This window comes from Lathamus discolor, chromosome 6 (assembly GCF_037157495.1).
Source record: "Lathamus discolor isolate bLatDis1 chromosome 6, bLatDis1.hap1, whole genome shotgun sequence".
Taxonomy (NCBI): Eukaryota; Metazoa; Chordata; class Aves; order Psittaciformes; family Psittacidae; genus Lathamus; species Lathamus discolor.
In genome coordinates this window covers 15,856,122-15,978,907 of record NC_088889.1, presented here as the reverse complement: position 1 = coordinate 15,978,907, position 122,786 = coordinate 15,856,122, and the positions used below count along the sequence as shown (strand labels likewise).

Genomic DNA, 122,786 nt, shown 5'->3' with positions numbered 1-122,786 from the left:
GGCCTATCTCAATTAGAAACCTACCTCATGCTGCTGAAACATCCTCTAATACCACCACATTAAGTGGTTTCTTCATCTGCTATGCTAAAAGGGATGAAAGTACAGTTCACCCAAAGTAACCCACCTGGAAGTCCTCAAAGTCCCTGGAAAAAAACCAAAAAGATTGGTCTCAACTCAGCAGTGCCTTATGGTTGAAGACAGTGTTTGTTCTTAGGTAATTCCTGCTCCCCTCTTCCTTAAGGAAGAAAACCAAGGTTTGAGTCTGTTTGGAAAGAAATGTGATTTCCTTAAGAAAAATCTTCAGGCCTTGTAGGATGAAACCAGCTGCAGGATACTTTCACCTCTAGTGCTAGAGCAGGTTTTTATCTGAGATCTGTAACAGCAGTGAACATTCAGTGTAACTCCACCGTAAATAACACAGGATGTAAAGATATGCTGAGATAAAAACTACTCAGGCTTTGTTTCCAACTGTATTTTACATTAAAAGAGTACTAGTTTGCATTTTAGGCTGTCTCCGGTGAAAGCCGGGAGCTTATAAATGTGCTACAACATCTAGCAACTAAGGATCAGGCTGACAGAGTGCAATATAATACCCAGAGTCAGGTACCTTGTCTTTCTATTTATAGCCAGGAGAGTGTGAGACACCTCCCAAGGGTGAGTGGAAACTCCCACCTCCTGAGCAGAGACATCAAACAGGGATGGTTTAGACTTGCTCCATGTAGTCCAGATGTAGGGGTTTCCGTCAGCATGGGATCCTGGGCCCACACATAGAGGGTTTAGGAGTCTTTTTGAAAGAACAGAGCAATGTCACCAATTCCTTTTTAACACCATGGACTGTAGGGTTTGAATTTGATGTCACTCGTTTGTGTGCTTATCTAGGTGGTGGAGCAAATATCCAAGAAAGGGAAGATGCTCTCCACAGTCATCCTGGTGAGAGTCTAAACGTCTGTCTGCCCCACTTGCTTGGATCATTCCCTTGTTCCAGGCTTCAGTCTGAGGCATTAGGGGGTTGGTGGGTGGCAGTCTCATAGTCCCGTTAAAAAATTGCTACAGTGCAATATGAAACCCAAAGAAGAGAGCAAGACATTGCAGAAGGCTTAACTGTGTTTCCTTGTTTCCTAGTTGTTGCAAGACAGGAATTTAACTATTTCCCACACCTAGAATTGGTCTTTTCTTAAAAAAACTAGTGACCGCTTACAGAAAGCACAAGCAAAAGTTAGTGGGAATAGCCCTTAATGGTTTTGCTGCACCATACTTGATCAAGAGGATATGAATTACTTGGTGGGAGGTGTATTCTGTGTCCTCTGCAGCATCATGCTGTGCTCCACTTATGGGAGTTTGCTACAGGGGGGGTTTCTTTGACTCCATGCAAGTGACAAGTATGTCTTGCTGTGGGCTACAGCTTTATAACTCCATTCACCAAAAATATATTCATAAATTGTAATTATTTAAGGGCTAAATTTGGGGATAGGTTTACCTACACACTACATATTATTCTTCAGTAAGGTGCATTTATACAAGGGTGGGAAGAAACACACTCAAAAAAACAATGTCCCATGTGAACAAATGAAGAGTAGAAAGAGCAAGTCAGCAGATTTCCACATAACCATCTCCTCGGTATAAAATGTATCTGATAGTGACAGTTGTATTGCCAAGAAACAGATAAAGTGAAATTAGTTTTCAAAGCTTCAATGGGCAAAATGTAAACATGTTATCATAAAATCATCAGGACTGTAAGAAAATGGGTTTAACCTTCCAGGAATGTATAATATCTTCATAGGATAATGAGTTCATATATTTATATTGCTTGTTTGTCTCTATGAAATGGTAATATGTTTATTCCTCTTAACACAATAAAATCAGTAGCAATCAGGAATTTGGTTGAAAAGCGCACACCACATGTTACCATAAAGTGGCACTGCAACACTTTGAAATCACAGCATTACTCAAAAACATCAAGACCCTTACCGTGACCTAGATACGGTTAGTGGAAGGTGGTACTGCAGTATGCTAAGTAAATTCATTCTGTCTTTAACCTCACTAGCTCAAGTAATGACCCATGAAGGTGCGCAGCAGAGCCTGAGCCTGCCAAAGACCTGAGCTACCTACTTAGGTTACCTGTCCACCCTGAAGGTGCGTCATCCCTGACATTACTTGAGCTAGCGAGATCAAAGCCCTGGCTACAAGTGCAGCCATGCTTCCTAAATTCAGTATCAACATCCACGAGTGGAAATGAGCAAATGTGCTGGTATAGATGCTCCAAGGAGGAGACGAGTATTGTTTCAGTATGAAGGAATCCTTCATATATAGGTATACAATAAGAAAAAATTATTTTTGGTTGGAAGACACTCCTAAAATAATTTTTTTCCCCTAAAGCTTGTGCTTCAGTATGGTTCACATTACTGGACTATATCCTTATATTATAAGGTAGAACTGCTGAGTGCCCTCAAATTCCACCCATTTGGGAGGAAAAGGGGAGTAACAAATACCAGCAAACACTGAGGACTGCATTGGATTGAATTCTGTGGCAGAGTCTACAAACTCCTGTAGCTGTTGTTCAACTGCATCTTTTTCATGCCACAAGGAAACCTGGCAGTACTTAATAACCTCCATGCTCATCTTTCGTTGTCCTGCAGTCTATCAGTGATTGTAGGATTAGTCCGGATGGTCGATGTTTGAGAATCTTTGCTGTCACCCCTGGCAGTCCATACAGGGAGCCGGGGTGGGGGGGACACTTCTCCAACTGCTGCAGTCTGTGAGGCAGAGAGTCATGTCTCCAATGGTTCAAGGCAGACCGCTCGGCGCTCTTAATCCACTTATTACTATCTCCATCCACTGTAATCGTGTTTATGTGAAAATGTACAGACGTTTCACTGTAATGCCGTGCGAAGATCCTGCATTTGTAGGCTGTAAGAAAGGTTTGTTCGTCCCGTTTGCCCCCGCGCCTGCTGCTCAGCAATTTCCTGTTTGACACCACTTTTCAAACGCTGTCTACATTTTTGCAGTGCCACCAAGCGGTTGGCTCCCTCAATAGCGTTTTTACATTTTAATTTTGCTGATAAACAAACGCAGAGCAAACCGTCTTGCAGACCAGAGTCGCATTAAACACAATTCACCACAGGAAAACGCCAGGTTGGTACGATGCGAGGACAGGACTTAAAAGAGAGAGTTTGTGCGGCAAAGGCTCGACAACCCTAGGTTGCGTAAAGCCTGGGTAGACCCGGCTTCAGTTCCTCAGGCACAGGACGGCACTTAGATACAGGCAGACCTGCCTGGGGGCCAGGAGGACGGGACGGGGCATAAAGCACCAGACCACCACCTCACCTACGCCCTCCGCCATCTTAAAACAACTCCCCCGCCACAGACAGGACGCCAGGCAAAGACCCCGCCTTCCTCATCTCTCCAGCCAGTAAGCAGCAAGTGCGAGGGGGAAAATGCTAAGTGCAGCCAATAAAGATCAGCCGTGGCGATCACGAGGGGCCAATAAGCATCTAGAATATGCGGCTCTGCCCATCAACGGTCGGTATGAGTGGGCCAATGAGAGCCTGCGGATTGGCCTGGGCTTGCCAATGAGCGTTGTCAGGTGAGATTTGAAAGTGAGGGCCGAGTCAGAAGGCTCTGTGGGTGTTGAGAGCAGTGTCGGCACAAGGTATGGCGGGGCCTCGGGAGGGGGGCTTGGCGGCCTGGCAGCCATGTCTTCTCTGGGCTGGCCTGAAAACACGGTGGGGCGGTGGCAGGGAAGGGGCTCAGGGGAAAGACGTGCGGTGGCACCCAGGAGCTGCGGGGGGAAGCAGGGGCTGGGTGGAGGATGGCGTGCTGTTTGTTGTGACCCCCGTCTCAAGACCGTTGAACCTAGACCCTGTTCGGCCCCTAAGCTTGCTGAGTTCCTGCTTTGAAAATAGTTCTGCTTTGTCGCTATTCGGGCTAAAAAATGCAAGACTCGGCACCTGAACATTTTTCATGTCTGTATTAGTCCTTTGGTGCTTGTGGTGGTGTTGATCAAAAGCAGGTATTTTCCCTCGCTTTTGTTTATTTATTTATTTATTTATATATGCGCACTCATATGTATAAAAATCAATCCTACAAATTTTCAACTTTAATTTTGAGAGGTTATGCTAGCTGGTCACAAATCCTTGGTTATACGTAAGTGCTTTGTCCCTTTCCTGCTACTAGTCTTGAATCTGTGCTAATTTAAAGTCTAATTGATGTGGCTGCCCTGTCCCTGGCAGTGTTCAAGGCCAGGTTGGATGGGGCTTGGAGAAAGCTGGTCTAGCAGAAGGTGTCTCTGCTTGTGGCAGGGGGTTGAAACTGGATGAGCTTTAAGGCCCCTTCCAGCCAAAACCATTCTGTGTTTCTAAGATAAGAGTTTAGACTCTTGTTTGGGTAAGGTACTACTCAAAAAACATAGCCTGGAAAGAAAAGTGGACAGGTATTTTCATCCTAAAGAGATGCTTAGGGCATGGAATATGCCATACAGTTTTAATGAGCCCAAAGAGATCATGGTTAATCTCTTGTATTGGTTTTGCTGACCTAGGATGTGAGATGATAATACCTCTGTGGGCAGCTCTCTCTGTATCTTTACTTATATTTGCCACCTTCAAGCTTCAGATCAATTCTTCTGCTGGATTACGTACTGAAATCACTTGTTGAGGTTTATTCACTTGAGAAGGCCTTAAATGCATTTATACCACAATAGCTAGGCAAAAGTTGTTCAAAGTAGAAAGCAGAGCAGAAAAATCCTTTAAATGTTTTAAATATTTATCCGTGTTGAAAGCAAATGCAGCTTTCTGTAAGCTTGCCTGATAGAAAGCAATTTGTATTCTGTGCATATAGGTTACATTACCTTCCTTCAAGGCACTGAATCAAAAATTGCACATACACTTTGAAAGTACCATTGTTGTGCATGCTTAAGGTAAACTTAGGGAATTTGTTCTGAAAGCCCACAAAGGATGGGTGTAGAGGCTTGATGTTAGCTGCTGCTTTTAGGAGTGACTTTCATCCACTGGGATCAGAAAGCCTGATTTTTCTAGAAGTTAGATAGTAGAGATATATTCCTCTGATCGTTTTCTTCATGGATTTCTGTACTACAGTGAGAAATACTAACCAGATCAGTTCAAAGATTATTACTGGAGATGCTCATGAATTAACTTTTCTTAATTACTTGGATATAAAGCAGGGCAAATGTGACCTATGAACTACAGTGGAGGTAGTCTGATCGTTTGCACTCATTGATTAAAGATGGCAGTTAGTAATCTCTGAGAGCTGGAATGTAATATGCAGGATGAAACATAAAATGTTCACTGAATTGGATGGGACTGACATACACCAGGTATATCAGAATTATGTGGAAGACATCCAGTCTGTGAGTGCTTTAAGCTGAGTTTTGATTTTCATTCCCCCCTTTTTTTTTTAATTTCTATTGTCGGTTTTTCAGTATTGGAAAAAACAAAAGGCAAAATATACACACTGAGATTTGTACATTATTTCTAAATTTGTACATGCTATTCTAAAGCACCTCCAGATGAGTGTGCAGGTACTACCAGTGCTGTGCAAGTTGCTCACTATATGAATACTGCCATAAAGTAGGAAATAAGGAGCTGCTGCTGCCAGCAGTAATGGTAGCTGAACAGACTTTGTATTCCTTCTTACGATAGCTCAGAATCTCTCCTTGTTTACTTTTTACACGAGTACATACAGTTGTATGTACTCTGTACTCTTTCTGTTTATTTTGGTGCTCTTTTTCTTCTGACATTGGGTTTTTTTCAGATAGGCTGCTGGTGGTGTTTCTGGCTTTTGGTAACAAATGGAGGGGATTAACTTCAAGAAATCCTGTACGCCCATAGTCCAGGCTGATATTTTCAGTCCAGGTCACTGATGATTCCTTGAGTTTGAGCAAAGTTTGTTGTTTTGAAATTAAAAGCTTCAGTAAATGGCCATTTTACTGATAAATAACTGCTGATTAGTTTCACTCTGTCACTCTTCTTACTGTAAACCTTTCTATAAAGTATGTACAGACCAACTGATGTTTCAGTAAGTCTTCCTTGGTTAAAAGATAGGGTAGAAATCCTGCTTGCAATAAATGCTGTTGTATTGCAGTTGCATCCTGGGAACACAGTCAGGAAATGGTGCCAAGAACTCTGATGCATGACAAAAATGCCTGGTTATCAGATAGGATATAATCTTAAGTGCTCAGTGGCAGTGTTGCTTCCAAGTATTGTCCTACAACATTGTAATTACTTGCTTGTCTCCTTAAGATGAAAAACATCTGTGTTAAAAACAGAGTGGCAGGCCAATCCCTGACAGTGACACCAAGTCCCCTACTAATTCTGTGTCAGACTTGCTGACCACTTATCAAACTAGCCACAAATAAAGAGGACTGATAGAGTCATTACTGAAATTGTCATTTGCATTTTCTCTGGTACATATACAATCCAAAGAACCCACGGCTTTTTTTGTAACATGCAAACTTGAATGAAAAGAGCAAAACAAACCATAACAGCTTTTTCCCTAATCATTCTGGTTTTTTCTCAGGGCCATCAAGATGGCTGCTACCTCCCAGTTTGCTAGTCGATACAAAAAGGATCTGAGTACAGAAGCCCTCAGAACAAAAGTGGCACGTAGAAAATCGATGCTTCAGAAGGAGAACAGACACAAGTTGTTTGAAAAAGGCAGACAGTTTGGATTGGCAGATGTCAACGTTCAGCTCTCAAGAGACAAGGGAAGTCCTCAACCAAAGGATAGGAGTGAAACATGTTCTCAAGAGAACAGCAGTGTCAAACAGAGTAAGTAAAAACTTGTTTAGAAACCTTTTATAAATCATTAACAATGTTTTAGGTAGATTTAGTAACATTATTACAGGGACCTAATTGTGGTCGATGCTGTAATTTGAAGAAAAGGTTTAAGATTAAAAAAATGACTACCATTTTTTCTAAGAAAATAAAGTCTTAATACAGCTTTATCTTTCTCGCTGCTCTGGTGGTATGAACGAGGCTTTGCTCTGACTGGTCTGCAGCAGCTAAAGAAAGAATGCATTTTGCTATTAATAGTCAATGGGAAGTCGCTTTGTCATTCCAGAATTGAAAAACTCAAATCTGAATTTTCATCTAACATTTAACTGGTGTCTGTCATATGCTTATTGTTGTCTCATAAATATCTTCAAGATTTTGTAATGTGCCCGTCTTCCATCTTTGCTTCAGAACAAGCTACAAATGTAACCTCCAAGAGGATTAATGAACGCAAGGAAATGCTCCAGCGCTATAAAGAAGAAAAGGAACTTCGAAAACTGAGAGAGCAGAGAGAGAAAGCAAAGAAGAGTGTGTTTAAAGTTGGGTTATATAGACCAACTGCCCCAGGATTTCTCTCATTTGTACCTGAAGATCCAGTGATAGTGAAGCAGAGAGAAAAGGTAATAAGAGTAATACTAAATATATATATAAATGAAGTATATGGGGTACAAGGTATTAACATTTCTATTTGTACGCAAAATGATGTGTATGTTATGCCAAACAGTTTATTTTGTAAATACTTCATAAATATTTATTTTATGAGAAGAAACAATAAGGGTGTGATTTGGCTCTTTAGGGTTTGTTTGTTTTTTAACAAAGCTGGAAATAGTACTAGTGAAATGTTGACTTTTGTATTTATGACTGTTATCACTTCAAAAACTGGAATGATTCATCCACAAATGAAACAACTAAGTTATTTTAGAACTGGTAACTTGTTCCTATTTAATCCACTCAACTGAAAGTTTTCACATTACACAGTTGACACATTCTGCACAGGCATGTTGCTTTTAACACTTTAACTTTTTGCTTACTCTGACAATGATAGGGTGGGGGATAAGGATTATGTTAACTCCTGTTTCCTTGGGGATGTTTCCAGGCAGCTCCTGCTTTCTCCGGGAGGATTACTCGATCAAAGGCCAAGAACCAAGAAGAAAAAACTGTGATACCAACTGCATCTAAGCACTCTACGGTTTGTTTTCTACATGAATTTCAGATTCATTTAGAGAAAAGTATGCAATTATCCTTCAGACCATAACTCAAGGTTGTATGCTTAAAGTTGAGAGCTGTCCCTAAGGAGGTTTTCCTGGTAAGAAAGATAAATTAGATCAGCTTTCAGCAAGCCGATAGACTGTATCGTGCTGATCTGGAGTAGAGGGAGTTTGATTAGGTCAGTATTGAGAAGAGTGCACAGATCTTCTGGATCAGGTTTTTCAATACAAAATACTGTAGTCAGCAAAGATTTCAGATACGCATTGAGGCAGTAGTGAGACTGAAGTTACATACTTTGGTTTTGATTTGGAGAGCCAGTGCATCTCCCTTGAATGCAGAAAGTCTGTCATGAATGCAGTTAATTCTTCACTCCAAAATTATTTCAATGTTGACATATTTCTACTGTTAATCTTGGCAGTCCCTTCTGCTATTACTTGTATAAAAACTAGGTTTTGTTGGGGAATTTCACCAGCAATAATCTGTAAAAGAACCTCTATTTCAAATCTAGCAATCCTGCCTTACAAAACTTAAAAGAAATGAACTTACAAAAATTATATGACAAGCAGTAATGGACTTAAACTAAAGCAGAGTAAGTTCAGGTTAGATATAAGGAAAAAGTTCTTTACTGTGAGAGTGGTGAGGTGCTGGAACAGGTTGCCCAAAGAAGTGGTAAATGCCTAGCAGCGTTCAAAGCCAGGTTGGACAGAGCCTTGGGCGACATGGTCTAGTGTGAGGTATCCCTGCCCATAGCAGGGGGGTTGGAACTGGATAATCTTAAGGTCCTTTCCAACTGTACCCATTGTATAACTTGAATGTAGTTTAAGAGTTTCCAGTCATAACATTCCAAAGGGACAACTGAATCAATACTGGGCTTTTTTTCTGAAAACTGATTTTTAAAACACATTTACTAGGATGTGACAGTAATTGACACCTAGTTTCACAGTAAGCTGCAAATGTTTCTTAAATATTTTTCTTCATTCTTTTTCTGGCAAATTCTTAACTAGTTGGATAATACATTTTAACACATGTCTAAACTGAGCTGTTTCAGTTTTACTTTTTCTTTTTTTTTTTTTTTTACTTTTCAAAGCCCTTTGTGCCAAATTATATAACCATTTGTTTTACTGGAGCCTAGGGTAGAAAGATGAGGAAAGAAATTTAGCTGCTTAATTTCTAGAAGTCTAATACTTCGCAAAATATTGTCTACTTGTAGGTCTGTGCCAATGGGCATAAAGTGCGCCCTACGCAAGCAGGATGTAAACAGATGAGTACAGACAAAGCTGGTGAAAAAGCAAAAGGTATGAAAGTAGTATGATCCCTACATCTGAATCCATAAGAAGGTACCTCTGGGTTTTTTTCCTGAGTCAGTAGTTGTGACGTTATGGGAGGGAGGCAAGGAAAATCTTCGGTTAAGATCCGCAGTACATTTTTGTCTGTAAGAGACAAGAAGCTCTTAGGACCTGGTGTTCCTACCAACTATGATAAGGGCAGCAGCTGGCAGATTATCAAGTGTGTGGCTCTAGGTATCATGTGTACATGTTGCTTCTGTAGGCTGTGGGAAACGGAATGTCCTGGTTACTGATTATTCACCCTAGGAGCGGGAGAAGTCAGTAGGCTGGGTTGCATGACAGCTGGCTGCTTTAGCATCTGGAACTTTGCAGAGCTTTCTGTTTGTCTCTGAGAAGTTTATTACTTCTGTATGTAGCTGCTGCTGTTACAGAAGAGCAAGGGACTTCACCTGGGAAGATGCAGACTAATTGATATAAGAAAATACGGATTTTCCTTGGTATTGTGGGTGGCCTGAAAAATAGCTCATTGCATGAGGTGTAAATATTTTCAGTGAAGTCACCTTCTGTCTATACAGTGAATATGCTGTTTGTGGTGTCTAAATGGAGCTGCTTGTGTAACTCAGCACTGGGAAAGGATAGCCTAATGGTAAAGCACATTAGCATAGAATGTTGGAGACAGCAGCCCAAACCTCTGATGTACACTGGTGCAACTGGATGTGATTGTCTCTTCAGTAAATTTCACAGTCTTGCATTTTCCTATTTTACAAGAGCCCCTTCTGTATCTGTCACTATCTATGTGATAATTACGTATATTTCTTAAGAAAACAGCAATAAAAAGCCAACCCAAGCTACCTTTCAGGGAGTAGAATACTTTTGAGTAGAAATACTTCCTGATAGCACAATGGTGTCTGTGCCTTAAGTAGATCAGGCAAAGTCATGTGGAATATTGACGTTAATGCAAGATGTTCAGTAATTCAGAGTTAAATCACTTATGCATCACTAATTTAATTAAGTCGGCAAGCAGCAGACCTTTATTTAAGTAAATTTCAGTAATGCCTTCAGTGAATACCGAAAAGATCTGTTATCAGTGTTTGTAACAATTGAAACATTAACATTTGAACAATTTTCATCCAGTAGACTTGATTATTCCTTTTGTGCTGAATCAAGACTACACGTTATGTATTTAAACACCAGTATAAAAATGTTATGGAAGTAAATGTCTGGTTAAATCAAATGCTATATATCTGGTAATTTTTTCCCCCAGCTTGTCATTCTAGCTTCCACAGAATTGGAGTTCTATATTAAAAACATTATTAAGATTGACCAAGTAAGGCTATTAGGTTTCAGGCAGATGTAGAAAGGGAGGGTATGAAATAAAGAGCTCCTGTTAAATTTTTCTGTGCAGGAGGATGCTATCATTTTTGAAGGATATTAAAACAGTACTAAAATACAAAGATGGAATTTTTTAAGATGGGTACAGTGCATGGGTTTGTCATATTTTATAAATTGAACCTGAAATGTTTTGTCTGAAGAATACTTTGTTAGATTAGATTAGATTAAATTCAGACATTACAATACTTTTATATAATGACCAGAGCATCACTGTGTTACACAGATGGTCTGCTTAAGCTTCCAGTTGTGCAAATAACAGTGGCAAGTTATTACTCTAGAAAGCGTCATCTCTAAAGTGGAGATTATGTTGGTTCTGATTGCAGGGAACTTTGAGAAGGGTTCCTTAAGCTTTGTACATGCATCAAGCACACTGATACCTTGATGGTCCTGGAGGTACTACTGCACAACAAAAACACTTTCTATCAAGGACCTTTAGAGCATTGCCTCAATGAGAAGTCTGAGCTGTGCCATCCATGTTTAGCACTGGTTGCACTGAACTGACAAAAAACCAACCCAACTCTGTTGATTCAGGCAAACTAGTGCAACTGATAATTGCTACTGCACTTCTCTGATTTCTATAAAATATAAACTTTCTGTTTTATTACTTGAGTGCAGCTCCTTATTAAGCTTGCAATCTCTGGAATTAATATTTGCTAGTGTTGCAGACTGCAGTCCAGACAGCCTCAAATGTAAGAATCACCAGAGCAGCAGCCTCTGCAGCTAGGCAGATGCAGAAAACTACAGCTACTGAGGCTACTACTGGTAAGTGAGATAATGAATCTAGTCCTGCTTATGTGGCTCAAGCCTAACATGTAAGTATTTGGAATAGTGTGCTGTAAAGAGATACCATCTAATACTGGATAAGTGAACAGTGGAAACAACGTGCATGTTTATATGCTCCTGTTAGGCTCACTGTCAAATTATATACTGAGAGCTTTGTCTTTAGGGTTTTGCCCATATCTCAATCTGTTGTGGTGTAGAAATATATAACAATTTGTTCTGAACTGTCTTAGCACACTGTGCTCTGCAGTGTAACTATCTCTTTTGAATAAATTGTGTGTAAATCATGCCAAATCATCATGTAAGAAAAGGATCACTGTATCACTTAGACTCTCATCTGGAGCCTTATTGCAGTATTTAAATCAAGATGTTGAAACCAACATTAGACAGCTTCCCATAAAATCTGTCAGTGTAGAGCATCAGTATCCATATGGTAATCTCAACCTGAAAGAACAAAATGAGAACTGGTAAAGATCTGCCAGTTCAGTGTATCCCTGCTTAATGCCATAGGATTATTAAGTTTGTGATCAGGAACAGATGCCTCTGGAAGAGATGAGAGCTTGTGTTCTTCAGGTCAGGAATATTTCTTCATCCATGTTTGCCTGTTTACTAGAATAGAGGAACATGATGGCTACTGAAGGGTAAATTTTTAGTATATATTCTGGCTTTCAGGATATTTAGAATGTTTTGCAGTGTCCCTTGTTATATATGTGACAGAAGTTAACCCCTAGGCTAAGAGCACAGCTTTTGTAGTATCAGTTTCAATTAACCAATAGATCCTATGCCATATAGAAATTAAAAATCTGAACTCCATTTGGCTTGATGCTATATCTTTTCTGCATTTGAGGAATTAAGATGACTTTTGTATAAGAAAACATCTAAAGCTTAATGACTTAATGCATCTGTTTTCCTTTCTAGGTGGTAGATCTCTTAATAGGTTAATTAAATCCTAGGCTGGGTTTTCTTTTGAATGAACTTCTGCAGTTAGGTGTCTGCCTTCTAGCCACATCCCACTCAAGAAATAAAGCAGTCTCTCCCTGTCTTTAGCCACTGGACTTTTATGGCAATCTTGAGAGAAAGAGATCATATTAATCAGATGCCTTTTTGACCTTTGGGAGTTTCTCTCATTCTAGGTAACCAGTCACAAAAGAAGACAGCAAATGCAGGAAAGCAGAAGAAAACAGTCAAACCTGGCATCACAGAGGTAGGTCTTTTACTATTTGAAATGGAAAAGCAGTAAAACTGATTTAAGAGTAATAGCAATGTAACTGTAGCTCAAACATGGTTGTGTTCAAACACAGAAGTAATAAATTCACCAATAAGCTAGATTTTTGGGAAGAAACTGTATGTCTTTTATGATGGTATATTTTTAAAATTAAGATCAACTGTAGTGCTTACATGTGACTTGATTACAAATGAAGATCTGGACAATGATTTGAATTAGATAAATTCTTACATGATGTATCTCATGTCTGATGTTTTAGCTAGTTAAAAAAACCCGCAACATACACACAAAAACAATCCACAAAACCTGCTGGTTTTATCTAGCATTTGTAATTTTTGTGCAGTTCATTTCTTTTTGAAACTCAACTCTGGATGTATCCTTTCCTTGCTCAGTTAAAGGTACAATACTCTAGAAGCTGAGAAATTAGTACATGTTTAGGTTTTGAACCATGAAAAAATAAAGCTGGGAATGTTCTCCGCTGCATGTTTTATGACATGATTTATCATAATTAAAGGCAGTCATTGTGGTTCTTAGTGACATTGCTGTAACAAAAACTTTTCTTCCTTTACATAGCAACAGCAGTATTTGAATTCATCATAGCTCTCATGCATTCATGCGCTGACCATCGTGTGTGAGAACTATCAAGGAGTTTTCTCCTTCTTTGCACTGCACTATTGCCTCTTACCTCATGTCTCCCATTTCTGCTCCTGTTTCCATAACTGTGGCTGTGCTCTAACATGGTCTTGAAACTGGTGCAGTCATGTACAAACATTGACAGGAGGTAAGAGGCAGTTACATCCTTGCTTAGATGAGTACCTCTTCACAGGCAGGAGTTGGTTTGTGCTGCCAGTTGATAAACACTTGCTGTAACCTCAGTCATCTCATTAGAAATGTGTTAAAAATTGAATTCAAGGCTTATATTTCAAGCAGGGGTGTCTAAAGTAGAGCTAAGATTTCCAGTGGATTGAAGATGTGTATTTTCTTGAAAAACAATCTAAGTTCTTTTGGCTGGTTTGAGCTACAATATCTCAATATAGGTATCTCAGAAGTGTGTTCTGTATCTGGTTGTTCATTTCATAGGAATGTGGATTCAATTTATTTTCTCTTCTTTTAATGACATTCTCTCGTCCTAACTGCACTTGTCTTGGTCTGCATTCCTCAGTTATCAGCTTATTTTAGCTCGTTCTTCGGTCTTAGAGTATGTGTATAAACTGTGATTATTCCACAGGCCTAGTTTGATTTGGAGCTAGTCATTCTGCTCTTGAGGAGCTTATCACCTTAAAGTATTTTTTTTCTAGCAGTGGGATCAAGCATTTGCTAATTTTAATTACTCTTTTCATAGGTGAGGCGTTCTGTTGCTTTAGCCCCTTCAGTGGATTGTTGTGTTCCTTGTAGTGAAGAGCTACCCCTGTTGCTAGAATGATTTGCAGGTGTCAAATCCAATGGGGCCTATTGGTAGATCATGACTTCTGTACACATATACTACTGTAGAAAGCGAGTTACCTGAAACTGTTCCCTTCCTAATGGCTTTCAGACAGTCATGTTAAAATTCAGCCCAAGCCTATAGTAAACAATTGATTTGATAATATAGTGTTTGCTTTGTCTCTTTGTGCTGTTATAGGTAATTCCTTCTGAACATGAAGTGGATAAAAACACTCAACTGGATCCAGTGATGAAAGGTTCTGCAGCTGATTCTAAACATCCAGTGTCAATAGAAATTCAACAGGAACAAACCTCAGTGGAAAACAAAACCAATTCTGCTCTGAGGAGACCCAGAATGCATTCTTTTGCACCTCAAAACTTTGTGTTCCAGCCGTTAAATGGATTAGCAACCTACAAAGTTACCCCCATGACTCCTTCTAGGGCAAATGCATTTTTGACACCTAATGCCTTCTGGGATTTTTCAGAATCACCAGGGTAAGATTCTTTCTTCTAATTCTAACTTCAGGAAGTTATTTCCTGTTAGGGTGGTGGGGCATTAGAATGGGTTGCCCAGGGAGGTTCTGAATGCTCCATCCCTGGCAGTGTTCAAGGCCAGGTTGGACAAAGCCTTGGGTGAGATGGTTTAGTGTGAGGTGTCCCTGCCCATGGCAGGGGTGTTGGAACTTAGATGATCTTGAGGTCCTTTCCAACCCTAACTATTCTATGATTCTATTCTAATGGCCTAAAATGCAAGTGAACCTCTGTGATGACACCCAAAACATCATCTTTCTATAGAGAGATTCCCTGTGTAGCAAACTGTTGTTATGTTGAAGCACCTGCTCAACATGGTTGCTAACATAGCTTAAATGTGGACTTAATTCAACAGCAAAGAAAGCGATAGAATCCCTAATTCTGTCTGTGCTTTAGAACTAGAGCAGCAACATGTATCAGGGACTGTGCCATATAAGTATCTGCAGATTCATTCATTTTAATAGGATTTCCTTCAGTTCTCTAGCATTGTGTGTAGGATTGCTTTCCAAATTGCATGTTTCTGTGCATTTGGCCATATTTGATGTCATGTTTTTCAATGTGTCTTACTTCTAAATGTACTTTTTGTTTTTTTCCAGTATTATAATTAAAAAATCCAGTGAAACTAAGGCACAAGAGGCTAATTTTAAAAGTCCCGTTTCACCTGCTAGTAAAGACATTCAAAAACAACAAACCCCTACAAGTTTGGAAGAAGAAAAAGGTAGGAAGTTGGTACTTAGTTTATTGTTCTAATGTTTTTAGTTTTCACTAGATTCTGAACAAATGCCTTTCATAATTTTCAGCAAGTGAATTGGATGAGAAAACTTCCATTCAGAGATCAAATTCCATAGCTCCAATCTCTCCAGATACAAGAGTGCTTGAAACCAAGTCAGATGATGTAAGAGAGGAAGAGCATGATGTGCCCTATTTCAGGTTTGTGTTAATTTGTTTCACTTCCCCATTGTCTATTTGGAAGTCATTAACATGAGTAATGAGACACCCTGTAAAGATTAGCTTATGATGGTTGGTCAGCAGTACCCTGAGTAGGCACATGTTCCTATCTTCCCTTTTGTATTGTTAGTTCAAGTAAAGAATATAAAATTCTCTAGGCTAGCGCCTTGTGCTAAGGAACAGAAGCCTGAAAGCAGTAGAAAAGTATCTAAGTCAGCAAACTAAAATTAATGGCATAGCTTCCCTGAAAGCAAAAGGGTAGTAATCATAACAGTCAGAAGTAGTGACAGCAGTTAGAAAATTCTCTAAACTTTATTTTTTCACTATCCCTTCATTTTTAGAAACATTCTTCGGTCTGAGACTGAGAACCTGATGTCTCAGTGCCTCCAGTGGGATGGAAAATTAGAGCTGGACATTCCAGAGGATGGTAAGACTAGACTGTAATAGGCACTAGAAGGGGTGATACAGTAACTGGACAGAGGGAATATCTGAATATATTATCAAAATAGCACCTAAATCTACAGCACTGAGTAAAGTTATATTAAATAAAGTTTAGAGTTGTATCTGCCTCAAGACAAAAAGGCATGCTTTATCTCCCAATACTAAAACTTATGTGTAGTACTTGACATGGCACATGGTTGACACTATCAAAATAGGTTTTCTGTTGTCAGTTCTAAATGTCTTTAAATGTATGAACTTTAACCAAGCTGATTTATTTTTTTAAATAAAATTAGGTTTTAATGTAGAATAGGTGTTCACATTTGGGAGAATGAAGTTGACTTGCCAATGCTTATCTTAAAGACTTAGAGATAAGCATTTTGAAAGAAGCAACTTCAGAGCAGCTCAATGGAATCTATCAGAACTGTATTGCAGGTCTGCAATAGATGAACATAGTTCAGGCAATAACCAAACTCCAGACCCTTCAAATACATATTTAAATCAACTATACAATGATGCATTATTCCAAGATGTACTTTTTTTGTTTCCTTGTTGCTGTTAGCTAAAGATCTTATTCGCACCACGACTGGTCAGACAAGACTGCTCATTGCAGAAAGATTTGAACAGTTTGAAGGACTGGTGGATAACTGCGAATTTAAACGTGGTGAAAAAGAAACAACGTGTACAGACTTAGATGGATTTTGGGATATGGTTAATTTTCAGGTATGTACTTGCATATTAAACTACTAGAAGAAAGTTGATAAGGTTATTTACAAACAATGGATAGAAACGTTGTTGTTTTTGTTTTCTTGCATTTTCAGATTCTGATTTACTTATTTTAATGTAAAAAAAAAAAAAAGCCCTACTTGCTAAACACTTTCTAATAGTGAATATTACCAGTTGATATACCATGATTTTAACTATAGATGTATAGTAGCATATGTAGACCTGATCATCTGTTGTGGCTTCTTGTGGGCTGTGTATCTTATTTTTCTCTGGAGTGAAGGCATGTGGTCATGTCGTATTCTGATTTGGAATGAGGATGAAGTCACAATGTCTATCTGGACTGAAAGCTGGGAGCTTTGGAACATTTCTGAAGTCTACCTGAAAAGTAGGAATTCCATGCTTCAGCATGAGAAAAATGCAGAAACTACAATAACTTCTTATAGGGGTGAGCTTAGGTGGTAGAAAATCTTCATGTCGCTCTATTGTTACTTCTGTTGGTTTCAGAATGAAATATAATATTCTAAATTATTAAAAATATTCTAAATTTATCTAAATTATTCTAAATTATATAAATTATTCTAAATTACCAATTTCAACAATATTGGTAAGTCAGCATTCAACAATGGAACTAGTAACTAGTTAGGTTAAATGCAAAGATGGGTTTATTTTTAAGATCCTGGTCAAAGGTCTTGAATTCCTTCCAGAAAGTGTGAGGGTTTGACCTTCTTGAGAGATGTTTGAGGGGAAGTTTCCTAGAACAAGTAACTTGAAAAAGCAGGGTTTACCTATGCTTACTATGTATCTGAGAGCAGCTCAAGTTTCTTTATCCTCTGAGTTTCAGGGAGGATGTAAAAGATTTATCACCTCAGCGGCTGGTCTGCTGTACATAAATAATCCTCGTATGGCCTTGCTAGCAAATGAGGCAAGTGCCTCCATTGCAAAGCCTAGGAGCAGGCTGTTGCACCATGTGGGGAGGAGGTAATGCTGTAGAGCTTGCTTGTTACGCACAAGTACAGATTGTGTCAGGAAGCTGTTGAGGCCAGAAGTTTAAAAAAGTAAGCAAGCTTGCATGGCATGTTTCCTACATAATGGAAGAGAAAATGAACATCAGCCGGCAGTGTGTGCTTGCAGCCCAGAAAGCCAACCGTATCCTGGGCTGCATCAAAAGGATCGCGACCAGCAGATGGAAGGAGGTGATCCTGCCCCTCTACTCTGCTCTTGTGAGACCTCACCTGGAGTATTGTGTGCAGTTCTGGTGTCCTCAACATAAAAAGGACATGGAACTGTTGGAACAAGTCCAGAGGAGGGCCACGAGGATGATCAGGGGACTGGAGCACCTCCCGTATGAAGATAGGCTGAGAAAGTTGGGGCTGTTCAGCCTGGAGAAGAGAAGGCTCCGTGGAGACCTCATAGCAGCCTTCCAGTACCTGAAGGGGGCCTATAGGGATGCTGGGGAGGGACTCTTCGTCAAGGATTGTAGTGACAGGACAAGGGGTAATGGGTTAAAACTTAAACAGGAGAAGTTTAGATTGGATATAAGGAGGATGTTCTTTCCTGTTAGGGTGGTGAGGCACTGGAATCGGTTGCCCAGGGAGGCTGTGAGTGCTCCATCCCTGGCGGTGTTCAAGGCCAGGTTGGACAAAGCCTTGGGTGAGATTGTTTAGTGTGAGGTGTCCCTGCCCATGGCAGGGGGGTTGGAACTAGATGATCTTGAGGTCCTTTCCAACCCTAACTATTCTATGATTCTATAAAAGCTATTACGCAATGTGTTCTTCTGCATTCCTTAAATGTGACAGTTGTCAAAGTGCTCAAGTTCGGTAGATCAGGTTGTAAAACAGCTCCTTAATTTTAGATGTTGGATCTTACTGAACAATTCTTTGCTTTCCCTATGGGCCTTAAACTACAGAAATGAGACCAATACTGTTATCTAATCTGAATGAAGCTTGTGTAATTATAGCCTTCATGTCAACTGTATGAACACTTAATACTCTATCTGTTGTTGGTTTAATTTGCTTTTATATTAAAAAAAACCCAACCTTAAATGCATAAGTATGCTTAAGTGTGTTATCTAATTTTATGAAACACTGTTCTAATGTGATTCTGGTAAGTCTTGAAAATTAAACCTGGACTTTTCTGGGCTTTCCTATAGATCAGAGATGTGAATAAAAAATTTGATAATCTGAAGAAGCTCCAAGACAACGAATGGCAACCACTTGAGGTCCCAAGCAAAGCAATTGTGAAGGTATGAATAGCCCGTAAGGCATCGAGATGCAGCAGTGTGTTATCTAAAATAACTAGTAAGATGCTATTGCAGCAAGACTATTCTTAAATGGAAAAGCCTTACTCATCTGGCTTCTTTACATGTTAATGGTTAGGAATTCAGTGAAATTCCCGTCAAAATGCACCTTTCTCCCTTCCATCTCTCAAGTGCACTTTATATTACTTGGTGTTTGTAATGCTAATTGCCTCTTTTAGCTGGGAAGAGTAGAACTAAGAATTAGCAATGAATCTTTTGGGAGCCATTGGACTCTCTGCTAGTAAGACAAGTTATTAATTTTAGAATAGAAATTTACCCTTCAGATGTAGAACATTTTATCTGGGCCACTGGTGTTACCACTGACTTAGCTGAAAGGGAAACCACACAATAATTTGGCAGTGACTGCGAGTTTTGAGCAGTGAGTACTAGATTACACTGGTGTCCTGTTAAGACAGCACCATGGCTAGCATTAAACTACTAGTTTGCTAAGCACAAATGGATCTGACACTTTCCAAAATAAGTTGTTGCTTATTGCAAGTTAAGCTTTGATGTAAGCTGTTTTATCTACTTTCTGGTTTGGAATATAAAATTACTTCTAATGACTGAATACCAAGTCATATTCACATAACCTAAACTCTGTCCAGTTCCTTGAGACTGCTTAATCATAAAACTGATATGAAGGTTGATAAGAAACTCCAGGCATAGGAAAGTGGAGGAAATGTGGTCTGTGTGCGCCGCCTGTAAATGTCAGAACCCTGCAGATGATACAAGACACAAAACTTCCTTTGAAAAATTGAATGTCAGGAGAGACTTTCTTCCCCGGCTAACTGGGATCTGTCCTACGGTTACTTCATCTCCCTGCCACTAGGAGTCCCTGTATCCCACTGCTTTAAAAAATGTTAACTGCCTTCGTTAGGAGAAAGTTGTACGGAATATTTCTGAACTGCAGACGCAATATGAAAAACCCTCAATATATTGTCAACACAAACTAACTTTAATAGCTGAATGTTAGACCAAGAAATTCTAGAGATCAAGAGAGATCTTGTTTCTAGCGTGTCTGTTGCCTGTTGCTGTTGCAGTGTGTGACAAGCACCTGCACAGATGTTCGTGTGTAATTGCTTTGTGTAGATGTTCATATGCGATTGCTTCTGTCTGAAACTTCCAGATGTCATCCAGACTTTCTTACAATTTCAGAAAAAGACTATTACAAATGGACTGTCTAAACCAAAGCTGGGAACAGCTGGAAGAACTGCGGCCCAAAACCGGCTTGCTGCTATAAAAGCAGCTATGAGGGATAAAATGAAGCACAATGGAGCTGCTGATCATACACAACAGGAGAAGCTACCAGAGGCAGAAAAAGTGGTTTTTGAAGGGGGATTTTTCACAATTGAAAGCCCCGTGAAAACCTTTCCAGGTGGGTGGAGACTAATCATGATTTTGGTGACCTGAAAGTAGAGATGAGAGTTTAAGCAATCTCACTGCGGAGAGGAATTATGCTGGATACAACTCCAGTGCTGGACACAGTATTTTAACTGGTGGTTGATTAGATCAGGGATCCAAAATAAGCTGTTCTATATGAATGCACTGATTTGAGTGATTATGGCAAAATGAAATCTTGGCTTGTACAGAGAGGTTAAAGTGGCCAGTTCATGTTTTTTCAGCATCTGTTTAATAATGAATTTTAATTTGAGTGTTCCCAGATAGGGATTCTTTTTATATATTTTTTTTTTTTAATAAATATCTTGCAGTGCTGTCTTCAAAGCTGCAAATGAAGTATACCTGTGATCTGTGTTCACAGTTAACAAGATTGTAACATAATTCCAGTCCGCTATAAAAGACGTTTAATAGTTCTAGAGTTTTAGTTGGCTTTTGTTTGGTTTTGTGTTTTAGCAGGTGCTCAAAATATAACTTTATTTTCAGTGCTTTCTCATTTCAATCTATGTGAAGTCAGTATTGACTCAACTGGAGCCATTCTGCTTCTCTCCTATTTCTAGTTCTTTTGAACTAGAGTTGACTTTTAACTTGCCATTTTTTTATTTGTGTGTGTGTAGATCTCTTGTCTCATCACAAGACTAGCAATTCTTTTTGTATGCCTCTTGTTAGTAGAGGAGACCTTCTGAAAAGCTTTGCATGACACTGAGTTCAAGCAAGCTCTAGAAGACAGTCTGTTAGAATATCAATTCTGAACCTGTCTTTTTAATTCTACTAAAATTATCTAAACGTAAAAGATGGAAATTAATGACAGGTGTCACCAGATGGACTTCTTCATAGGAACAGCAAGTCTGACTATTTCAGGCTTTCTGTGAAGCAATAGTCATTACTAAATTGCTCAGCTGGAGTTAATGTAGTTTTGTAATGTATCTACCTACTGGTGTCGCCCTTTTTTTTTTTTTTTTTCAATTTCTTTTGAGGTTTATATTAGATTTCATTATAATACATATAAGACAATTCAGCAAGCAGGAAAAAAGCATTCCTAGTTAGAATGATAAGAAACAGTTCATTTCATCTTCCAAAAACTACTGTAATAATGAAACACGAAATGCTTTTCTTCAGGCTTGCTTTCAAAGACACCTTGCAGATCTTCCCAGCAGACTTCTGAAAAACTGGCAACTCCAAGATCATCCAGTAGAGCTTTGTTTCCAGGCATTCCTTCTGCTCTTCATCACCCTGAGGATACAACTGCAGAACAAACACCATCAGTGCCCAAAGGCTTCCACCCAGCACCAGATTTGAAAATGCACCAGTTTCCTGTTGGAAAAACTCCCCCACTGGAAAAACTCCCTGCTGGTTTTCTTGAACAAAGGTGAATGTGTTAAGGCAGCTTTTAACTTTGTACAAGTAAATTTATAGTTCTCACTGAAAGAATGAATATTAGTACCTGTTAAATGTTGCTTTCCAATTTGCCAGTGGTAAAGGCTGCAATGTCCTTGTGTCTGTTCTCTCCCCCAAGGAAATACTAAGAGCTTTACCCAAGCGTAATTTTGCTGCTGGGCTAGAAGTTTATTTTTTGCCCAGAAAGTTTGATTGATAGCTGACCAGTGCCAAACAAGCAAATATAATTGCATAATAAATCTTAGGATCAGTTGGGTAAGTCAAAACATGATTGAATGAAGGTGATTGAGAAGAATGATAACATTTTGGCTTCTATTTCAGCATTTCTGTAGTTGCTGAAGAACACTGTTCTGTTGCTGGCACAGAAGAGGTAGATAAGGTAAGTCATGCAGAGTTCATGTATGTGCTTTAAATATTTTATTATTAATTAGAAAAAAAATATTTTTATTAGTTCTAGAACTTGGGTTTCTGATCAAATCCTCATTTAGTGATTTTTTTTCCTTCTCAGTATGGACACAGGTAGGGACTGCTGCAGATTGGGGATCTTGTCTAGCTCTTTGGGAGCTATCTTTTGAAGGTCCTTTTGACTGCTCTGTGAAGACACACATCACCTGGGCAAGCAATGTTTCTTGAAGTCCACTACTGTTTTCTGGTGTGAATTTTTCTTTAAAATGCTTTTGCATTTGGGGGACCATGGCTAAAGGCAGCAGTAGTATTCAGCTCTCATGGTCCTTAGGCTGCCATAGCAGAGCGTTGGGCTGTTACATTCTTCAAAGGCATAGCAAGAGCAGTGTTACTAATAGAAGTATTGGGAATTCATGCCCTGAAATGTCTGAGGACTTGGTGATATGCCTGTATTTGAGTAGCCTTAAAAAAATAAAAAAAGAAAGGAATGTACCTTCACTGGTTTAGATGGTACTGTGATACTCAGTGAAAGCCAGTGTCCTGCAGTCACTAATCCATTACTACCTTTCTTTGGAAATGGAGTATCTTGATTTAATCTATGCACGATTACAACAGTTGTTATGTTGTGTGTATCCCCCTAGACATCTGCCCTGTATATAAAATAGGTATTCAAAAAATAATCTTGATTACTAATTTTTTATGCCTTTTACTTCATCTATTCCTTATCAAATGAGAAGTTGCTTGTTGGTGATGTCTCTGGGAAAATGGTGGTAATTTATAACTTCCAGTATGGCTGATAGGTTTTTCTTCAGAAGAACATCCTCAGAATATTTTTGGCACTTGAACTTCAGAATTGTCTTTCATGTGGAAGAACTTCCTTTATACTCTCAAAGAGATTATCAGCCTTACAAGGATGCTTGGGAAAATAGTTCATCTGAAATGGATGACAGTCTTAGGCTATGAGCCTTGTCCTGCTTGTGCTTTGTAGACTGCACAGAGTTAAAATCCTCTCTCTCCTGAATTGTCCGTAAAGCCTGTAGCTTAGATGTATGGACTTAGTTTGACAAAGCAGGGACATGCTGTTTTCTGTAAACTTACATCCCTTGAATGTTCTGGCTGCTGTTTTGCCTTTGTGCTTTCTGTATCAAAAGCTGACAAACTTCTTTAAATTGCGCACAAAAGGAAAATGAGAGAGCTTTTTAGTGTCCACCTGATTTCACTGATGCCTTCCTTTTGGCTCTCTGAGAAGCAAATACAGCGGCTCCAGACATCTTAGCCTCTCAGAGGGCTAGGAACAGTGAAAATTCCTGTTTTTCAGGGGCTGGAGGATTCTAGCAGTGAATTAAAAGTAATAGATGGCATGGAAGAGATGGCATTATCTGCTGCAGAACAACAAGATATTGTCATGTGCAGTCCAGAGAAGGATGATGGCACAGAGACTAACTTTGTTCAATCTGGAGAAGCAAAACCACATCAAACAGGTGCATTAATTGAAAGGGGGAGACAAAACAAGGCCAGGTTGGATGGGGCTTTGAGGAACCTGGGCTAGTGGAAGGTGTCCCTGCCTGTGGCAGGGGGGTTGGAACTGGGTGAGCTTTAAGCATCTTAACCACAGAATCACAGAGTGGTTTGGGTTGGAAGGAAACTTAGTGTAGTTTGTTTGGTAATGCTGGGGCCTTATGTTTATTCTATAGTTTTATGATAGTCTAAATATTACTCTTAGAAATCACTGTCATTGTAGCTTAGTTAATTATGTATGCTGTTAGCAAAACCTCCTTTAGCTAGTATGACTTAACACAAGTGTCACACATTGAGCAGAAAGTGCCCCTAGGTTTGTCCTTGTAATTTCTGTGTGATGATGTAAAGGAAACAGCTAATATAAAAGGCTTGAAGTGGAAGTAAATGTAGAGTTAGGGGTTGGTTGGGGTTTTTTGGGGGAGGGGAGAGGAGTTTGGGTTTTTTGTTCAGTAAATGCAGAAAATGGTACTTTTTTCAGCTTTGGCAGCATCAGACTAACTTAATAATCTAATTTTTCAGGTGTTTCATGCAGTAATTTGACATCTACCGAGAGAAATCCTTTTGATATAGTAAGTTGACCTTCAGGTTCATTTGACTAAGACAGTCTACACGCTACAGTACTGTTAACCTTTCCTACAGAGTAAATCAAACTCTTTAAGATGTTATTAATCCAATTCATTTAACTTACGCCAAATACAAGCCACAGTAACAGCCTGTCTCCTTGTTTGGGCTCGCACTATTATTCCTTACTGCATATCAGTGTAGGATGAATCAAGGCAATTGTAACAGAAAAGTGACTGATTCTTATCAGATTGATCCTTTAAATTGTATTTCTTGTGAATTTCCTTGTAAATATATACTAATGTAATGAATGGCCTGGCTTTTTCCCTCCACTTCCTTCTTGGACTTTCTCATGTCTGTCCTATCCCTCTTTCTTTTTTCCTTTTTTTTTTTCTTTTTTTAACATAGCTCTAAATTTAAATTTTAGAGCTGCCAGTAAGATTCAACAAGGAAAAGCATGTGTGCAAAACCTTTCAAATTGCCAATGGAATTTGGGTGTAGAGTTACTTGGGTCTTGTGAAAAATCCGCTTTAAAATATACGGATTACTGATTATAGCAATGAGTGTTTTCAAAACGGACCACACATTCACTTCTTATGTCTGGAAATAAGCTTGCAAAATTTCTGTTAGCAGGGCCATGATACTTAAAGTGGCACATGGTTTTCACCTGTGGCTGTTGCTTTGTAACAGTATCCTATAGAAACAAGCACATTTTAATAAGCTTACATCTACTAAATGGCTGCATGGATGTGAGAGATCCATGTGTGGCTTGTTCTGAAGCTGCAGTGTGTCCATAGTAGTGAGTGAGAGGCAAGAGAACTGCATGCTCCTGTTCCATGGTCAAGTATTTTCTGCTAGTTTTCGTCCCATGATGTTTGAGTGGCCTCAGGCAGGCAGGCACCTGGCATATGTAAGTGGTTGACTGACAGTAACTGCTGTTGGTCTGGTGCTTATACAGATGATGTTAGTAGAATTTGCTATTACCTTGTTTCATGTGTCATTGCAGTGCTGTTTCGTAGAGTGGATAACTGTTCCTCCAATACTTACTTCACACTCTGATCATTCTCCCACAGCCAATGCTGGACGCTGAGCTTCCCATCACTCCAGTCAAGACCATAGCCCAGAAGTTTGCAGCAGCTGAAGCATTCAATGACCTTATTGTATTTTCTCCCTTTTCTTCCTCTGGGGAAAAATGAAAATTGACTTGAAATTGAAAATATGTAAATTATCCTAACAAAACCCCCGGGTATCTGGAATAGTCTGTTACCCTTGAACTGTGGTCTGAGTGAATGAATGCCTGTAGGTAGCACTTTGTAGTGGAACTCATTAAAATATTTCATAATGTTTTACAGTGCAGTCAGTCTGTACTGTAAGTACTGCTGTATATTAGCAGTGGGGTGTTCACTGGTTTTATACCTACTGTATCCAATGATTGCATATTTTGCCTACAACATGAAATATTTTTAGTTTTGTATAATTCCATGTATTTCCTGTATACTTCAAGTTTTAAAACTATTAATTTTTAAAATTTTATATTCTGACCTTACCTCATGAATTATTATGAGATGCCTACCAGATTAGCTGTACTGGTGCAGTTTCTGACATGAGGGTGCCTTCTGAGGTAACTCAACATTTTACCTCCCTGAGCACTGTTACGTGCTCGGTCACTGCTCTGAGGATGCTGTTGCACCCTTAGGCTCTGGTATTCTGTGCATTAACAACTGCCTGAGCAGCAGCTGTGGCAGGGATTGATGCATGTCTTTTTTCTTCTGTGGGAGTCTCTTTTGTGTTTAACAACCACTTGCTTTGTAATAGTAGAAACTCAGAACAAGGAATTCTGAGTCAGATAATACCTTTTCCTGGCAATGTATTAAAATAGGCATTGGTTATTTTCTTTAAGGACACAGTTATCTATTGAGTATCTTAAGTACTTTCAAGCTCAGTTGTATTTTCTCTTTGCTTTTTTCATGTGAAAATCTCTTAACCTCTTTCCCTGAACACTTGACATGCTAACCTCAGCCTCTCCTTGCATCTTGTTTCTGTGCGTTCTCTTCTCTGGACTGTAATATATTTATGCATAAGGAGTATGCCAGTTATATATACTTGATTTGAGTAATAGTATTAGGAGTACAGTTGAGTGCTGTATTTTTAACCAAGTATCTGACTCAGCTTCTTGTAATGGTGACCTTAGTGTAATGCACACATTCTTCCTCTAGCCTTCACTTTAAACGAAGCGAAGGTAATTCAAATCCCTCAGCAGAAAGCATCGCCAGTACAGCTTGTGAAGCTTGTCTGGCATGAATTTTAACCTGGAAGCTGTGTACTGATTACACTGAAATAAATAGAGGAAGCTAATGTGACTCGGTGTTACTGTGCTGGAATCGACTTTGTTATGAAATTCCTGTTAACTTGGATAGTTTCAAACAGGTAGCTCTTAATGACTTACCTCCTCTGTTTAGCCATCAACACTTCATTGAATAGTGAGGGCAAGGGATTTTGAACATCTGATATATACACTTAAGCTGATTTTAGCAGTGTATTTGCCTAGGCTACTGCATCTGCTGGAAATTTCAACACTGTGCCTGTTGTTAACATGGCATCTCTAAATGAAGCAACTGTTACAAGAGTATGAGCCATGTCAAAGAGATCTTTAAAATGTTAGTGGTGGCTATTGCTGTTCTTGTTTTGCAGACAAGACCAGGAGAATGACTCACAGCAAAGGGAACATACTTTATTTTTTACTAGCCTGAGTCATGCGGTGAATTTGCTAATAAACCTCCCCACCCTTGAAACTGGTCTTGACTCACACGGAAGTGATCAAGGGAGAAAAGCCCAAGGCTCATGACCTATTCCATGGAGCATGTAACACTTGTACAACTTAGATCTCCCTTGAGAAGGAAGCGTGGCACATTGAACTGGGCCACCCAATGAGCAGAATGTGCCTTCGAAATGGAGGAGTGGTGTAACTTTTCTAGCCATGGTCTAGGAGCGAGTTTTGCTTCCTCTAGCTCTGAACCCCTTTCTGAAGTACCTCACTCTGCTCAGGCTCAGAGGCTCTCGAGCTTTCCCTGTTTTCCAATGTTTAAGAGGACAACTCCAGCAAGGTGGTACCTCTGTGAGTTACGCAGCAGCCATTCACAGCCTGATTGTGCACCTCCTTCTCCCTGGGGTGGGGGGAGGGAACTTCAGTCCTTTGCTGCACCACTTTGATTCCTTTAGTGGAAAAGGAGTAACGGCTCTACCTACCAGAGCCACTGAGGCTAAAAACATCAAATGACCACCTGCTAGCTGGTGCTTGCAGAAGATGGGTTTGAAGATTGCTGCCTGAGCTCACAGGTTCAGCAGCAGAACACCACAGGCTACTTTCCTGAGTATTCTCCATGCAAATCACTGAATCATAGAAGAGTTAGTGTTCGAAAGGACCTTATATCCAGTTCCAACCCCCCTGCCATGGCCAGGGGCACCACATACTGAACCATGTTGCCCATGACTGTGTCCAACCTGGCCTTGAACACTGCCAGGGGTGGAGTATTCACAACTTCCCTGTGCAACCCATTCCAGTGCCTCACCACCCTTACAGTAAAGAACTTCTTCCTTATATCCAGTCTAAACTTCCCCTGTTTAAGTTTGAACCTGTTACACCTTGTCCTGTCACTACAGTCCCTAATGAATAATCCACCTCCAGCATCCCTGTAGCCCCCCTTCAGATGCTGGAAGGTTGCTATGAGGTCTCCACGCAGCCTTCTCCAGGCTGAACAGCCCCAACTTCCTCAGCCTATCTTCATACGGGAGGTGCTCCAGTCCCCTGATCATCCTCGTGGCCCTCCTCTGGACTTGTTCCAGCAGTTCCATGTCCTTTTTGTGTTGAGGACACCAGAACTGCACACAATACTCCAGGTGAGGTCTCACAAGAGCAGAGTAGAGGGGCAGGATCACCTTCAACCTGCTGGTCACGCTCCTCTTGATGCAGCCCAGGATACAGGGCAGCAAATCAAGTGGTTCTGAGCCGTCATCCTCTGCCAAAGTGATGGGCTGTGTCTACAGCAAGAATTCAGATACTTCCACCTTTGAACCCAGCTTGCTGAAAGATACTTTGCCTTTTGACACCTTACCAAACACAAATTTTACTTGTGAAAGTATGTTTTATTACCTCAGATTATTCATGTAAGAAGGCACTTTTGGTTACAGCCATATTAAAAGCATCAAGTTTGCATTAAAACTGCACCACCGCAGTTATATCATGGTTGGCGTGACGCTGGTGAGAGTGATGTCTCCAGCAATGCAGAGTTTGGTGATCTCATTCAGCCTCTTCTCACGGAAGCTGTACTGCAGCAAGTGAGCATCATTGACTGCTACCTTGAAGTGATCTGCCTCGCAGAGGATCTGGAGCTGAAATAAAACCCGCATATCAGCCAAAAGATAACCATTGGATTTGTTTTAAGGCACAGGCTTGAGCAGGCTGGCACTGCCTAATGGCTGCTGCTTCTAGCTGAGTCCAGCCCAGGATGAGCTGGTGCGGCAATCTGTAGCTGCAAACACCACTGGTGACCTTTGCCTTCCCCAAAGCCCTGCCGTGCTCTTCCTCCTCCATGGTTTAGCCCTGAGTTTGTCTCCTCGTGACTATAACTGTGTCCAGTTAAACCCAGGACAAACTGCTTTCAATAAGTGGTTCTCCACACAGTGAGAGCTGCATTCGCACCAAATCTGAACCTATTCTGCAGGAGGGAAAAGCTCACAAAGAGAGCTTGGGTGCTGTCAGGGAAAATGCCTTACAGACCGACAGCAGTATAAATAATGAGGCTCTAATAATAAACAGGAATAACGGAAGTGGGGAGAAGTTATACCCAGGGCACCTGGACCTGCAGGAGGGGTTAGAAGTGGCAGTGCCATAGAGCCCACTGTGCTGGACAGCCAGTGAACACCGGGCGACTGCCCTAAAGGCACCTCTGAGAGCTGATGCAAAAGCATCAAGGTCCTTAGCCACAAGTGTTATTACAGAGCCCTGACCAAATTCCCCAGCGCCTGATGCAGGTGCTGTTGAGACACAGAGACCCAGCTGGGGATGTTTCTGTCACCTTGAAGGGTTTTCCAGCTTCAAATGGAAACCTTGGAGCTGTCCTCTCCTCTTTTCCCCAGTGATTGTGGAACATCGAATTGCAGACGATGACTTTCCTGTGGTCTTCATTGAAGCGGGGATTGAAGTGGAAGGCAATGTCATTCCCTTTCTTGAAATCCAGTGAAAACCTGCAAAGACAGTAACAGGTTCGCTGCTTTTTTCTACAAAAGCCCTGGGCTTGACAGAAATGGCAGCAAAAAGGCAGGAAAAAACCCCACAGACCCTTTTGGGCAGTAACAGGACATTTACGTATTTATTGTGTGTAATATTTGATCTTACACCAGGTGGGTGTGATTCAGGAATGGAAAGCAAATTCCAGCTGCTGCGTTCCATCTGGCAGCGCCCCACAGAACCCTCCCCCTGCCTTTGGTGCTTGACAGCCCTTGGTACCTGCTTGGACTGGGGTTGACGGACCCTGTGATGGTTATGAGCATCCGAGGGCTGAGTCCCGCCTGCAGGAACAGCTCAAAGGGGACTGTCTGGGAGACAAGGGAGATGGCTGTTAGCAGAAAACGTGTTAAAAGCCAAAAGCTTGGCACAGGCTGGCTCGTGGTGTGACAATCCCATGAGACAGTGGCCACCCATACCACCTCCCTGGGACAGCCAGCCCCACATCCCTCCTATGGACAAACAAAACTCACTCAGCAGCAAAGATGCAGAAACCCTTGTAAAACAATGGAGCTGTTACCATTGGAGGAGCCGGTCCGCCGTGTGGATGAGGGGGCCCAAATCCAGGGCCACTGAGTGGTTGTCCTGGGGCAGGGTACGGCCCTGGTCCTGGTCCATGTCCTGGTGGTCCTCTGGGATATGGCCCTGGTCCTCCAGGATAGGGCCCTGGTCCTCCAGGATAGGGTCCTGGTGCTCCAGGATAGAGTCCTGGAGGGTGGGGGTAGGCTGGGACCCCTCCGGGAGGCGGTGGCTGGTTCCCCCAGGAGGGCCAGCCTTGGGGCTGGGAAGCAGAGGGGTTCGGGTTGTTGCCGGTGGACAAGGCATCAGCTAACTGTGGACAGAGGGGAGAGGAGGAGCGACAGGGGGGTGATGTGAGTCCTGGGGTCAGGTTGAGCCCTCCAGCACCCATCTCTCATAGCCTACAGCATGCACCAGTGGTGAGAGCTCAACCACTGCCCAGCAGCTGGCTGGGGTGAGTGCCTGGGCACGGGTTTCCAGGAAACACCAATGTAACAGGGGTGGATTTGGGGGCTGGCAGGTTAACAAAGACACGTCCCCACCCCAGCCAAAGGTCCCCGCTGCAAGGCGAGGCAACACTCAGAGCCCCCGCGTTGTTTTAAAGAATTCCATACTTACAGAGAAACCGTCTGACATGGCTCCTGAAACAAAAAGACAAAGCCATTTTTAACGTGCATCACCTGAAAACAGATTTTAGTGAAGAGCTACAGTTCTCCGCAGCAACCGGCTGGAACATGGCCAGTCCCCATCACGCACCTGCCAGGCAGAACCGATGGCTCCAGCACCACGGAACAAACCCTCCTGTGATCTCTGCAGGAGAAACGGTCACCACCATGAGCAGCCGAACGGCCCCAGGGGTGAATCCGGCGCGAACACCCTCTGGATGAACTGGGCTGCTGGGGGTTGTGGGTGCCGTCGGTGGCCTTACAGCGCTCACCAGCACCTGACCCCCTGAGCTGCACTGAGGGCAGGCAAGGCCCTGCCAACCAGGCCCCTTCTGAGAGGTGACAGCAGCAGGCGGGGGACGCGGCCACCTCCCTGCCCTGGCTGCGGGCTCCCTGCGCAGGGCTCTGGGTGGCACACGCAGGCTCCGTGCAAGGGAAGGTGACGACGCTCTGCCCCCGACACAGCACGTGAAGGAGCAGAGCGGCTTGGTGCGATGAGTAACGTGGTATCAGTGCCCACCATGTCATGGGAGCAGCTCTGACCCGTGCACCCACAGCCGGCATTATCCACTTCCCCATTCCCCACAGCATCGTCCCAGAAAGGGCTTCAGTTAAAGCCTAAACAAAAATCCCCGTGGGGGCCACAACGGCTGCATGGGGGTACAAACTCAGCACGGCACACCGGGGAACACGCAGACACCCCATGACACGCAGGATGGAGGCTCCCAGCAGGCTTGGAAAGGCACAAGAAGTGTGCAGGTCCCCTTTCTCCCCCGTGTGCCCCAGAGGGACACACGTGCCACCCACCGCTCCGGACCGGTGCGTAAAAGCCGCTTTACAAGTTGTATGAGCTCAGGCCGAGCCGCTCCACTGCACCAGGGCTGGACCATGCCTGCCCGCTGGATTCCTCCCGTCAAAGAGAGCATTCATGGAGGAAGAAGGAAGAGGGAGGGAAAAAACCCGGAGAGGCAGAAACCGGGAGAGAAAAGGAAAATTCCAAACCGAAAACAGAAGGAAAATTCTCTCTGAAAGAAGCATCCAGATGCAGGAAGGTGGCAGCAAGTCAGGAGTGACAGAGCCCCAGGGTTTCACAAGCAACAGCCAACCCCTCTCCCTGGCCAAACCTTCACACTCCTGAGCCCACAGGGGTTTCCAGCTGGCCTTCAAGCAGCGTCTGTTTGAACTGTGTGAACACCCCGTATCTCTCAAAGCTACTATTTGCCTTCTGGGGTTTTCTGTAAGCCCTTGAGCTTGCCATCTGTGCACAGGGCAAAGCCGAGGGTGCGCACAGAGCTCCTGCAGGCTCCCCGGGACTGGGTCCGGCCGAGCCACGGCTATGCAGCCGTGTAATAAGGCTGCGGACAGGGGTCCTCCCCTGCCTGCTCTCCCTTGCTCTCCCCGCAATACCTCAAGCAGAAGCAATTTTGTTCCCGTACCCACATTTCCTATGGCTTCGGCCCCATGCAATAAGCAATTCGCCTGGCAGGAGGCTCCTGTCTCTGCACCAGGACCAGCGTTCCCAGTTTGATGTTTGTCACTGAGGATTTGAGAGCCCTCTGCCCCCAGACAGCAGGGCCGAGCTCGGGGCCCGGGGAGCCACCCTCGTCCCCCGCTGTCACTGCTGCGCTGCAGCTCCGCAGTGCTCACCACCGGGCTCTTGTGAGCACAGGACGGCAGCACCTCAAAGGTGCATTTCCAGCAGCATTTGGGCTGCTGTCCATGCCACTTGGTGTCCCCACGGCAGCTCAGCTGCAAGGAACGCCCCAGCACAGACGCCTACAACGCCCCGCAGGTATTTCCTGTGTTCACTCAAAGTGTGAAGAACACCTCTTTGGGGCAGGAACACAAGATTTCTTCCCATCGGTGCTATTTCTGCAGTGACTTCCTGGGTGTCTTCAGCCCCCCGTGCACCAGTGCTGCCCCCGCACGTGTTGTGCGGTACAGACAGGGCGCCCCACGAGCTCCAACCACCCTTACAGTACCATAACGGCCCGCAGTCACCCCCAGCACCCCCAAACCCACCAAGCGCTTCCGACGCTGCCGCTACCCGCGGAGCCCCGGCGCGTCCCAGCTCCCGCTGCCCCGCACCGGGCGGCTTAGCGCAGCCCCAGCGCTTTCCCTGCCAGCTCACCCGCGGGCCCCCCGCCCCTTCCCCGCGGGCCCCGTGCGCGGAGCCCCCCGCTCACCGTGCGGCACCGCCGGCTGCCCCGCTCGATCGCACCGGGCGGCGGGACCCGCCCGCTCGGGGCGGGCACGGGGCGGGCAGCGGGCGCGGCCGCTCCCCCGGGGCAGGGCCCGCGGCTCGGGGGCAGCGGAGCGATCCCTGCGCGGCGCCGGGCCAGGGGCTGGAGCTTCGCCCTGTCCGCGCCCCCAGTGGGTGCCCGCTCGCACCGCGGAGCTCTCCCGGTCCCTGCCCTGGCAGAGCCAGCGCCTGCCGCAAGTCGCAGCACCCGTGGGGCTTGCGGGATCATCCAGCCCCAGAGGCTGCCACGGGCAGGGACACCTTCCACCAGGCCAGGCTGCTCCAAGCCCCGTCCAGCCTGGCCTTGAGCGCTGCCAGGGATGGGGCAGCCACAGCTTCTCTGGGCACCCTGTGTCAGGGCCTCAGCACCCTCACAGGGAAGAGCTTCCTTATATCTAATCTAAATCTCCCCTGTCTGTTTAAAGCCATTCCCCTTGTCCTGTCCCTGCAGGCCTCTGTCAAAAGCCCCTCTCCAGCTTTGTTGTAACCCCTTTAGGCACTGAAAGCTTCTCTAAGGTCTCCCTGGAGCCTTCTCTTCTCCAGGCTGAACAACCCCAGCTCTCTCGGCCTGCCTCCATAGCAGAGATGCTCCAGCCCTCTGAGCACCTTCATGCCCTCCTCTGAGCTCACTAAAGCAGCTCCATTGTCCTTGTGTCCCCGGAGCTGGATGCAGCACTGCGGGGGGGGGGGGGGGCTCACAGCGTTACTGAAGCTTAGTAAACCACAGATTTCCTTCTAAATTTTGGGTGGTTTTGCTTCTCTCCAGGGACTACCAAGAAATAAAAAGCTGGAGAAGCTTTGGCTTTCACCCGAGCAGCAAGGCCGGCAGAGGGGCAGCGCTGGAAACCTGCCAGCGGCAGCTGTAATTTCAGCAGGCGCAGTTTTACAGCCGATTGAGGGTAAATCATCTCCTGCTTGCTCAACGGGCTTCACAACTCAAAGCACTAGAAAAGAAAAAGGCTTGTTGAGAGGCTGATCTGCTGCGAGGTGTTGCTGTCAGAACAGAACCGAACAGGACTACTTCAGTTGTAAGGGACTTACAGTGATCATCTTGTCCAACTGCGTGACCAATGTGGGGCTGACCAAAGGCTGTTAAGTGACGCTTCCTTTAATTGGTGCCATTAAATGCGTAGAAAGTGCTTCTTCAAGGCTGCAGCTAAACTAAATGCCCTTGCTGATACAAAAAAAAAGGCAAAAATCTCTTGAGTTTGCTTTAAAGGAATTTTAGTGAACTTCTTATGGTTCATCTCTTCTTACCTTGAAAGAGGGCAGCCTGCTCTCTACTGGGGCACCGGCCTGGATTTTCACACCCCGCAGTTCCCTATAACACTTGTCACAGGGATTCAGACACACTGAAGCTTGTCAGATGCTGATGAGAGATGCCAGGGATGCCCAAGGGAGTGCGGTGCTCCACCTGGGGAGATGTTTAACCAGGGAGCGCTGCTTCACTTGCCTGCCACAGCGAGCAGACCTCACCATAGTAAACGGATCCAGTGACACCTCTGGGAATGTTTTAGGGCAAAGGGACCTGGAGAGGACTGGAGCCAGTAACGCCAAAGGATCCCTGAGGCACTGCATGAGCATCTGGAGCTTCCTGAGCCTGTAACTCAGGCACAAGGAGGCGGCTGCCCATCAGAACAACCCTTCAAGTCCTTGCTCCAGCATCTTTCTGAGAATATATTAACCAAGAGGTACACATGTGCAGAGCACATGTTCATAAAGTTGAGTAAAGGGACACACACAAAGCAGGTCTCTGTGACTTCTGCCTTCCCGGATACCCAGGTAAGGCTGTATTAACTCCCTAGTGCACTGCTTTTCCCCTTCCACCCTAAGACATCCCACCCCTCCTCCTCCAGATGTCTTTGGTAAGAGATATTTTCCTGAAAAACCTGTATTGCTATTTTCAGGGTTTCACTTGAAGGCTCCAAACATTTACCAAAAGGCTTCCCCGTTTTTTTCCATTTCCAACGCCATAAGCCTCAGGCTTCCAGTTATGCAACGGATACACAGCGTTGAAAAAATGTTTGACCAAAAGTGAAAACATGACTCAATATTTGAGCTAATTTCTGCACTTGAATAAGCCAAGCAGCAGCAAGGATGAGGAGTGAGGCTGAACGGGGCTTGGAGCAACCAGGTCTAATGGAAGGTGTCCCTGCCTATGGCACTGGGGTTGGAACTGGATGAACTTTAAGGTCCTTTCCAACCCAAACCACTGTTTATGATTCAACATTCATGGGGCGGGTGCCAAGAGCCCTTCGCATGCAGAGCTATGAAACATCCACGTTCTGCTCTGCTCCCCACCGCCTGAGTCATCCCACTGTGACTCACACGGTCGGACACGGAGGTGTGGCGGCTGTGGTTTGTAAGCTTGGGATAGTGAAGGCAGAGCGGCTGGATTCAGTGCCGGAGCAGTAGGCAAGGGAGGCAGCGCATGGATGTGCTGGCTCTGTAGGAGACCTAAGGCCCAGAGATGGTGCCTCTCCCTTGCAGTGTTGTAGTGCCTTGCCACGCACAGCCTTGCAAACCAGGGCTGGCTGCTTGCCAGCAGTGGATGGAAAAACAGTCATTTCTCAAAAATCAGCATATCCTTGGGGTCTGGAACATTTTTTAAGCACTCATAAGGAAGTATCCTGTTTGCTTTAGAGACTCTAAACAGAAAACGAAACCCTGCTTGGCACCACGTACAACTGAAGCTCTGAACTGCCGACCCAAGAGGTGGGAGAGACAGAGGAGCCAGGCAGGCGGCTCAGTCATTGGGTCACACCGTTTCTCTCTGACACGAGCTTCACTGTGGACAGACACGTTCTCTTTACGCAGTACAATTTCCCTATTTTAAATGCCCACCATTAATCTGATAGCACACAAGAGCCAAGTGATATTTAATGGTGCGCTGGTTTTAGCAGGGATGGAGTTAATTTTCTTCGCAGCAGATAGTACGGGGCTATGTTTTGGATTTGTGCTGGAAACAGTGTTGATAACAGAGGGATGTTTTCCTTACTGCCGAGCAGTGCTTACACAGAGTCAAGGCCTTTTCTGCCGCTCTGCAAGGTCTCAGTCTGAAGAAGAGAAGGCTCTGGGGAGACCTTCAAGTAGCCTTCCAATATCTACAAGGGGGAGGCTGCAAGAAAGCTGGAGAGGGATCCAGCAGTGAGGCCGGAGCTGAGCATTAGCTCATTTCCACAAGGGGCTCAAGGTCCCTTCAGGACTGGGAGTAACTCACCCACCAGCTCTGGGCTCCCCAGACACGCAGGCACCATTTCACTGTACAGTACCATCCATTATTAAACATTTTCCTCTAGCGACAACCTTTGACAGGTTGCTCAGCAATAGCTTCAAAGTGCCACCATCTATCGAGTGCTGTTTATTGAAGGGCTTGCCCGCCATAATGTCGCAGTAATGTTTACCACTGGGTTAATTATACTCTGGTAGGTTAAAAGAAGCCATTTAAGCCAAAGAACTTTATATATAAATGAAAGTTTGCAATTACAGCTGAGGAGTTACCAACCCTTTGCTTGGCCCCAGTACCCTTTACTTTATGCTTATATCAGGAATTAACATCATCTTCCATTCTTGTGGCCACCAAGGCTCCCAGAAGCAAAAGACCCCACTCCAATGTGCAACCTCTCTCTGTAAAGTTAAATAACTTCAAAGTGGTAATTTCAAACTGCTTAATGGAAACTGATAAACAGAAAGCTGCTTCTGTCTTGTCTTTTTCATGATAAATTAAAGGGAAGGAAACTAATCTAGAGGGCAAGAAGCTCAATGGCTGAAGAGACCCATTTCCCTTTACAAAGCAGAACAATGCACAGCAGTGTGATTTTATCAGTCTCACGAGCTCTGTGGCCTGACTTGTGCATGGGGTTGGCAGCAGCCATCACATGCAACGTTTGGGCTGCAGATTTATCACCGAGGCCGTGCTTGGTGTAGTCCTGAGGTGCTACATTCAACCACCATCTCTCCTTCCTCTCCATGCAGCCTCCTAGGCTGGGCAATGGGAGCTGTGACGACATCATCTCCTTTCTCAGACACAGGCATGTGTCTCCCCTAGCACTAGTGAAAAAGTCAATGCAGAGGAAGGTTGAGAACTTCAGTAACCCAAGTTTGATGGTAAAGACAGCAAAAGCAGCAGATACAGAGCGCTGATGCAGCATCATCCCCGCTGCTCACATATACCTTCACATATAGGACCAAGTGTGGACTTGCTCTCTTTCCCCTGCACCAGCTCCCTTTTATTCTTTATTATAAAGCACAAAGCAGAAGTCCCACCTTTGCAGCTTCCTTCTCCCAGAAAACAGGGTACCAGTGCAAAATTCCAGCTCATTCAGTTCCCTCTTGCTTTGGCAGTGCCAGGAGAACAAGAAGTCCACCCTAGAAAGCTTCACACAGCTTCTAGCACTGATGCTGTAGATGAGCAAACCCACACCACGGTTTGAAGCTTTCCTATTATTAAAGATGAATAAATGTGACTCACTTTACACTCGATGCGCTGACCTGAGCATTAAGGTGCTTTCCAAGACTTAAGCGGGTCTTGTGGCAGTTTGTGTCAATGGATCGACAAAAGTCCTCAAGCCCCCCCACCTCAAACTTCGTGCTAATTCCCTTCTCAGCTGCACCAAGCTCCACGGCACGTTGCCCATAGACCCTTAGAGAAGCTTTTGCATCTTAACAGTATGAAATAACTGGATGAGGAATCCCTACATTGATCCCAACTGCCTGTGCAGATGTGTTTAACAGCCCCCATGGTTTGCTGCTACCAAAAAAGGCGAAGTCCTGGCGCTTTTCAACTCATTCAACCTTGCAGACAAAAAATCCAGCCTAAAAAGACAAAAGGAATAGCACTGTGCTGCAGGAGGGGGTTCAATCTGTTCAAGCCTACCCCCACCAAAGGCAGTGTGTGCCGCTGCTGTTCCCGTCTCTTTGCCATGGGAAAGATGCTCAATAAGGAAAGTAAAAGCCCTATGTGATATTGCACTCAGCACACAGAGGTGGAAGGAAAACGTGAAGGCCAAAGGAAGGTGGGACAATCCTAGCTGACCCAAGGCAGCTGCGATATCAACCACTCCTAAGAGCGTTTTTTTATTGCAACAGCAATCATAGCATCATTTACGTTGGAGAGGACCTTAAAGATCACAGAGTCCAACTGTGATAGGTGGCTTTTGCCATAGCTCAGGAAACCAGAAGAGATGGGAGAGAGAAGAGCTTTGTCCCTGGCAGGTCAGCAACTTTTCCTTCTTTGCCACACTGCATTTGATGCCAGATTTTTGCAGAGCACAGAAATTCATTCTCCTACGAGACCTCACATGGAACAGGGCCCAGATTTAAATCTCATGTACAGCGTGTTTCTGTTCTTCCTGTAGCAGCCAAACCTAACACAGTGTAATACAAGTCTGTGCAAAGATGTGGGTTACAGCAGCATCACGCAAACAGCACTGCAAGCGGCTAAACTGCTGGTGGTTTTCCCTGGTTTTTATCAAGTTCAATGCTAAAAATAATGGGTAGCAGATACAGCCTTCCGGGCCAGGAGGATTTGCCGAGGCAGGAGGGCTGAGAGCAGCAGCGCTGCCCTCTGCTGATGGCAGCAGGATGGTGATGGGCCGCGACCAGCTCAGCCAGCTGAAAACCAGAGGGGCCACATCTTGCTCTGCCTTCACACAGCAGCCATGAGCTCATTTTTCCAGCATGTTTCTTCTCTGAACCACTCGGAGTGGTTTTTGCTCAGTGTCACTCCACAGGCTCTCCTTTCAGAAACTACTGACTCTGACAGCCAGCACACACCAGCGGCAGAGTATCAAGATGTCTTCATCCCACTCTCCTCAGTGCTTCTCAGGCCAGACCTAGAAAACTGTGTTCAGCTTTGGGCCCCATTGCAGAAAAAAGATGTGGGCAGGACGCCGAGGGTCCAGAGAAGGGCCACAAAGATGAATGTGACCATGGGAGGAAAGGCTGAGAGAGCTGGTCTTGTTCAGCCTGGAGAAAAGGCAGCTCACGCGAGCTCTGATCACCGTGTTGCGGTATTTAAAGGGTGGATATAAAGAAAGCAGAGACTCCCTTTTGATAAGGAGGCCCAAGGAAAAGATGAGGGGTGATGGGCACAAGTTAGGCCTGGAGAGAGTCCAACTGAACACAAGAGGGAAGTTTTTCACAAGAAAATCAACCACTGGAATAATCTCCCTGCGGAAGTGATGGATTCCCCAACCCTGGACTCCTAAGGACTCGGCTGGGCAGGGTGGTGGGCCATCTAGTCTAGGTAATGCTTTACCTAGAAAGGTTGGACCAGATGGTCCTTGAGCTCCCTTCCAACCTGGTGTTCTATGATTCTGCGATCAAGGAGGAAAATGGCAGATCTACTTGATGCCATCGTCCCCATCCTCCAGGTTACGTGGTGCTGCTCATGCTCAGCTTTCCAAGCAGGAAAATAAGGCCAGTGTCCAGGTTGAAATGCAAACAGACGTTGAAGCGCCTGTGTTAAAAAGCTTTCAAGATAACCAGCTCTGGGTCCTTGAAGAGCACTGAGGAACTCCAGCTTTATGCAGCCCAACACACAGTGAGAACGAGCACCAGGGTATTAAAGCATTAAATCTTCCCACTTCTGATCAAACTTAAAGTAGGATATTCCACCACCTTCTCTGTGCTGGAGGGTGTTGCCCTGCAACTGAAGGGAATAGAGAGAAAATAGAAAGCACAATATTCAGAACTCCTTTGGACAATTTCTATCACAGAAAGCACTATATATAAAGTGCTTTGCAAATTATCATGCAAATGAGGCACGTTCTTGTGAAAAGGCATCATAATACAGTTTTGCTTTTCGTTATCCTTTAACAGCTTAATAAAATGGAGCATCCTGACCAGGGAAGATCACCCCTTGTTAGCACATACTGGGTTCCCACCAGAAGTCATAGATCCACCGCAGAGTGTAGATCTCATCTGTGCTATTTGCCCCCTTCAGAACTTGTTTCAAGAATGGATAAATTCCATGTTTGCTTTTAGTCAGACACAGAACGGTGCCAATTTCCTTAAGAGTCACAGGGTGGTTCTGGTGGGCAGGGACATCAGGAAGTTCCTCATCCCCACTTGCAGCAAGGCCAGCTCCAAGACCAACCATGCTGCTCAGGGCTTTATCCAGGCCGGCCTTCAAAGCCCCCAAGGACAGAGGCTGCACAACCTCCCTGTGCAGCCTGCTCCAATGATCTCCTGTCCTCCCTGTGATAAAGCTTCCCCTTGTTGATGTTATGACTCTCTCGCTTTTAAACTCACAGCATCATCCAGTTTTGAAGCAATACAAGCTGGTATTTGCTTTAAAACACGATCTTCACCACCAGCAGAAATTTTCCACTTTAAACTCGAGCTATGAATTATGCCCCCCCCATTTCACACCAAGGATGACAGCTCCAGGCTTAACATCCCTCAGAAACAGCTACTAACAGGATAAAGCGCTGCAGAGTACCTGACTTGCACCCACCTGCCCACAAGATCCAACCATTACTAATTTCAGTAACTCATCCTCTCTAGGATCCCTCAGAGGAACAGCTTCTGCAGAGCATGAAATTAAGTGCTTAGGGTGAACATGTGTTCCAGCTCCTCTTCTGGATGAAGATTTTCCCACTGACAGTCTAGTGCAAACATCTCCCCACCAGGGTCATGATCCCACTTAACGCTGCTCTCTGGCTGAGCTTTCTGCTCTGCCTCATGCAGCAGAACACTTTGTACACGGGGTTGTATCAGGGAAGTTACCTGGTTTAAAGGTAACTGGCGTCATGGCAGAGGGAAGGGATAGGGAGATGTATATTAAGCCACCATTACTGCCAAGGGAAACAGATCTGGTGATTGACAGCACAGCTTGATGCAAGAGTTTATGGGGCAAGTGCTCCAAGAATTGCCTCCCCTAATCACCAGAAGAATCTGCAAGAACAGGTGAGATCCTGTATAGACAACAGAACTAGGACCTGAAATTAAACCCAACAGCATGCCACTGCCTTCTCAGCACAGCTCTTCCCCTCTGAGTGCCACGACAAAGTGGGAAAGAGGGCAGAAACAGCTATTATTTCATCTCTCTGTCTCTCAATTTAACAAGGAGGGTGCGCTTGGAAAGCAATAGTACAGAACTGAAGCGTTTGCACTATTACCTTGACCATCCCTTTTTATTTCTGTAGGTCGGATTTTTAACTTAACCGTAACTTATGAACTGCTGCACAGGGGATGCAAATTCCCCATTCTTCTGCCTTCACTGTCATCAACCTGAACCATCAGCAGATCTCTGGAACCAAAAGTACCCACCATGGTGCAAACTGCTTTTCATGCTGTTTCCCAGATAGCCGAGAGATCCTGCAGGCAACAGTGACCAACAAGAACTTACCTTGCTGTTACAGCTTAACAGGTGTCTGCACAAAAGCACATTTTTGGTTTGAGTTAGCTCAAATTCCTCCGAATTGTGAGAGTAGAAGAAAACCTAAATTCAGTCCTCCCACAACTACCCTGAAAATGCTATTTGGGAAAACTGAGCCAATACAAAGTACACCAACATCATGTATAACTAGCCATTATCCCTCTTCAGACCATGACCTTTCCTACTGCAACCTCTGCCCATGCACAAGTGGCACATTTCCAGGCATTGGTCTCTTCCAGGTGGAGCCCGGACAGAGAGTGCAGAGCTCACTCCTCTCAAGGTCGCACATACCAACATCCATCCACCAAGCTCGTCTGGATCCCAGCACATGTCCTTCTCCAAACATCCCACAGGGAAACACATTTTGTTGTGTTGCGCAGCGACAGTAACTCTTGCAGCATGTACTAGCTGATTAGAAGCTTATATTACAAGTTGAAACTTGCACTTCTTGATTTGCCAGATGACACTTAACACTATGATGTGTCTGGTGGATAACAGCTGTTGGAAGCATATGGAATTTCATTCTAATCATTGGAATTTTGTGTTTAACTTCAGACATAGGAAAACCACTATTAAGAAAAATATGTATGAGAAGTTTCATCCTTACATAGATGCCCAAAGGCTTTTACTTAGCAGAGGTGAAGGACATTTTCATACTGATGTCTCACCTTTTGGACAGTGTGGAGGCAGTTTTGGCACTGGCTGGTCAGTGAATCAATGCCTGTGCACAGAAATGGCTCAGAACTCACCTGGAGCTAAGCGCCTGCCTTCACAATGGTAGACAAGAACTAACATATCTGGCACAGTATATCTAACTATGCACATAGTCACCACCTTGCAAGACCCCTGGCATAGCTTTTCAAAACTAACTACCCCCCTAAGAATTATGTAGATAATTATTGCTTGGCATATCGCCTCCCAAAAACTCCATTACAGATTTGTGGGTCTGCAAGGCAGTCAGCAACTAACATAACTGGATCAACATTCCCATGTCTTCATCTCTACCAATGCAGAAAAGGTGCAAGGAGTAATTCATTCAAGGAATCCAGAGGAGAACACAGTCCCACAGCCAAAAGTTAAGATAAAACACTGGCCACATGTACTGTTCTAGTAACAGATGTAAGAATTATATTCAGTGCACAGTCTAAGAGGAGCTTGTTTTCTAACCTTAAAGTGGATTAATATTATTTCCATTCTTTACTGCTTACTACTGCCATTTTTACCTTCCTGAAAGAGTGAAGATGTGAGTAAAGGCAGCCCAGTGTGAACTGTTCTGCAAGCCGAGATATATGAAGAACATAAATGTAACAATGAGTGATGCTCAGACTTTGTAGTTCACCTTGCTGCCAAGCCCTGGAGTTTCTCATAGTTATCCACTCTATCTCACTGAACTGCTTGTAAGAGAATGAAAACATTGGTTTGTGGGTAACTCACCACATCCAAATGTGTCAGTCTAGCACTGGAATTGTTCAGAGCCAGGAAAAAAACACACACCACACTCTTCACAGGTGAAAAACAAGTCCCATTCCTCCTCTAGAGGAAGCAAAATCAGGTGGGGTTTTTTTCTCCTTCATTAGCAAGGCAGTTTGTGAACAGGCAACACCTGAGACTGACATGCTCCAAGATAACAATGGTCACATCCACATTTAATATGCCAGCATAGGCTGCAAAAATCACAAAAGGAAGAGGAAAAACACTCACAGAAGTCAAGTCATTCTGATTTTATATTCAGTCTTTGCAAATCAAGGATGTCCTATTTTCACTATTCAAGGCAAAAGTCTACACAGGCATGTCAAAAGCAGTAAGTGAAAAACAGTAAACACAACAGTCTTGAAAATACGTTTAATGTCTAATCTTATACAAAAGTGACAGCATTTTCAAAAAAATATCAAATCCTGTATTTATAGCTTCTCACTATCATACAGCAATATTTGTTTCATCTAAAGAAAATACAGCAGCAGGTGATAATCTATACTTTAAAGATGTGATTGCTTATATTTCATACTGTAAACAAATGCAGTATGTCAATCTCAAAGCACAAGTCAAAACGAACTTCTCAGCAATTTAACTCAAATGAGGCATAAAAATGTACAAATTCCATTGCAAAAGCTTCAGGCCAGAAGTTGCTCACACTTGACATAACATGTGATAAAGTTACTACACGGTATATAGTGACAACTTGAGTTTTTACACAATAGATTAACAGGTATACCCTTTTCACTGCTATGCAAAGAACTTTGCTCACAAAAACAAAGGGGTTATGAAACAGTTTCCATGACCTCAAGAAATACGAATATACATTGAAAAACATCCCATATATACTGAATTTTAGCCTAAGTGTTCCAGTACTAAATCCTGCCTATTTCAGGAAGAACCTAGAAGTCTAGTTACTTTTACAAATCCCCTTTCCAAAAAATCATTACTTGCTACGTTCGCTTTATCCTTTCCTACCTCTTCCCATTCCCTGCAAAGACATCCAGCCAGTGCAATTCTGAACTGGAGTGCTGCTACTGCATGACCCATTCATTTGGAATAAATGTTTTGTTATTATATTGATTTATTATCTAAGGCTGCAGGTATCAAAAAAAGCACTTGAGCAAATATAGTCAATGTTCTCTTATGTTAATTTTAAATTAGTCTTGCCAAGATCTAAGCCAAGTCTGTTTGGGGGCAACTGAGGCTTATTTAAGGTTAGTGAAGACTTGCACTTTCGGCTCCTATTTCTAGAGTTACAGATGCTAAGTTTTAAGCTGAAACATTAAGTTTGTTGTTCAGCTCCAATATTGTCTTTCTAGAACAAAAAATACACATACCTTTTCTATTAGCTTCCGTAACTTCAGATTAAAACAGCACCAGCTAACTGCTTTCTTCTGCAAAAATGTTGCAGGACTTCGCCATAAAGGGATGCCATCCAGCTGGACCTTGACACGCTTGAGAGGTGCACCAATGCCATCCTTATGAAGTTCAAAGTCAAGTGCAAGGTCCTATACCTGGGTCAGGGCAATACCAGGTACAGCTACACATTGGGCAGAGAAGTGATTCAGAACAGCCTTAAGGAAGACTTGGAGGTGGTGTTGACTGATGAGAAACTAAACATGACCCAGCAGAGTGCACTCGCAGCCCAGAAACCAACCATACCCAGGGCTGCACCAAAAGAAGCGTGACCAGCAGGTCAAGGGAAGTGATCCTGCCCCTCTGCTCTGCTCTCGTGAGACCTCACTCGAGTATTGTGTGCAGTTCTGGTGTCCTCAACATAAGAAGGACATGGAACTGCTACAGCAAGTCCAGAGGAGAGTCACAAGGATGATCAGGGGACTGCAGCACCTCCCGTATGAAGACAGGCTGAGGAAGTTGGGGCTGTTCAGCCTGGAGAAAGCTGCTTTGAGACCTCACAGGAGCCTTCCAGTATCTGAAGGGGGCCTATAGGGATGCTGGGGAGGGACTGTATTGATAGAACAAGGGGTAACGGGTTTAAACTTAAACAGGGGAGATTTAGGGTAGATATAACTCTGCGTGTGGTGAGGCACTGGAACAGGCTGCCATGGAAGCTGTGAATGCTACATCCCTGGCAGCGTTCAAGGCCAGGCTGGACAGAACTCTGAGAAAACTGGTCCAGTGGGAGGTGTCCCAGTCCATGGCAGGGGGTTGGAACTAGATGATCTTAAGGTCCTTTCCAACCCAAACCAATCTATGATTCTATAAAGGCTAAACTACAAACAAGCATCACCACCAGGTCACCCCATTTGTTTTTAAGAAGTCCATCACACACATGCAGGAAGCCACAATAAGGTACTGGAAGAGAATCACCTCACTTTCACAGTTCCATGATACAAAGACTCCCTAATGAGATACTATATTAAGCAAAATTTGTTCCTAATTCTACCTACAAAGGCTAAAGTTAGGATATCCCCAGCTGGGGATAAAACAAACCATCCATGGTCAGAGTCTAGGCTATGAAGTACCACAAAGAGTGCCAGAACTCCTCACTGACACATGGCTCCGTGTCTTGGTAACACTAAACTAGCATTGCAGCAAGCCCCTTGCATGCGCTTTGCACAGATATGGCAAGAATATGAAAACCGACTGCAGTGCCCCTTCAGAGGGGGAAGACAGCTATGCAGCAGTGCACAGGCTTCTAGACATTCAATTACTCCTAAGTTACACTTACTCAGTGAGGTATGCAGACACCTTAGCTGAGAACAGAGGACTTCTCCCCGTTACAACACCCAGGGAAACTCCAATGAGACTTCCTCCTTCTCAACTGTGGCAATAAGGATCTTTGTAGCTGATGGAACTAAATGCCATGCCAAAAATGGCTGGGAAGGGAATTGTCAGACTGGGATTTTTTTTGATCTTTTATGCTCAAGTTCAGTTTCCAGGGACTCTTGAAAAAGTCTGCTGAGTTTACACCACGCAACAGCAAAGTCAAATTTGAAATGACTAGAACCCAGGTTAGAAATAGGGAAGTACCTTACCTAAGTGGGAATCAGTTTCTCTTTACATAGACCAAGCCAAACTTCCAACCACCACAGAATGAGAACTGGCAAAATGATGTCCTCATTTGCATGCATAAAACTCACATTTGTTGATTCAAAGTTAACTGCACATCCAGGTTATTTAATTCGCACATAAATGCCTGTTTGTGAACACGAACAGTGTGCTGACAGGTCAGACCAAGTATTTCAAATGTGTATCTTCTCCTCCATAGTCCCAGACTGAGCAATAAGGTTCGAGTATATACAAAATGCTGAGAAAACCTTCAAGTTCCCATGCTCTGTCTCTTTAGTCTGAATGACTGTAGCATGTTGAAAAATTAGATTTCTTGACTAAAATCTTGAAACACTTTTTGTTGACATTTTAGAACAACCTGAAAATAGACAAAATATGACTATCCATCCATTCAGTGACCAGCACAAGTCTGGCAACAAGACTTAAAGCATTCATGGAAATTTAATAATTAACTTTTAAGTCCTTGGGCCTGATTCCTTGTAATTCTTACTTGGCAGCTCCCATTTTTCCAAGGAATACTTGCTAATATAAGATCCACAGATGTTTTATTTCTGCTCTTTGTAATTCACTTTATTAAACCAAACCATATACCAGCATATGAGCAAAGAAGATTTATGCAAACTGCTCCTTCATACCTCAAATGCACATACAAGAGGCAAGTATTCTTCACAGCCCCCAACATTACTGAAACAAAAACTGTAAAAATCTCTGTAAGTAGTGGATGAAGGTGGAATACTACAGTATTTTGTTGCCCAGAATGTATTCAACGGTAAGGCTGCAAGAGACAATAATTCATGGTCAATACAGGCTTTTCATAAAGTAGTTAATTCAATTACAAAAATTCTTAATTAAAACTTAATTCACCCTTATAAGATTTCATTCCCTCTGTATGTGCTCTAGAAGCAATCTCTCTAGACCACAGAGACTATTTTCTCCTTCAGAATTTATTACAAGGCTACCTACCTTTTTTTTGCCTTTCAGAGAAGGCTTTCCAAGTAGTGGCAGACCACTGTAATGCAATGCTTAGACACACCCCAAGTTGATGTAATTTCACCATTCTAGGATATTTAGTTAAGCATTTAAGAAGCTGGCTACTATTCCACTGACTACAGAAGGCAGAAGTGCTGAAATTCCTAACCTGCACTAACAGATGTTATGCTACTGAATTTCTACACTTAAAAGTATAACAGTTCTAGAGTAATTCAAGACCAAAACGAAATACTCACATGGGGACCACTAGGCATTGATGGAGCACCAGCAGGACCAGATGGCACTTGAAAAGGATTAGGGGGCGTAGGATACAGTCCTGGAGCTGGATATAATCCTGTGGGTGGAGGAAATGGACCTGGCGGTGAAGGTCCCCATGTTCCAGGTGGGACCGTACCCCATGGTACTGTTGGCGCGGCCCCTGGAGTCTGGGTAGGAGCGGAATATGGCCCTGGGGGTGGATATGGCATGCTAGGTGCAGGATACTGCCCTCCTATTGTTGGTCCCCATGCTCCAGAGGGCATGGATCCCCATGGCCCAACAGGAGCAGGAGGTGCAGCTGGCTCTGTTGGACCACCATAAGGTCTTGGAAGCTCTGGAAAGGGCATATTTGGTGGAGGATATTGCCCTGGTGGGACAGGACCTGGCACAGTTGGGGGTGGATATGGACCACCAGGAGGAGGAGGAAATGGAGCAGGCGGTCCAGGGGGCATTGAAGGATACATTCCTGTTGGTGGAGGTCCAAATGGCATAGTGGAAGCGGACGTATTTGGTGGCAGTCCAGTTGGCGCCATAGGGGGAGCGCTTGGGTTGTTCCAGGGATTTGAAGCTGGCCAACCCTGTGGTGGCTGACCAGGTTGCTGACCAGGTTTTGTACTGCTCACTTTGGAGGTTTTAGCAGGAGACTGATCTGGTAAAGCATCTGCCAGCTAAAAAACAAAGCATCAGTGAAAATGTAAAATGTCTACTGGACTTACTAGTTACACACATAGTGGGTGAATGTCTGCATGTTTCACCTGTCAAACGGGAAGAGCTCTTTGCTGCTGCACAGAGATGATTACATCTATTTTTGTGCACCTTCTATCATTAAGGAAATAGAGGCATTCCCACATGCTGCAGTTAGCAAACCAATGGTAGAAAGTGACCAACCACACAGAGCAATAAGCAATTTTGCACAAATCCAAAAGGATTTCTATAGATTGCCATTATAACTATTCAGACACTATAAAGCGCAACTCCTTTGTTAATACCATAGTAGAAAAGAACCCACGAAGTCCCCAGCAGCTTCATGTGTTTAATCCACAGACTGCTACATCTGCCCAAAAGGAAAACACCACAGCTGCAGTACAGAGGAAATAACCTGTCAACTCTAAGCTCCCTTTCTTCTTGAGAAAGTATGTCAACTTTTAGAATGAAGTAACCAACTGGCTGATCTTCAGGAAAGAAAAACTGCTACTTACCGAAAAATCATCAGTTCCAGACATTTTTCTGAAAATTAAGGTAAGATAAAAGTTAAAATTGTTGAAAACAATAAAGTATTTCAAGCAAGAATTAGAGACAAACTCTACATTTGTATCATTTAAACCACAGTAAGTGTTGAACTGAGAGCACCTCTTAGCAGTGGCTTTGTTTAAATGACTGGCCCATAGAGATGTGTGCTACCCTAATACTTCCCTCTTGATAAAATTCTCATGAAAAGGCAAGTCTTCAGCCTCTACCTGTCTCATGTCAGACAGGAATGACACAATGTAAATGGGTCACATTACACTAAGAAAAATTATTTAAAGTATTTATACCAAGCAGGAAGCCTACCCAGACAGCAATGCCTGGCAAGTATTCAAACTCTTCTCTAAACTGGGACTCAGAAAAGGTAAGGAAGGCTGCTGCAGGTAAGTTAATGCTTCTAAAACAAAACATGATTAAATCCCCACACAGATCCTGTTGCTAGAAATAAAGAATATAGTTTGCTGCTGCTTTATCCTCCATTTCAGAACACACCAAAGATAGTGGATGCTCTTATTTATATTCACTGTTTCCAGCAAAACTGAACATAGACATAGCAAAGATGTCATTAATGCACACCTGACTTTACAAGAAACACTGAAAATAGGGACCAATGAGTCAGGTGCTGTCTTTCCATGATGGCAACCACTACACTTAAGAGCTTTTCCAGAGCTTCATGTCAATGAACACTGACTGGCTTTGGCAATCTTCATTAACCATATGAAAGGGCAGCTGAAGGTATATTCAGTTTGACTGACAAGAAATACTGACTGAAGGTGAAGGACTGTCAAAAGGATGACCAGGAGCAGGTGAAATAGGTGTACATGTCCTAGTGCGGCCATAAGGTTTTAGGGGAGAGTGTAGGAGACAGAGAGGAATCTAAGAGAAGGAAAAATACTAAACAAAGAGTGCAAATACTACTGCCAAGCAGATCCCCACATAAATCTTTGTTTTTCCTTCTTGATAGCAAAGACCTTTTAACACAGAGATTGGTCTCAGGGATGGAGGTTTGTGCAGATAGCCTGTGACAAATGGGTTTATGAGCTCCATTAGATTATAAATTACATAATGCAAATAATGCACATATAAACTAGTCTTCTCTGAAACTGTTTTGTAAGTTTAGTGCTATCGGCACAATTTCCTAATCTTAGGACAGTAGAGAATCAGAACAAGGGCCCATTTAGCTCAGCATCCCATTTTATCTTCAGCAATGACTAGTAGGGAAGAACAAGAACAGGGATGACACCCCAATACTACAATGATGCCAAACTCAGACACTCCCAAAGTTGAAGGCAATTGCTATAAAATAACAACCCTCAGATAATTTATTTTCCACCAACACATCTAGTTTCCCTGCTTGCAGCTACAACATCCATTGGCAAAGAAGTCCACAGAGTTGCTATTTGTTACACAAAAAGGCACCTTCTTTTTTGTTCTATACCTGGATCTTACTAGTTTCAGATGTTGCTCTTCCACTCTTGCAGCTGAGGAATCCGTAAGTCTATTCTTACCCACCCTGCTCATGCTGATGATTATTCTACAGATTTTTACCATTTTCTTTCAGCTGTTCCTTCTCCGAGGCTGAGCTCTTTTTCAGTGACCCTCAAACAGCAGCTATTCCATACCTTTGATTATTCTGACTGTGTCTTTTTGAGTCTTTTCCAATTCTTCTGTATTTTTTGAGATGACTGACAAGAAAGAATAAGAGAGAATTCAAGATGTGGGATAACCACTGTTTTATACAGTTTCATAATTATGCTCTGGTTTGTCTCCTGTTCTCTTCCTAATGCTTCTTACTGTTTCATCTGCTTTTCGATTGCTACAGAACTTACACTTTAGTAGCTGCCTTTCATTCCTTGGTGTTAAGAGTCACCCCATTATGTTATATATGAAATTATATGCACCACTCTATATTTATCTACTCTACATTACCTCAGATTTAATCGACACTGAACTGTATCTGCCATTTTATTACCTATTACCTAATCCTAACTTTTCTGAATGGCTTTGCATCAATAAGACACTGCTCATCTTATTTCTCAAGTTATTTATGACTACACTGAGCAACCCAGACTCCTGTGGAAACACACTGAACTTCTCAAGATACACCTTATAGTTTAAATAAACCTTTTAAGAAATACAAATAATAGGGTTACAGAATGGTCAGAGTTGGAAAGGACCTTAAAGACCACCCAGTTCCAACCCCCTGCCACATGCAGGGACACCTTCCACTAGACCAGGTTGCTCCAAGCCTTGTCCAGCCCGGCCTTGAACACTGCCAGGGATGGGGCAGCCACAGCTTCTCTGAAAACCTTTGCCAGTGCCTTATAGTGAATAACTTCTCCCTAATATCTAATCTAAACCTCCCCCCTCTGTTAGTTTAAAGCCATTCCCCCTTGTCCTATCTCTACAGGCCCTTGTCAGAAGCCCCTCTTCAGTCAGCCCCCTTAGGCACTGGAAGCTGTTCTAAAGTCTCCCTGGAGGCTTCTCTTTTTGAGGCTGAACAAGCCCAGCTCTCTCAGCCTGTCTCCACAGCAGAAGTGCTCCAGCCCCAGAACATCCTCATGGCTTCCTCTGGACTTGCTCCATCAGGTCCATATCCTCCTTATGTTGGGGGCCCCAGAGATGGATGCAGTACTGCAGGTGGGGTCTCACAGGAACTGAGTAGATGCGGGAAAAATCACCTCCTTCGAACTGCTGGTCATGCTGCTTTTGATGCAGCCTTACACTTGGCCTTGTTGAACTTAACAAGGTTCACACAGGCTCACCTCTGCAGCCTGTCCAGGTGCCATTGAATGCCATTCCTTCCCTCTACTGTGTCAACTGCACCACACAGCTTGTTGTTGTTGACAAACTTGCTGAGGGTACATTTGATCCCACTGTGCCTGACAAAGACATTAAACAGCACTGACTCCAGTAGCAACCTCTAAGGAACACCACTCATCACTGGTCTCCACCTGGACATCAAGCTGTTGACCAAAAGTCTTTAGAGTGTGACTACCCAGTAACTCTTTATTCACCAACTGGTCCACCCACCAAATCCATGCAAGCACAAACATTTGAATCTTTGTATCAGATGAGATACTCATTGATTTGAACCATGTATTTGTTTCAAGTTGAGAAACAAACAGCCGGAAAGTGGTTTCTATTCCTGTTTTTAACAGCTCAGCCATTCGAGAGATATCTACCAGAAAAAGCAGAATTTCTCTTCAACGGATACCTCTTATGTTAAGAGTTCATTAGTTTTTGCAATGAATCATGTTCAGTAATAATCAGAAGTTGACATGTGCTTCTTAGTGTCACTGTTTTTCAATTTACCTGTACAGACACAGAAGCTATTTAATCTAACCCACAACATACAGTAACTTTTTTTTTTACATAAGTGCACATGTAAATGTATTCATAAGCAAAACAAAAAACCCCAAACAGGTTAGCAACACCAAATAAGACCAAAGAATCAGCCTTTCTTTAGGCAGATGAAGAGATGGGGTAAGACCCCCTGAAACACAGACCTACAAGACAGTGAAAAAAGCCAAGAGAAGAAGTTGGAATATATGCAACAAGGAAGAGAAGGGAGAAAGGAAACAGGCCTAAAGCAAAACTCAGAAGAAAATCCCATGATCTTTCACAAAAGTGACAGGGAGTAGTAAATTCAAGTCAAAGCAGTGGATGAACGCAGCTGAAACAGGCCTGCTCACAAAATACCAACAAATATTCCCAATATTTGTCAGCAGATAATTTCCAAGTATTTGTGCCATAAAAATTAAGGCAACAATTCTGCTGCATGACTTATGGAAAAAAAAATCTTAGTTAAGCATATCTTATAATGAGATTTAGTGGCTTTTTTACTTTGGCAAGCAGACAAGAGCAACATTTGTTGGCAACATTTGGCATAACTGAGTCAATGCCAAGCATGTCAAGGATCCTCTTGCAGACAGGATGGCTTACTTCACGGACAGTTTTTAAACATACATTTAGTCTGGGTGCTGCCGCCTTAGTTTAACAAAACAACCCTGAAATTACCATTAGACATATTCAGACAACATATGAAGTAATTTGTACTTAAATCTAGAATATATATTCTAGTTGTTCAACACTAGTATAAGGAATTTCAGTCAAAACCTTAAGGAAATATAAATTATATTGGGAAGTCTTGCCCAAGGCATTCACATGCTCACAAATTAGAGCCACTGTCAGACAGAAGACCTCCAAGTAACTCAGTTTTAAAGTCCCCAGCTGGTCACGTGTGGGCTCAAGATTTTAGAAAAATGCACTGAACTGTGCCTTGACTAGAATTTTAGACTCAGTAAACAAATGGATCCCCATTTCCTGCTGAAGCCTTCTAAGAGCAGCACTGCACAAGCACTGATACAAGCAGAGAAGAGTCGATGTCACAGACATCTGTTTTGACACACTTAAACACTACTTCTAATTACTCTTTCCTGGAGTTGGGGGATGAAAGAGTGACTGGAAGAAGGAGGATTCAGGAGTCTAAGTATTTTGGCAGGGTACAGAAAGACTACAGAACTGGCAGCACTCAAACTGAAGTCCGGCTAGCATCCACTGTGCTCTAAGATAAGATTTCCTTTGTACTCTGAATCCACGGCCTCCAGAAACATCCCTTCTTTCCAGAAGCACAGAGCCTGCCAGCTCCTTGCCAGCTCTGGATTGCTGGTCAGGGCACTGCTGCTCAGCCCCCTTTGAAACACGTATGGCCAGAAGTACAGAACTAAAGCAATGGAGAGAGCAAGATGAAAGACATCTGCCAGAAAAAAAAAAGGCATCTAAGAGCAGAATCTCTCTCATCCTTTATCCTGAAGAGTAATGAGAAGACATGAAGGCCCCCCACTGCACCTACCCAGAAATCACACACAGCAGATTCTTCAGACGACAGTCCAAGGCCTCCTGGATGCCCATGAGTTGCTCCCAAAAATTAACAGCAGGTAGGTGAGAAAAGCAAGCCTGCTGGCTCCACACCACAGGCTGGAAAAAGGTTGGGAAGCACTCCTCACACAGAGTGGCAGGCTAGTTCTACCAACAGCGTTCAAGAGCAACTGGTAGTTTTCAGAAAGGTCTGTGAAAAGCCCATTTCTGGAAGTGTGGTGCTATGTGTGGCATGCTAAATCTGTCCTACTGAACAGCTTCTACAACAAAATAACTCCACAGTGGATTTTTAAGCTCTAAACACTCTTTGATCACATCCAGCCCAACTGAAACTGATCGATGTAGCAGCATTTTTTTCCCCCATGCTCTTGCCTTTCTTGGCTTCTACCCATCATTAGTCCTTAGAGACCCTTGTTAAAAGAGCTGTCCAAAACACTTTCTTTTACTCAAGCTATCTAAAACCAAGCATCAGCCACTTTCATTTTTGAGTTGTATGACATTTTTCCAACAGTTGATGTGCCAGATTTAGTTCCTGTCTCCAAGATCATCTTTCAAACACTGAAAAATGCTTTCTAGATGCAACAGGCTTTGCTGCATTTCCACTGGGTGGCATGGCTCTATCAGCAAAGAGGTTCTTTTGTCACTCTAACATGACTAATACCTACCAGTATAACCTCATCTACAACAAGATTTCTGCCCACATAAATACAACTACCCAACATAGCTGTACAGATAAAATGGAAGAGAGACCAAATCTTTGACAGCTTCTAAATGTTTTCTAAAATATGTAAATTTCTGCAGCTTCTACCTTCCAGCTTCAAGCATCAACATTTTATCGCTGCCTTTCTCTATCCTTAAAGCCTTCCCAGCAGCTGCACTGATGCACTTAGGTACCTACATGCAATCATTTCATCTGACCTGCATGTTTATTTCTTGGGAGAATAAAGGCAATTGGTAAAGATACTGAAGAGGAAAAAAAACCCAAACCAAAAGTTGCATCATTAGTATCTGTGTGAGATTTGATGATCTTCCTGCTGCTTCCTACGTCTGTTTTGACTGACAAAAAGGACAGAAGTCAGATTTTTAGTTGTCAGATTTTTCAGGACAGATTCAATTAAAACTGGCAACCAAAATGTTGCATTTGCTATAAATTATCAACTGCCAGAAAAAAAAAGAAGTCTTCAGAATAGAGGTCTTTTCAGTTTCCAAGACCTATAATATACAAAGCCATAAGGAATAGTAATCTGTTCCAGTTTTCTACTCATGACAGGCCATTCAGTTTCACAGCTGCCTCCCCACCAAGACTAGACCTAATCCCTTCAGATGGTCACCACATCACAAGCAGATGGCTCCAAACCGGGCAGACATGCATCACTTTTAAGTCAGTTTGTTCAAGGGCCAGCTGTGATAGAAAATCCATGCAGAACACATAGTCTCTACTCCTGTCCATACCATCCTATTCTGTGGACCTTGCAAAAGATATATTGGTGCAGCAGCAGCTCAGAATAATTAAAGTTTATCTTCTACAGTTGCCTTTATAATTCCTTGAGAGCTATGGAACCTATTCTCATTGTGTTACCCTCAATTTTAAAAGTGTGCTTTATTTCTCATTTATAGCTTTAGCTTCTAATTATCAATTCTTCTGAAGTCTGCCTGAACTAGCTAGAAAAGTAATTTAAAGAACACCTGTGTCCTCCTCCTACAGTAACTTTGTACTCAGGAATTATCAGCTCAGTTATTTGTATTTGTTCTTGATGAAATAAGCATACTGACCCCAAGGGTGAGGGACTATGAAACAACTTCACTGCAGCGCTTTTAGCGTGTTGCCCTCCCCCACAATGAAAAGATCAAAGCTGCGTCTCATATTTGAGTTCTAGCCTCAACAGTGACTAACCAAACCACACACCTTTCTGCTCCTTAATGGAAGCTCTTTTCCAGGGTAACTGTTTTTCAGGACAAAAATCTCTCTTTATGGATAAAGCTGACACCTTCCACATCTTGATTTGGCGCTGGTAGAATGAACTCAAGTTTTAAGAATATGGTAAGTGCTGCCTAGGACTGGCCTGATATTTACCACAAGTTTTGCAGCAGCCACTGGTCTTCACAGGTCCGGCATGGGGGGAGTTTTATTTAACAAAAATAAAATAAAAACTACCTTTGTTCTTACATCCACTGACGATAAGGTTGAACAGCATCAGATCAACAAAGTTTTCCATGGAATTCACCCAGAAACAGCTCTCTCTCAGACACAAAACCTGTCAGATAATTAGTTATCTCTCAAGGTAATGTGCCCATTGTACCACACAGTGCTAGCTTTCCCATTAAGGCAGCAACCTTAAGTGTATTAACAGTTGATAAAATGGACTCTATAAGATAAACTATTAAAAACTCACTTGCCTGAGACCCGTTTAGTGAAGAGTTTTTAAGTTAAAAACTCACTTAAAATCCGATCCACGCTCTTTTATAGATTACGACCATAAAAATGAGCCGACAAGATATTTTACCCAGTCAGGACCGTTACGGCTCCAACCTTTACACAGAGTAAACCAGGATCCGCTATAAACGAACCTCCTTTGCTCTGCAGCCGCCAGCGGAGGCCGCCCCAGGTAACGGAAAGCGGCAGTAGTCGTCAGGCGACCACCGGTACCTCGGGGCGATCCGCCCGCCCCAAGCGGCGGGTCCCCAGGAGGGGAAGACCGGCTTCCAGCACTCACTCGGGGCCGGCGGCCCCCGGCCCCACACCTCCAGCCCAGCAGGGCTAGGAGGGGCAGCGGCAGCTCCCCAGCCGCCCCTCCTGGGAGCGGGAAGAGCCAGCTGCGGCCCGGCGGCCGCCGAGGTGTGGGATGAACCCCCTCCCTTCCCGCTCCTCCCTCCCGGTGTGGCCCCTCTGTCCCTGCCGCCGGGGCGGGGCCGGCCCGGGCAGGGGGTACCTGTGCGGGCGGAGCGCGGCGCGGCGCGGCGCGGCTCAGGCCAGGAGCGATGCAGCAGGCGGCGGCCCGCAGCACCACCACCGCCACCCCGACGCCCAGGCGGAAGCGGAACTACGTAACACGCCCCACCTCCCCAGCGCCCGGAAGGTCACCCGCTTGGCCCCGCCCTCCCTCGAGCAGCGCCGTAGCCCCCGCCCACACCGCGGCGGGCACGTGACCGCGGCTCCCCCTCCTGCCCCCTCCTCCACGAGCTGTCACGTGGTGCTCTCCAGGCGCCGGCAGGAGCCGCCTGGCGGTGGCTTGGGGCTGGGGCAGCGGCGGCGGTGGGGCCTGGGGTCCCGGCTGCCGGCCGGCGCGGAGCCGCAGCGCCCAGGGCGCGGGGGCTGCGGTGGTTCCGCATGGAGCCGGGAAGGCCCCAGCGAGACCTTAGCGCAGCTTCCAGTGCCTGAAGGGGCTGGCAAGAAAGGGGAGGGGGGCTTTGGACAAGGGCCTGTAGGGATAGACAAGGGGGATGGCTTTAACCTGACAGAGGGGAGGTACAGATCAGATATGAGGGAGAAGTTACTCACTATGGGGCCCTGGCACAGGGTGCCCAGAGAAGCTGTGGCTGCCCCATCCCTGGCAGTGTTCAAGGCCAGGCTGGACAGGGCTTGGAGCAACCTGGTCCAGTGGAAGGTGTCCCAACCGGTGGCAGGGGGTTGGAAGTGGATGAGCTTTAAGGTCACTTCCAACCCAAACCGTTCTGTGATTCTCTATGAAATTTCATTTAAAGTTACCCAGACTCTGCAGTTGTCACACTTGCGACCTAAAGGACAGACAAGCATGCCTGAAAACTTGGAGGTTTTCTCACAAGAGAGCACAACCTCTGACCCTGTATCTTCGTATCCTCAGACCCTTGCAGTAAGGAGGACTGAATGCATCACATAGCTTCCCTGCCCTGCCCCTCCAAGCTATGGCACTAACCCTGCAAGAATTCGTGTGCACAGATAATTCCATTAAACTCAGCAGAAACGCGGGCATGGGCAATGCCAAGAACATGCTGTTCGTGTCCCATGCGCTGCCACCCTTCCCCTCACCAGCGCACATCTTTTTCTATTTTTCACAGTCATTATTGGGACATTTCTGAAGCAACTGGGGAAAACCAGCAGCAGGAGCAGGGTCCAGGCACTGGGGTAGCTGCAACAGTTGTGAAACCACAGTATTTTTACTGATTTATTTGCATAAATCATTACTACCAAAACTAAACTGACGTTTGCTACAGACCCAGTCCCAGGGTGGCATGGTAAATTTGTTAATATGCTCCCCTCCAAATTCAATTAAATGCCTTGGAAAATTTAGTCTGGCTGCACAGTTCATAGTGGACTTGCTGAAGTTTGTCCAGAGGAGGTGAAGATCCTCAGGGGGCTGGAGCACCTCTGCTGTGAAGAATGGAGAGAGCTGGGCTGGTTCAGCCTGGAGAAGAGAAGGATCTGGGGAGACCTTAGGGCAGCTTCCAGTGCCTGAAGGGTCTGACAACAAAGCTAGAGAGGGGCTTTTTACAAGGGCCTGTAGGGATGGGACAATGGGGATGGCTTTAAACTGACAGAGGGGAGATTGAAATTAGATATGAGGAAGAAGCTCTTCCCTGTGAGGGTGCTGAGGCACTGGCAGAGGTTGCCCAGAGAAGCTGTGGCTGCCCCATCCCTGGCAGTGTTCAAGGCCAGGCTGGACAAGGCTTGGAGCAACCTGGTCCAGCGGAAGGTGTCCCTACCCATGGCAGGGGGTTGGAACTGGATGAGCTTTAAGGTCCCTTCCAATTCAAACCATTCTGTGATTCTTTCACAATTGCTTTTTTGAGTACAGCCATCACTTGGAGGGACTTCTTGTAGAAACAGCACTTCTAGCATGGCACCTTCCTCCTGCTGCATGCCAGGCACAGCGGTTCAGCTCACCTTCGCTTTTCCACACTCACATGGGCCCCACCGTGGGCCCATGCAGTCCACTGTTGCCTGGACTGCAACAGTGATATCAGGAGCCCCCAGAGCATGACTTTTGTTCCTGAACAATCTGGTAGGTAAAACCTTAATTAATGAGCAAACACATGGCCAACAACAGTGATGATCTATGTCATCTACCTGGACTTGTGCAAAGCATTCGACACTGTCCCACATGACATCCTTGTCTCTAAGTTGGAGAGACATCAGTTTGATAGGTGGTTTAGTGTGAGGTGTCCCTGCCCATGGCAGGGGGGCTGGAACTAGATGATCTTAAAGTCCTTTCCAACCCTGACTATTCTATGATTCTATGATATCTCAAGTATACTCAAGTATCAAATTGGGACTGCAATAGCACTTTCAATCAATATCCATACCAGCCAACCTCACCAACCTCCATGTTAGGATCACCGAATGTGTAATAAATGCACACACCCCCCTTTCTGAAAAAGCAGAAAGAATGGTGAATTTTTGTACAAATATTTATTTTTATGCAGAGCTTTCCCCTCCTTCAGGCAAATGCAGCTCTCCATCTGTTGTGTTTATATATATGCTGAAGGCTTTAAAAAGAGCTGCAGGTGCAACTTTACATAATGTGGGTGCAATTGGTCCATCTTAGTGCCAGGAGTAGGACTTGGGCCTAACACTGAGCCCTGGCCACATCCTATTGCAAGACATTACTTTGCACTCAGAATTATGTAATGGAAAAAATGTTGGGATGAAATTGCAAATTTAGAGCCTGCTTGCAGCTGTTAAGGAAGAGAATGGAAGCTGAGTGAAGGAAATTTGGCTCCCAATTAGTAAGAGGCATTATTTTCCATGCCTCCATTGTAGGACCTGCTATGGTATTATTTAAATGATTCAGAGAGGCTGTTTGGTATAATGTGAGGGCAGTTCTTTATTACAGGTCCATGTTGGTGTGTGTTGCCTGTGCTGTTGCCTGTACGTCACAAGTGTAGGTTGCTTTGTTTTTTCTTCAGCATCATATAAATATTTGGGTTGGAAAGAAACTCTGGCATAACCTCCTCAAAACAGGGCTGGCTTTGAACCTTGTCTGCTTGAGTTTCCAGTGTTGCCAAAGTCAGAGATTGCACAACCTCCCTGGACGTTCAGCCCAATCCCTAAGTACAGGCACTGTGAATACTACCACTGTTCCTTGCCTCTTGTCAGACTTTCTCTTGCTGCGACTCGTAACTGTTCCTGATTGTCCTTTTGCCACATGCCTGTGCAAAGCATCTGCCTGCTTTGTAACACCCCTTTGCGTGGCTGGAGGCTGCATTAAGGTGCCTCCTACATTCTCTCCTAGCTCAAAAATACAATTTCCACTGCCTCTTTTCCTATATCATATGCTCTCACCAGCCAGTCATGTCAGAGGCCCCTCTCTGAACGCCCTCTAGTTTGTCAGCCGCTCTCTTATCTTTCAGTGTCAAAATTGGGCATAATTCATAGAATGAAAGAATGATTTGGGTTGGAAAGGATCTTAAAGGTCATTCAGTTCCAAATCCCCTGCCACAGGCAGGGACACCTTCCACTAGACCAGGTTGCTCCAAGCCCCGTCCAACCTGACCTGAAACACTGCCAGGGATGGGGCAGCCACAGCTTCTCTGGGCAACCTGTGCCAGTGCCTCAGCACCCTCATAGGGAAGAACTTCTAACTAATATCTGATCTAAATCTCCCCTCTGTCAGTTTAAAGCCATTCCCCTTTGAACTGTCCCTACAGGCCCTTGTAAGAAGCCGCTCTCGAGCTTTGTTGTCAGCCCCTTTAGGTACTGGAAGCTGCTTTAACGTCTCCCTGGAGCCTTCTCATGCCCCAGAGCTGGGTGCAGTGAGGTCGGGTCTCACAAGAGAGGAGCAGAGGGGAAAATCCCCTCCCTCAACCTGTTGCTCGCACTTCTTTCAATGCAACCCAGGATACGGTTGGTTTCTGGGCTGCGAGTGCACATTGCTGGCTCATGTTGAACTTCTCATCAACCAACACCCCCAAGTCCTTCTCCTCAGGGCTGCGTTTAATCCAGTCTCTGCTCAGCCTGTATTTGTGTGGGAATGTGCTGGGAATTGCCCCAACCCATGTTCAGGACCTTGTACTTGGCCTTGTTGAACTTCATGAGGTTGGCACTATCCCACCTTTCCAGCCTGCCCAGGTCCCTCTGGATCCCATCCCTTCCCTCCAGCGTGTTGCCCATACTACACATTTGGTGTCATTGGCAAACTTGCTGAGGGTGCGCTTGATCCCACTTGCCTGCCTTAGTCTTTACTTTGGGGTAACAGACCAACGAACAATAGTTAAATTGTCCAATTTAGTACTTTTCACGGTCAGGAACACAGATCATGAAATGTGGCAAGCATCAGAGTCAGGAAACTATCACACCCAGAGGGCTGTGAATGCCACAAAGCAATAAATCCAGAGGAACAATAACAGTATCTTTTTTGTCCCTTCTGCTTTTACATCAGCTCATCAGAAGAAGGAACGGAGGTGCAGTGGAGGCATCCCTTTTCCATCCAGCCCTGAAGTAAAAGGATTAGGTTTTATTTCTTTTTAATGAGTTTCAGACTGCGGACTGTAACGTCAGTTTTCATTAAGGAAACGCTGGTGTCTGACAGTGAGATGTAAGATACTAGGCTTCAGTTACAGTGTTGATTCTTCCTGGGAGATGTCACTCAGCTTTTATATTCATGCTTCACTGTGTGCTGTGAACATCATGCACTCTGAAGAATTAGCTGAGCCACCCTGAAGCTAGATTTTAAAGGATACCAGATGGTATGTTCAATGCATGTGGTAAGCTTTTATATGCTTTTCCCCTATGGCCAGTCATTGACTGATCATTTATTTCAAAACCCCCATAAAATAAATCACTCTGGAAGTGATGCTGTCTCTAGTTAATAAGTGCTCTTTCTCAAAGCAGGGGCTTGTTGCCATGAAGATAAAATCATAAAACTGGTTCAAAGTGCATTGGGATGGCAAATGCACCCTATTGAGGAGATGAGATAAACTGGGTTGAACTGGAAAGGAAGCATTGCTGTCTGCTTGTTGTGAAATTACGAGCAGGTGAACTGTCATTAAAGACACCTCACCAGGCACTTAGGTACTAACACAAGAGTTTTCTGTGACAAGGAGTGATTTTTGGGTACATTTTCTTCCCACAGTAGAGGATATGTAGCGGCTTGATCTTGTGTCAAGCTTCTGCATGGGTTTCTTTTCAGATCTTGTAGCTAGTGATTATGTCTGGCAGCATAAGACAGAGCTCTCTTTGGTTTTTTCTTGTTCTTTAGTGAATGGGAAGTAGAAAATTCCCGTGTGACACCAGTGAAGAGAGACACCCACCTTATCCCCAGCCCCAAAGAGAGAACTGTAGTTCCCTGAGGATCCAAACCTTTTATCAGTCTTTCTGTCCTCCCCATCCTCTTTCTTCATACGCCCAATCTCAAGCCATGGCTCCTGGTGCAGTGTTGCAATCCTCACAGTCTCTCAATGAGTTTTGTGACATTTGCTGTTGGCTCCCAGCCACGGCTCCGACAGACAGATGATGTGAAATTATGGCCCTTCGTTCTCTGACAGATCATGTTTTCAAGGGCTTGCTGCTGTGCAGACAAGCTGGAAAATTTCATTTTTCAAAAGCCTAAAAAGCAAATAAAAGCTCCCCCTCCTCCCCCCCCCCCCCCCCCCCATTTTTTCCACTCTCATTTTGCTATTGTAAATGGAGCTCTTTTTTCTGTTTTGGAGAGGGAGAGAGAGGTGAGGGGCAGAGCTGGCTCATGGAGGCTTTGGCCTGGCAATGAGGCAGAGCTGATTTTCCCTGTGGCCCATGTTTTCTAATGGATGTAAACATGCAGGCACATAGACATCCCTGATGGAGAAACTTAATAGTCATAGGGGGAGAGACCAAAGGTCCAGCTGGCCTCAAGTCTCTCAAGTGTGACTGTGGGCAACACTAGCTCCATAGGAAAAGGAGAAAGAGAAGACATGTGGAATCCTCCCCTCGCAAAGCCTCTGAGCCCCTTGCAATTGTCAGTCTGGGGCTATATCTGCATCATTGACTGATGGAGACTCACCAAAGGCAAAGCCAGTTCTGTGTGAGGGTATCATTTGTGCTGTGGAGTGCCTGCTGCAATGAGCAGCTCCCAGCAGGGAGAATATGCCTGGAATTACTAGATCTCAAACACTCCATTTTTCATCACTTCCCTATGACACCGTTTCTGGCCGTATTTTGTACTTTTGTTTCTGCGCAAAGCAGCTGGGATATGTTCTTTCACTCAGAGATGCTTCTGTGCTTGGGCACTTCTCTCTGCAAAACCTCTAAGGGTCTTTGAGATCTCCGATGTTGCACAGCCTAGTTGCATTTTTAGGAGAAGGACTTAGGGATGTTGGCCAGTGAGAAACTCAGCATCAGCTGGCAGTGTGTGTTTGCAGCCCTGAAAGCCACCTGTATGCTGGGCTACATCAGAAGCAGCATGACCAACAGATTGAGGGAGGAGATTCCCCTCCTCTACTTCTCTCTCATGAGACCCTACCTGGAGTACTGCATCCAGCTCTGGGGCCCTCAACATAAGGAAGACATGGACCTTTTGGGAAAAGTCCAGAGGAACACACGAAGATGCTCCAAGGGCTGGAGCACCTCTGCGATGGAGAGAGGCTGAGAGAGCTGGGCTTGTTCAGCATGGAGAAGGCTCTGGGGAGACCTTAGAGCAGCTTCCAGTGCCTAAAAGGGCCAACAAAAAAGCTGAAGAGGGGCTTCTCACAAGGGTATAGAGTGACAGGACAAGGGGGAATGGCTTTAACCTGACAGAGGGGAGATTACATATTAAAGAAGTTCTTTACTGCAAGGAAAAGTGGGGTGAGGCACTGGCACAGGTTGCCCAGAGAAGCTGTGGCTGCCCCATCCCTGGCAGTGTTCCAGGCCAGGTTGGAGGGGGCTTGGAGCAACCTGCTCTAGTGGAAGGTGTCCCTGCCTGTGGCAGGAAGGCTGGAACTGGATGGTCTTTAAGGTCCTTTCCAACTCAAGCCATTCCATCATTCCATGAGTCTATATATGAAATTAACTCTTCAATGCCAAGTTGCTGAGGTGTCTGCTTCAGATGTATATGGATGATGTAGCCGTACTGCTGAGGTCAATGATCCACTGATTGGTGCCAAAGAACACATTTACAGTCAAATGGCTTGTAGTAATTCAGGGAATGATGCACATAAGGATCATTTGAGCTTGTGAAAGATCTATAAGTCACTGATATGACAAAGGTGCTACTGGAAGGGTGTGTGATGAATTATTGACATGATCATTCAGTATAAAACATTGTGTGGAAAGCACTACATCCGGAGCTGATCCAGGGGTGCATGGCAGTGAGGGCTGAGTGCCTTCAGTGCTTGCATGAGGCTTTATGCAGAGCCTGGCTCCAGGGGACTGTTGTTTTACTCACACATCTGGGATGTTCTAGCAACTGGATAGAAACTGGCCATTTGACACAAAATCCTCCAGATGAAGACCAAGTCGATGCTCACCTGTTAATTTCAGAAGTTTTAGGAATCTCTTGGTGCAGTTGAGGGAATTTACGCCATTCCAGGGCTAAGGTTTTGTATTTTATCTTTACCATTCCTGCTCTAGGCAAGGACATGATGGCTGCAATGCCTTGTCAGTTTTGGGCTACCCCATCGGAAAAGCACAAATTTCACCCACTCCAGCTTTGACACATCAAAATCTTGTCTGAGCAGCTAATAGTTACTTAATGCTTTGAGAAAATCTGTGGGTATAACACCCATGTCATTCCTCCTCCTTCTCTTCAGCTCTTCAGTCCCTGATTCAGCAAATAGCTTAAGTGCTGTGATGAAGTGGTGCCTTGTAGTTGCTAATGCCATGCAAAAATGCCCTGAGAATAAAGCAGTTTTCATGATCACTGTTAAGAATCCACTTCCTTCTTTGGGTCTTACTTTTCTATCAGCCTGCTGGAAGAGTACAGCCGGAAAACAGATTAGCCCTGGGAAGACTTGTTCTCGACTAATGAACATACCACAAATACACTTCTTCATTATATTTTAGGTCAAATGGATTTGTCAAGCTAATAGTCACCCAAGTCTGAAGGATTCCTATAAATAAATGAGACTTAAATATTTTTACCATGTCTGACAGAGCTCCTTTAAAGTGCAAATGTAGCTGCAATTAACTGAAGCCAAGATAATTTCGAGCAAGAGGAATTAAAAAAGAAGAAAACAAACATTTGAACTTTTTAACCTTGGGCCTGTTTCCAGCCACATCCCTGGCAATGATAATGAATTCAGAAAATGCCATCAAAATCTCTTCTTTGGACTCTTGAGGCATTTACCATAATGTTCTCAGTTCCCCTTCTCTCTTATGAAAACAGGAAGAAATTAATGCAGGGTAGTAGCTGTTTAAATACTAGAAAGCCTCCCTGGGTAGAATGACTGACATTTCAGTGATCAATTGGCTGTGAGATAACGGAAGGTTTGGAATGAGCCTGATCCAAAGTTCGCTTCAAAGCTTCCTCATTGACTTTGGGACTTTTTGTATGAGGTCTGAGATGAGAAAGTCTCATCCCGGCGGAGTACGGGTGACAGGTTGGTCTTCGTGCAGGTTTACCCGGGGAGGGGGGTTCCCACTGAAGGAGAGCAAAAAAAGTGTTAATCCAGCGCTGGATTTTTTTCATGGAAGTCCTACATCCAGAGTTCATCCCGAGCCTTCCCAGCAGAGCCAGGCAGCTCTCCCCACCAGACCAGCTCCAGGCTGTATGAGTGAGCATTATCTCAGTTCGCCCTGCCTGGGGCCAAGCACTACCCCGTCAATGTTTGTCATACTGTCTGAAGAAACAGATTTCAAATCCCCATTGTAAACTCTTTTCCCCCCCCGCCCAGGACTGAATGCATCCTCATTCATTAGCAGAAACACTCCTCCTCTACAGCCATTTAGAAAGAAAAGGAACTGACTTGCGATAAAGTACATTGCAAGACGTGCTGGGCTCCACTCACTATCACAGGGATCTGAGAACGATTGCCTAGTTATTTCGTGCTCCCTGGGGCTGTGCTGGAGGCAGTTTAGCAGAATGGGCTCTTAAAAACTGCTTCCAGCAAGCTCTGCTCCCTGCTGCTGCCTGCTTTCCCAGGTCCCCTCTTGCCTTTGCTCGGCTCGGCAGGAGCTCGTTCTCCTCCTCTGGGAAATTCCCGTCTCATGACTGTTGCCTCGGACTTGGTTAATGCCACTGCTGCAGAGCCCGCTCCCCTCCACCACCTCGCCTATATTCACATGCTGTTTCCCATTTTATGCTTAGTCTTGAAATCCTTCGGGATGTGGAGTACCTCCTTGTTTTAGTTTTGAGGTTGGCAGGATCGAGCTGCTGTTGCAATACACATACTGAGCACGAATAGCACTTCCTCGGTAACATTTCAGCCCAGCATCACAGGGTCCAGGCTGGTCGGTGACCTGAGAAAACCAGTCTCGTCCTGGACCGTGTCACACTGCTTCCTCAGCACTACTTTAGCTAAACACATTCTGGGAAAACAAGATATGCTGCCAAAATAGCAGAAGGAGCCAACTCCCCGAACAGGAGGCCTTCCCCCAGCTCCACTGTTTGAACCTCAGGCTTAATGAAGTAACAGGAGGTAAAAACAACAAGTGCAACGCTCTTTAAACTTCTGAATAGCTCCTAATCACACAAATTGTTCCTAAGGAACAAGTAGGCAGCAGCAAGGATTGCAGGATCAGATTCCAAAACGATTATGCTGAAGTGCAGTAAAACATGAATGCACTCCTTCCTTTCCCTCTCAGCAAAGATCTGATAGCCAGCACTGCAGTTAAATCTAATATTGGTAGAAATTACCTTTCTTTCAGACAAAGTAGTATTACGTGCCTGCTAAAATGTATTTTCATAATTAAAAAAGAACTGTAATTGGCAAATGAATTAAGCATACTTCTGTGGAGATCTACTCTCATTCATTCACTGATTTGCAGCCAGTTGTTTGCAATGAATCTCCCTGCTGTTAGAAATTAAGACACACTATCATATTTAGACTGTAAAAAAATACCAGCATGCAGCCTTATTCGAAATAAGGTAATGGAGTAATGCTTATTTTGATTTTGAGACAAGTAAAGCACGCATAGCTGAACTGGGCTGGCTGCTCTCTGAGCTAATCTTCCTCAAGCCTTCACTTGTGGCCACTGCTGGGGATGGGCTTTTGGTCCATCCTGGCATGGCCATTCATATCTTATACTTTCATGTAAGACTAGTTAAATCAGTGTAAAAGTCTTGTGTTAAAGTACAAATACAGTAAAGATGAAGATGGCAGAGGTAGTGAAAGAAATAATTTCCCATGCTTGTGATACTGCGCCAGCCAACATGATATAGAGAGAGGGTTACATCTTTTTGCTTGGCTTCCTGCTGCTGTGCATTTCAGGTTGTGACGGGTTAAGAGAGCCGGGGTTGTTGAGCCTGGAGAAGAGAAGGCTCTGGGGAGACCTTAGAGCAGCTTCCAGTACCTAAAGGGGCGGACAACAAAGCTGGAGAGGGGCTTCTTACAAGGGCCTGTAGAGACAGGACAATGGGGAATGGCTTTAAACTGACGGAGGGGAGGTTTTTAGATTAGATATCCAGAAGAAGCTCTTCCCTGTGAGGGTGCTGAGGCGCTGGCACAGGGTGCCCAGAGAAGCTGTGGCTGCCCCATCCCTGGCAGTGTTTAAGGTCAGGTTGGATGGGGCTTGGGTTGGAAGGTGTCCCTGCCTGTGGCAGGGGGTTGGAACTGGGTGAGTTTTAAGGTCCCTTCTAACCCAAACCATTCTGTGATTCTATGATGCTACAATGTGGGGGAAGAACGGGAGATGAAAGAGCAGGGGCACAATGTCTGGCCTGGGAAGCCCTTGAATAGAGGTGACTCTGGTTACCTGCTTTTCCTCCCCCACTTTTCCTTCCCTTTAGTTCTTCTGCATCCTTCCTCTTCCCTTCCCCCTCAATAATCCTGTCTGCCTAGAATCACAATAAATAGTGCATCAGATAAAGCAAGGGATTATTTCCTTGCGTTTTCACTATTAAATGAAGCACAATACCAAAATGTTCATGCATCACCCTGGCTCATGTGAAAGAAAAGCTCCTTTTATTCCTTGGCTAGTCTTTTGTCTAGCCAAGAATCTGCCGCCCACTCAGGTAATTTGTACCAATGGATTGTACCTGTGATAGCAGAAGATCCTGTCAGGAGGGAATATCCAGCAGAAACCAAGCATTGCTCATGCCTGGGAAGGGCTGGCTGGGAAGGGGGTGAGAGCTGATCTTTATTTTAACCCATTTGGAGGAGAGGGCTCAGGAAGAGGCATTCGCTCAAACAGGGAGCAGTTTGGTTGGGTTTTTTTTTTTTTTTTGCTTATCTTTAAATGCTTGTGTTCTCAGTGAATCAACAAAGGGCAAGTGCCTTGTGGCTGATGGACCAAACTCACACCCTCCCACTTACTGCCACCTTTAAATGTATCTTCACTGATAAAATCTTCTCTTTCCCCTTCACGTTTGCCCTTCCCCTCTCTTTAGGCAAAGGACCAAGATTTCTTGTATACAAGGATACCAGAGCCAGAAAGCACCACACCAAGGTATAATTTGGCTGAGAGAGTATAAAACCGACAGGAGGATAAAAATGACAGGATGTCCCTCTCGCCAACCATGTCTTACCTTGGCAGCATCTCAGGCATCTTCTACTCTAATGCCAGTGTTTTGCTGTAAAGACACGGACAAGAAAAGCCTTCAGCGTGCTTTCAGCTCCCAGCTCACCAGGCCAAAGATGTCCTGAAAAGTGAGGAATTTCTGAGGAGGCTGAAGATCACACAGAGATATTCCTAGCCAAAAACACCAGACTGGAGATTTCCTATTCCTACTGACAAGAGGTCACAGCCAGCCACACAGGGAAAAGTCCCTGTTGCACCCTGGCACTGGCTTCCTTTCTCAGTCCAGTTGTCACCCCAGACTCCTCTTCCTTGCTGTCCTTTTCCACTCAGGTTATCCTTTGTGCTTCTGCAGACTCGTCCCTTAGGCTGACAGCACCCTTTGCCTCTTTGTAGTATTAGATGCCTCTGAATAACACTAAGGTGCTGATAAAGAAATTAAGTTAAAGTGCTCACCAACAGGGAAGGGCTTGTTGAGAATGTGGTACTCCAGGGCAGCCTTGGATGCAGTGACCACGAGATGGTCGAATTTGAGATCCCCAGGACAGTGAGAAGAGCGTGTAGCAAGCTCACTGCCCTGGACTTCAAAAGAGCAGACTTTGGCCTCTTCAGGAGCCTGCTTAGTAAGGTTCCATGGGATACAGCCCTGGAAGGCAGGGGGGCCCAAGACTGTTGGTTGATATTCAAGGATCACCTGCTACAAGCTCAGGAGTGCTGCATCCCAACTAGAAGGAAGTGCAGCAGGAGGGCCAGGAGACCTCCTTGGATGGATAAGGAGCTGCTGAGGAAAATTCAAAGGAAAAAAGAGGCTTATAAAAAGTGGAAGCAAGGACAGGCGGCCTGGGTAGAGTGCAGGGATGTTGTCCGGGAAGCTAGGGACCAGGTTAGGAAGGCTAAGGCCCAGTTAGAATTAAACCTAGCCAGGGATGTTAAGGATAACAGGAAGGGATTCTACAGGTACATAACAAACAAAAAACAGACTAGGGACAACATAGGCCCCCTGAGGAAGCTTTCGGGAGAACTGGCTACACAGGATTTGGAGAAGGCTGAGGTTCTGAATGACTTCTTCGCCTCGGTCTTCACTGGCAAAGGCTCTGACTGCACCACCCAGGTCTTGGAAGGCAGACACAGGGACTGTGAGAGTGAAGACCTTGGGCCCACTGTGGGAGAGGGTCTGGTTCGAGACCTTCTTAAAAATCTGAATGCGCACAAGTCTGTGGGACCTGATGGAATCCATCCGCGGGTCCTGAAGGAGCTGGCAAATGAAGTTGCTAAGCCACTGGCCATTGTATTTGAAAAATCATGGCAGTCAGGTGAAGTTCCCAATGACTGGAAAAAGGGAAATATAACCCCCATTTTCAAGAAGGGGAAAATGGAAGACCCGGGGAATTACAGACCAGTCAGTCTCACCTCTGTGCCTGGCAAAATCTTGGAGCACGTTCTCCTGGACAGCATGCTAAGGCATATGAATAACAACAAGGTGGTTGGTGACAGCCAGCATGGCTTCACTAAGGGGAAATCCTGCCTGACCAATTTGGTGGCCTTCTGTGATGGGGCTACAGAACTGATGGATAAGGGTAAAGCAGTTGATGTCATCTACCTGGACTTGTGCAAAGCGTTTGACACTGTCCCACACAACATCCTTCTCTCTAAATTGGAGAGATATCAATTTGATGGATGGACCACTCGGTGGATAAAGAACTGGCTGGATGGCCACACACAAAGAGTTGTGGTCAATGGCTCAATGTCCGTCTGGAGACCGGTAACGAGTGGTGTCCCTCAGGGATCGGTGTTGGGACCGGTCTTGTTTAACATCTTCGTCGCTGACATGGACAGTGGGATTGAGTGCGCCCTCAGCAAGTTTTACGCTGGAGGGAAGGGATGCCATCCAGAGGGACCTTGACACGCTTGTGAGGTGGGCTGATGCCAACCTTATGAAGTTCAACCATGACAAGTGCAGGGTCCTACACCTGGGTCGGAGCAATCCCAGGCACAGCTACAGACTGGGCAAAGAAGAGATTCAGAGCAGCCCTGCAGAGAAGGACTTGGGGGTGCTGGTCGATGAGAAAATGAACACGAGCCGGCTTCAGTGTGCGCTCGCAGCCCAGAAAGCCAACTGTATCCTGGGCTGCATCAAAAGGAGCGTGACCAGCAGGTCGAAGGAGGTGATCCTGCCCCTCTACTCTGCTCTTGTGAGACCTCACCTGGAGTATTGTGTGCAGTTCTGGTGTCCTCAACATAAAAAGGACATGGAACTGCTGGAACAAGTCCAGAGGAGGGCCACGAGGATGATCAGGGGACTGGAGCACCTCCCGTATGAAGACAGGCTGAGGAAGTTGGGGCTGTTCAGCCTGGAGAGGAGAAGGCTCCGTGGGGACCTCATAGCAGCCTTCCAGTACCTGAAGGGGGCCTATAGGGATGCTGGGGAGGGACTCTTCGTCAGGGACTGTAGTGACAGGACAAGGGGTAACGGGTTCAAACTTTAACGGGGGAAGTTTAGATTGGATATAAGGAGGAAATTCTTTCCTGTTAGGGTGGTGAGGCACTGGAATGGGTTGCTCAGGGAGGTTGTGAGTGCTCCATCCCTGGTGGTGTTCAAGGCCAGGTTGGATGAAGCCTTGGGTGGGATGGTTTAGTGTGAGGTGTCCCTGCCCATGGCAGGGGGGTTGGAACTGGATGATCTTGAGGTCCTTTCCAACCCTAACTATTCTATGATTCTATGATTCTAAGTTTTGGGGGCTGTTCATTTCTGATGTGCTAAAACCATCAGAAAAATATCTAAAAACCTGAAATTATCTAATTTTGCAACTGTGCAGGTGGAGAAAGCCACTATCTCAAATACAGTAGAGCTATTCTGTTGCACTGTACACTCTCCCACAGTATTATCATAGAGTAATAGAATGATTTGGATAGGAAGGGACCTTAAAGACCATTCAGTTCCAACCTTCCTTCCATGGGCAGGGACACCTTCCACTAGGCCAGGTTGCTCCAAGCCCCATCCAACTTGGCCTTGGACACTGCCAGGGATGGGGCAGCCACAGCTTCTCTGGGCAACCTGTGCCAGCACCTCAGCACCCTCACAGGTAAGAACTTCTGCCTCATATCTAATCCAAATCTGCCCTCTGTCAGTTTAAAGCCATTCCACCTCATCCCATCCCTACAGGCCCTTGTGAGAAGCCCCTCTCTGGCTTTTTTGTTGGCCCCTTTAGGCACTGGAAGTTGCTTTAAGGTCTCTGTGGAGCCTTCTCCATGCTGAACAAGCCCAGCTCTCTCAGCCTGTCTCCATAGTAGAGGTGCTTCCAGCCCTCAAAGCATCTTCATGGCCTCCTCTGGTCTCATTCCAGAAGGTCCATGTCCTTATTTTAGGATCTCAGAGCTGAACACAGGACTACAGGTGGGGTGTCACAAGAGCAAAGTAGAGGTGGAGAATCCCCTGCCTTGACCTGCTGGCCACGCTGCTTGTGACGCAGGCTGGGTTACGGTTGTCTTTCTGGGCCTTTCTGCTCCCCCTAAGTCAGAGGATGTGAAGTTTGGGATGGCTTTGACCAAGTTGTGCAGCAACACAGCCAGTGCTCAGATGGATTTTTCATGACTAAATTTGCTTGATCTTTCTTTTTTTCTCTTTATTTCTTTTTCCAGGCTTTGGCTATCAATTAAAAGAACACTGAAGGAACACTACTCTTTTGTCTTGTGTGTTGCTCCCTACAAAATAATGAAGTGTTTAATACACTGGAGGCAATTTCAAATTATCTAGTTTAATGAGGAAGGTTGTGACGGAAGATTTATTACCCTTTCTGATCTGTTAATGTATTTTCCCAACCATCCCAGCAGAAGCAATCACTGTATTTTCATTATACACTCTATTTTCAGGGGTTCATTAGTTGTAGACTAAAAATAACAGCTAAGGGCTCAGTCTGAGAGCTAATCCAATCTTTTTTAATTGGAAACAAAATTTGATTAGACAACTTTCTAATCATAACAGCATCAAGCATCAAGACCCTTACTGGGTGTTTTGTCCAAATGGAAACTTCATGTGACTACACATAAAGACCTGACCTAGAAATACAATCATGTAGTGCGACAAAGGACAAACCCAGCCTTTCCCTTGGACAAAAAAATCCCGTGTTAGCTCAAGCAATGGGTTGTAGTCTATTCCAGTCGATGCATATTGCAAAAAAAAAAAGGTCTGGCCATGAACCTGTGCAATTGAGACAAGCTCAGAGATGCCCTGAGCTAATGGCTGAATGTATTAAGAAATTACAAAGATTCGTCCCCACCCAAAAAGAAAATTATAAAGAAAAATAAAGAGAACAAGATGGAAGAGCTCCCAGGTCACCAACAGGGCCTCCTACCTCAAAGCTGGATTCAAACCCTTCTTACACTGGCACTTCCCAGCGATGGCTTTGTGCTGTTAGATTACAGTACTTAACCCAAGCCCGGTGTTTCTTCGGCTGTATCGTTTTTATGTACAAGAGCCACAAGCACAACGAAGAAGAGAGGGAGAGAAGCAGTTTTGGGTTTTACAGAGCATGCTCTTTGCAAAAAGATGTCTCCACCGTGGCGGGAATGTGCAGGTGTGCTGCCTGCCTGGCACCTCCCCTGGCATCCTCATATCCCATGAGCCAGCCAGCGTCTCCACACTGGTGGGGGGAAGAGAGGCTCTGGCTTTGTCCCTCTACAGTGGCCAGACATCCTTAATGGGCATGGGCTAATGAGCCTGCTATAACTTTTAATTATGCTGTGGCTCTGTTGTGGCAACTGCAGAGCAGCACTCTCTGACAAGTCCTAAACACACACCGTTTGAGGGATTCTCCCCAGCAACCAAAGTCCATATGAGGACATCCTTGGGGCACTCAGCAGGATCCCCGAAGGATGGTGTTGTGTTGACCTGCCTGCAGGGAGGCTGGGCTGAGGATGTGTTTTGGCCAGATAACACATCACTCAGACACCCAGGGGATTCTTAAAATGGATGTTAAGAAGAGGGAATTTATTGCACCTCACGTCCGCCCCATGCTATAGATTTCAGATGCATAAATTATATATTTACATTCAAAACTCTATTATTCATAGAGTTGAGTAAACAAGTATTGATTTTTACACTGTAGCACAAGTATTTCTAATGATGCAGAGGCTCCTTTTCTATCTTCAGTAACTCTGACCTCATCAGTGCTTCCTGAGAGGAGTAGTTAACAAGGACGATCAAGTTTAAAACCAGTTAGCTGCCAGTGTTTGGAATGGAAATCAATGTGCATTCCTGTCTGAATGGATGACTTCTCCACCCACACCATGTCATGTGCAGCTCATCCTATGACTGCTTTAGATGCTGAAGCAGACATGCAGAGAGAAAACAAGCGAAGAAAGGATGTGAGAAACCATCTCAGCTCATACAGAGGAATCATAGCTCTCCCACCTCATGGGAAGAGGCAAAGACATTCTGGCTGTGTGAATGTAGCAGAGAAAGTAAGCTTAAACGTGTTTTTAAAAGTGATACTACTGCAGAGTCACATTAAGCCTTTTGAGAAAGGCCCTACCATGAGTATGTGAGCTTGTGGCAAGATTCCTCTCTATTAACTATTTATCTCTATTAAATGTATGATAGTATCATGCACATTTAGGGGTGGCAGAAAAAAATCCTTTAACTACATTTTCCAGTGCTCCATTATTTCAGAGGTTAACCAAAATCACTTACTTCATAGCTACCTTTCCTACAGTGAATCAATGGACAAGTTCCTTATTGGATTTTTATTGCAGATAAAATTGACAGAGAAAATCACTAGGATATACTTAAAAATGGGAAGGAAATGTGCATTTACAATAAAAAGGTCTCTGAAGGTCTCTTGTTTCATAGGAAGGAAGTTGTCTTCATATTGCATGAACTATAAAAAATGATTAAAACTGAAGAGAGACAGGAAGCTGATAATTTGATTTATCATCTTAATGGCTATGATTCATGAATAAATAATATAATGGTTTATGTCTCTCTTGTAAAAGAAGTAGAGAGGAGCAATTTGTCTAATAAATGACTTCAAAAATTACAGCTGAGTCTTGTTTGCCACATTTGTTCTATTTAAAAAGAACGAGGGAGTATCTTATATCTTATTACTTACTAGGAGATTTGTTGTATTATTTATAAGAGTCAAAAACCTTAACTAAAAGCCACTCATCTCTGACCACAGTCTCCCATTAGCTTTAAATTCAGGAAAGAGAATGGGATTGATCACTAGATCAATAAATCTAACCTTAGAGCTGACTAAAAGCTTCCTTTAACCTCCTTCCTTCAGCATCCTTTTTCCAAATTAAAGCATCCCCTTTCTTAATTATTTAAGAGCGTGTCAATTTTACAGTAAAGCCATGCATGACTGCATCATACAGGGATTTCTTCTTTGTATTGGAAACACACCAGTATCATTGAAAGGAAAGCATTTCAGTTATGACCACGTATTTGTTTTCTTTTCAAGCTGGATATGCTACTATAGATACAAACATCCTGCTCTAATTGTGCCCTGCATTTCTTCAAGACAAGTGCTGAGAATAGTAAAATAGAGAAGAAACGTGTATTCCCAACTCTCGGGCACACAAACTACACCAAATCCATCAATGATTCTGATGGAGCTGAAGTTGCTCTGTGTTCACGGCACTGGGCCAACACCTGGCATGACTACAGAGCTGCAAAAAGTCACTTCAAGCAAAAGCAAACTCCAGAGAACACAATTAATGGAAAGAGAATTTAATTTTTTTAAACCATCCTGTAAAAATAGCTTGTGTATGTTGTTTGTCCAGCGTGCACCGAGAACCTGACCTTTTCCCACCCCTCCGTATCAGAATAATTTATCAAAATCAGATCTCTTTTCTTACTCGAAGCTGTTCACACTGACTCAATATACTGTATTTCTACTATCCTCCTATGGAACCACCTACAGACCAACGCAAACCACGTCACATGCACACAATTCTCAATGCAATGATAGGCGGCTGCCCCTAATGGAAGGGCTGTGGCCAGGGTCACCTCTGGATTATGTCCTCACTCAACTGACTGACCTGCTGTGTAGCCTTGAGCATGTGTTTTTCCACACACCTCCATATTTTCCTCATTCCAAGTCTAATCTTCATCCTGACAAACTTGGGATCTCCATCTCGCAAGAGCTTGGATTTAGAAAATGGAAGTTCCTACTCTGTTTCTGAGGCTAATTGTTTTGGAGGGCTTTAACACTGAACTTCAAGACTTGGCTACCTTTGGATCACACTTCAGATCAAGGTGTTATGCTATTTGAGTGAGCAGCACTGGTAAGACTGCTAATGGCAGCTGTGGGAGGAAAATTTTAGGACCACCAGTTTTGGCATACTATAAAATCAATTAATGTCTACAAGTCTTAGGAAAAGAAAAAGAAAAAAAGAGAGAAAAAAGATAAAAGGGTACTTGGATTTAAGCAAAATAGATCTTTTGAGTTCTTTCATAAAAAAATGCATACTTCATGAAATAGATCTTTCTCAGACTGCACATGTAGACACAACTCAATGCCATTAGGTACAAATGTCACACAGGTATGATCTGGAGAAATAAAACATGAAAGAATGGGGTGAATTTCCACAAAAGCTCATTTGTCAGTATTTTTTACATCTGATTTCCTCTAGATAAATGCAGTTAACTGGCCCACAGTCCAAAGGCACTATTTTTATGCACCACACCTTCTTCCCCGAACTGCTGTATTATATAGGTCTCCTAAATCTGGAGTGCTCAAGAAGTTTTTGGGTAAGTGATGCATCAATTAATGTCAAAACAATGTAGGCTGCCTACAGTATGACACTGAAAACACAGTGCATCGGGGAACTATACCCCAAGAAAAGGTTGCTTAACGGCCTTTCATTTTTAAGGGACAAAATCTGCTGTTTTGAAAGAGGTGGTGGCCTTTGCTAACTTTCAAGTATGACTTTTGGTCAAACTCTATTTTTTGTGTTCTTGAAATAATAATAATAATGCTAATCTCTATCTAAAATGATGAGTGCTTTGCCCTAATTAAGAGTTTCTGAAAGAGAATTTTAATGAAGCAGATTGCAAATACCTCTGATGTCACTCTGTGAAGTCAAGACTTTGACTTTGCACTGCAGCCATGGCAAACCACAGCCCACCACTGCACCATGATGGGTGCTTTGTTAAAAAAGAGCCAAGATGATCCCTGCTGCTCGCTCACTTTGTATTTGGAAAATGGTAGTGATAGGGGGGGAAAAAGGGATTTACTAGTATGAAGCTGGCCTTGATAAAACACAGTTTATGCAAAAGGCAATGTCAGTTGAATGGAAGCAGCGCAAGGAAAAGATGACAGAAAAAAGGGTAATTTTTCTGACATCAGTCACGCTATTACATTTGCATATGGAGGAGGGAGAATCTCAGCTGGTATAAGTGTATCAATAAAGCCATGCTGATTTACAGCAGCTGAGAGTTTGTCCTGTAGCATATTCATCCACGTGTGATGCCATAGATTGATGTGTTAGCATTTTCTCCCTGGAGACTTTGGTTCAAAACCTATTTAAAACACAGTGAAAACAAACAGGCTGGTCTCTAAGCAGATGTCCCTAGAAATCTGTTTACATCATCACAGTGACAGCAGTTCAGTGGAAAAGGTTTTCTCTGCTCAGGGAGGGGACAAGACAGGGTGGCAGGTCCCTGGTGGAGTTGCATGGCAAATCTTCCTTGCTAACTCCAGAGCACCCAGCCTGAAGGGCAGGTTTGATGTCTACAAACCTGTCAGATTCTGTACAAGGTGAAATTAAAAGATTCAGATAGAAATGAAGCACATACAGATGGACACAACAGAACTACAGGTTGCTCCTGCACCTCCTGGAGCTGTGCCTCTGCCTCGAGGCCAGCCTGGAAAGCAACAGTTTTTTGCCTGAACACAGATCCACTGAGACTCAGTGGGATTTCACCAATAACTCAGCAGCAGATCTGCCTATCCATGTAATGTAAGTAATGCTTTTAGAAGCATTATCCATGCATGGTTTTCCCGTACATGGAATTTGGCAGGAGGCCATTCGACCAAATGCTTCACGTTGCAAGAAAAATCTCCAGACTTTTTTTTAACTATACTTATTAAAATACCAACTCTCCTACTGACAAAGTAGAAAAGTTATTGATCTTCACCTTAGGATCAACCATGCAAGATCAGATAGTTTAATATGCAGATTTTTAAGGAAATATCTTCATTCTCCCCCTCTGTGCTTTAGCATATAAGAAGCAGCAGCTCTTTTAGTGAAAACTGGGTATTTCTAATGAAATAGTAACACAGAAAGAGAGTTACCAAGTCCAAGCCCCATGTATCATAAGTAAGTGTACCATTATCCCTTCCAGACACTGATCAAATCCCAATTTATGAGTAGTTTGCTTTTTACTGCTATTATACAAAATGAAAAGCTGTTCCAGAACTGCATTGCTCTGATGGGGACAAGCTTTCTCTTTTCCAAGCAAAATGTTTTCACAACCAGTTTATACAAGTTTGTTCCTGCATTGAGTGTTGCCCTTAACTTGAATTCTTTTTCCTCTCCCTGGTGTTTAGTCCCCTGATATATTTATAGAAAGATCATATCCTCTTTCAAACTTCATTTTGCTTGGAATAGTCATGTTAGAAACAGACTGATGAATTTGCTGTATTAGATACGGATGGACAGACATACACGCACACAGCGAGTAGAGCACTCATTTTAAAAGAAATGCAGAAAATACAGATGAGTCAATCTTTAGTTAACAGTGCATTATTTCAAACATGTCAGCAACACATGTAAATTACAATAAAAAAGACAGATCAAGTTCAAAACTGATTTTTGGGTTTTTTTTTTTTTTTTTAGATCTAAAGACTACCCACCTATAGAAATACCAGAAAGCCTACCTGAAATTCCATAAAACTCTACTCTGGGAACAGTACCAAAAGCCCACAAGGAATATCATTTCTAAAAAAGAGAGCTGTAAAGAATCAAAGTACATTTGGATAAAAGAGCCTTAGACAGAGGCTACTTTGGGTGGTAAATAATCTGCAGGAAGGGAAAAGAAATAAATTGCTATTAAAAAAAACACCATAGAAGGAAGAAAGACTGAACATACTATTTGTCTGCTTAGAGACAATCTCATTGTTTCACAAAAATATTTCCTAGCTTTGCTGCTCTGGTACATCAATCCTGAGTACTCTAACTTTTGACTTATAATGATATTCTTTCAGATACAGCTTCACCGATGGAGGAATGGGAAGTGCATCAATACCATCATAAGTTGTACAGTTGCAAATAACCGTTCTACATATATGTTGAAGAGAAAAAGGAAAAGTCCTGTTCAGTGGAGTGGATAAAAGTGGTTCAAAGAACATACAGGAACTTGGATCTTTATAGTGCTCTAGGAGTCCCGTGATGTCAGGAGAATGGAAAACACAAGGATCATGGGCATCAAAACTGAAGTTGTGATTCCACTGCTCTATTCGTGCGTGGAGGGAACGACTGTAGCGCCTGAAGCTCACAGAAAACAAATAGTCTTCTTGGGCAGAATCTCGTAACAAAAATGTTCCCTCCGGCTTTCCTTCGAGCAGCGCCTCCGCTGCATATTTATCCATGACTCCCCAGTAGCAGGGATTATTATTGATCTGGAGGAGGTCTGGGACTAGGCAGTGGACATAATCAATCTGTGTATGGTATTTTGGAGGAGTTTCCATCCGTAGCAGCTCATCATCCGTTTCCCATTTGGGCTTGTTTCTTTTTCTAGAGCTTGTGCACAGTGTTATAACTTCATCATCGGAGTCCATATCGCTCTCATCTTTACTACTCCTTACCACCTTACCTGTAACCAACTCAGACCTTGAATCACCCCTAGATGAACTGCTGTCCATAAAGTCACCAGACTGGGAGGGGGAGTCCACTCCCCCGTTGGCAATCTCATCGTCTCGCAGCTGATCATCCCGTTCCTCATGCTGGGATAAATCAGCAATTATCCAGTCTTCTGCTTTTGGACTTATAGGGGCTGTATGTCTTTTGATCAAGTGCCACCGAAAAGCTAGCTCCGAGCGTGGAGGGAAAGGACACTTATCTAGCATTAACTCACTGATATGAATTTTCCTTTTTGATGGCAGTCCTGAGGTGTGCCGACTGCTACAGTTCTTTATGGGAAAGCACTGACCCACAGCATCTTGCAGCTTCTGTTTGAGAGATCGGCCTAAAAACTTGTGACCGCACGAACGGTCTAGATCCAACTCGATAGACGAGCAGCTATACTTCCTTTCTTGGCTCCTTAAATTAGTCCCTGATCTTCCCTCAGCACTTGCTGTTTCAGCGTCAGAACAATGCTCACTCTTTTTTGACCAGGAGAGCTTCTTTCCACTCCAGACGTAACCATCCTTTCTGTCTGCGCTTCTGCTCCGGCTGCTTTTGGGTCTCACATCTGCATTTTTAATATTATTGTCCTTATTTTCTGCCATTTTGACAGCTCTACTTCACGAGTTGCCAGAAAGCACACTATGTTTCTTGCAGTTTTCCTACATAAGGAAGCTTCCTTGAGGCACTTTCTGGAAATACCTAAGGAAAAAGAAAACACAGCTGCTTTAACAGCTAACACAAGACCAATGCAGGTGTATACAGGACAACAGCAACAACTGATTGCTAAGCATGTGAAGTAATATGATAAAGATGAATTCACCAGTAACCCCACAAATACCAGCCAGATCCCAGACAAGGCTATCTTAACCTTCCCTTAGGAAGAACACCTTTCGTAATAAACCACCTTACATGATTTTAGAATATCCGTTCTGAATACACAGCAGAGCAGAGAGTTTTGGGTGATGGCAACCCTACTATGCTAGGGTCCATTTCAAATGGAAGGGCTTCACGCGGCAGGTGATACTCTTGAGCTGTTTAATGAGCAAACTCTGTATCTCTTCCAAATAACCTTTCAAGAAGGAACAAGCCAGAACAGAAGCAACTAGGTCAGAGTACAAAGAGCTACTGTACCTAGATGATATGCCTGTTTGCTACTAATCCACCGGGTGGGATGCCAGAGATCTTTTTCTTAACTGACACTTTTGGGTCACTTTCTGGATGGGGAAAAAAAGAAACAAAAAATTATATCAGTGACAGATTTCATCAATTTCTGAAAGCTGTTTTCCTCTGCCTTTTCGAATGGAGCTAGAAAATACCAAGCCCCTAAGGGATTGAAATATCTGGGGCTTTACATACTGAAAAGGATTAAAACAATCCAGTCCCTTACTAAAAGCAATTTTAAAAGGCTGTGAAAGATGGAACCGCTTCTTGCTGGTTAGAGAAGGAAGTTTACATTATTAAAATCAGTGTTGCTCTGAAACCTACAGTTGCTGATTTCATTCTCTTTTGTTTCCAAAAGCATATTGAATTCTCAAATAGATAAGAGGTTTCCTTTAGAATGCTGCACTTTGAAAAAAAGAATCCTCTTATGATTACCCAATTGAAAGTAGAGCAAATTTTTCCAGCCTACATAGATAGCAGTATGTTATATATGCTATACTCTCCTGAGGCGTGGCAGAATGCAGAAATGTTTCCCATCGCATATCATGATGCTTTTTCACCAAAACAACATTGGGCTCCTCTAGTCCACTGATGGGTTTTTTGGGTTTTAGTTGTGTGTTTGGGGTTTTTTAATGTTTTGGTTTAGGTTTTTTGTTTTAACTAATTGAAATGGTAAATACTAAGCAGGGAAAGAAAAGGGCATCCACTTCCTCTCTCCATTCAATCAGGATTAGCCAGCATGACACAACCTCTCTGCTGTCCCCCGGGGCTGTACAGCCTGAGTTCGAGCCTCTGCTTTCAGTAAAAGAATAAGACTGCTGGCCAAAAGGCTCACATGCATTCTGTGGGCCAAATGCAACCCAGATGTAACTTTCACCCAGGAATTTTGGATGTCCCATTCATTATTCACAATCCCCAAACCTGAGAGCTGTGGGGGAAAGGAAAAGGAAGAGAGGAGATGCAGATATGTAGAATGAGGGTGAGAGAGGTTAAATATTGCAAATAGGTTGAAAACCTGCTGGCATTAAAGCAGTCTAGATGAATAGCACCTCACTGGTACCAAGCAGAATTACAGAATGGGATCCATATTCCAGTGATTACAAATCAAAGTTTAAAATAAAGATCTCTTTTTCTTTTCTCAGGATTTTGCAAACCACTTTTCAGTGAAAACACTGCAGGATGTAATGCAGATAGGAGAAACCTGCTGACAGGTCTCATTTATCTGAGACCCAAAACACCTTTATTTCGACCAAGATTCATCGATTGCTTTTGTAACACTGATATTTTTATTCTAGAAACAACTAGAGTAGAGCACTGAATTTTCTCCACAATTAGAAGAGAGGAAAGCAAAGAAATCTCATTTACCCTGGTAATAATTAGAAGTAACTGAAGACAAAAAAAGTTATTCTAGATTCATCCTGTGGTAAAATATATTAACTCCCTATATATGGGATTTTTAATTGGATAGAGAGATACCACTGAGATTGTAAAGTCAAGTACTTAAAAACTAGGATATGACAGTCTGTAATTGCTTTTAAAATCTTCAACTATCTCATTCTACATGTCCAGTCCACATGAGGAATAAGAATATGCAGAACATGGGCTTTCAATTAAAAACTGCCAAATGTACAAAGCCAGAAGTTTTGTCCAAAAAGCCTCTTATGTCCTGACTTCAGTCTGCAACTGAAGCAAGCTCAGTGTTCATGTCATTCCTGGGTTGTTGTTGTTGTACGTAACCATAAAGGCACCTTCTACTTCGTACCTTTCTTCTATCACGAACCATTAGTGGTACCTGAACCCTGAAACTTAAACTGGAGAAACAGCACGTGATGCTGTAAGACATGGCCCATTAGCCAGCAACAGAGAGCTGTTTCCCTGGGGTCTGAAGGCTGCTGGAAGCCAGGTGCCAACTCTGCCACGTCAGAGCAGTAATTGCTAATCCGACATAACACCAGACCTGTGAAAAGAGCATAGAATATATGAAGAAAAAGGGATGTCATCCTACTAAAACCAGGTTTGGACTTGACCTTGTGAAGGAAGAGTAAAGGATGGGTCAATGGTCAGCTCGTAAGTCAGGAGATAAAGCCTCTGTTTCCAAACGTGTTACAAATGTCCTCGTGTTCACAGGCAAGCTGCCTTCTGAAACATGCATCAGCCACAGTGTATTTAGGTGCCCAGATCCCACTGTTTGGCATTCCAAGAAGGGGTCACGCTTTCATAACCTTTCATATCTGTGATTCACAGCCCCAGTAAAATGGGAACCAAATGTAATTCGGGTGACAGAAAGAAAAAGGCATAAAGTGCAGGAAGGCATTCAGTGCTGTATTGCCACTTGAGGCTATCCACCTAAACCAGCTATTCCTTTCACTGCAAACATCCAGGGGAAATGCTGTGTACCGTACATCCATTAATGGCTGGAACGCAACTGAAAGAGCAGGATGGAAGGGCAAGGATAAAAGAGGGAAGACACAGAGTACTTTTCCCTACAGGCAAGGTTAAATGGAGGAGTCCAACACTGTTCTGAGATCCTTTGGTAGATATAATTTGTCTCCTGCCGATAAAAGCCTTTATCTATGTGGGGATACCTTAGGCATCTCAAATGCAGGCAGACTTGACAAAAGCCTTATGCTTGAAACTCTTCTATCTAAGCAAACAGCAAAGATAAAGCAACGTGCAGGCATAAGCAGAGTTCATTTCGGGCCACAGGATCTGGCTTGTAGTTCAAGGTTATCCAGCACTGTCACAGCTTACAGTTCCTGAGGACAAGCAGAGAGCTGGGTGGGTTTTGTTGTTGTTTTTAAAACGTGCACAGCTCCCTCCTTCAGAGGCACGTCTCTCGCCAGGCTGCGGAGGGGGGTGCAGATGGCTGCACAAGATGCTTTTTCTTTCAAGCACTGATGGCTCAACACTAAGACTTCAAGCCCAAACTAAAAGCAGTATCTAACAGCTATTTGGAGACAATAACAATTTTACCTCCTAACCAGAGGTAGGCTGCAATCAACAACTGTTACAGCCTCACCATATGTCTAATTAAATCAGCAGCAAATAGTCAATAACTCCAATAGGAGAATCAAAGCCATAAGCATAGACAGACCTTCCTTTTTTAATTTATTCAATAGATACTGAATTGCTTTAACTAGATATTTGTGTCCTGAGCTGCTGGATCCTTGCCTCTACCCAATACCTCCAAGTCTTCATTAAACTACTTCCCTTTCAGTATAACGAAGCAGCAGATGATGGCGTGTCTCCAGCCCTCCCTCCTGCTTGCAGCCAGACTGCTGCCAGCGTGGGCTCAGGGGAGCCATGTCCTGGTCTGGCCGTGTCCTGCAAACCTCTGAGAACAGAGGTCCTGCAACCTCTCTGGTGCTCCCCTGCTGCATGACCCTTCTAGTGAAACAAGTCTTTTGAAAGTCTTCTGTCCAAGCACACAAAACCAAAGCACTGCTTTATTATGCCTCTATTTAAACAAGGAGACTCACACAAGGAACAATAAATCAAACTTGGAATTGTAATAGAAGTTGATATTCTTCTAGAGCGAATAAAATCCTGAGAGAGAAGAGCAAACTACAGTGAACTGGAGAACTTAATTTCAACTTGCATAAAAGTTATTTAAAAAAAATCTTAACAGTCACACGCTGTTTTCATTAATTTCACCAATTAGATTTTTGCCACAAGACGGCATTTTAAAACCTGACCTTCCACTGAAGTTGAGCTGTTACTTATTTTGGAAAAAAGCCCAGCCTATTAAGGATAACATTAAGTCTCAGTTCTTCTGTCTGAAATTATTTTTCTTCATTTTTGACAATGCTTAGTTTGATTTATGATACCGTCCAAAAATACCTAAACGTGACTCCAGAGGCCCTTCCAGCCAATTAAAGCAATAATCACACAAAAGAAAGAAAGTGACTGTCTAAAGGTACCAGTGGTAATTGACCTACTATATTTATTCCTTGGAATACCCTTGATTCGTCCTGGGCCTGTGTACCTGCAGACCTGCAGGAGGAGGGGGGAATGCAGCCATGCCCACCTAACCCCAACACTATTTTACCCATACCCAGGGAGGTGGAAGTGATCTGGAAGCAGGTTCCAAAGGTGAGGGCTGCTCGCATCTACTGCTTTAATGAAACTCTGCTCCTGTGCAGGAGAGGCGCACGCAGCGCCTGGCAGACCACAGCAGCCTCTCAAACACTAAGTCAGTACAAGCTTTATGGTCCGTGACCAACACTTCACGCTCCACCCAGAAACCGAATAGGAGAGCAGCGCGATTCCCGGCTCCCGCCCTGCTGCTCCGCTCGCAGCCACTTACACCTATTAATCAAGTCAACAGCAGGTTGAGTTCCTGACCGGATTTAAAGAATAACTTTGCATTTGATGCCCTGCCACCTCGGCCGTGAGCAAACCACAAGGCCTGCAGTCCCTTGGCCAAATAGCTGTGGGATCCCCCCACCACCCGAAAAACCTCCCCCCAGTCTTCCCATGCCATTCTGAGAGTTATTCCAGCAGGAAGCACCTTGAAACAATGAATTCAGTTCTTAAATAGAGCCGAATTTAAAACGGCTTTTGTATTGTAAAATGTTTTAGGTACAGTTCATATGAGAGTCTCTGCAAATTACAGTAATAAAGACAAATAAATACAGTTAACATGTGTTTGTCCCAGGCAGTGGCTTGCATTAAGACTGCAGTTAAGAATAGCTGGGTCTTCCCACTCATCTAATAAGCAGTTCAGCTCCAATCATTTTGCTAGAACACTATACCCTCACCAGAAATCACGATTTACTGAAATATGTCAGGAGACACCCATGGAAAACATGTCTCTACACGGCAGCCACGAGGTTTAATAATGAAATCTGGGCATATTTTTTCTGTTAAAGAGAAGCGTGCCTGCTTTGTAATGCTGTCACTTACTCATTCATGAAAGTACCGACGATGTGACTGTTACAGAGAGCCCAACCACATTTCCAATAGAAATAAAACACTCTGCTCCCCCCAATCACCGATAACTGCGGCAGAGCAAAACTGAAGATAAAAGGGGTTTGCCTGGGAGCAATTTTTCTTAGAAACAAGAATAAACTGGGCCAGATCATTAAAGCTACATAAAGGGAAAACACGTAACTCGGGTTTGGTTTCTTTTTTTATCCTTATTTCAGGTGTGTTGAGCTCTAACATTTTATTGTCCTGCGAGAAATAAATCAAATTAAACCACGATGCTTTCGTCCTAATTTTCAGCGCACAAAAGCTTAACGATTTTTTGCAGCGCAATCGCTACCTGCCTAACTACAACCACTGTCAACTGCATCTAGCACACGCATCGGGATGGCTGTAATTACAGCGTAATTCTGTAATTACCAAAACGATTGCCAAATGGGTTTGATCCTGCAGCCTTTACTCGGGCCGGAGCACCCCCGACCTGTCTGCAACACTTGGTTGTGATGGGGATTTTGGCTAAGGGGGGTGAAGGACACTGCCCCTCATTGAGGCTTTCTTTGCGATCCCCGTGCCTCTTGAGGCACTGCCATTAAATGTAAGTAAGTAAATACAGTAAACGCCTATGCACTTCATACGTTAAGATACATACACCGGTGTGCACCCACACACAGTTTTCCACAGCAAAAGGGGGGACCGAGCCCACCCGGTGACCGGGCCGCTGCCACCGCCGCCGCCCGCCCGGCTCCTCCCGACCCCGACTTACGATGGCCCGGAGGGAGCGGCCGATCGCGCCGCGCCGCGCTGCTCTGCGCTGCCCTCCCCGGCGGAGCCGCTCGCCGCCCAAGTCGTTCTCTCAGCCGGGTAGGGCGGCCTGACCCGGGGCGAGGAGGAGGAAGAAGGCTGCCGGCACCTCCGCGGCGGGCGAGCTCTCGCAGCGGCGGGGTCGGGGCGATGGCAGCGCCGGGTGCCCTCAGCCGCCGGAGCCGAGTCGCTGAGAGGCGACCCGAGCCTCGCCTGCCGCCGCCATCCCCGCTCTGCCGGCGGGCCGGGGCCGGCCCCAGCCCCGGCCCCGCCTGGGCGCAGCCCCGCCCCGGGCTCTGACGAGCCGAGGCCGGCCCCGGGGCGGGCCGGGCGGCAGTGCCGGGCGCGGGAAGGCTGGAAGCGGGTGGCGGGCTGGAGGCGGTAAGCGGGTGGTGGTGCGGCCCCGGCCTCCCTGTGCCTCGGCGGGCGGCGCGGGGGGAGCTGCGGTGGGAAGGGGTCCCTGCCGGGCCCGGGGGTGGTCTGGCCTAGCTCTGCTCGGGCCGCCTGAGGGTCAGGCCCCGGCACGCACCCCCCGTGCCCCTGTAACCCGGTTTTCCCCTCTGTTCTTTCTTGGTTCGTTTCCACGGCCTGGCCTTTCCGATGTAAGGAGGTGCAGGCCCGTTTCGGACATGTGCCCGGCTCGAACCCACTTAGGCCAAGCTGGGGCCAGCTGGTGGTCGAGCTCTGTGTCCCTCTGACCCTGCCCTGCTGTCTGAGGCTCGGACCGAAGCTTTTCCTTTCAGTTAATTTTATTTGTCTTTTATCCTACTAAATAAACAGGTGAGAGTGAAGATGCCATCTGCACTAAAGCCAATGCGGTACGGCCACACCGAGGGCCACACGGACGTCTGCTTCAATGACACTGGGAGGTAACTGCCTGATTGTCATAGAATGGTTTGGGTTGGAAGGGACCTCAAAGCTCATCCAGTTCCAACCCCCCTGCCATGGGCAGGGACACCTTCCACTAGACCAGGTTGCTCCAAGCCCTGTCCAACCCGGCCTTGAACACTGCCAGGGATGGGGCAGCCACAGCTTCTCTGGGCAACCTGTGCCAGGGCCTCACCACCCTCACAGGGAAAAACTTCTGCTTAATGTCTGATCTGAATCTCCTCTCTGTCAGTTTAAAGCCATTCTCCCTTGTCCTGTCACTACATGCTCTTGTAAGAAGCTCCTCTCCAGATTTCGTGCCAGTCCCTTTAGGTACCTAAAGGAAGGCAGCTCTAACGTCTCCCTGGAACTGCCTTCTTTCCAGAAACAAATCAGTAATTCCTAGAAAACAGGATGAAATGTAGTCTGGGAGAGGAAATGCTCTTGCTCCTGTCTGTTGCTTTCCCGGAAGTTCACCAGCTGTTTCTGTGTGAGATATTGGTGTGGGTTTATGACCTGGCTTGGTCTGGGAAATCCTTTGAGTTTTGCCTGTGTTGAGAACTGGCACTGATGCCCTGAGTGTTGAAGTGATTGATTTATAATTTAAATGTTAGCATATATATATATGCGTATATATATATATATAAACTCTATATGTGCTTTTTATAAACGATTTCTTAGAATCTAGCAGAAATCGGTGTAGTGTGGGAGTAAATACGTTCACATATGCACTGAGAAATTAAAAATATAGTCGAAGAAATCCAATATTGGGTTTGCTTTCTTTTTGTTTTATTCCTATGCTAGCTTTTAAATCCATAAATACAAACTGAATGTTTGCTATTATCTTTTTGTTGATTAAAAATAAAAGGTAACCGAGGGAACAAGCCCTCTCAAAATGAACTCAAAGGGTAAGTTTTGAGTATTGAGTATGACTTAAGTTCCTTGATAGGACGAGAGGGAATGGCTTTAAAATTTAATGGCTTTTTTTTTAAATGAGACATTAGGAACAAGTTCTTCCATGAAATGGTGGGGAGGCACTGGCACAGATTGCCCAGAGAATCTGTGGCTGCCCAGTTCCTGGGCAGTGTTCAAGACCAGGCTGGAATGGGCTTTGGTCTAGTGGAAGGTGGCCCTGCCTGTGGCACAGGGGCTTTAAGGTCTCCTTTCAATGCAAACCATTCTGTCATTCTATGATTCTATGAAGTCTATATTGTTTTATGGCTTTCTTTAGTTCATTAGCCTTGGTACAAAGACTACTGTTAAGAGGTAGTATAATAACAGTCCCTTGAAACCACAAAAAACTTGTTTGCCGTTACAATGCAAATGCAAATGGATGCAGGCATCTCTGCCAAATACCACTGGTCCACTACTGCCAGACTCTAGCATCAGTATACTCAATATCAGCACAGTGTTGTGTCGCTGTCAAAGTATAGACATTACAGGACTGAGAAGAGCAACGTCAGAGCTTTACCACTGGCTTTGTAACATTTTGCTGCTTAATTAGTTCTATTTGGGACTGCAAACAACTTTTGAAAGAATACAAGTCTTGATTATAGATTCATGATGTCTTTGATTAAAAATTCCACACAAACTCATGTATATTTGCCCTGTGACTTCGGGTTATTGTTTACTGCATTAAAATTGTGAAAGTTAACCACATCAAACTTGAATTCCATATTTACTATTTTTTAAATGTTCTATACGCCCAGGCCTACATCTTAAGCTTGTTAAGCTTCACTCAAGTATGCATTAACACTCTTAGTTTTGTCCTGACCTTGAAAACTTACCTTACAGCTGATTATGAAGTCTTAAGAGGCAGTTAAATACCCAGTTCTGGGAGAAATTGGTACTAATTAAGTCTTTTGAAAAATTCACTCTAAGTTCTGGAAAAGAGTGGATTGACCAGTAATATCTAAAGGTCAGTTCAGATGAGTGCCAGGCCTAGGGAGCTGTCAGAGACTTGTGGTACTGTGTTGTGCTACCCAGACCTGACTTTTCCCTCCCTTCATGTTTAATAAGTTGCTTAGACATAATAAATGTAGGTATTCACTGTATTGCATTGTGTGAATTGTATTTTGATATAAACCCCTCACTCGCTAACATTTTAGTAATGTTTTCATTTTGTGATTGAAAGTTACAGTGACTGTCTTGTCCATTCCTGAATTTTAACAAATCCCATGTGCTTCCACAGCTGTATTGTAACTTGTGGCAGTGACGGAGATGTTAGGATTTGGGAAAACCTGGATGATGATGATCCGACGTCCTTTAATGTAGGAGAAAAGGCCTATTCATGCGCTCTAAAGGTATCGTCGTTTACAGAACTCAAGCTTATGTCATACTGGTGTTGGTGTACAGTGTGACTGTTCAGATGTTGGGTTTGCAAGCTCAGGGATCCTGCTTGTGTGGGTAACGTTAAACACATATTGGGATAATATACAGAAAAAAGCGAGAACAATACTGTATGTAGCACATTTCAGTCTGCTGTATGTTAAATATGTAGACTTTTATCTTCAGATTAATGTAAGGTCCTGGAGATGCTGATTGATGGCCACTGAACATAAGCCAGATTGTGCCCAGGCAGCCAAGAAGGCCAACAGCATCCTGGCCTGTATCAGTAATAGCTTAGCCAGCAGGACCAGGGAAGTGATCATCCTCCTGTACTCAGCACTGGTGAGGCTGCACCTTGAGTGCTGTGGTCAGTTCTGGGCCCCTCACTACAAGAGAGACACTGAGATGCTGGAGTGGGTCCAGAGAAGGGCAATGGAGCTGGTGAAAGGTCTGGAGCACAAGTGTGATGAGGAACAGCTGAGGGAACTGAGGTTGTTCAGTCTGGAGAAGAGAAGGCTCAGGGGGAATCTTATCACTCTCTACAACTACCTGAAAGGAGGTTGCAGTGAGGCATGGATCGGTCTCTTCTCCCAAGTAGCAAGTGATAGGGAGAGGTAACGGTGTCAAACTATGCCAGGGGAGGTTTAGGTTGGATATTAGGAACAACATCTTCACTGAGGTGATCAGGTATTAGAATAGGCTTCCCAGGGAAGTGGTGGAATCACTGTCCCTGGAAGTGTTAAAAAAAAAAATGAGGCCCTCAGTGACATTGTTTAGTGGTGGACTTGGCAGTCCTGGGGTGAAGGTTGAACTTGATGATCTTAAAGGTCTTTTCCAACCTAGCTGATTTTATGATTCTATGATAATGAGCAGCAGGTATTTAAATCTGAGCATATGAACATATTGTACTTTTATGTCTAAGTGAGAATATCAAAGGAGTATGAAAATATAATTTTCTGAAATACATAGAAATGTATTTGATTAAATGTGCCTATAGACTTTTTGAATATTTTAGCTGAAAGAAGTATTTTATATAAATCAAGTATACTTCTGACAATTCATTCTAAACCATACGGGATTGTATCAATATTATTCCTTACACTAAACTTCTGTAATACTTGTTTTCCTCCTCTTCTTTCATATTCAGTTATACTTATTTTTGACTTTGATGTGCTTTCTGAGAAATAAATCCATCGGATTAAGCTAATTATTCAGTGAACTTTTTAGGCAATTTCAGTGTTTTCTCACAATATGAGTTATAAAAACTTTCCCAGCATAAGATGTGATCATCAAGTATTAGGAAAAAGAGCCAAGAGGTTGTTTTATGGGGACTTGTTTTAAGGTTAAAGGAATTATAATCTGTATTAATCAAAAACTACTTTCACAAAGTCTGGTCATGCTTTGGTGATACTTTTTTTTATCATTGTTTGATATTTCGTTCTCAAAATTGTTATTTAGCCCAAAGATGCCTCTGACCCGCCATTCTCGGAGTCAGAAGAGAACAGGATTCTTGCTTGCATAAACTGTAAGGGTTGTGAGTATGCCGACTAAAGGCAGTTCTGCAGTCGGACTGACTGACATTTGAAGCAGAACCTGGTCTGTTTATTTCAGTGCTAAGGAAGTTCCTTTTACTATGTTTTGCAGAAGTCATTGTTTGTAAATAACAAGGCATATGTTATCTATATGAATGTTTAATAGAAAATAATTCTTTTCACTATGCATGTTCATGTATTTAGCTTCAGAATTCTCATAGTATTTTCTTTGTGTACAATTACTGTTATATTACATTCATAATAGAAGATCTAAAATGTTGTCTTTTTGGTAATTGTAGAAGAAGAAAACAATTCCAGAGTATCAGTTCTTCAGATATTGTGTGGTTAACTTTGTAGTGATAAAGAAGAATTTTAAAATTGTTTTTCAGTTATTTGTGATTTTGGAGGAAATAAATGACGATTAACATATAGGTATTTTATTTTTAAATATAATAATTTGAAACATTATTCAGAACTACTGCCTTGAGTGAAACCTCTGTCATATCCCTTTAAACATACCTCCAGTATCTCTTCTGCAGTACCTGTGTAATCTGTTTTCATCACTGATTTTCGGGGTATTTTGCTGTTTATTTTCTTTGCATTGCTTATTCTTTCACAAACCAAGTGAGGTGACTTGAGTGAGTTCTTTTATCAAATCAGTGGCAGAGCCAGAAATTGCTACAACTATTAATGAATAGACAAGAGAGAGCTCCTGATTTTAATTTTTGACATCAGCAGGAGAAATCATTTGCTTTTAATTTTATTGTGAAGTGCTTTTACTTTTGAGGGATTTTTTTATTTTTAAGTGTTGAGGAATGAAAATGAGGAACTGATCTGAGATGTTGATGTAACCTAGGTAATAAATCTCATCTCTTAGGTTATTTAGTACCAGCTGCTGCTTTGTTTATCTTCAGAATTTTTACTATAACTTCAGGCAACCTGGAAATCAAAAAAAGTAACATCATCTCCTCCCTGAACCCAAACAAACAAAAAAATCCCTCAAGAAAATTTATTTCTTTCATATTTCAAAAACTTCCTGCTACGTACAACTGAGGAGTAGCATTGTTGCTTGGAGAGCAGATATTCTTTTTCAAGGTGTATAGGATAATTATTAGTTTTGCACTTCTTTAAATCTGGATGCATTTTCAAGAAACAACTGCCTTCTGTTTTCTGAGAAGAACTAAGTATAGTTCGTGAACTTTTCATCTTTCCCTGGTGGCACTTAACTGAGAAGTTCTGTGCAAGGATGCCCTCTCCTGATACAGCAGCGTATTAATCTAGATAGGATGCAAGATTCTAAGAGCTTTGTTGTCTATGTAGAAGGAACGACTTTTATATTCGTCAGAAGCAGATCAGACAGTTCCCTTTGAAATTCATTAGTGACTCTGAGTATTCATTATTTTAGTAAAAATACATGTTGGGAAGGTTTTGATGCAGTAACTTGCCATATAGCTAATGTAATGAATTTCAAGTCTACTGAAGCAACTGGAGTTTCAGTACTAAATCTAGCAGTGTGTTTCTACAAGACTGAAAGTAAGAGCATGGGGTTTCTATTCTAATTAGCTTGGTGATAAAATATTAAAGTTACTTTGTTTGTTTGGGTTTTTTTTTTTTTAAGAAATAAAAGTTAAAAAGTATTTCCTCTATTACTGTCAGACCTCTTTTGGAGCTACTAAAGTTAATCTTCCCAAATATTTGGAACATCAGAGCAAATTTGTTTTGGCTCCATGGGCATAAATGTGTTTTAACCAACAAATTTTGTGATGGATTTTGTTTTTAGAATGGACGACTTATCACAGCAGTATCGAACAACACTGTTCAGATCCATACGTTTCCTGAAGGAGCCCCAGATGGCATCCTTACTCGTTTCACCATGAATGCAAACCACATCATCTTTAATAGTGATGGTACCAAAATTGCTGCTGGATCTAGGTAATCTGTGCATGATAAGGGAAAGCATTTCTGTCAAATCTGGCAACTTCTTTGCGTGCTGATTTTTACCAATGAGGTCATTCATCCCCATACCTCTGAGGGTTTTTATTGCAAAATGTCTTTTGGGGGTGGAGGGAAAGAAAGGAATGAAAAGGACTTTGGGAAACAATGCTTGGAGAAATACTTGATCCACCAAATAATTTTAAATGGAAATCTGGTGTTGTGAAATAATTCCATTTCTTTAGAAGACTTGAGGGTTTTCAGCTTTCAGTCCTATAACGCGTAAGTATTTGCCCATACGGATCTCATCACAGCATCAAGGATCTTGTTACTGTGTGCTAAAGATAATGTCCTCACTGTTGAGGATCATGGTGCTGCAGATATATATACATACATGCAAAAGTTAGATGGGTTCTAATTTGTGCAAGAGCATTGAGTCATTCTCTAGCGTATATATCATCACCATTCTGCCAAATGATAACAGATGACAGTTGCAAGGCTTGCCTGAAGAGAATTAAATGCATAGTGTAGTTAGTTTCTTAGGGCAGCATGTTTGCTTTAACACAATTTATGCTATTCCTTCAACAGAGATGGCAAAATAGCAAGCAGGCAATATTTTCCACCCCCATCCCTATTTATTTAAGGCTCAGGTGATTCTTTATTGTATCTGGTGAAGTCTTTGGGCAGCTGTAGCTAGTTCAGGCTGTCCGCTTGCCCCTCTACTGGAATTTGTCCTCCACAGTAGCGATGGCAAAGCATTACATCTGCTCCCTGGCTCCTCTAAGTGTGGATTGAACTAGAAAAAAATTTGGATGAATATGCTGGGCTTTGCACTCTGGTGACCGTGGAGCAGACACACCAGGGCCACCAGAACTGGGCAGCTGGGGCAATAACCACTGTAATCTCTAAATCTGACAGGGATCTTGGGGTCAGGCCTTCTGCCAGCGCTTGTTTCTGAGGGGACAGCTCTGTCTTTGATTAGAGAGATTAGGCACACAGCTAACTCTTCTTTGTTCCTAAAACATTTACAAAACCCCAGTACTTCTGCAGCCTGGCCAGGGCACTCACATTAGGAAAAAGAGCTCATAAGACTGTGAGGCTGCTGCTTGGTGAGATCTTCTGTAACATATTGAAGGAGAAGGTGGCAGCCGTGAAATGAAGGAATGCAACTAAGAAGAATTGCTTTTAATTGTCCCAGATTTCTCAATTTTTTACATGAAGTCTGCAAACTTAGTTTAATTTAGCATCCAAGTGGCTGCCAAAGTCCACTTCAACTATTTGAAGAATGGTTGTGTGGCTTCTTAAATAAACAAAACTGTCCTATTGCCTGTTTATTTGTAGGGTTTTTTTTTTCTCTAAAGTTGTCTTGTATTGTTTAAGAGTGTTAATACTAGTTGTATCACAGTATAGCTCATAGACTTCCTTTTATGACTGTTTGATTAGCATTAAATAGTTGACAAAACTCAGCTTGTATTTCTAAATACAGTTGAAGTAATGGTTAACCCTGTAGAAGTAGATCCTAAAAGTAGATTTCTCTTGAAGGATGTTGCAGTGAAGTGTGAGAGGGAGTGGTACTGAAAGATTGTTGCAGAAGCTCTTTGGCTTAGAAGTTAACATGGATATTTTGAGCTAAACTGCAGTAATGGCTATAATTTTGGAGGGGGGAATAAAGTTGTGAAAAAAAAATCTGTTAATGTATTTGATGCATTAAATGGTCTTAAAAATCTTTTTAAAAGTGTCATAAAATGAACTACTTGGTTTTTTTTTTTTTTTCTTTTTTTTAAACTACATGACCCAATAATTATAGTAATGAGTATTGGTCTCATTCAACAGACAGTTCTTGTTAAGTCAGCACTCTGGTATCTAAGCAGAAGTTTTCATTAGGTCATGTAAATATTATATTAAACAGGTATGTGGTCTATGTGTACTTAAAATCCTCTTCAAAGAGCAACCATAACTTATGAACTTGGGCATGAACAAAAAATATTTTCTGATAAAAATAGAGCTGTAACTTCCCCCAATTATATTCAGTGCTCAGCTTTTATTGCCATAAACACATAGTTCGTCATTGTTAACGCAATGTTAATACTTCTATGTCTGTGCTGTTGTGATCTGCAGTGACTTCATGGTTAAAGTTGTGGAGGTGACTGATAGCAGCAAGCAGAAAACATTCCGAGGACATGATGCTCCTGTTTTAAGCCTGTCTTTTGACCCCAGGGATGTTTACCTGGTAAAAACACTTTCTTGTTTACTTTCTACTTTGAGTCTCCTTTTCCCTGGGAAAGAAAATGCATAAATACTTTTTTCAAGTAAAATGGTGACTAGGCACATGAGACTACTTCATTTCAGCTGACCTTACTGATGATGGAGTGTGTCACAACTTATTGCCTCCCAGGAGAACTCAGTCTTTGCTTTACAACTCAATTACTGTCTATGTTCTTCTGGAATCGAATGGTGATCTGATTTTAGAGGGGGAAAGATGACTCACTAAATAAATTAAATATTAATTTTGAGCCTCCTTTGCAAATAAGCAGCTCAGTTGAAGTGTGAGGGTTTGTAGTGACAGTAGCTTGGAGTCAAGTACAGTTAACAAGATGGCAGTATTAGAAACCTTTTTGTCTCAAAATGGCTTAAACAGGGAGGCTTTCTTTTCAAAACTGCATATATATGGTAGTAGCACTGGTTATAGGGATTGTTTCCTCAAATTTGTAGCATTGATTTCTCTTTATGATTTTTTTTACAAAAATCTCTTACATAGGCATCGGCGAGCTGTGATGGTTCTGTCAGAGTATGGAAAATTGCAGATCAGGTAAGGGGCCTGCCTTTCAAAGTTAAGTCTTTAATAAGAAATCCAGGATTTCACAGACAATGAGAAGAGCTTGGCTGAAATAACCCTGCTGCGATAGGTGTGGTTTTGGGGGAAGAAAGCTAACTACACTTTACAGAATATTTTTATCTACTACTGGGAGAAATCCCGAAGTTTGATTATGAACTGTTGCCTGGGTAGTGTGGATTGTTATTCCTGCCTGTGGAATCTATGATTTCTTCCACTAATTTTTATTAATTGGCCAACATTGTGTATTTTGTCCTTGGCACATTCAGAAATACTGCTCTGAGTAAAGATATTTCCATATTTCAGAATTTTAGCTCATTGCTTTCAGGGTGAAGGAAGGACTTCTGTTCTAATAAGCAGCTATTTGGGTACATTTTGGTTTTATTAATTCTTACCAAGCTTCCTATGAAATTTTGAGTAATTTTCAGGATTGTAGACTGGTGGAGGTAGAAGAATGCTCTGAGGTGCTACACAGTTATCTTTTTTTATATGTGATTTGGTTGGTTAATCTCGTTAGGAGCACTGTTACTCTGACCTGAGATTAGTAAAATAGGGATTTCACATGCCAGGATCACTGAGATGATGACCATGATGTTAAAGTTTTTCTTTGGCAGGGGCATTGGACACAGTGTTGCTTCAATGTCCTGTGCTCCCTGCCTGTGGCATGTGTCTTTAGTTTCCCAGGACTTGGGGTTAAGCTCAGTGCATTTCAACCTTTTCGATTTGGATGAGTTTAAGGCTATTGATGAGAGGCTTGCTGTTTGTGGAATGATAGAATGATTTGGGTTGGAAGGGACCTTAAAGATGATACAGTTCCAACCCCCTGCCATGGGCAGGGACACCTTCCACTAGACCAGGTTGCTCCAAGCCCTGTCCAGCCTGGCCTTGAACACTGCCAGGGATGGGGTAACCACAGCTTCTCTAGGCAACCTGTGCCAGTGCCTCAGCACCCTCACAGGGAAGAACTTCTTCCTAATACCTAATCTAAATGCCCCCTCTGTCAGTTTAAAGCCATCCCCCTTGTTCTGTCCCTACAGGCACTTGTGAAAACTCCTCTTCAGCTTTCTTGTAGCCCTTTAGGGACTAGAAGCTGCTGTAAGGTCTCCCTGGAGCCTTCTGTAGGCTGAACAACCCCAGCGCTCTCAGCCTGTCTCCATAGCAGAGGTGCTCCTACCCTCTGAGCATTTTTGTGGCCTCCTCTAGACTCACTCCAACAGGTTCATGTCTGTCTTGTGTAGGGGACCCCAGAGCTGGATGCAGTACTGCAGGTGGTCTCACTAGACTAGAGTAGAGGGGGAGAATCACCTCCTTCAACCTGCTGACCACACTCCTTTTGCAGCAGCCCAGGACATAGTTGGCTTTCTGGGCTGCAAGCACTATTCCCCTTGTTTTTACAAATTTCACAGAATTTCTCAGAACAACATAAATCACAGTTCAAAGAACACAATTTGTTAGAAATACAGTCTTTGGGCTTGACTTGGCAATACTTGACTAAAATAGTTCAGGACTTGTATAAAATCAAATTTAGTGAGAGAATCAGATTTAGTTTCTTCTCTTGGGAATCTAAGGAACTTGCAAAGATGTTTTCAGATAACTGCTTTAATAAGGCAATTCTGCATATGTATGTGGGATTATTTTTGCTAAATGCCATTGAATGAAATAAGAATCCATGTGGAATTATTCCTGTAAGTAAAGTTGAAAATGTACCCTGGCATTTGTGGATTGCTACTGTTTTAAAAACAAAAGCATACTTCTGATAGGATGCCTTGTATTCCAGACTGACAGCGAGTGCTTTTTGGAGCAATTACACAAACAGTGTCCTAGGACTGTGGCAATATGATGTATGTATTTGTGTGTAATTTGAGAATATTCATTCTTTATACTGCTGTGGCAAGATTCAGGCTGATGTGTGTCACCTTGCTGCACTTGATTTGGGTTTGACAAATGCATTTTGGCCAGATTTCTCTATAACCTAAAAATACGTAGGCTCATTTTTTTCTGTACTGGATTAAAAACGTTTGTTCTGTGATCTTGTTTCTGTTACAAGTAGTTGTATTGTCATTAATATAGTTTCAGGTGTATGTTGGCAAGGTATTTTTTTAATTTTTCTTTGTTCATTGTAATTGTGTGAAAGAGATTATTTCAGTTCCAAAACCAGGATATTTCTTCCTTTTAGGGTTTTTTTTTCCCCCACACTTTTTCTTTAAGAATTTGTACTCTAAAATTGATTTTCGCAGAGCTAGAAACATTTTTTTTTCCTTTTTTTTAATATTTTGTTTTCAGACATGCACGACAAGCTGGCCGCTGCTGCAGAAGTGTAATGATGTGATAAATGCTAAATCAATATGCAGGCTTGGATGGCAACCTGGCAATGGGAAAGTAAGTGACATTAGTTTAGCCACAAAGCTTAATCCTTCTTTTCTCTTTGGGGGTCCAACAGTGGAATTCAGTCTGAGCATTCCAAAATTGCAGCTTCTGGGACTAAGGAAAATATTTGGGTGAAGTTCATTTTTAGGAAAAATATAGACCTGGAAATGGTTACTCTTTTAAGCTCCAAACTGTGTTGCGCAGTAGTCCAGCTGTAAGCCTAAAACAGTATTAAACAGTCGTGTTGTGCTGAAGAGGAAGGAACATTGTACACGAGGGAAATAATCAAATTGCTCACAACAGAGCATTGAAGGAGTTCAGTCTTTCTCTGCTTTAAGTAAATTTTGGCCTGTTAGTAGTCTTGCTGTGTAAATATTTCCTAAATAAGATGTTCCCTTCCTTTTCACCTGAAGAATGAAGTTAATTCTGTTGTGCCTGATGGTGGTGCTGATACTGCACGTCTAGTGCAATCTCTGTGGACTGCTACAACTGTAGTATGTATGGATTGCTAATCAAGATGGGTCTTGGAGTTAGTATACCTATAGATATATTTCTGTAGCATGTAACCTAGAACACCTCTGCGCTATCTGATAATGCAGAGAGGTGAAAGGGGCGGATAACTGTGAACCTGTATGAAATGGAGCATGTCCTGCCCTACTCGAAGGAAAGGTCAGAGAACTGAGCCAAAATTGTCCGTTCGCAAAAATTATTTCATGGCTTCTGTTCTTGCCTGTGATAATAGCGTGGCAGAACCTATTCATTTTTTATTGGCATTCCAATGACATACTTGATCTGAAGAGTATTTACCAGTGTTTCCTCACAGTTCTTACCTGAATAATCTTGTTTCCTCAATTTATCCTTTGTGTCTTTTTACTATGTCCACTTTTCAAACTTCATGGCTGCTGTGATAATGTTATTCATAACTTTCCTGTGGAAGAGAGAATGTCACATGCAGTACAAATTGTCTCAATATCCATATTGCATGAGAACAAATCCTTTCAACTTTTAGGCTAATTCTTCACACAAATACACATATTTGAAATATAAGTTCTCTTGCTTCTCTTATGAAACAAATTGCTAGAAGACACTAAAAAAACCCCAATCCTAAAAGAAGAAACATGCAGTAACATTTCTGTAGTTTTGTGAAGGATGAAATGAGCTCAGGAGTCAGGTGTTCAATAGGATTTATTGAGAGATAGTAAGCTGATCAAAAGAGATCTGGAGAGGAAGGAAAAAGGAGAACACAAGCCTTACGCCCAGAGCATTGAAAACTATTTATATGTGTGTTAACTGCATCATAAATAAGAACTTCTAACCTTATGGTGCAGCTGTCATTATCTTCAGTTTTCTGCCAGAAAGAAATAAAGATTAAAATAAGCGCAAGCATGCTTTGCTGTGCTGCATGTGGAAGGCATTAAAGAACCTTGTAATTCAAGTTTCTTCAGCTTTCTTTACTCTCTCAGTTGGCATTACTGGGATGCCAGAGAACTGTTAAATACTGAGGCAGTCACAACTGTAATACTTCTGAGTGAAGGAACTATGCTGTTTCAGTGTTCTGTATAAAAGCTAACTTATTCTAAATTGCCCGATTCTTGTTTCTTTTGAGCAGTTGCTGGCAATTCCTGTAGATAAAGTTGTTAAACTATACAGAAGAGAAACCTGGGATAGTCAATTTGATCTATCGGATACATTCATCACACAGGTAGGTACATAAAACAGGTGCTTGCTAAATATTCAATAATGTAAATGTTATTCTGCTAGATATTATCTTCTAGACAGTATGTTTTTCCCCTGCACTTGGTAATGATTACTTACATTTTATTTCACTTGTGATCCTGATACTTTGTGTTAGAAAACAAGGCAAGAGATCCTAAATGAGTGTCAAACATGTCTCTCTGGTTCCCCTCGTTCATTTATAATAACCCACTAGATCTGTAAGGGCTACTGGTGAGTCACCAGCTGCAGCTGAAGAACATCTGTTTTCACAAATTGCTCTAAATGCGTTGTTTTTTAGGGCAAATTTCAAGAGTATTTTTCTGTACAGGACAGAGATATCAGTTGTTCACTTTGTATTTTATTAAGCTAAAATTTAGCTACATAACAGCTCAAATGGTGCCATCTTCTTTCTTTTGACCTCATTGTATACTTGGAAACCTTTACATTAAAGAGAACTATTTTCCTAGTGTTACTAAGATACAGAACACACAGTCTTGGATTTTAATTTATGGACCCGTGTTAAGTTAAATACAGCTATGTTTAGTGTTGAGCTTGGAAAATGTACCATGCTTCCATCTGCATGCCTGGAATCGGGTTTTTTCAACCTCATGGCAGCATTTAAGGACAGAAGGTAGATATTCTCATTAAAAAAAAGTGTGCTATCTGCAAAGAATGTTTCTTGCAGGGAAGTGCCTAAAGCCAGCTCTAGTACAGGAGGCTGGATATGATTTGCTAAAGATCATTATTACTGTTTTTTTTATTCCAGAACATGTCTGATTTAATCTCCAGAATATGAATGCTTCGCATGCATCAGTAATATTTTTTTTTCTGTTTTGTTTTTTTCTCCTTAGACCTTGAATATTGTGGCCTGGTCTCCTTGTGGGCAGTATCTGGCAGCTGGAAGTGTGGATGGGTGTATAGTGGTGTGGAATATGGAAAGCCAGAAGTGCATAGAGAGGTATTCAGTCTTGTTCCATAAATCCTTAAGTACATGCTTTTTCTTGAAATAGAAATTTGTTATCTTTTCTGTAATATATTTTTGTGTAAATGCAGAACTCTGCTTCTTGAAAAGCCTTAATAAGATTTACAGGGTGTTGTGGTTTAACCCAGCAGGCAGCTAAACACAAATAATGGTAAAAGAATTAGAATACACAAAACAAGTGATAGGCCTTGCAATTCCTCACCAGCCACCAGCTGATGCACAGCCAGTTCCTGAGCAGCAGCCCCTGGCCAGCTTTCCCCTTAGTTTATATACGCTGAGCATGATGTTATATAGTCTGGAATATCCCTTTGGCCAGTGTGGGTCAGCTCTCCTGGCTGTGTCCCCTCTCAGCTTCTTGTACCCTGCAGCCTCCTTGCTGGCGGGGTGGTGTGCAAAGCTGAAAAGTCCTTGATTTAGTGTAAGCACTGCTCAGTGACAGCTAAAACATTGGTGTGTTATCTCTTCCTAAATTATTCTCCTAGATCCAAAACACAGCACTGTACCCACTACTGGGAAGAATATTAACTCTATCCCACCCGAAACCAGGACACAGGGCAAACCTCTAAGTTTTCTGCTATTGTTCCACTGAAAGCTAGCACCTAGGATACATATGAAGGCTCTGTTTGAAGAATACTGTTTACCTGGCCTCATACATGGTCTCCCCGCTGGCGGTGGGTCTGGGAGCACATTCACAGAGACGGAGCTGAAGCACAGAGGCTAAAAAACCTGTTTCAGATGTAGGTGATGCTGGGAGGCAGGGCCACCACTTGATCTAGACTTGAGTCTAGAAAGGGAGCAAGAATCATAGAATGGTTTGGGTTGGAAGGAACCTTAAAGATCATCTAGTTCCTAATTTAGTCTTCCTAATATATCTTAAGAGGAGGGCTCTTCCCTGTGCAACTCAAGTGAGCTGCACTAATACTGCAGTTCAAGGTAATTCAGGGGTTGCTATGTCATTTCCATGTTTTACAAGGAAGCAGCTTCCACACAAGTACAACTCTTAGTGGTAGGTAGGAATGTGGTATTGTTTTGCCTTTCCTGCCATTTCCAGTATGTTCAGAAGCATGTTCTGATTCATGTGATACACTCTTTTCCTTTCTGCATAGCCAGAAGAATCTGGAAACATTACGTTCTTAGCAATAGAATAGGTAAGGGACATGAATGAGGATTTTGTTCAAATCCCATTGTCTAGTTTTCTGTGTGCAAATACATTTCATTGTTTTTTAATCTAATAGTTGAACAAAGGATAGTTTGGATGGAAACAAATTTTCATCATATCCCAAACCTGAAGATCATTGGCAGTAAGGTGTGTTTACATAAAGGGAGAGGAAAACACAGGTGCATCAGTCAGCCAACCTCACCTGTAGGCAGAACTGGACAAACTGACAAATTGCACTTTATCTTAGTTAAAGCATCCGTTTCAAAAAAAGAAAATTAAAAAAAAGGTATGATTAAGTGAGGTAGAGAAGAAGGTACATTTGATATTATATATATGATACATATTGGAATATTTGGGGTAAGAAACATGAATATTACTATAACACCTATGTTAAGAATTAAAGTCAGAGTATGTAAATAATTAATGTGAGGATTTTATTGTGATTAAAGGTAGAGGATTAACTCATCAGTTTGGTACTGAGCATTCTTTTTATAGCTTTATTCTTTGTATAACTTTGCTCTTTTTATAACTGTCTGGTTCTGGGAATTTTTTCTACATGTATTGGGAAGCTGTTGCTTTAAGAATATGATTGTTTGATTTTTTTTTTTTTTAAGCTTATATTTCCTCCATAGATAAGAAGCCTTTCTGTTTTCTTTAATAGTAACTGTTTATTCTAAAGGTGACCTATTAATTTACTATGTGTAACATTACTAGTATTTTAAAGTAAATATTACCACTTCTTACAGTAACTCTTGGGAAGGTTTCTGCCCTGAGAAGCCTACTAAAACTCCATTATTTTTATTTTTTTTTTTAGGATGAAGCATGAGAAAAAATACACAATTTGTGGACTGGCCTGGCACCCCAAATATAAGCAAATTGCCTACACAGATACTGAAGGAAATCTGGGGTTGTTGGAAAATATTGGTGATGAAAAGAAATCAAATGACAAGGTGATCAGTATTAATTATTTCTTAAATTAACATGGTTATTTAGCTTATGAAATTATATTGAATGTTCCATTTTTGTGTGTTGAAAGTTTCCTTTTGTGTGTTAATTCATTTTGTGAATTCCATGTCCAGAAGAAGTTTTATGAGGATTGTTAATCTGTGTTTAGGTTACCAGTACAGCAACAAAGGACTACAATGATCTCTTTGATGGAGATGATGACTACTTAAGTGGAGATATGATTGAACCACAGTCTTCCCCAAAGACTGGAGCTAATGAAGAAGATGCTGATGATGATGACCTTAAGCCAACTTCAGGCCATTTCAGACGTACTACAATAATTGATGATGATGATAACTCACTAGGTACAGAATGAACAAATTTTCCAGAGCTCTTCAGTGCTGTTACTGGGACAGTCTCTTAGTATCCTCTACTTGGATATATTCTGCCTTATTTTTCTGAAGAAATATTGTTTGACTTTTTTACCTATATTCTGTCATAATAATAATACATGCTAGATGTAAATGTTTTTGTTGTTGTTAAACTTCTAGATATTGGGATGATAAAAGCTAATTCCAGTCTTCTTGAAAAGGAAGATGATGATGATGATCAGACTGGTGGCTTTCCAGCTTTACCACCATCATCTACACAGCAGCCTTTCTATGATGGGCCATTGCCAACCCCTAGGCAGAAGCCATTCCAGTCTGGTTCCACTCCTGCCCATCTCATGCATCGTTTCATGGTAAATCTTGCTGCTGTTCAGTTATGTACATCTAGTTGCTTTGTTGATCCAGTATTATCCAGTCCTTTCTGTGTCTTAACCTAATATTTTCTGAGATTTTTTCTTTTTTTTTTTTTTTTTTAATACTTCACAGTATAAAGTTAAATAGAGGAAAGTATATTTCTGTCAGTGCAAACACTGCATGTTATGGCTTATATTTCAGTTGCTTTTGATGAAGAAATAAATAGTTGGCTTTAAGACAAAAGAAAGCTTTGTAGTTTCTACCTGTGCTATTGAATTCTAGTAAATCTTTTTAAATAATGTAATTATTTTAAATAATGTAATTATTTAATGTAATTCTAGTAATTCTTTTTAAAAATTCCATTTAGAGCCAGAGCTTGGGGATATTTTTGTGCTGTTAGGACATGTACATTAATCATCCACAGTGGATTTTTTTTTTCTAACTGCGAGTTTTTTACACTTAATTGTATAAGGAGAAAAATGGCTAAACAAAGAGGATGAAACTAGTTTCTGCCTAATTCAGCTGTTTTAGACACTACAAATCCTGACTGCAAAAGACTTCTACACTACTACAGTCTTCCTCCAGCCTCCCACTTACTGTTGTTTCAGATGAGAAAGTTATAGTAGGCTGTTTTAGCGCAGTATGCTTGATTTGTTCGGTTTGTTGTTTGGTTTTTTTTTGTGACGGTGTTCTTTTTAATAGGTATGGAATTCTGTTGGCATCATTCGCTGTTACAATGATGAGCAAGACAATGCTATAGATATAGAATTTCATGATACCTCTGTACATCATGCAACACACCTGCTAAACTCTCTGAATCACACGATGGCTGACCTCTCTACTGAAGCTATTTTACTAGCCTGTGAGAGTACAGAGGAACTTGCAAGGTAACTCATGGCCTTGCTCTGCAAAACCCATAGTACAGAATTACACTTGTTTCAAGCATTTTGGCTTTTAATTTCAGCTTCTGTCATTTTCTTCAGATTTTTGGCTTATGAATGTGCTTTTTATTTATGGGGCCATATTTGAGGATTTTCACATCCACCCCCTTGAAGACTTCAAGAATATTGAAAGATGTAATTTGGTTACTGAGGATTTTTTATTTTTCAATATCTTGAAGAAAGAATTTTCTCCTTCTTTTCACACATACAGCATTGTGATGAGTTGAAAATCACCCTTTAAGTATTGTATGTATTGGTTATCAGACTCTGAAATTTTCATTATTTTTTCTCAGTGGAAGAGTGGGTAATAGCTCAGAAGCCACAGTGCCTGTGCATTGGTCATGGGCAGTTATCAATTATGAAGATGGCAGAACTGAAATGCCTCGGTTTTTTTCCATTGGAAAGACAATATGACAGATTTATAATGAGGACTGATATTCAGGAGTGCTGAGCATCTTCAGTTCTTATTAATATTAATTAAGCAGGACATTTACCTGTTTCCATCTAAAAAAAATCTCGCCCTAGGCCTTCAAGCTGTCTCTGCTTCAGGCTCTAGAGGTTCTAAATCTACTGTGCTGGAGGTCAAGCTGGCTATTCAGTTCTTGAATAATAAGAGTAACACCTTTGCAAATGAACACTTGGAATTTGTAGTTGCTTTCTGTTACCGTCACATATTCCAGTTCTCTGACAAAAAACGTAACACATTGGTGTATTTTGAGATACTGTATTTTTCTTCATGTTGAGATATTTGACTGTTGTTCTTCGTCTCTGCTTTAGCAAGCTCCACTGCATTCATTTTAATTCATGGGATGCAAACAAGGAATGGACAGTAGATATGCCAAAGGATGAGGACATTGAAGCTATCTGTCTAGGTCAAGGCTGGGCTGCTTGTGCCACTAGTGCCTTGCTAGTTCGTGTGTTTACAGTTGGAGGAGTTCAGAAAGAGATCTTCAGTCTCCCGGGTCCAGTGGTGTCTATGGCAGGACATGGAGAGCAGTTGATGGTTATTTATCACAGAGGTACTGTTATCTCTTCTGTCTCTTTTGAAGTGGGGTTATGTTTTCAATCCTTGTCTGTTACTGGCTTCAAGCACTGGTTAATTTGTAGTAACTATAGAATCACAGAATACCAGGCTGGAAGGGACCTCAGGGATCATCATCCAACATTTCTAGGCAAAGCATGACTTAGCTTAAATGTCTCACCACCCTGTCCAGCTGAATATTGAAAGTGTCCAGTGTTAGAGAATCCACCACTTCTCTGGGAAGATTATTTCAATGATTGATGGTTCTTATTGAGAAAAATTTTCCTTTTGTGTCTGAATGGAATCTCCCCAGGAGTAACTTGTGCCCATCACCTCTCGTGTTTTCCGTGTTACCCCTTGTCAAAAGGGAGTCTCTATCTTCTTTGTAGACTCCCTTTAAATACTGGAACATGATGATCGGGTCTCCCCTGAGCCTTCTTTTCTCTAGGCTGAGCAAGCCCAGTTCTCTCAGTCTTTCCTCACATGGCTTCACAGTTGTTAGATCATCTTTATTGCCCTTCTCTGGACTCTCTCCAGCCTGTCCACATCTTTGTTGTATAACGAGGACCAAAAGAAATATTATTTTTTTCCTTCTTCTTTTGATCATGCCTATCCTCCTTTCCTTCTCGATGATGCCTTTACAGATGTGTCCGTCACAACCCACAGATCTTTGACTTCTGACAGCAAAGCCTACAATTTATACTGGGATGCCTAGACTGACCTGGGGGGGGAAGGGAGAATTTTATAACAGTGATATTAATAGATTAAGCTTGGGTTTCAGGTATTCCAGAATGAATTACTATGGAAAATTAAGGAAGTAGTTGTTATGTGTGCTTTGTATGTCTAAAATGACAAATAGTTGCTTGTCTGACAGTGGTATTTATGGGTAACCCTGCATTAGAATTGGATTTTGAGTCAAAACATAAATTTAGCCAAGAGACAAATCTTTTGTTTTCTAACATAGCTATTGAACAACTTCTTCCTAGGTACCGGGTTTGATGGGGACCAGTGCCTTGGAGTACAGCTGATGGAGCTAGGAAAAAAGAAAAAGCAGATTTTGCATGGAGACCCTCTTTCTCTTACAAAGAAATCATATTTGATATGGGTTGGATTCTCTGCAGAAGGTATGAAATGTCAGTATGGGTGACAGTGAGAAATCTTGACACAGCTGAGGGAATTTTGGAGGAGAGTTTGGCTAATTAATGCCCTTTTAGTAACGGTGATCCTGGAAACATAAACTTTCTTCCCAGTCTCAGTGCTAAACAAAGTTCTGTTTTTCTATTCAATGTATTTATCAGAATCTTCAATATGTTTCCACTATGAGTAGAATATGCTTGAACGTTATCGGCACTTGCTTTCCCGATTGGTTCCCCTGCTCACAAAAAGAAATAGACTGAATCTACCCAAGTGGTATGAATTTGATTTCTTCACAGAATGTTTCAAATTCTAACTTGTCAGTTGACCAGCAGTAGTGTTGACTGTCAGAAGGTGGCGCATCTTTCTAAGGAAACTTGTTTTTCCCAGCAAGGTTGTACTGTTTGAATGAGCGCATGTCCTGTTTGGGATACCTGATCTGTAGTTTCCCTGCATTATCTAAGCAGTTCAGATACTGTGTTGTAATTAGTTGCCTGTCAGAATAATTGTTTTAATTTGTAACAAACAGGTACCCCTTGTTACGTGGATTCGGAAGGAATCGTGCGGATATTGAACCGAGGACTTGGGAATACTTGGATTCCAGTGTGTAACACGAGAGAGCATTGCAAAGGAAAATCTGATCATTACTGGGTAGTTGGCATCCATGAAAAACCCCAGCAGCTCAGGTCAGACATTTGACAAGGAAGCAATTTGCTTGACTTGGTTTTAAATTACAGAGCACTTCTCATGAAGAGAACTGGAAACAACTTCTAGTAAAAGAGGTGGCTAGTAAATATGCAGAGTAAATGATCTAGTTCATAAATGTAATTCTGCATGGATGTTTCATTAATGAGCTTATTCAAAACCAATTTAGAGTTGTATAATTTGTAACTGACTAATTGTGGCTTTTTGCCTTGGCTAACAGGCGTGTGCAGTGTATTATGAAATCACACATCTCTAATGCAGAAACAGTCATGCGACTGCATTTTGCTAGAGAAACCTACTTTAAAAATTATGATTGGTGTTTGGAATCTGCTGTGGATGGTTTGGGGGGGTTAATTTCTTTTTTCTAAATTTAATTTTTTGCTATGCTTTCCCCTTTTGTCCCTTTGCGAAGAATCCAGTCCTACAAATAATCTACATGATTAAGCATAGATGAATCAGAACTGTCCCTATATTAACATTTAAACTGTGACTATGAAGAACAATTTTGTATGTTAAATTGTTCAAATATTTAGCTGAGCGTTAGCCATTATTTTATAAAATGTGACACTGGTGATGTCTACGTAACTCTGTTTCTTTTTATTGTAGCACACATCCTGGACATTTAGTTGCAGAGTTGTCTGTAGTCCTCTTTATTCAGTGATCTGTGTCCTTTTCCTCTCGGGGCAGAATACATTAGCTCACATATTTTGCTGAAATTTATACTCTTACTTTGCTAGTCATGCACAATTGTAGAGGTTGGTGGGACACTCCATTTTATTTAAATTTATGTGACACTCTTTGTAATCCTGTGGGGTTTTTTTGTAATAAGGGAAATAATTTGGTAAATGTCAATTCATTGTCTGGCTCTTTCTTCAGATCATTAAGTATGTTTGCCTCCAGAAAATTCACCAAAAATGTGCAGGACACATCACATTGATGAGATGGTCAGCCATGAGTCTGTCAGCATGAGTTTTTTTTTCCTTCTATTCCAAGAATGAGAGTGCTGCTGTCTGAGTTGCAAAGAGCATTTTATTCAAAGCCACTAGCATTTTGAAGATAAGAAGGAGGGAGGGTTGTTGTAGAAACACCATATGCCTTAATTAACACAGATAGCCAGAGCACTAATGTTTCCTGTTCTCTTATCACTTTTTTTTTCTGGTATCTGAAATAGTTTATAAAACCAGACATTTTTGTCAGTGCTGCCTTGGTGCTGCTGGAAATACAGCTCTTCCCCAGTCAATGTTTAGTTTAAGTGGTTGTTACCAGAAAGTACTAATTTAAATATAATGAAACAATAAGCCTATGCTTTTAGTACTTGCTTATCTTTTCCACCCCTCTCTTCCCCCCCGCCCCTGTGTGTATCTGAGCACAGCGCTCTCCTCATGAGTCCAAAACTCTTCATCAAAATAAGTGGCAGACATACATGCTCTTGTTCCAGTGGCTTTCAGTTGTCCAGTGTCTGTCTGATTTTAATAAATTGCATTTACATTTTGTAATAGCTGTTAAATTGTGTATTGTGTGAGATAGAGATCTGTGTCTGTTACGTGCCACATTTGGAGATTCTAGTGTGAACATGAACAGCATGTGCTTTGCTGGTTTTAAAATCTGTTACTGGTTGCAATGTAAAAATAACCCTTTATAATGCAATCTTACTTATTGCTATATTTAAGTCAGTAATTTAATTAAATTTAATTAATACTTATTAAAGAGCAAATTCTCTAAAACTGTCTTGCTGCTTAGGAGACATGATTTAGATGTAGAACAGCTGGTGACTTTAGGTGTTGAGGACTGCATGTTTTCTTTGTTTTCCTTGCACAGGTGTATTCCTTGTAAAGGAGCCCGATTCCCTCCTACACTACCACGGCCTGCTGTAGCAATATTATCTTTCAAACTTCCTTACTGTCAAGTTACAACAGAAAAGGGCCAGATGGAGGTACGGAATGGTGTTGAGTCCACAGCTGATAGTCCCAGATGTCCCCATAGTAGGGATTATACAAGATTCCTATTTATCATCTCTGCTGTGAAACAGAGTAGTACAACTCTGAGTAAGATGTGTGGCTAAGGAGGTTATTTGGGTTCAGTGTTTTGTATAGCTTTTCTGGTTTGGTTTGGTTCAACTGTTTCTAGAAGAATACAAGATAAAGCTGCTAGAGCTGATGCAAGGTTGTGCTTACACATAATCTGTTTCTGACCGATGAAGTCTTTCTCGTCCTTTTTTTTTTAATTATTTTTAGTGGGTAATGGTTAATGTTCTAAAAGGCACCAGATTTTTGGGTCTGAATCCAAAACTTGAAAATGCTGGTCTTTCAATATGTTAGGCAGAACAAAAGCACTGGAAGATTTCTTTGAAAGATGTACTAAGTACCCAAACTTGTATAGTCACTCAGAAAGGCATTCTGGCTTGACTTATTTTCTTAAGATAGAGGCTGGTTGAAGCAAGATGTATCAGCAGAGAACTTCTAGAAGAATATATTTATTCTTTTTTTCTTTTAATAGGTTTAAATATTCCAGTCTTGTGGTGTTCAGCTGTACTGCACAAACCAGAAACAAATATAGAATTCTAACCTCAAGCTTAGAGACAGTTGAATGCTATTTGAATTTATTCTCTTTGATAGAAGTGTAGCAAAAAAAGTTTCAGTAATAAACACTGTAATTTTTAATGAATTCTCCTTCATTTGGTTCAAGTCTTTTATTCTTCATCTTTGGAGTGTTTCCATCTCACCTCCTCCAAAATAATAGATGGAAAAATGCCACAGGAGCTGTAAATTAAACTTGACAGATTATGTACTTCTGTGTAGGTAAAGAAACAGTTTATTCCAGCAGAGCTGATGAAAACATACCATGTTTGAATAGGTCTGTTAATAATTTTGTAACAGAGCTAGCCTGTTTTATTTTCTGTTTACCTGTCTTGCAGATGATTATATATGGTTATCCTGGAATAATTCCAGTTTGTTGGGGGACAGAAGTTATAAGATAAAATAACTAAGTTGTTCTAGAATTGTCTGTCCCAGAAGAGCACTAGTGAACATGTATGTCTCATCTTGCTGAAAGCCTGAAATATAAATGGAACTCAACATATGTGGTGATCTGTTTGGATCAGTTTGTATGCAGATGGTTCTTAGTGTGGTCTGTTTTTATTCAGTAGGCATCAGCTTTTAAGGAGAATTGTCTATCCCTCACCCTCATTATAAGATGAAAGGAGCATTTCAGAATAAGTTGATAAAATTTCCTGTGAATTGTCATGGCTGTTTTTCCTCCTGACCTGCAGCATGCATCCTTTTCCCTTTTTCAGGAACAGTACTGGCGTTCTGTTGTATTTCACAACCATGTGGATTATTTATCAAAAAATGGCTATGAACTTGATGAAAGTGCTAAAAGTCAGGCAGTGAAAGAGCAGCAAGAACTTTTAATGAAGTTGTTTGCCGTAAGTACAAATAAATAAAGAATAGAAAGAATCTCTGAGACTTTATTTTGAGTAGATGGCATTTGATGTAAATTTTGATCTGATTCTTCTTATTAGAAGTCTGGCTAGTGACTGGCAATACAGCTAGCTCACAGCCTGTGATAAGAGGTGGATTGCAGTTAATATTGTTACTGCCTATCAGTATGAAGGGTGGGAGGAAGAAGGGAAAAAAAGTGCTTTTTCTTTGCTATGCAGCTCATTCTTTCCTGTTAGGGTAGTGAGGCACTGGAATCTGTTGCCCAGGGAGGTTGTGAGTGCTCCATCCCTGGCAGTGTTCAAGGCCAGGTTGGATGAAGCCTTGGGTGAGATGGTTTAGTGTGAGGTGTCCCTGCCTATGGCAGGGGGGTTGGAACTAGATGATCTTGAGGTCCTTTCCAACCCTAACTATTCTATGATTCTATGATTGTTGGTGGTTTGTCTTACTCATTCACTCCACCAAGACCATAATATTCTGGTCCTGGAGAGAGCCATGTAGCTGAAGTGTGTAACTCTCAAGGCTTCTTTTCTTTCAGCTTTCTTGTAAACTGGAGCGTGAATTTCGCTGTGTGGAACTTGCTGACCTTATGACACAAAATGTTGTGAACTTAGCTATCAAGTATGCTTCTCGCTCTCGAAAACTAAATTTAGCTCAGCGGCTTAGTGAAATGGCTGTAGAAAAAGCAAGCGAGTTGGCAGCAGCACTGGAAGATGAAGAGGAGGAAGAAGAGGATTTCCGAAAGCACTTGAATGCTGGGTAACACAAATTTCTGTGATTAAAAGCTGGGAATGTTTTTACTGATCATCTAGTATTTTGGTCCAGTTGACACTTTTCCAGTTGACTTTTCTGGACCATAGTTTGCAATGTATGTGTCATGAAGTAAGTTTGTGTTACTGTACTTAAATATTGTGCATATAAAGTGGTACATTCTTGTTCATATCTTGTAAGAACTCATTAGTACCAGGATACCAACACAAAGGGAAATATCTCCACGTCTTACTTACTGTATGCATGTGTTCAACAGCTTTGGAGGCAAAGCAGACTTAATATTAAGTTGCTTTTATTTGACTTTTTCGTTTTTGTTTCCACTTCCCTTAGCTTGAGCTGGTTTGATTATTTGATTCCAACCTATTTTTTCTTCTTTGTCTCCATAGCTCATTTTATTCCACACCTACCTTAAAAATACCTGTCTTTTTCCAGTCGTTCCCCCCTTTCAGGATCCCATCTCAGTGTATCCTATTTAGTCTTGTTCCCCTCCTAACTAATCCCAGCTCTTCAAATACTGCAGGTTTGCTTTGTGTTTTTTCCTCTGTCTGCTATCTACCTTTCCTCTCCTACCTGCATCCGCTTTGTAAAGCATGATGAGGCAACAGATGGGAGGGGGGTGTGTGTCAAGACCATACCCAAGAGCTGTGCTCTTGCTTGGCCTCTGGATGGTGCAGCTATAAGGAAAATAGTTGCTAACCATTCATCTGAAAAAATGTCATAACATTTTGTTATGGCTGCACGAGTGCCACTTCAGGCAACTGCACTTGATGCTTCAGGGTGAACTGAAGTGGTTAATGAATCTTTATTTTATTTTTAGTAATCATCACAGTTTAATCAGAGGTTTAGTGCAAATAAATGCCAAATGTTATTGTTCTTATTTCCTAAATTAGGTAAGTCAGTTGGCTGTCCATTGTTCCAGTTTTCCTTCTGAATGTGGTGACCACTTCCTTTCTGATGAATTCCTTCCATTTAGTTACAGCAACTCTGCCACAGAATGGAGGCGACAGCCAGTCAGAAATGTTCAGCAGGACCAAGAAATGGAAGATGCTGAGGAAACTGATGCCTATGAAGAAGTAGAAGAAACACCAGAAGTGCATAAAGAGAGTAAGAAAAATATATTCTCCAAATAAGTCGAAGTTATCTAGTTGTGTCTTACTTAATCTAGAAAATTCTCAAATAATTTGTCATTTGGGTAACTCAGCAGTCTATAGAACTGTGCAAACACTGGGGTTTTCTATCTGTTCTTTTATTTTGTTCTTTTGACATAAGATTTAGGAAAGACAAGCGCACGGCCTGTCGCAGGGCACCACAAGTGAGGTACTTGATACAAGTGCTTTGACTTGGAAGATAATAATGTAAATAGAAAATAATCCCATATGTTTCACTGTGTTTTGAAACTGCAACTGTAGCAGGGACTAGGTTTCCTGCTACATAGTTAGAGCAGGTCTGGTAGTTTCTGATGTGTTGTATTTGGGTGTTGATATGAAAAAACCCACAGGAATAAGGAGGTGATATGCAGGAATACCTGCCTCTGAGCTTCCCATTACCTGGAATTCTCTGTTGGAGATAAATGGTAGTGTTTACCTGAGCAAGCAGATCTGTATTTCAGACTGTGCCTGCAGTCACTGCAAGGAAACGTGTTTACTGTATGTCATCTGCTCTGTCGCAGCTTGCTTATGCATTGTATTTGCTAGCTGCTTGAGGGAGCCTTGGGGAATTTTTCTGTTGTTTGATACTATTTCTGTGTGACTGGGCCACCTTGTGAAATGGTTGCTTTGGTTGCAGCTTAAATCTTGCAGGAGTTGAATTGATAGACAAGTAGTTTGCTGGGCACACTTCAAGGAATATTTTAAAGTGATAAATATATGACTCTGAGTTAAACCTAGGTAGAGATATGAGATGATTTTGTAAAGGTGTGTACAATTTGAAAATGAAAAATCATGTTTTAAAATATAGATTGTCTTGCTTTAACTTACTTGTCTGTTTGGGGTTTTGGTTTTAAAGAACTTATGCTATTACTTTTTAGTGCACTTAAGCATGCACCTCTTTCTTTTGTCTGAAGGGCCAAATCCTTTCTCCAAAGGGGTCACTTCAGCAGAGGTGACCACTCCGAAATCTGGTGAGTAAATCTCCTTATACTCCAGGATGAGAACTTTGTCATGCTTCACGATATTTGGTCCTGTTTTTATCCTCTGTTCTCCCATTACCACAAAATTTAGTATATAACAGTGCTGCGAATTGGTAACTTGCACTGATTGTTGTTCTTGTGTTTTTAAGAGGTTCCCTATTCCTGTTGATATCGTCATTATCCAATGATCTTCCATAACACTATTCTGATTGCCTTAGCTGTGTGAAATGCCAAATCAGTTTTCTGCCTGGCTGTGTTACAAAGGCATTCTTTGGGACAGAGCAAAAGTGAGAACAGTGATCAATTGATTTGTTTAATTAATCACAGGCACATTTATTGTTTGCACTACAAGGTACAGTTAGCAGCCCTGCTGTAGAACTGTCAGTCCGAGCAGGCAGGGGCAGAATGCAGCCTCTTGCTGCTTCTTTATTCTTCCCTCCTGCTAACCCTCTAGCAAAAATAATAGGAGTGGAAACGGATTTGGGAGTGGAGGAAGTACTAGGTCTTCCTGTATTTTTGTATTTTAAGCCTTTGGTCCTGTGTGGTATTTCTGATGTCTAGTGATAGCTGAGCACATGTAATACAATGCTCATGGGGTTATTAATGTGTCTTTCTTTATCCAACCACTTTAAAGCCTGGCAGGAGCTTCTTTTCTTTGGTGTGGAATAGTTAACGCCTTTGATTTAGTTTTTCTCTTCAATTTTAAATGAAGAAAGGCTGAAACACACACAATGAGTGTTAGCCCTGCTCTTTGGAACTGAGGCTAATCTTGTTTCATCTAGTTATCTAAAATGTACACATTGCTTCATAGATTTTAATATTTATGTGTGTGTGTGTATATGTGCACACATTTTTACTTTTTTTTTTTTTTTTCCCTATTAAATAGTTGTAATTGCATCAAGCAGCCAAGGACGAGTGAATCCATTTAAGGTAAGAATTTTGCAGCTGGTTGATTGAGGTGTTCTGAAAATCACAACAGATTATTATGTCTAAAGTTTACAATATAACTGATAGATATTTTGGAGCGACAGTGGAAGGAAATGTGACAGAAAATAAATTAAAGGGCTATTTATTTGTTTTGGTAGGTGTCTTCTAACAAGAAAGACCCAGTGGTCCCCTCAGCAAATGTTCTAGACACTATGAGCAAATACTCAAAGAAAAACTGTTCATCTAGCAGTCAAGCTGTAAACAGGCAGAGCCCTCCAGTTATAAAGCCTCTGATTCCCAAACCCAAATTCAAGCAGGTAATGTTTCTAGTCTTTTTATATTGTTATGGTGAGCAAAGAATAATAAATTTTACCAACTTTTAACTAAAGCATCTTAGAAGGCAAAGTTCATTTAAGCATACTGCAGAAACTATAAAAGCACATAAAACAGCAAAAAAAATCAGTTGTAGAAATTACATTTTGCACTGGAGCTTGTGCTTTTATTTTAAATAGTTTAATTAAAACTGCTGAATTAAAACTGTGCTGAAATTGGATTGATTAGATGCTTTATTAATGCAAATGATTATTGTGTCTTCAGGACAGGCTTAGTTTTTGTTAGGCTTCATGATATGTGTTTTCTGAGGATGAGATGCGCTTACCTTCTTTTTAATGGTTTTGGGTTTTTTTTCTTTTTACCTCAATTTCTGTAGATTTCAGCAGCTTCATTCTTCCAGGCTCGCACACCTAACTCTAGTGAAAAAACAGTGGAAGAAAGAGAAGAAAAAGCAGGAAATGAGTCCCATGAAGTAAAAATTACGGCACAGGAGAACACTGAAAACAGAAGGTGAGTAGCCACTTGGCATCTTAATGCCAGACTCCAATTTTGGTAGAATAGCAAGTCCAAAAACTATTTTGTTTCTGAAGATGTTGGACTGGTCAAAGTAGCATAGTATCAGATTAAAGTGTTAGCTCACAAGTTGTCATGTTTGTGAACCCACTTCAGAAATTCAGTAAACTGCTCCTTATACTATGCATATTATCAGACAAACCTGCATAAAACATCTTGCCACATTACATTCACAGAGAAGAGCATTCTACTCACTAAATCTTTCCCAACATGCATGACAGCAGTAGTCAAAGTAGAAGTTTCACATAAACCCGAGACAGATAAATGCATAAGTGAATAATAAATGAACAATGAAAAATATAATTTTGGGGCTTTAAGCAATACTTTTTGCCTTGATACTACTTACACATCTGAAAATGACCTTTGAATGATAAATGAAACCATGCTGCTGTGCCAGTTCCAAGTCTAGGAAATACTTAAAATTTAAACGTTTCTAGCAAACCCCGAAGGAAGTCTAAAAGCTAAGGGGTTGATGTGAAAGTGTAAAAGCTTTATTTTAGTGTGGTTTTTGAAAAAGAAAACAAATAAAAAACTTAAATCACCTAAGGAGCACATTTCTTCCCAGCTAAGATGCTAACCTGTCGTGTTCCTCTGGAGCAGATGTATTTTCTAACAATCCCAGTCCTCATGAAACTTGTATTATTATAATCTTGTTTCATTTAGGCCTCATTTAACTGAGGAAGATGAAGGTAATTATTATTCATTTGGACTAGCATTCTTTTCATTAAGCTTTACAGATAATGTTCTAAAAGAAATGGCAAGGAGAATTGTGAAAAGGATTAGGTGAAATCTGCTAATAAACATGCTCTGTTTTTGGATTGGTGGGACCCTGTCAGAAAAGAACCATTATGCTTTGACACTTTAGAACTGAAATCTTAATCTCCATATATATCACAGTTTTAATAAAAGTGCTTGACTTAGTCCTGCCTTGTCAATGCGTTTAATCATACTGCAATAGGAGACTGCTGACTATATATGTCTTTTCTTTCAAGAACCAAAAATCCAGTCAGGTGTTGCTTAGGAATGTTCTTTTGGGGGATATGGTTTTCCTATAATCTTAAATGGACAATTTTTGTATGCTTGTTTTAGACCTAAGACAGGATTCCAGATGTGGCTAGAAGAGAACAGAGCAAATATTTTGGAAGATAATCCTGATCTGAATGAAGCAGAATTAATAAAAGAGGGCATGAGTCGATTTAGAGTGCTGTCATCAGAAGAAAGAATGGTAAGAAAATATACTTGAATTCTGATTTTTTTTTTTATTTTTTATTTTTTTTCTCCATTGAATCCCTTGGTCATTTTTGTTTGGGAATTTTTTCTTTAAATTCCACTGCTCTCTGTCTTCATGGACTTCAGTTTTGAATTGGGCCATGATCTGCAACATTCACTTTATGAAAATATGAGCTGTCTGAATAATAAATAGTAGCAGACAGCTGTTTTTCCAAAGTGGGGCTTGTGAGAGAAGTGTAATCAATAAAGAAATAACAAAAGAGATGGGAAGAAGTTAAAGGTGCTATAGCCATGCTTTATTCATTGGGGCTTAAATTTGTTCTAAGGCCTTTTGGGTTTCTTATTTATCCAGAAAGACAATTAGGAGTTTCAATTTCATATACAGGCTCAAATGAAGTATAGTTTTGAAGGAAAATGTTGTTAGAAAAAAGGAAAGTGAGGAAATTGTTCCTGATACGGTCCTTATTAGCTCTTAATTGGTTCTAATAAGTTCAGGAATTACTTCAGTGCTTCCTTAGAATGCAAGAAATAAGGTGTATAAAATAGTGTTGAGTTTTGTGGCCTGATTTGTGTTTTTCTCCGTAATGATGTACTTGCTTCAAAGGTGTGGACTGAGAAAGCAAAAGGAGGAACAGTTAATGATTCAGCAGAAGATAAAAAACGAAAGCGCCCCACAGCTGATGAAGATGAAGTGAAAAAGAGCGAGGAGCAAAAATCGGAGGAGTTGAATTTATCCAAAAAAACAAAGCCTTTAGATCAATCTGCAAATGTCAAATTGTCAGCTTTTGCGTTCAAGCAGAGCTAAACAGTGTTGTATCTTCTCAACGTCTGTTTTCTGACAGTAGCTAGCTCTGTATTGAGAAATTTGCTGCTGTGCTCCAAGAGCACTAGAAAGAGTGCCTTGCTCCAAATAGTCTTTTAGGAAGTGTCAGTTCTTGAGGAAAATGTTGAATCCACTCTCCTGATCTTTTGCAAGTTACTAGTAGAAAGCTTGATAGCAAAACTAATGCTAATGGTCCTGTTAGCTAAAGCACAGTTCCACACAGTGCTGCATAGCTGTGTGCCTCAATACTTGTAATATTTGGTGCTAAGTACAGATGAATCATTCTGGGGAGGATAAACTCCAGCCAAAACCTATTGTGTGGTTTTAGAGAAGCGAAGTAATGGCTTCTGTACTATTCCTTCTGCCTTCTGAAACATGTGTAAGAGAGAGACACTCGAGGAAATGTGACTGAAGGGAAAGATAGCTTAACATGTTTCTGGTATTCAGCTGCGTTTTCAACATCTGTGGCCGTAACAGTGGTAGGGAGCAGCCTGAAGCAGGGCAGCGAGAGAAAACCAGGGCAGAAGCTGAGTTAGGAAGGTCAGGTGTGCAAAAAGGAGCCATTCCAGACTGTGCAAATGTGCATTCCCTGTGCCTCAGCAGGTTCCAGAAAGTGCTTAGAACTTGAAATTGTATGTAATTGTTTTATATCATCTGTTTTTTTAAATAAAATGTGAATGTTTCTTTGTTTAAGGTGGTGCTCTCCTTGACAAGTTTTGTAATTAAAGTATAAGCAGACTTCAATGTACAAGTCGTAAGGTAGTCTGGAGGAATTAGACATACTCCCTTCTCTGGAGAAAAGGCGGTATGTCTAATACTTGTATTTGAAGAAATCTTAAAAAGAAGCTTCAAAATTTAAGATGAAATAAAATAATTTAGCTCTTCAGAAGAACAACTGAGCCTTTTTTTAAAATCTGGGTTTGCACATCCTTTCGTCATTTTCTTTTTTCGTTCCTCTTCGTATTATTACTGTAAAGGCAAATGCCTCTCCATTTAAGACACGTTTTTAACATTGAAATCTGTAGATTGGTGATTCAGTGAGATTTCTGTAAAAGCCACTAAATCTCAGTGTAAGAGGTGTTTTTCTAGAAGTTTTTAGTTGTTGGTGTAGGTAGTTTTGGAGAAAGCAGCTCCTGTTTTCACATGAAAACATGGATCATGATGTCAACGAGGGATGGTAAACAGAGAAAAACCTGAACTGTCAATTTAAATGCATTTTATCATCCACAGTTCTTATATATAGTTACACATTTTATTTGTTTAATGCTGATGCTAGACAGCAAGTAATAAGTAATTAATTTTCTTTATTGACATAATCTGGGAAGTTCAGGGGAGTAGTGGCATATTACAGTAGTTTTTCTACATTCTTTGGAAAGAAATTATTGTATCGGAGACTGGAATTTATTTTTGGCAGTAAAGTGTATTTCCACACTTGAAGGTATTGGAGGAAAATGGAACTGCATTGGTAAGAAAACCATCCTGATAGAAAAATCACTATGGGCTTGGTGAAGTGTATGATGCTTTCTTTCTGCTAGACTAGGTTGTTCTGATGATGACTTGAGCATTTCAGCTGTGGTGCTGGGAGATGGGCTGGCTGTGAATGGATGGGCTTTCTTTCCATCCATGTATGTAGAATCCATATTCAAGCTGAGCTGCCTGTCAGATGTGCTTTGTGCAGGCCTAAGAGGGGAAGGGAGATCACGCTTGGCAGTAAGCAAGCTATTTCATAGAATCATACAATACTAGATTGGAAGGGACCTCAGCAATGTCCAGCACCCTGCCCCAGATGAACCTTAAAAGTGTCCAACAAGTGAAATGTAACTCTTCAGTGCTTCTGTAAAAAGGCTGCATAAAATTACTTGAGCAAGATATTTATAGCATGGGCTCAGGACACTGAAGCTGGTTGTGATGTCGGGGCTGTGTCTGTCCATTGTCCCTGCTATGCAGGCTGTGCTTTCCTTCAAACTACAGGTGCAAAGCCAGCATGGTTCCTGTTCTATGACAGGCAGGTTGGTAGTTATCCACTGCTGCAAACAGCTTGTCCCACAAAGCATCCGAAGTCCTTTTGGCTGCTGTAGAAAGGAAGAAACACCCAAAGTCAGCTTCCATGGGAGTTTTCTGAGGGGTGGATGTTTACAGTCATGGAGCTCTTCTGAACAAATACACCACAGGTCTATTTAAAGTGAGGCACCTGGATTTAGTGGATGGTTTCATGGAAATCACTGGGGACATCAGGCACCATCCTGCATGTGCCTGGTTCCTATTTGCTTTTCTCCTTGCTGCAAGATGGAGTGACACACTTCACTCATGAAAAAGAATTAGCAATGTGTCACAGTAAAAGCAATCAGCCTTTGGAAAAATCTCCCCAGGGAGATGGTGGATTCCCCAATGCTGGATGCTTTTACTCTTTGACTGGACAGGGTGGTGGGACATCCAGTCTAGGTCATGCTTTGCCTAGGAAGGTTGGACCAGATGATTCCTGAGGTCCTTTCTAACCTGTTATTCTAGCATTCTGTCTCTGCTGAATCAACTTTGGGTCGGACACAGCCATCACAACCAGATGCATCCATTACCACCCCCACTGGTGGCTATCACTTGAGTAGCGTCACAGAAAATAAAGGGCAGGTTGGGTTGGGGAGGAGCACACTGCCTCACTCCTGGTTTAATTTTTGCGGTATAATGTTCGTGGGTTTCATCAGACGAAATGTCTGCAGCCTTGGGTCACAGCCTGGATCTTACTGTCACCCCCACAGCTGGTCAGGCAGCAAAACTGTTTCCAGCATCAGATTTGAAGTTATGCATTGGAGCTGCGTGGCTGTGATGGTGATTGCAGCAATGATTTTTAATTATGGCAGTTGCTGCTGTCCACAGCAATAAAATAAACAGCCAAGAGGGGTTGTCAAGATCACGGAAGCAAGTACCCAGCTGCTTCTATGCTGGAAGAATCATCTCCCACTAGGCTGTGGTTACCTTTCATTCATCAAAGACAGGATTTGCTCTATTACACAGCTTCAGGCAGAGCTACAAATACACCCTCCATCACCTGCAGCCTTCCAGGGAGCTGCACTGAGCCAGACAGGAGCAGAGCTCGCTCACCCAGCAAAGCACCAGCAGGACAGTGCTAAGTATAACTTTCAATTTGGGTAGAAATGAAATGCCAAGCCAAAAATGAACAGAAAAAGTGGAATGGATATCCAAGGGAAAACAGAAACCATTGAATCTCCATTAGCTCTGAGGGGTTTTGCTTTGGTTTGGGTTTTGTTGTTAAGATGCTCCCTAAAAAATTTAATAGAATTTCACTGAAGTCTTCAGAAATGCTTGTTTGTCCTGAGTTTGCCACCTTTCTGCTGGAATAAATGAGTATTTTAGAAAAGCCAATCTGGAAACTGGAGAGTTCTTTCCGTTTGGCTGAGCTTTAAATCCTGGCGACAAGCAGCCTCTGGCGAGTGTGCCAATACATGTGGTACACAGCACAGAGTGTTAAGTGTTTTCGAGTAAATAGTGTAAAGCTGATTGCTATCTTCCATAGCAGGAGTTTGGATTTCTTTTGCTGTTGTTTCCAGTGCAGGTAGGGGTCAGATTAGGTCTATTTGCAGCACAACATCTGGTAACTTTATCTCAAGTTTTCGGTACTAGAGTATGATAGCAAGTGCAATGGCAATGCAACTCTGAGAAGCTCATCTCCATCAGGGAAGAAAGATGTCTCCTCTTGACTTCTGGGGATGTTCTGTGTTTCCAGTTACCACAGCAAACCTGGTCCATCCTTGGGTTAGCTTCACTGACCGTTAAGGGAGCTATTGGTTCTCCAGGGCTTCTGCTGCATCCCTCACGGAGGAGTCTGATCCCCCTGAAATAAAGTTCCCATGGCTTGTTCGGAATTGCATTCCCTGATTATAAAATTGACAACTGTTGGTTACAACCTCTGTGTTTTGCTGCAGGAGTAAGCAACGCATCAGACTCAAACAAAGATTTGCTTGAAACCTGGTACAAGCTGCCTTCTCCGACATAATGCTCTGTCCTTAGCCTCTGTGGTTGTCCGGAGCTCCAGCGATGTGCACAGCCAGGGGAGCTTGGTTACTTCGGCTGGGAGTGTTTGTTACCTTGTAGCCAGTAAAAGAAAGTTTGTACCAATGAGGAATGGTTTTGAGGTAGGGAAGTCAGGACAGCTCGACCAGTTTGGATGCCTGGGGTGGAGCTGGGCAAGGGAGAGCCGGTGTTTGGACAAGGTTTACCCTCTCAAACATCTTCTGTCACGAAACACACCTCAACTTCTTCCTCAAGGCCGTAACTGTGCCATGAAGTAACTCAGCTTGGTGGTTCTGGTTGGCTCATCTGAGAAGACAACAGCAGCAAGAGCCGCTTATGAGGAAGTTGGGCATCTCATGCAGTAGAGCTCTGATGGAGAACAGCAGAGCTAGCTTCTCACTAAATGTACTCAGCCGAATGCTGCCACATAAATGTGAGAGTAATTCATTTACTTAAAGGCAGGCAAACCACAAATACCCACCCAGGCTGGTGAAAAGAGCCACTTGATGCTGGACTCAATTGGATTCGAATGGCTGAGGAAATTTGCAGGAATGATTTAAAGCTGCGTGTTGCCAGGGAACAAACTCGCATTGATCTCGGGGTGGTAACAGTGAGAAGCAACCGAGGGGGAGCAATGCGGGGACACAGCTGCTATTCCCGTCTGCCCAGTGCGTGAATCAAAAGCCACCCTTGGTTTAGGAATGGGCTGGAGGGACCTAGAGATGGGCAGTGTCAGATGGCTCCCATTGGAAGCAGGGTACAGGTCCATGGGAGCCTGGAGACTTGTGTTATACATTTGTTCTCGCATTCCTTAAAGCATAAATACAAATTTACCTCCTGCAGCCTGCCCAGGCCGTCCCCCTGAAGTTTTCCAAACTTTGAGGAGCAAAGGCTGGAGGAGTCCATTGGCATGAGATCCTGTGTCCGTGCTCCGTAAAAGCATAAAGAGAAAGCCAGCCAGGGCGAAACTGCTGCCTCCACTTCCTGTTTCAGTCCCAAAATATGAGACCTCTCCAGGGAAGTGAAAAAGCAGATTGCATCTGCAGAAGACCCCTCAGACCTCTGAGATCCTCTGTCCTTACAGAGCAGCAAACCACTGCATCAGGGATTAGTATTTTAGGAGCCTGTAATCAGTTTTGCTTGTTTTTCTGTGTAATAGAATTAAATTGCCTGTGATTCACTCTTTAAACTGACGCACTGTGATTCCAGGGGCTGATAAATTTCAGGCTGTATTTCCAGGGCATGGGAAGGATGTCAGTAGGCTGCGACACTGCCATCCGTCGCTGCTGTGGGTTCAGCTATAATTTGAGGATCGCATTCGGGTGATGTTCTGGCTTGATGTTAATAGAAGGATCGATTTGTGTTGCTCTTTTCCTGCTTGAGCTGTTAATGACATGCTGGGTCGACACAGATGGTTTGAGAAGGTGGAATTCATCATCTCTAAGCTCTGAGACCAGCACTAAATGCTTCCACTTTGTAGTCAACAGATGAAAAATAGGTGTATTTTGTGTGTGATTTATCTCAGCCTTTTAGCAGCTGTCAGTGAGGGAATTGCCCTTGAAACACCTCTTCAATGGCTTCATCTGACCCTGTGAAGACTGCCCAGGGTCTCTTCATCCTTACTTGGCTTGGCATGGAGATGTTTCTTTAGAGACCCTGCTCTTCAAACCCTGAGGAGCATCTTGGGGATGCAGGGAATGATTCTCCCACCCTTCCCTGCTATGTACCACTCAACGCTGTGAGGAAGCTTGACTGGCTAAA

The 122,786-nt window shown here is 42.7% G+C and overlaps 5 protein-coding genes across 14 annotated transcripts; 2 read left to right on the top strand and 3 right to left on the bottom strand.

Moving 5' to 3' along the window:
- The first annotated feature begins 3,498 nt into the window (after positions 1–3,498).
- DLGAP5 (DLG associated protein 5) lies at positions 3,499–27,111 on the top strand. 2 transcript variants are annotated; one of them, XM_065683879.1, is made up of 19 exons: positions 3,499–3,583; positions 6,532–6,782; positions 7,197–7,405; positions 7,882–7,974; positions 9,205–9,289; positions 11,330–11,434; positions 12,586–12,656; positions 14,299–14,594; positions 15,227–15,348; positions 15,431–15,560; positions 15,920–16,005; positions 16,579–16,739; positions 18,892–18,984; positions 20,194–20,413; positions 21,553–21,802; positions 22,153–22,210; positions 23,555–23,717; positions 24,274–24,323; positions 25,389–27,111. In XM_065683879.1, the coding sequence occupies exons 1-19, from the start codon at positions 3,570–3,572 to the stop codon at positions 25,509–25,511; spliced, it is 2,580 nt and encodes an 859-aa protein (XP_065539951.1). In that variant the 5' UTR covers positions 3,499–3,569; the 3' UTR covers positions 25,512–27,111. The 2 variants fall into 2 exon arrangements, with proteins under 2 accessions (XP_065539951.1, XP_065539952.1); XM_065683880.1 differs by having other exon boundaries at positions 3,573–3,649.
- A 1,326-nt stretch (positions 27,112–28,437) lies between these two features.
- LGALS3 (galectin 3) lies at positions 28,438–33,048 on the bottom strand. Of its 3 annotated transcripts, XM_065683882.1 has the most exons (7): positions 32,970–33,038; positions 30,875–30,928; positions 30,737–30,759; positions 30,120–30,431; positions 29,822–29,910; positions 29,391–29,559; positions 28,438–28,704 (listed from the first exon to the last, which is right to left on the bottom strand). In XM_065683882.1, exons 3-7 carry the CDS (start codon positions 30,752–30,754, stop codon positions 28,549–28,551), a joined length of 744 nt encoding a protein of 247 aa, XP_065539954.1. In that variant the 5' UTR covers positions 30,755–30,759; positions 30,875–30,928; positions 32,970–33,038; the 3' UTR covers positions 28,438–28,548. The 3 variants fall into 3 exon arrangements, with proteins under 3 accessions (XP_065539954.1, XP_065539955.1, XP_065539953.1); XM_065683883.1 differs by lacking the exon at positions 30,875–30,928 and having other exon boundaries at positions 32,970–33,048; XM_065683881.1 differs by lacking the exon at positions 32,970–33,038 and having other exon boundaries at positions 30,875–32,724.
- Positions 33,049–43,235: 10,187 nt separating this feature from the next.
- Positions 43,236–56,327, bottom strand: MAPK1IP1L (mitogen-activated protein kinase 1 interacting protein 1 like). 3 transcript variants are annotated; one of them, XM_065685311.1, is made up of 5 exons: positions 56,222–56,327; positions 50,033–50,095; positions 48,365–48,392; positions 47,144–47,833; positions 43,236–46,692 (listed from the first exon to the last, which is right to left on the bottom strand). In XM_065685311.1, the coding sequence occupies exons 3-5, from the start codon at positions 48,386–48,388 to the stop codon at positions 46,681–46,683; spliced, it is 726 nt and encodes a 241-aa protein (XP_065541383.1). In that variant the 5' UTR covers positions 48,389–48,392; positions 50,033–50,095; positions 56,222–56,327; the 3' UTR covers positions 43,236–46,680. The 3 variants fall into 3 exon arrangements, with proteins under 3 accessions (XP_065541383.1, XP_065541381.1, XP_065541384.1); XM_065685309.1 differs by lacking the exon at positions 50,033–50,095; XM_065685312.1 differs by lacking the exons at positions 50,033–50,095; positions 56,222–56,327 and adding an exon at positions 55,860–56,115.
- Positions 56,328–74,547: 18,220 nt separating this feature from the next.
- On the bottom strand, positions 74,548–85,838 carry SOCS4 (suppressor of cytokine signaling 4). Of its 2 annotated transcripts, XM_065683605.1 has the most exons (3): positions 85,535–85,838; positions 79,816–79,898; positions 74,548–79,383 (listed from the first exon to the last, which is right to left on the bottom strand). In XM_065683605.1, exon 3 carries the CDS (start codon positions 79,284–79,286, stop codon positions 77,976–77,978), a length of 1,311 nt encoding a protein of 436 aa, XP_065539677.1. In that variant the 5' UTR covers positions 79,287–79,383; positions 79,816–79,898; positions 85,535–85,838; the 3' UTR covers positions 74,548–77,975. The 2 variants fall into 2 exon arrangements, with proteins under 2 accessions (XP_065539677.1, XP_065539678.1); XM_065683606.1 differs by lacking the exon at positions 79,816–79,898.
- Positions 85,580–117,892, top strand: WDHD1 (WD repeat and HMG-box DNA binding protein 1). 4 transcript variants are annotated; one of them, XM_065683602.1, is made up of 26 exons: positions 85,580–85,632; positions 86,353–86,441; positions 88,631–88,742; positions 92,080–92,231; positions 94,350–94,461; positions 94,990–95,040; positions 97,348–97,443; positions 99,041–99,133; positions 99,999–100,105; positions 102,103–102,238; positions 102,403–102,598; positions 102,785–102,975; positions 103,679–103,863; positions 104,695–104,936; positions 105,925–106,062; positions 106,602–106,758; positions 108,596–108,710; positions 110,070–110,201; positions 110,753–110,973; positions 111,959–112,089; positions 113,048–113,104; positions 114,000–114,043; positions 114,199–114,357; positions 114,750–114,883; positions 116,036–116,171; positions 116,781–117,891. In XM_065683602.1, the coding sequence occupies exons 2-26, from the start codon at positions 86,365–86,367 to the stop codon at positions 116,979–116,981; spliced, it is 3,375 nt and encodes a 1,124-aa protein (XP_065539674.1). In that variant the 5' UTR covers positions 85,580–85,632; positions 86,353–86,364; the 3' UTR covers positions 116,982–117,891. The 4 variants fall into 4 exon arrangements, with proteins under 4 accessions (XP_065539674.1, XP_065539676.1, XP_065539672.1 ...); XM_065683604.1 differs by lacking the exon at positions 85,580–85,632 and adding an exon at positions 85,856–85,953 and having other exon boundaries at positions 114,774–114,883; positions 116,781–117,892; XM_065683600.1 differs by lacking the exon at positions 85,580–85,632 and adding an exon at positions 85,856–85,953.
- Positions 117,893–122,786: the final 4,894 nt, after the last annotated feature.

Coding starts and splice junctions, on each gene's coding strand:
- DLGAP5 (XM_065683879.1), top strand. Junction 15,349..15,430: donor AAGTTTGGAAGAAGAAAAAG/GTAGGAAGTTGG, acceptor CATAATTTTCAG/CAAGTGAATTGGATGAGAAA. Junction 24,324..25,388: donor AGAGAAATCCTTTTGATATA/GTAAGTTGACCT, acceptor ATTCTCCCACAG/CCAATGCTGGACGCTGAGCT.
- LGALS3 (XM_065683881.1), bottom strand. CDS start 30,953: ATGGTGGTGACCGTTTCTCCTGCAGAGATCACAGGAGGGTTTGTTCCG. Junction 30,432..30,736: donor CCATGTCAGACGGTTTCTCT/GTAAGTATGGAA, acceptor CTCTGTCCACAG/TTAGCTGATGCCTTGTCCAC. Junction 29,911..30,119: donor GCGGACCGGCTCCTCCAATG/GTAACAGCTCCA, acceptor CTTGTCTCCCAG/ACAGTCCCCTTTGAGCTGTT.
- MAPK1IP1L (XM_065685311.1), bottom strand. CDS start 48,388: ATGTCTGGAACTGATGATTTTTCG. Junction 47,834..48,364: donor CTGGAACTGATGATTTTTCG/GTAAGTAGCAGT, acceptor TTTGTTTTTTAG/CTGGCAGATGCTTTACCAGA.
- SOCS4 (XM_065683605.1), bottom strand. CDS start 79,286: ATGGCAGAAAATAAGGACAATAATATTAAAAATGCAGATGTGAGACCC.
- WDHD1 (XM_065683602.1), top strand. CDS start 86,365: ATGCCATCTGCACTAAAGCCAATGCGGTACGGCCACACCGAGGGCCAC. Junction 103,864..104,694: donor AGTACAGAGGAACTTGCAAG/GTAACTCATGGC, acceptor TCTCTGCTTTAG/CAAGCTCCACTGCATTCATT. Junction 106,063..106,601: donor GGTTGGATTCTCTGCAGAAG/GTATGAAATGTC, acceptor TGTAACAAACAG/GTACCCCTTGTTACGTGGAT.